This window comes from Esox lucius, chromosome 13 (genome assembly GCF_011004845.1).
Source record: "Esox lucius isolate fEsoLuc1 chromosome 13, fEsoLuc1.pri, whole genome shotgun sequence".
Lineage (NCBI taxonomy): Eukaryota > Metazoa > Chordata > Actinopteri > Esociformes > Esocidae > Esox > Esox lucius.
This window is the reverse complement of record NC_047581.1, coordinates 35,069,931-35,214,109: the sequence shown is the minus strand read 5'-3', so window position 1 is coordinate 35,214,109 and position 144,179 is coordinate 35,069,931. Positions and strand designations below refer to the sequence as shown.

At 42.3% G+C, this 144,179-nt stretch overlaps 4 protein-coding genes across 7 annotated transcripts; 2 read left to right on the top strand and 2 right to left on the bottom strand.

Annotated features, from left to right (window-relative positions):
- Positions 1-2,294: 2,294 nt before the first annotated feature.
- On the bottom strand, positions 2,295-46,311 carry vcana (versican a). The gene is made up of 14 exons (XM_034296720.1): positions 45,942-46,311; positions 45,088-45,262; positions 44,401-44,528; positions 41,648-41,941; positions 36,173-37,555; positions 26,515-30,681; positions 13,510-22,959; positions 13,253-13,366; positions 12,842-12,955; positions 10,983-11,141; positions 9,642-9,724; positions 4,751-4,895; positions 4,266-4,448; positions 2,295-4,170 (listed from the first exon to the last, which is right to left on the bottom strand). The coding sequence occupies exons 1-14, from the start codon at positions 46,309-46,311 to the stop codon at positions 4,010-4,012; spliced, it is 16,926 nt and encodes a 5,641-aa protein (XP_034152611.1). The 3' UTR covers positions 2,295-4,009.
- A 21,356-nt stretch (positions 46,312-67,667) lies between these two features.
- On the bottom strand, positions 67,668-110,346 carry LOC105027579 (DNA repair protein XRCC4). Of its 4 annotated transcripts, none has more exons than XM_034296533.1 (8): positions 110,119-110,346; positions 102,348-102,518; positions 100,205-100,401; positions 83,124-83,290; positions 79,032-79,190; positions 77,945-78,069; positions 70,272-70,416; positions 67,668-68,005 (listed from the first exon to the last, which is right to left on the bottom strand). In XM_034296533.1, exons 2-7 carry the CDS (start codon positions 102,484-102,486, stop codon positions 70,280-70,282), a joined length of 924 nt encoding a protein of 307 aa, XP_034152424.1. In that variant the 5' UTR covers positions 102,487-102,518; positions 110,119-110,346; the 3' UTR covers positions 67,668-68,005; positions 70,272-70,279. The 4 variants fall into 4 exon arrangements, with proteins under 4 accessions (XP_034152424.1, XP_034152423.1, XP_034152425.1 ...); XM_034296532.1 differs by having other exon boundaries at positions 110,108-110,345; XM_034296534.1 differs by having other exon boundaries at positions 79,044-79,190; positions 110,108-110,340.
- Positions 110,347-110,405: 59 nt separating this feature from the next.
- Positions 110,406-118,058, top strand: LOC105027580 (protein kish-A). Its single transcript, XM_010899730.5, has 4 exons — positions 110,406-110,495; positions 111,098-111,207; positions 116,540-116,574; positions 117,401-118,058. Exons 1-4 carry the CDS (start codon positions 110,493-110,495, stop codon positions 117,469-117,471), a joined length of 219 nt encoding a protein of 72 aa, XP_010898032.1. The 5' UTR covers positions 110,406-110,492; the 3' UTR covers positions 117,472-118,058.
- Positions 118,059-135,060: 17,002 nt separating this feature from the next.
- LOC117595456 (acidic proline-rich protein PRP25-like) lies at positions 135,061-135,618 on the top strand. The gene has a single exon (XM_034296719.1). It carries the CDS (start codon positions 135,061-135,063, stop codon positions 135,616-135,618), a length of 558 nt encoding a protein of 185 aa, XP_034152610.1.
- The last annotated feature ends 8,561 nt before the right edge of the window (positions 135,619-144,179 follow it).

The following is a 144,179-nucleotide window of genomic DNA, read 5'->3' as shown; positions in this document are numbered from 1 at the left end:
GCCTCTAATATTCTGAAGAAACAGAAAAAAAGTATTGTTTTCTTTGAGTTTAGCAGTGGGACATATGCAAGTAAGATTTAAGGTTGTTGTGTTTTTTCCCTTGGGACATTCTGCCTGAGGCCTGTAATCACAAGTCATGCCTTCTCTAATGACAGAGCTACAGTCTAAACAAACAGAGTGGGGCTCAATCTAGAATGGGATTACATTTCTCTTCTCACTGTTATTGTAATGGTGAATTAGTAGTGATGAATTAGCAATGGTGCTTTACACCATTGCATTGTGGTAGGCTGCAGTTGATCAGAGCAGGCACATGGGACCAGTGGTTTCAGGCTCAGTGGAATTATCAGTCTGGTTAAAGGGTAATTTCCTTAACATATCAGATTGTTTGTAAAATTAAATTCACTATTGGTGCACATTTGTTACATACTTACATACAATAATCGAAGGTTAGCAAACGGCACTTATTTTGGAGTACAACCAACTAATGTTTCTAGATACACTGATATTCTTCACACAGTGCTTCGCCTTATAACCTCATTATACTAAAGGCATGGAGTATGACCATCAGTCTCTTTAAAGGTGCAGTAAATGCTTTACCTGTGCCTGTCCCAGGGACCACACTGGAGCAACTCATCCACCAGAAAATAAATATGTAAACCATGTGTAGCCTACATGAGCAAATCTCAAAACTGTAATGAGGTTACCAGTGGAACATGTTTTATTAACTTAGGAAAATGTTCCTCCTTCTGTTCACAGATGCTGGACTATCCTTCTAGAATTTTTTTTGTCATTACACAACTGATGTGAGGAATAGATGAGCATTACTGGACGCTAACACTAGCCATCCCATGTGCTCCCATTTTTTATTAACTTCATTAATAATTTTTAAACAAAACACTTTTTGTCAGTTGTTATACTTACATAGTTGTTTTAAATAATGCTGAAACAGTGGCAACGATTATGTTTGGCTGTCCATCCATCCATCCATCATCTTCCGCTTATCCGGGGCCGGGTCGCGGGGGCAGCAGTCTAAGCAGGGATGTTGGGCTGTCATGTGTGCCAATACCTATTTTGGATGATGCAACTGTTAGCTTGAACGCTAACATCAGCGCTCATTAGTTGTAGTAAACACTAGCTGAAGAGTTTCACAGGATGATCTGGATGTTTTTAAGCAGAATGCAGCTGATTAGAGATTATGAAAAACAAATTGTGTTTATCAGGACACTATAAACCTGGAAAATCCAAGTATAATCTAATTATTGTTTTTATTGTTTTTGCTGGAGCTCTAAGACAACCCTATTTGGGAACACAGAAAACAGTTTCTATGCTCTTTAATACAGCACACAGATTTGTGTGGATAACATCCTCCAAACCCCATGGCATGGTGGACATATTGCATATAAGTATTAACTGAACCGCATGCTTCTCTTTTTATGTTAAGACCAAGCATTAGTGGCTATGGATTTAGCATTTGTCTGCTGTCTCTGTGCATCAGCATGCAGAACAGACTTCTGGGAAGAAGAGGGACACAGTACTGACCCTTGAACTGTGTCATTCATGTATGCCACTTGAAGACCTCCAAAAGACATCCACATCTCTGTGTACCATAAATGAACCACAATTCTTTGCCTAACAATTTACACAAATGTATCTGTGTGTCTGCAGAAGGGCGTTTGTAGAGTATGATACACTGCTCAGATGCACGTGTAATGTATCTACCTGCAGAACGCATACATATAAGAGCTTGAGAACTGTTATGGAGTGCTGTGCTTGGTGGTGTTCAGGTATCATAATGTTATGGACCTCAACACAAGCCTGTGCTAAGCAGGTCAGTACTTGAATGAGTGAGTGGATCGTGGTCTGTATAATTATGTGAAGTATTGTTATGACAGCTACACATTTTAAAACATTCAGGTGGTTAAAGAACTTTTCCTGAATAGGAGAGGTGTATTGTTGTAAGAAACCAAAAGTCCTGGATGTCTCAGGATTTTCCAAGTGAAAGTAACCCCATCATTTCATGGAGAGTATCTGCTCCGCTCTGGACAAAGTTTTAGGCAACACCTCGACAGCACCATCTGCTGATGGAACTATACTACTAAACACAGATGAAGTCATGTTGACCGTGTCAATGTAGTTCAAAGCTATTCAATGTTTAATCTTCACAATGTTAAATCTAACATGCTGTGCACCCTAAACTACATCAGCCAGTTAATAACTGTGAATGAAAATTGAGCTTGAAAACATTTGACATTTTTTATTTCTTTGGTGATAGAGAGCAGGCAAAAACAGTCTTGTTTTTTGAAACTTTTTTTTTTTTTTCACAAACCTCCCAGACATTCACATTATAAAATAAAAAGTTATAAAAAGAACTATAAATATAAAACGTTATGTGCACTTGAATGCTAAAACACAACAAACATAACAAGACAAACATACAAGACCAAATAAACTCCTGGGGACTACAGAAATGGATGGTTGTCGTGAATTGAGCTACAAAGAATCTGTAGTGTTAGGTCATATTGTGACGTCGAACAGGCATCACAGGCATTGCTGAATCTTAACTGTCATACTATAAAGCCTTTCTAATGTAGTGTGTACTAAAGGATTGTCATCATCACACTGACTTATACTCTGGATTCTGTAGTGTTTACAATACCGGCAAAACATATTGATATAGTCAGGCCAAGTGATTGAATCTTCAGGATATTTCACCTCAAAAACAATAACATAGCGAGAAAAGGAAGAGCAGCTTGAAAAATAAATTACTTTCATATTTTGTGAGTAAAAAAAAAGAAGGCATTTGTTCAAGTGTTCACAAAGTACATTCGCTCAATAGTAGTTTTATATTGACCTTAAAAACAGCACAATGGAAGCGAAGAGCTGAAGTCACCAATGAGGAAACTTCTACAGGAAGGATTTCAGCAAAGCAAAATGTTTTTGTGAAATACCTCACATTAGTTGTAAACATAGCAAGGAATTCCAGGTTATATTGTCTAGGAAAAAGACTACAATAAACCCACCTTTCCCATCTGTAATTTCATTCAACACTGCCAAATAATTTACAGGTTTACTTCAATGTAAAAGGCCTTAGGACTCACTCGGGAAACATTTGGCCCTCAGTCAAACAATACAATACATATCCTCTAGATTCTCTACACACATAATAAAACAACATTGTTGGATGTGGACCAACATGTATCCATTCTCAACATATCATATATTCTTTATATATCTATTTGTATTTATGTATCTTTACATGGATTAAATGGGATGAAGGCTGACGACAAGAAGCTGGTGATTTGTTGAAAGCTGCCGTGAAAAATATAGAAGTCTCCAGCAATCCAAATTCTGATTGGATGGGACACCCTTGTTTCTTTATTTCCTTTCAGTGATGTGAAATGGGATTGTCAGCGATGTGTCTTCCTAAAGTCTCATCACATGCTCCATTCCACTAAATTTCAGAACTCGATCTCGGCAGGAAGAAATATGAAATACATACAGTAAGGGATGTGTAACAATAAGATCTTGAAATGTCATTTCAGGATAATGAAGAGTTCATTGGAAAGATGTTCTGTGGATTCATATGATTGTTATTGCCTGCATACCACAGTGTATTTGTGAATTAATTGAATTCTTTTGCATAACATAAGCGCTATAATCCACAAAAGAAGGTATTTGTCTGTATATTTTCCTCAACGCAAAAGCTGAAAAGGTCTCAGTCAGTGTCAAATTGAAAACGTTGTAAAGTTGACAATTAATGCACTGTATGACTCAAAGTACATTAAAAGATATCCACTTCGCTTTCTTATAAAATAGCATCCCTTTATCAGAATATTCTTAAAAAATTATATTTCTTCATTCAAAGATTCCATCATCAAAACTGCAAGAATATTGCAAAAATCGTCTGGTTCTTTGTTAAGCTTCCTTTTGTCATTTTTCTTTAATCCCTTGTTCCAATGGTATAGGCTCTACTGATTTGAGTAGGCATAACCTAGCCTAATCGCTGCCATCATTGTCTTCTGTTTTGCCTCATCACTGATCTCCTCACTTTCCGTCCCCGATGGTGAGGGCGATGCTGAGCTACCTCCTGATCGGACCGACGCTTGAAGTTCTTACTACTGAACAGGCTATAGCTCTGTCTCCTCGAGAAGTTCCTCTGGAAGTTTGAAGCTGAGGTAAAAACAGTAGCACTTGGTCAGAAAATGTGAACACTGGTAAACAAAGAGATCTTCAATAGAATCAAGTCGTCAGTCTTCATTACTTACCACTCATACAGGTGATTTTAGGGATGTCCCATTGGCCGTCTCCACGGCAACGTATGGTTGGCACGTGCCTCTGGATGAAACCATCCTTACACTGGTACCTCACTAGAGCATTGATCTCATAACGTGGCCTCTTTTTGCCAAAGGTGCGAGCGTTTTGTACCAGTGGGGGCTGGTTACAGGCCACTGGGGACAGAATACAGGGGTAGATGGGAGAATGAATGGCTGAATGGATGGATGAATGGATGGATGAATGGATGGCTGAATGGATAAATGAAAGAAGGAATGAATGAGTGGATGTCAGGATGGGAGGGATGGACGATGGATGAATGGATGCATTAAATGAATGGGATGGATGATGGATGAAGGAATGGGTGGATAGATGGGATAGAAATGTACAGTCAGAGGAAAAACTCAACAAGGCTGGGCATTTGGAACATCACGAGCTATAAACACGCCTCTTCAGGTATATTTTCCATCGAACTCACCTGTCCCTTTCTTGCAGGTGAAGGTGAGGTGGTAGTTGCAGGGCACGTCGTTCCACTGACCGTCCTCGTGCCAGATCATCACCACACAGTCCTCCCCAGACGAGAAAAAACTGTCCGGCTGGTTGGGCCGCCAATTCTCATATTGCTAGGGTGCAAGAAAAGGCAAACCACCATGATTCAATTATTGTCATCTTCCGCCGGGTCATCATCATCACCACCATCACAAGTATGGTTGAACCAGGATCTTAGTACAGACACAGCGGTGAATGTCCTCTAATTGCCAGTCTCTCACTATCAGTACAGACCTACACTCTCTGTTTCCTTATCTTGGCACAGAATGTAGCCAGTCTTAGCTGTCTCCGGCACATAACTGGACCAGTAGATAAGGGCGGTGGTAGCCTTGTCTCAAGTCAGTCACCTCTGGGTCAACTAATCAGCGGGTGTTATCACAGTGGTTCCAAATATATTGTGTTCCCCTAACCTGACCACCTTTTCCCCCGCTGTCTACACAGGGGCCAATTGCTCATGATTGTAGAGCGTATTTAAGGGAATTCAACATTTACCAATGCTATGTATGTTTTTTACGTTAGAAGTTGGGGTTCTGCATAGACCAGGCATTGTAGTTTTTAATCAGGCAAGTGATGCAACTCCTGAATGACTCAGATGTTACAGCTGTGTGTGATGCTGTTATCATCCACAGGGCGGCGCCCTGTTCAACCCATGTGTTCAGCTCAACAATAATGTGTCCCCACAGACGTCAAAACAATATAATATATAGAAAAAGTAATATAAAAACTCTCATTCAACCTTAATTAGACCAAGTGGGGGGGGGGGGGGGGTGTAAACAAACAACGCCATCAATGAAAGCAATAACCTGGTGAAGAGTTGCAAGAGAGATGGTGGCTTTAACCTTGAGCTAAATCACTCTCAACAGGAATCCTGCCCCTCTTAATCTCAGTCCTCCTCCACCTCTCCAGCCCCTCCACCACTCAATTATCACCTCCTCGACCCCTCCACCACCACTATCCTAACCTCCTCCAGCGCCACAAAACCCGCCTCCTCCACAACTCTATTCAGACCATGTCCACCCCTCCTCCACTCTATTCTTACCTCCTTCACACCTCCACCACTGTAACTTCACCTCCTCTGCCTCTCTATTCTTACATCCACCATCCTCACCTCCTCCACCCCTCTATTCTGACCTCCTCCACCCCTCTATCCTGACCTCCTCCACCACTCTATTCTGACCTCCTCCACCCCTCTATCCTGACCTCCTCCACCCCTCTATCCTGACCTCCTCCACCCCTCTGTTCTGACCTCCTCCACCCCTCTGTTCTGACCTCCTCCACCCCTCTATTCTGACCTCCTCCACCCCTCTATTCTGACCTCCTCCACCACTCTATCCTGACCTCCTCCACCACTCTATTCTGACCTCCTCCACCACTCTATTCTGACCTCCTCCACCACTCTATTCTGACCTCCTCCACCCCTCTATCCTGACCTCCTCCACCCCTCTATCCTGACCTCCTCCACCACTCTAATCTGACCTCCTCCACCCCTCTAATCTGACCTCCTCCACCCCTCTGTTCTGACCTCCTCCACCCCTCTATTCTGACCTCCTCCACCCCTCTATTCTGACCTCCTCCACCCCTCTATCCTGACCTCCTCCACCCCTCTATTCTGACCTCCTCCACCCCTCTATCCTGACCTCCTCCACCCCTCTATCCTGACCTCCTCCACCACTCTAATCTGACCTCCTCCACCACTCTAATCTGACCTCCTCCACCCCTCTGTTCTGACCTCCTCCACCCCTCTGTTCTGACCTCCTCCACCACTCTATCCTGACCTCCTCCACCCCTCTATCCTGACCTCCTCCACCCCTCTATTCTGACCTCCTCCACCCCTCTATTCTGACCTCCTCCACCCCTCTATTCTGACCTCCTCCACCCCTCTGTTCTGATCTCCTCCACCCCTCTATTCTGACCTCCTCCACCCCTCTGTTCTGACCTCCGCCACCCCTCTGTTCTGACCTCCTCCACCCCTCTATTCTGACCTCCTCCACCCCTCTATTCTGACCTCCTCCACCCCTCTATTCTGACCTCCTCCACCCCTCTATTCTGACCTCCTCCACCACTCTATCCTTACCTACCTGAGCACTTCCATCACTCCACTCCACCTTTAAGTCCTCACCTACCCCCATCTCCACCTCTCAATCATCACCCTCCCGCCCCTCTGCTCTATACTCAACCCCTTCACTCTGCTGCACCTGAAAGTTGCCAAGGACACAGTCTGTAACCCATGGCCCGGTATGACATCATCGCTGAGTGTTTTAACAGGGACCCAAAGCCAAACAAAGGAACAGAAAAGAGGCCAAATAAACTAAGCCTCTGAGCGCTGCTCAGATAAACATTTACACTGCCACAGACTTGTGTGCAGCACGGAATTATGGAAACGACCGGAGGAAATAGCTTTTTAGCACAAATACACAGGACCAATTGTCAATTTGTAAAATTGATGTTACATGGACCAGCTAATTTAGGTCCTGGATGCTGAAGGGCTGGAACATTACAGCAGTGTGAGAATATAAAAAAATATACCATCAGTTAGCAAAAAAACACTTGTCTGTTGGTAACCAGTATCTAATTACAATAACATCCCTCCAGAGTATTAGGTATATGACCAATATACTCCCATTTAAGGCTGTTTCCAGGCACTCCATTTTACGGTGTTCATTCAAATAGCCCTTAGCCACGGTGAATTTAAGCAATAAGGTCTGGTAATAAATAGGGCTACACACTGTTGGCCGGCAAGACACAATGTGGAACAAAAGAAATGCAACGCAATAACCCCAACAATAAGCAGCACTGGCACTCTTTGTATATCCTGAATATACAGCTCTGGAAAAAATACGAGACCACTGCACCTTTTTTCTTTCCTTTCCAAAAAAGTTAAAAAGGAAGGTTTGGAGTGAGGAACAGAAGGGTTAAAATGAAGATCACCGCAAATTGAACGCTTCTGTACCTCACTCAAAACTTTCCTTTTCAACCTTTTTGGAAAGGAAAGAAAAAGGTGCAGTGGTCTCTTAATTTTTTACGGAGCTGTATATTTGCAATGATGCAAATCTGCACTTGTAATACAATCTCTCTGTGACAGGAAATATTGTATTTCTAACTTCAGTACCAGTCAAAAGGACTTTTTGACTTGTACTGTCCTACTAACAGAAGGCGAAGCCTTCTCAGTGTTCTACCATCACTCAGTACTGCATGTTTCTAACGTCACACAGGTCTTAATGTTCTACCACCGCCAGATGTTTGTAACGACATACAGCAGAGATTTGTCTCAAGATTCGATCATCACAGCATGTGTCTATCCACATGCAATAATTGATGTTTCTTAATCTTCTACCAACACTGCATGTTTCCAACGTCACACAGTAGAGGTGTTTCTGACGCTATGTCTGGCATTATTAGTGGAAATGCCTCAACACATCATAATTGCCGCATGCACACAGCTTGCAGATCTGCGTGGAATGTGCTGATCAGAGCGAGTGTCTCTCGGTGAGGTTTTAGGTTCAAAGTAGCCTGTTCAAAGCGGTGACCCCTCTCTCCCCCCTCTCTCTCTCCTGTTCCTCCCCCGAGGCCCCTTGCAGGAACCCACAAGCAGACCTGTTATTACAGTGAGCCAACACAACCACAGCTTCCTGCTCAGCTGACTGACACAACAAAAGCCCGGGCAACCCCATCCCTGCACCCCACCCCACATCATCCTCAAATGGCCCACCTCCCCCACAACCAAAATAAAGCTGCCCTATTCCGCCACACACATGCACATTGTCCCCTCATTTAAATCCTGACTGAACCCGAGAGTCAATATATGATGTTTTTTCCAGACAAATACGCAAGAAGAAATGTCTCTACATTTCCCGGATAAAGGAGAGATACACTAAAACTGACCACCCACTCTGGGCCACTGCACTCTCCCAACACCCAACACCACGCCCCCCCATTCACTCTCTGCTGTTGGGCACAGGTGCTGTCCATCTGTGGGTCGAGCTGCTGTGTGAGGGCCATTCCGCTTGCTGCCTGCTGTGCTTCCTGAGGAGAAGGGGGAGCGGGAAGGACTGTACCTGTCTGCGCCTGTCAGCTCCTCTCTTTAACGCATCACTCACACCTTTATAACCATCTCTCTTCAAGCAAAGAGGGGGGGTCCTTTCCACCCACATAGGCGGACACAGCTTATCTCCTGCCCCCCAGGGCCATCTCTTTACTCCCCCTTTCCCCCTCCCCTCTCCCTCTCCCCTGGTGATGGCGGGCTCTTATCTTTGAAGTGAAGAGCCAATCTGTCCAACCGGGACGAAAGCAGTAATTAACCACTTTCCTGTCTGGTGAGGAGATCCACAGTGAGTTTACACAACAGCAAACAAACAAGCGTCCACTTGTGCCGACACACTCAGATGCCATATCTTCATTTGATACTATTGTTGTCATAGGAATTTACCTGAGGTTTAAAAAGGCTTCTGAAATTGGTATTTTACCAAACACCCACCGCCACAAAAAAAAAAGGAAGTGTTTTCATCAATTCTAACTCAGCTTTTCTGCTGCTGAAAGATTATTTACCAGTGGATTCTATAGTTTGTAAATAAGAGCGATTAGTCAGTGAATGGCACGCACAATGACGCTGGTCACCTAGTGTAGCCTGACACAAAGCCAACGGGTTCATCCAGCAGGAGAGATCCAGGAGAGGTTAGGTGCATGCTGCGACACGTGACCACAGTGATTTTCCATAATCACCAGTGAAGGAAATCCCATCTCCAATATGTTTGGCAGGCAGCATCTCTCTAAATATTTGCCAGGATTAAACACGGCGTGTCGATGCCAAAGACTTTCCTTACCATGGGTGTGTTGTCGGTCCAGCGGAAGTCATTCTCATACATCTTATCGCTCAGGCCGATCCACTGGTAGTCATGTCCGATTCCTACCAACGCAGGGAACAATGAGACACAGGAGGTCAATGAGTTGATTTCACAACCCTAATCAGGCCCTACAGTTTTAAACAGGGAGAGGCGTGTTGTTGCTACACATGCATCATTCTTCCTGTTCCAACTGCCAGTCTGGATAATCTCTCTCCCAGGCGAGACGTTTGTCGTCCACTCCAGATAGGTGTCCGCGATGCCACTAAACACATCACGACAGTCCACATGTTTGAGATTAGTTTATACTGACTTTATGATGCGGAGCACTTGGGATTCATTGGTTAAGGTTTCAGAAAATCTGTCCCTAATACGGGATAATGATACTGTTGGCTGCCAGTCATCAGGGGTTGTAAATCAGATACACTTGTTGTGGCATAATCGAGGTATAAGTCACAGAATGTTAATGTTGTGTTGTTGAAGCTTATTCTAGCCATGAGGGTCTGTCTGCTTGTCTGTCTGCTAACAAACGTAATCTAAATTATCGATTGTGTTTTTGCGTGCCACTCAGATTAGTTTGCCTGTGGGAATTTGTGTATGTGATATCACTGACAATATATTCAGGCACTTGAATCCTCTTTTCAAATCATTGCTATTATAGACTAAGATCTCTTATATGTAATTTATGTACCATCCAGAATATAAGGTTGGACTTGTGTAAGAGTGAATTTAGCTTTGCTGCCCCATCATCTCTGAAACCTGTGCAGACGAACGTAATAATGAGGTTACTGTATTCAGATTATTGATTTCAAATCAACAATTGGAAGGCTCCTTACCACAAATTTTATATAGGTTTTTTAACATTCCAGTTTAATCAATCAAATGTATTTATAAAGCCCTTTTACATCAGCAGTTGTCACAAAGTGCTTTTACAAAACACCCAGCCTGAAAGGAGCAAGCAACAACAGTGCTGACATTTAGGAAGAAACCTAGAGAGGAACCAGGCTCAGAGGGGTGACCAGAGTTCAAATTGTAATAATGAATAAATGCATGTGGGCTGTGTCCAGAGTCTGTAAAACCTAATCCAGGTCAGAACCCAGGGTTTGGTTCGGGATGTGAATGGTCAGGGGAGAGGCAGCTGGAAAGTTTAAGGCCTTTTATGAACTTTGCAACATTCTAACATACATTATGTCATGTCTTATGTAATGTACATATCCAGCCTTCTCGCCCAAGCCTCTACGTAAAGAGACGTCAATCTCTGTGTGCTTTACCTGGTTAAATAGAGGATTATAAAGAGTGTTTCATTAAAGAAGTAAGACTTACGGTTAACAAACTGCTGCTCATCGTGGGAGAGGATGCTTGCAAGGTGTGCCCCTTGTAACCTGCACTCCCTCTCTGCCGTGTCCCAGTTCCTCCTCTGGGGGACATACTTGTAGCAGTGGCCCTGGAACTTGTGCCAGCCATATTCACAGTTCTCCGTGTCTAAGGAGGAGGTGTGTGGATGATTATCAGAGTCCCCGGTGCTTCATGGCCAAACTACAGAAGATTCATCAGACACCGACACAGACTTACACCATAGGCTGTAAGTCTGTGTCATTGTAGGATGCCTACAATGACTCACAGTATTTTCTCAGGCCTTTGAATTATTGAGAAAAGGCAGTGTGATAAAAGGGTTGGAACGGACATACTTCAAAACCATCCCACTGTATTTTCACGGAAACATTTACACTGTTAAGAATGTCTCGTCCATCCCACACTTACAGGAATCTGGCCCTATTGCGTACGTGTATTGGTGTCATCCTCATCATCCCTACCTCCATATTAAATGAGGACAGGGCTGTTGGGGTGAGCAGGTCATCCCACCTGGCCCCTCCCTGTCCCCCTCTCGCGTCACTACCTCCCCTCCTCTCCCCTTTTCCCCAGTCTCCCCCATGTTAGGATATATGGGTATTTTTAAGATTGCGATGAATAACACTGAGTGGGAATATCTTTTGCGGGGGGTCCCCAGAATGATAGTAAAACCTAAAATGTGTAGGCGTGTGTGTGCAAGTGGGCTTACGTACACTAACGTAAAATATCTATTTACACTTTGTCTCTTAATGGAGTTACTCCCTAGATACAGCTGTCTATGGGCTGAACAGAGAAGGCCTTCCTTAATGATTCTCTTCTGGCAAGAGACCCTGAGAAAACAGCTGGATCTTAGTATGCTGGATTCGGCCCTGACTCACTGATGAGTGATAGCAGCAATATTTGGGTTGTGGTCGGGATAGACCAACATACAGTAGATCATACATACAGAAAATGTATACAGTATGTTTTAAAATGTTATTGTTGAGGTGGAAAGTGTTGTGAGTGTTACATCAGTGTTGATTCTTATGGGGTTGAACTTGACCAGTGGGATTCCTATCAGGGAACCTTTATTAGATCATTTTTATTTGCAGACATGGAAAACTTTAATGCTTTAACACACCAGCCTAATGTATACTTCCACTTGAAAGTGTGTCCAAGGTCAATGTTTGTGCACTGATTGGGCACATTAAGTTCCTTTTGTGGTGTTTGAGCTACAACAAGGGGCATGTCAGGGGTTTGCGCATATCCTTTATTCCCTAGCGGTCTTTCGTATCACTTAAGTTCACATATTGCAATTGGTCAGAAGTATGCGGGCCTCCCATAGTCCCAGGGCAATACTACTGCCCTTTCCCATCTTATTTCTAGGCAAAAGATTAGACGAATGTGAGCACACCACGTTCAACTGCACGAGAGAAATGATTCAATGCTTCATGCGACTGTGGTCTGCCGGGGCCTTAATTTGGATCTGTCTTGTGGATGAAGACATAAACAAAGACTTTCATGACTCAGTGACTGCCTGTGAGAGAAAGCAGCAGGGGTTATGGAGATGAGACTAGGCTGTGCTATAGCGGGGCACTCGTTTCTATTATTTTTTATCTCTCTAAAAGGTAACTGATCATACATAGACAACACAACCATCTGGCCATTAACAACTTACCCCCAGAAATGCAAATTATTTCACCTTCATCTAAATTCTGAGATAAATGATGTTTTTTTTTTATAAATAGTAACCAGAGACATTGTTTATTTAATTTCTCTCTGGCAAGCATCTAAGATACTACAGTATTACATTTTAGATTAGGATATGGAGTTAGAAGGACAAAAAGACATACCTTGGTCACAATGCAATCCTGAGTAGCTTGGGAGGCAAATACAGGTGAAGGAATTTAGCCTGTCGACACAGGTGCCTCCATTGCGACATGGGTTTGATTGACATTCATCAATGTCTAAAAATAAATGTGGAAGAGAACACAGGTAAACTGCCCTGCATAACGAAACCAAATCCACAGAGTTAGAAACAACTGTCCGGTGAACTCTGTCAACATCAAATATAACACGCACATAATGCTAATTTAGTCTCACGGCAATGGCAGCACATGCTAAACCTACAGTACGAGCAAACCTTAAAGGCCTTCACAGCATACCTGTCCCTTTCTTTCCAATGATTTTCATTAACCTATTGCAAATAATCACACTCCCAAAATACTGGGTCTTCCGTGGACCGACATCCATTCTTGGCATACCTGTTTCACAGCGATCTCCACTGTAACCAGGGGCACAGCTGCACGTGTGGAGAGCTCCAGATTTGTAGCAGGAGCCCCCATTCAGACAAACGTTCTCAGTGCAGGAGTGGATGCCTGTGTTTTTGATTAAAAGTAGAAAAATGAAAACAATCTGCTGATTTTACTTTTTAGGCTGGTCAATAGTAAAATAAATCTATATTTCCATTCTGCACAATAATTACATTGTGTCATTGACCTCCATAAGGAAAACATCATACCTGCAATTTCAACCGTTTCACCAACAATCGTGTGTCCCAAATCAAGTCTGGCCTCAGCTGAAGAGGTTTGGTCCATCCCCCTGACGGGGGGTTCACTCTCGACTGATGTAGGCACTGAAACACCCTTATAGTCCGAGGTTTCCTCAGAGTGCCTTTCTGAGCTTGTGGAGGCTGATTCTGTCTCAGTCAAAGATGGGCTTATATTGTCCTCTGAGGTTCTTGGAAGCACCTGGCTTGAAGCTTCCACTTGTACCTCTTTCTCTGAAGTGGATAACACAACATCGCTCTTTACTTGAGAAGCAGTGGACACAAAGTTTGATTCTGAGCTATCTCCAGGCGTCGGTTTAGCATCACCAAATGGTTTTGACTCCTCCTCAAGCAGTGTAGGACTGGTTGGGGGCACTACTGTTCCTTTAAAAGAGAGGCCAGTAGGGGGACGATTGGTAAATGCGATGTTAGACATGGCCTCTTGTATCGATTCCTCATGTGTTGTCGTGTCTAGTTTAGTGGCAAGTGTTGTGATAAACTGGATTATCACACCAGCCTCTGACGTCCCCTCAGTGGAATGAACAGAGCCAACTGGCTCTGTTGTGCTAGTCAAGAGGTGAGCGTTTGATCTATAGGTGTCCGAGGACAAAACCGGACTTGTCAGGTGACCTGAGATCTTCTCATCTGTGGAAGGTAAGATGGAGCTGGGTTCTGCATAATCAGTAAATGATGGTTTGTCAGAGCCTGATGGCCTCTCTGATTCTTCTGTAACTTCATTCTCTGCAGTGACAGTTACTTCAGAAATGTTCTCAGTGCTATATAGAGGAGTGGTCTCAAATCTGGACTCCCTGTTATGTGTTGAGCCTGTTTCTGTGTCATCATCAATAGGAGTTACTGAACCCTCGGTGATGAGAAGAGTATCTGTCTGATTAATAGATGCAGTCTCTTCTGGTGGTGTTGATGACATGACATCTGAGAGTGGTCTTATCTCTGCTTCTTCTGTAACAGGAGTAAATGCTGTTACTGTGTTACCAACACTAGCTGATATGGACCCCTCTGCGACAGATGTAGTATCTGTCTGAATAATAGATGCAGTCTCTTCTGGTGATGTTGTTGACATTACATCTGGGACTGGTGTTGTCTCTGCTTCTTCTATAACAGGAGTAACTACAAGTCCCTCAGTTTGCTCTGCGACATTAAATTCTTGTAATGTTGTTGAAACTGTAGTAGTCACATACTCTTTAGTAAACAGGATAGTTGTCTGATCACCTGAGCGCTCTCCATCTGTATCAGGTATGACTGAGCTCGCTGGGCTTTCCACAAAAGTTGGAGAAGTTGAAGGGTGTCTGGTGCTTGTTGATTCTGTCTGTTCTGTTTCATCACCGCCAGGAATTTCCGCAGAGGAAAGCTTACTCACAGATTCAGAGAATGATGACATAGCAGTGGTACTTTGCAAATGGGATTCTGTTACAGGAGACTCCTGGCTAGTCATTGAAGTTGTCCCATCTTCAGAACTCTCTCCATCTGTAAAACCTGTTTCTGTGTTGACAACACTAGCTGATACGGACCCCTCTGCGACAGATGGAGTGTCTGTCTGATTAATAGAGGCAGTCTCTTCTGGTGATGTTTTTGACATTACATGTGAGACTAGTCTTGTCACTGCTTCTTCCATAATAGGAGTAACTACAGGTCCCTCAGTTTGGTCTGTGATTTTAAATTCTTGTAAGATTGTTGTGGATTTCTCTGTGCTGAACAGAGATGAAACTGTAGTAGTCACATACTCTTTAGTAAACAGGATAGGTGTCTGATCATCTGAGCCCTCAACATCTGTACCAGGTATGACTGGGCTTTTCATGGAAGTTGAAGGGTGTCTGTTGCTTGTTGATTGTGTCTGTTCTGTTTCATCTGTTACAGGAGACTCCTGGGTGGTCATTGAAGTTTTGCCATCTCCAGAACTCTCAGAACTCTCTCCATCTGTAGAACCTGTTTCTTTGTTATCAACACTAACAGATATGGACCCCTCAGCGACCGATGGAGTATCTGTCTGATTAATAGATGCAGTCTCTTCTGGTGCTGTTGTTGACCTTACATGTGAGACTGGTCTTGTCTCTGCTTCATTAATTACAGGAGTGACTGCTGGTTTTTTGGTTAGGTCTGTGACCTTTGTTGTTACAAATTCTTGCAAAATCATTTTGGAAGTCCTTGCAGTCTCATCACTCACAGTTTCATTTGACATTGTGGACACTATTTGTCTTGGCCTGTCAGTGCTGAAGAGAGAATAATTTGTAATTGATGCAGTCATTTTAGTCTCTGCTGTTACCGTTTCTTGTGATACTGTGGTAGGTTTCTCAAAGCTGAACAAAGAAGAAACTGTTGTAATTATGCGGTCATCGGTAGACAAATCAGGTGTGTGGCCACTTGATTCCTCTTCATCTGATGAGGATGAATCTGAACTATAAGGAAGTGATGGTTTCTCTGTGCTATAAAAAGAGAATGTTACTTCTGAGGTTTTGGGAGGTGAAATTTCATTTTTGTTCTCTGAGGATGGAGGTACTGGAGTTGTAATCTCTGTCATATCCCTCATAGCTATTGAGCTCCTGTCCCAGGTAGGGGTCGTTGATTGGGATGCCTCTGCTATAGAGGTGGATATCTTGGTTCCAAACCCTTCATAGTAGTCATTTCCTGGATGTGACCCATCAACAGGCAGTTGGCTGGTTTGTTTCGCATTCATTTCCCAAGTAGAAGAAGGAGTGTTGGTGGATAAGAGGGTTGGTATTAGGGTTGTAGACAGATTCAATGAGTCATTTTTGGAAGGAAAATAGTACTCTACCCCAGACCCCTCATTCTGTTCGATCATTTTAACTGAGGACTGTGGTGTCATGGTAATGGCTGTGACTCCGATTGCTTCCTCTGTGAAGATGGTGGGGTTGAATGGTTTGGAGAAGTCTACCATTGTCACAGCATCAGCATCAATGATTGTTTCATCTTTTGTTATGATCTCATGTGTTGTGGTCATACTCTCTGTAACTGCAGAGAACAGAGCATCCTCATCTCCTGTGTCTGTAAATATGATAACTGGGCTTTTTGATGGTTTCGTACCATGAGGTGCCAAAGTGGCAGATTGGTCAGTCTTCGTTTGACTACTTGTTGAGGCAATTATCCCAACCTGTTGGTCAGTAACACCCTGGTAGATGATAGAGGGGATAGCAGTTGATGTTGGTAACTGTGATCCAAGAGGCATTGCTGTATTTTCTCTGCTGGTCATGTGTTCTCTTGCTACTGTGTGATCTCCAATGAATGAATGAACATTCTCTTTTGTATTGGGTCGTATCGTATTGTGGTCTATTTTGATTGAATGGAGTTGGGTTGTTGTACGGTCACTTATAGTTGCATGATCTTTTACAGTAACAGTTATATGGTTCTGTGTAGCCTCAGGACTGATAGAGGCTTCAGACGCTGGGCTTACTTGACCAAAGACATCTGGGCCTGGTGTATTTGACACAGAGAATTCTGTTTGGCCTGTTGCCTCGCTTAATGTGTAACTCTCAGTGAATGGTTGTTGTGTGGTTGTGGGTGTCATTTGTTTTGTTACTTTATCAACATCAGTTGTCTTGGGAGTGACATAATCAGAGTGAGAGGATATGGAAGACCCTTGCACTGTTCCTGAAATTGATGTGGTATTCACTTGTGTTGTAACAGGAATGGAAGGAAAGGACTGTTTTAGATCGACAGACCCTTTGGTGAACATTTCAGGGGTTTGATCACCTGAGCTTTCTTCACCTTTAAAGAAGGGGACTGAGCCTGTTTCTGTGTCAGGGTCAACACTTGAGATGATAGGTGCTCCCTCAGGTGTTATAGTACTTTGACTAAATGAAGGTACAGATTCAACCAGTGAAGGCTCTTTGCTACTGTCAGAGTTCAGCTCTTCCTCAATATCAGGCAAAGTGAATGGTGTGACGGTAATAGTAGCAGAAGCTTGTTCTGAGCCTGATGTTTTCTCAATATGCTCTATATCTTCACTCACTTGTGGTATTGCAGGGGTTGTCACATGCTCTGACTTGACCATGACATACAATGAAGAAATTGTTGCAGTAATAGACCCTTTGGGAAAACTGTCAGAGGTGTTGTCATTAGAGATCTCATATGTGGAAGTTATTGTTTCATGCAACACTGGGGTCACTTTGGGTCTTGTCTCTTCAGTGCTAAAGAAAGAAGTTGCTTTAAATGGAGTAGACTCTCTAGACATATCTGAAGCTTTCTCAGTGTTGAACAGGGAAGACAAAGTAACAGCAATCGTTGACGTTTCAGCATTTGCAGTTTTGTGAAACGCTGTAGTGACTACTTGTGCTGGTTTGTCAGGAAGATATTCACCAAGACTCTTGTACTCTGTGTCTTCAGTCTTAGCCGTGGAGTAGATTGAGAAGACACCACTGTGCTGTACTGTGGAAGAGGTGGTAGATAAAGATGAAGATGATGTGGTATGCACTGGAGCTATTAGTGTGTCATCACCCAAACTCTCATCTGTGTCCTCATTTTGTGAAGAAGGGGATGCTTTTATATTTCCACCTTCCTGTTCAGACAAAGAAGCTGTGGCGGAATGTATGGTTTCAGCTGTGCTACTTGAGAGAGGAGATTGTGTTGATGTAGATTGACTGGGCTCTATGGACTGTGAGGATACAAGACTTGGAGCCTCAGATGAACTCTTTGTCTCTTTGATTTCTGTCTGATCTGTGGCTACAGTGAACAGGTCCAGTGGTTTAGTGGTGGTCTCTGCTTGTGCCTCCTCACCCGATCCCTCTGACTGAGATGTTTCTTTGTCATTATCTGTAATGTACATTCCAGATCCCTCCACATCTGTGGGTGTAGAGGTGATGTAGGTCACCTGTCTTGATGCTTCGGTCTGATCTGACACCTGTTCAACTGAAGGATGCCCAGTGGTAGAACTACTGACCAACTCAATCATGGAGACCGGTGCCTCAGTTCCATCAGGTATCTCTGTGCTAACTGAACTTTCAACCACAATGTATTTTGAAGATGATGTGGTATGCACTGGGGCTGTTAAAGTGTCATCACCTGAACTCTCATTTGTTTCCTCATGTTGTGAAGACGGGGATGATGTCATGTTTCCATCTTCCTGCTCAGACAAAAAAGCTGTGGTTGAATGTATTGTCTCAGCTGTGATACTTGAGAGAGGAGATTGTGTTGATGTAGATTGACTGGGCTCTATGGACTGTGAGGATGCAAGACTTGGACCCTCAGATGAACTCGTTGTCTCTTTGATTTCTGTCTCATCTGTGGCTACAGTGAACAGGTCCAGTGGTTTAGTGGTGGTCTCTATTTGTGCCTCCTCACCCGATCCCTCTGACTGAGATGTGTCTTTGTCATCATCTGTAATGTACATTCCAGATCCCTCCATATCTGTGGGTGTAGAGGTGATGTAGGTCACCTGTCTTGATCCTCCGGTCTGATCTGACACCTGTTCAACTGAAGGATGCCCAGTGGTAGAACTACTGACCAACTCAATCATGGAGACCGGTGCCTCAGTTCCATCAGGTATCTCTGTGCTTCCTGAACTTTTAACCACAAAGTCTTTTGAAGATGATGTGGTATGCATTGAGTCTGTTGTAGAAGTGTATTGCTCTGAACTCACATCTTCAGTGTACTCATGTTGTGAAGAAGGGGACGATGTCATGTTTCCATCTTCCTGCTCAGACAAAAAAGCTGTGGTAGAATGTATTGTTTCAGCTGTGCTACCTGAGAGAGGAGACTGTGTTGATGTAGATTGACTGGGCTCTATGGACTGTGAGGATACAAGACTTGGAGACTCAGATGAACTCGTTTTCTCTTTGATTTCTGTCTCATCTGTGGCTACAGTGAACAGGTCCAGTGGTTTAGTGGTGGTCTCTTTTTGTGCCTCCTCACCCGATCCCTCTGACTGAGATGTGTCTTTGTCATCATCTGTAATGTAGATTCCAGATCCCTCCATATCTGTGGGTGTAGAGGTGATGTAGGTCACCTGTCTTGATCCTCCGGTCTGATCTGACACCTGTTCAACTGAAGGATGCCCAGTGGTAGAACTACTGACCAACTCAATCATGGAGACCGGTGCCTCAGTTCCATCAGGTATCTCTGTGCTTCCTGAAGTTTCAACCACAATGTCTTTTGAAGATGATGTGGTATGCACTGGGGCTGTTAAAGTGTCATCACCTGAACTCTCATCTGGGTCCTCATGTTGTAAAGAAGACGCTGTTATCTTGCCACCTTCCTGCTCAGACAAAGAAGCTGTGGTTGAATGTATTGTCTCAGCTGTGATACTTGAGAGAGGAGATTGTGTTGATGTAGATTGACTGGGCTCTATGGACTGTGAGGATACAAGACTTGGAGCCTCAGATGAACTCGTTGTCTCTTTGATTTCTGTCTCATCTGTGGCTACAGTGAACAGGTCCAGTGGTTTAGTGGTGGTCTCCATTTGTGCCTCCTCACCCGATCCCTCTGACTGAGATGTGTCTTTGTCATCATCTGTAATGTACATTCCAGATCCCTCCACATCTGTGGGTGTAGAGGTGATGTAGGTCACCTGTCTTGATGCTCCGGTCTGATCTGACACCTGTTCAACTGAAGGATGCCCAGTGGTAGAACTACTGACCAACTCAATCATGGAGACCGGTGCCTCAGTTCCATCAGGTATCTCTGGGCTTACTGAACTTTTAACCACAAAGTCTTTTGAAGATGATGTGGTATGCACTGAGTCTGTTGTAGAAGTGTATTGCTCTGAACTCACATCTTCTGTGTACTCATGTTGTGAAGAAGGGGACGATGTCATGTTTCCATCTTCCTGCTCAGACAAAAAAGCTGTGGTAGAATGTATTGTTTCAGCTGTGCTACCTGAGAGAGGAGATTGTGTTGATGTAGATTGACTGGGCTCTATGGACGGTGAGGATACAAGACTTGGAGACTCAGATGAACTCGTTGTCTCTTTGATTTCTGTCTCATCTGTGGCTACATTGAACAGGTCCAGTGGTTTAGTGGTGGTCTCCATTTGTGCCTCCTCACCCGATCCCTCTGACTGAGATGTGTCTTTGTCATCATCTGTAATGTACATTCCAGATCCCTCCATATCTGTGGGTGTAGAGGTGATGAAGGTCACCTGTCTTGATGCTCCGGTCTGATCTGACACCTGTTCAACTGAAGAATGCCCAGTGGTAGAACTACTGTCCAATTCGATCACTGAGGCTGGCACCTTGGTAATCATGGCATCTGTGCTATACAGAGAGGAAGCTGTAGTAGTCCATGAAGTATTTTCAATTTCATGTGACATTGTTGTTATTACTTTTCCTGTTTTCTCAGTGCTGAAGATAGAAGAAATTGTAGTCTTGGATTGGGTCGATCTTGTTTCCTGGGATTGTGTAAACTCTGTTAAAGAATCAACACTAGGGGTGATAGATGTGCTCTCAATCGCTCTCATTCCAGTGTCATCGGTTGCAACATTGAACTGGTCCTGTGGTTTAGTTGTGGTTTCCCCAGGTGCCTCTTCACCTGACCTTTCAGGTTGAGTAGTCTCCTGGTCATCTTCTGTTGGTGAGAGTACAGAACCCCCGATATCTGTGACTGAGGGGACAAATGGTTTTGATGTGCTTGGCAGTCCAGCTGTTGGTTGCACAGTATTAATTGTTGCAATTGTAGAGTCAAAGGGAGGTTCATGCATTTCCTTACTGGGTGTAATGACTGTTCCTACAGTTGTGCTTTTAGATGGGTCACTGATGACGACTGTGGATGAAGACTTGATCTCTAAATATTCTGCCTCTGGTGGAGTAGATGTAATAAATGTTTTCAAAAGCATTTCTGATGTAAGGTCAAAAGAAGACTCTTGATCTGTGAATGGTACCACTGAGACTGTTATACTTGAGAGAGGGCCAGCAGAAGTTAATACAGTGACTTTTGGTTCTTCAGTTTGTTGAACCGTCTTGGTTTCATCCATTATCTCTGTGCTTACTGAAATGTTAACCATCAAGTCGTTTGAAGACGATGTAGTATGCACTGAGTCTGTTGTAGAAGTGTATTGCTCTGAACTCACATCTTCTGTGTACTCATGTTGTGAAGAAGGGGACAATGTCATGTTTCCACCTTCCTGCTCAGACAAAGAAGCTGTGGTTGAATGTATTGTCTCAGCTGTGATACTTGAGAGAGGAGATTGTGTTGATGTAGATTGACTGGGCTCTATGGACTGTGAGGATGCAAGACTTGGACCCTCAGATGAACTCGTTGTCTCTTTGATTTCCGTCTCATCTGTGGCTACAGTGAACAGGTCCAGTGGTTTAGTGGTGGTCTCCATTTGTGCCTCCTCACCCGATCCCTCTGACTGAGATGTGTCTTTGTCATCATCTGTAATGTACATTCCAGATCCCTCCACATCTGTGGGTGTAGAGGTGATGTAGGTCACCTGTCTTGATGATTCAGTCTGATCTGACACCTGTTCAACTGAAGGATGCCCAGTGGTAGAACTACTGACCAACTCAATCATTGAGACCGGTGCCTCAGTTCCATCAGGTATCTCTGTACTTACTGAACTTTTAACCACAATGTCTTTTGAAGATAATGTGGTATGCACTGGGGCTGTTAAAGTGCCATCACCTGAACTCCCATCTGTTTCCTCATGTTGTGAAGAAGACGCTGTCATGTTTTCACCTTCCTGTTTGGACAAAGAAGCTGTGGCCGAATGTATGGTTTCAGCTGTGATACTTGAGAGAGGAGATTGTGTTGATGTAGATTGACTGGGCTCTATGGACGGTGAGGATACAAGACTTGGAGACTCAGATGAACTCGTTGTCTCTTTGATTTCTGTCTCATCTGTGGCTACATTGAACAGGTCCAGTGGTTTAGTGGTGGTCTCTATTTGAGCCTCCTCACCCGATCCCTCTGACTGAGATGTGTCTTTGTCATCATCTGTAATGTACATTCCAGATCCCTCCATATCTGTGGGTGTAGAGGTGATGTAGGTCACCTGTCTTGATCCTCCGGTCTGATCTGACACCTGTTCAACTGAAGGATGCCCAGTGGTAGAACTACTGACCAATTCGATCACTGAGGCTGGCGCCTTGGTAATCATGGCATCTGTGCTATACAGAGAGGAAGCTGTAGTAGTCCATGAAGTATTTTCAATTTCATGTGACATTGTTGTTATTACTTTTCCTGTTTTCTCAGTGCTGAAGATAGAAGAAATTGTAGTCTTGGATTGGGTCGATCTTGTTTCCTGGGATTGTGTAAACTCTGTTAAAGAATCAACACTAGGGGTGATAGATGTGCTCTCAATCGCTCTCATTCCAGTGTCATCGGTTGCAACAGTGAACTGTTCCTGTTGTTTAGTTGTGGTTTGCCCAGGTGCCTCTTCACCTGACCTTTCAGGTTGAGTAGTCTCCTGGTCATCTTCTGTTGGTGAGAGTACAGAACCCCCGATATCTGTGACTGAGGGAACAAATGGTTTTGATGTGCTTGGCAGTCCAGCTGTTGGTTGCACAGTATTAATTGTTGCAATTGTAGAGTCAAAGGGAGGTTCATGCATTTCCTTACTGGGTGTAATGACTGTTCCTACAGTTGTGCTTTTAGATGGGTCACTGATGACGACTGCGGAAAAAGATTTGATCTCTAAAGATTCTGATGTAGGTGGAGTTGTTGTAATAAACTGATTGGAAAGCATTTCTGATGTAAGGTCAAAAGAAGACTCTTGATCTGTGAATGGTACCACTGAGACAGTCACATTTGAGTCAGGGTGGGCAGAAGTTCCTGCAGTGCCTTTTGGTTCTTTAGTTTGTTGAACCGTCTTGGTTTCATCCATTATCTCTGTGCTTACTGAAATGTTAACCATCAAGTGGTTTGAAGACGATGTAGTATGCAGTGAGTCTGTTGTAGAAGTGTCTTGCTCTGAACTCACATCTTCTGTGTACTCATGTTGTGAAGAAGGGGACGATGTCATGTTTCCACCTTCCTGCTCAGACAAATAAGCTGTGGTTGAATGTATTGTCTCAGCTGTGATACTTGAGAGAGGAGATTCTGTTGATGTAGATTGACTGGGCTCTATGGACTGTGAGGATACAAGACTTGGAGACTCAGATGAACTCTTTGTCTCTTTGATTTCTGTCTCATCTGTGGCTACAGTGAACAGGTCCAGTGGTTTAGTGGTGGTCTCTGCTTGTGCCTCCTCACCTGATCCCTCTGACTGAGATGTGTCTTTGTCATCATCTGTAATGTACATTCCAGATCCCTCCATATCTGTGGGTGTAGAGGTGATGTAGGTCACCTGTCTTGATGATTCAGTCTGATCTGACACCTGTTCAACTGAAGGATGCCCAGTGGTAGAACTACTGACCAACTCAATCATGGAGACCGGTGCCTCAGTTCCATCAGGTATCTCTGTGCTTCCTGAAGTTTCAACCACAATGTCTTTTGAAGATGATGTGGTATGCACTGGGGCTGTTAAAGTGTCATCACCTGAACTCTCATCTGGGTCCTCATGTTGTAAAGAAGACGCTGTTATCTTGCCACCTTCCTGCTCAGACAAAGAAGCTGTGGTTGAATGTATTGTCTCAGCTGTGATACTTGAGAGAGGAGATTGTGTTGATGTAGATTGACTGGGCTCTATGGACTGTGAGGATACAAGACTTGGAGCCTCAGATGAACTCGTTGTCTCTTTGATTTCTGTCTCATCTGTGGCTACAGTGAACAGGTCCAGTGGTTTAGTGGTGGTCTCCATTTGTGCCTCCTCACCCGATCCCTCTGACTGAGATGTGTCTTTGTCATCATCTGTAATGTACATTCCAGATCCCTCCACATCTGTGGGTGTAGAGGTGATGTAGGTCACCTGTCTTGATGCTCCGGTCTGATCTGACACCTGTTCAACTGAAGGATGCCCAGTGGTAGAACTACTGACCAACTCAATCATGGAGACCGGTGCCTCAGTTCCATCAGGTATCTCTGGGCTTACTGAACTTTTAACCACAAAGTCTTTTGAAGATGATGTGGTATGCACTGAGTCTGTTGTAGAAGTGTATTGCTCTGAACTCACATCTTCTGTGTACTCATGTTGTGAAGAAGGGGACGATGTCATGTTTCCATCTTCCTGCTCAGACAAAAAAGCTGTGGTAGAATGTATGGTTTCAGCTGTGCTACCTGAGAGAGGAGATTGTGTTGATGTAGATTGACTGGGCTCTATGGACTGTGAGGATACAAGACTTGGAGACTCAGATGAACTCTTTGTCTCTTTGATTTCCGTCTCATCTGTGGCTACAGTGAACAGGTCCAGTGGTTTAGTGGTGGTCTCTGCTTGTGCCTCCTCACCTGATCCCTCTGACTGAGATGTGTCTTTGTCATCATCTGTAATGTACATTCCAGATCCCTCCATATCTGTGGGTGTAGAGGTGATGTAGGTCACCTGTCTTGATGATTCAGTCTGATCTGACACCTGTTCAACTGAAGAATGCCCAGTGGTAGAACTACTGTCCAATTCGATCACTGAGGCTGGCACCTTGGTAATCATGGCATCTGTGCTATACAGAGAGGAAGCTGTAGTAGTCCATGAAGTATTTTCAATTTCATGTGACATTGTTGTTATTACTTTTCCTGTTTTCTCAGTGCTGAAGATAGAAGAAATTGTAGTCTTGGATTGGGTCGATCTTGTTTCCTGGGATTGTGTAAACTCTGTTAAAGAATCAACACTAGGGGTGATAGATGTGCTCTCAATCGCTCTCATTCCAGTGTCATCGGTTGCAACAGTGAACTGGTCCTGTTGTTTAGTTGTGGTTTCCCCAGGTGCCTCCACACTTGACCTTTCAGGTTGAGTAGTCTCCTGGTCATCATCTGTTGGTGAGAGTACAGAACCCCCGATATCTGTGACTGAGGGAACAAATGGTTTTGATGTGCTTGGCAGTCCAGCTGTTGGTTGCACAGTATTAATTGTTGCAATTGTAGAGTCTAAGGGTGTTTCATGTATTTCATTTTTGGGTGTAATGACTGTTCCTACAGTTGTGCTTTTAGATGGGTCACTGATGACGACTGTGGATGAAGACTTGATCTCTAAATATTCTGCCTCTGGTGGAGTAGATGTAATAAATGTTTTCAAAAGCATTTCTGATGTAAGGTCAAAAGAAGACTCTTGATCTGTGAATGGTACCACTGAGACTGTTATACTTGAGAGAGGGCCAGCAGAAGTTCCTACAGTGACTTTTGGTTCTTCAGTTTGTTGAACCGTCTTGGTTTCATCCATTATCTCTGTGCTTACTGAAATGTTAACCATCAAGTCGTTTGAAGACGATGTAGTATGCACTGAGTCTGTTGTAGAAGTGTCTTGCTCTGAACTCACATCTTCTGTGTACTCATGTTGTGAAGAAGGGGACAATGTCATGTTTCCACCTTCCTGCTCAGACAAATAAGCTGTGGTTGAATGTATTGTCTCAGCTGTGCTACCTGAGAGAGGAGATTGTGTTGATGTAGATTGACTAGGCTCTATGGACTGTGAGGATGCAAGACTTGGACCCTCAGATGAACTCGTTGTCTCTTTGATTTCCGTCTCATCTGTGGCTACAGTGAACAGGTCCAGTGGTTTAGTGGTGGTCTCTATTTGTGCCTCCTCACCCGATCCCTCTGACTGAGATGTGTCTTTGTCATCATCTGTAATGTACATTCCAGATCCCTCCACATCTGTGGGTGTAGAGGTGATGTAGGTCACCTGTCTTGATGATTCAGTCTGATCTGACACCTGTTCAACTGAAGGATGGCCAGTGGTAGAACTACTGACCAACTCAATCATTGAGACCGGTGCCTCAGTTCCATCAGGTATCTCTGTGCTAACTGAACTTTTAACCACAATGTCTTTTGAAGATGATGTGGTATGCACTGGGACTGTTAAAGTGCCATCACCTGAACTCCCATCTGTTTCCTCATGTTGTGAAGAAGACGCTGTCATGTTTTCATCTTCCTGTTTGGACAAAGAAGCTGTGGCCGAATGTATGGTTTCAGCTGTGCTACCTGAGAGAGGAGATTGTGTTGATGTAGATTGACTGGGCTCTATGGACTGTGAGGATACAAGACTTGGAGCCTCAGATGAACTCGTTGTCTCTTTGATTTCTGTCTCATCTGTGGCTACAGTGAACAGGTCCAGTGGTTTAGTGGTGGTCTCTATTTGTGCCTCCTCACCTGATCCCTCTGACTGAGATGTGTCTTTGTCATCATCTGTAATGTACATTCCAGATCCCTCCATATCTGTGGGTGTAGAGGTGATGTAGGTCACCTGTCTTGATGATTCAGTCTGATCTGACACCTGTTCAACTGAAGGATGCCCAGTGGTAGAACTACTGGCCAACTCAATCATGGAGGCCGGTGCCTTGGTGACCATATCAGGGGTCTGATCACTAGAGCTTCCTTTGGCTGATGAAATGATGACTGAACTTGTGTCATGGGAACTGCTGACATTTGTAAGTCCTCCCCCAGGTCTTGGAGTTGTTTGAAAAGTTGGTAGAGATTCTACAAGTACCATGTCTGAAAAAAAAGTTGCCTCTATTTCTTCTGTGCTGTTCAAAGACAAAGTAGGTGTTGATAAGGAGATCTTAGTAAACATCTCTGTTGATTGGTCACCCGAGTTCCCTTGATCTGTATTATATGAAAATGATGTTGTTTCTGTGCCAGCAGGAGTTACTGAAGGTTTGTCTGTGGCTGTTTCTGCAGTTTTCTCAGCACTGTACAGAGCTGTGATTGCAGTGGCGTTTTCACTTCCTTCTGTTACAACTTCTTCTAACATTGTGCTAGTTTTTTTAGTGCTATAGAGAGGAGAAGCTGAAGCAATTGTAATATTTGATGATTTTATTGTTGCAGTTTCATGTGATCCTGTTGTTACTTGTTTTGTTCTCTCAGTGCTGAACAGCGAAGAATCTTTAGTAGGTTCAGTGCCTTTGGCAAACATATCTAGAGTCTGTTCACCTGAGCTCTCTTGGTCTGTGGAAAAATAGACTGAACTTGTGAAAGTAGCAATTGTTGATGGCTTGGCAGTTGCATCTACTGCCTCTACTATTACATTGAGAGATGTGTCTGCAGTGGCTGCTGTAGTCCGTGACTCAAAAGGTAATACTATTGATGACACATCATCAATAAACACCTCAGTCTTCTTTGATTCTTTACTTGACTTAGGAGGCATAGTTGTTATAAAAGACATACCCGTGATCATTTCTGTTGTCTGACTGAACAGGCGTTCCTCTTCTGTTGACAATAATCCTGTCTCACTGCTATCAGTAATAGGAACAGCTGTTGATTTAGAAGACCTTTCATCCTTTATTTTGACTGTACTGAAGAGAGAAACTGTTGATGCTGAAGGTAAAGTAAACATTTCTGTGGTCTGACTATCTGACCACTCTTCTTCTGTGGATGTAAAGCTGGCCTCTGTGTCATCGATAATGGTAATGATTGATGTGTTTACTGAGCCCAGCAGTGTCTCTGTATGATCTTTGACAGATTCTTCTGAAATTGATGTGGGTGTCTCAATGCTATACAGAGAGAAAGTGGTTTCAGAGGGTTTGGAAGTTGAAATCTTGATGGCCTCTCTTGACATGCCTTCTTCAGAGGATAGAGATACTTGAGTTGTAAACTCTGTACTATCAACCTCCTTAGCTGCTGAGCTTCTGTCAAGAGTAGAGGTTGTTGTTTGTGAGGTGCCTATTACAGAGGTGAATATTTTGTCTCCAGACCCTTCAGAGTAGTCAAGTCCTGAAGATGACTCATGAACAGTTTGGCTAGTTTGTTTCATAGTAGCTTTATCTCCCTCAGTGAAAACTGTCATGTCTTGTGTAGCTTTGGCTAACATGGAGTCTGGGGTGGAACTAGCTACATTTGTCATAGTCCACACTCTAGAATCCTCATCAGATTTGTATTCAGTCATGTTAATGGTGGTAGGAGGTGTGCTGGATAATTCAATTTCATCTGCCAGGAATTGTTGGTTCTCTTTGCTTAATGTAGTCAGGGTGACTGAATCTATGGCAAGAGTTGATGCTTGAGATGATGTCGAAATATCCTCTACAGATGATGGGGTGGTTGTGCTCAAAACCTCTGAAGCTTCAATTTCTGTTGAAATGCTTATTTTGTGTGTACTTAACTTTGCAGATATATGTCTGACGGTTGAGCTCTCTTTGCCAAAAGAAGGGAGGAATGAACTTGTGTCCGGTGCAGTGCTGGCAGTTTCAGATTCTTCCTCAGCTTTTGTGGTTTTTTGAACAGCAGAAGGTAAAGATTCAACCAGTGACTCATTAGTGAACATCTGAGTTGTCTTATCTTCATCTATAGAAGTGACTGTTCTAGTCTCTTCAGTAACTGGAGCAGCTGATGGCTCATCAGTTTGCGCCGTAGTCTCACTGGTTGTGCTTGAGATTTTGATCACTTCCTGTTCTCTATTGACTGCACTATAAATAGGAGAGAGAGGTGTTGCAGTTGATGTGCCAAACATATCTGAATCACCTGAACTTTCTTCTTCTATAATTTTTGGGATAACAGAAGGTGTATCATTATCTCTGGTCCCTTCTTGTAGTTTATGTAATTCACTTGTCTCAAGGCCCTGTGTGGTATATCGGCTGACTAAGTCTGACAAAGATGCCATGGTTGTCTTAGCCATCTGAACAGTACTATAAATTGGAGACACAATTGTTGTAGAGGATTCTTTAGAGGAGATCATGGATGTTGCCAGACTCTTGGCACTCTCTTCATTTCTGGTGGATGCTGAGATTTTCTCAGTCCCATCAGTAGTAGGGACACCTGATGGTTTTTCAGTGCCTGTTAGGTCTTTGGGCAGTGGTGAAACCTCACGTTCCGTCATTAGCTGTTGTGCAGTGTCTACTGAGCTTTTTCCTGCTGATGTTTCTGTGGATCGCAACATGATGCGTTCCGTGCTTAATAATGAAGAGCTGGCCGTCAACATACCGGGAGTTTGGTATTTTGTTGCGGAGGCCACATGTGTTTCAGCAGTGTCTTTCAATGAGGCCGGCACTGAAGGCTGGCTGATATTTATTTTCTCCTCCTTTCCCTCCTCTTTCTCAGCTGGGCTAGAGATCAGTAAATCTGACTCAGTGGTGCCTGCTTCTTCGGACAGCGTTTCGCCACTCATGGTTGTTTTTCCTAAGGAGATTTCTGGACCCCCCAGGGAGTGTGTGGCCCATGCTGATCCTTCCTCCTGGCTTAAAGTGGAGCCCTTACTGTCACTTGTGGTCGCTGGCCTGTCTTCAATATCACCAGAAGTGAGTGTGGAAACGGACAGAGCCGGGATTTGAGTCGAGATTTCCGTATGTGGGACAGCAGAAATGTCAGTCCCATCTGTGGACATTTGTAGTTCTGTAGTGGGGGAAAAAGAAGGCCCTTCTGGCTGAGTCACCTCTGCATCACTGACGTCTTCCCGGTGTTGTGTTCCTGACCCTTCAAGCCCTTCGTCATACACAGAGGTGCTCACACGCTGGCTTTCCTCAGAGTTCCTGGGTGTATGATATGTTTGGGTTTGTTCAGGAACGTTAGATACAGCTGTACCGGAAGGTGAAACAGTAAACGTCGCTTCAGTGGATGCAACTACGACATCGCTTGGTTTGTCTTTGATATCCGAAAATGTTGACACCATCTCAAACGTCTGTTCTGTATTGGAAGAAATCATCTGCACCGTAGTTGGTGAGCGCACAGCAGGGTTTTCTATGGTTTCCCCAACCTGTTCTGGTGGTGAAAGAGGAGGCGTTGACTCCACATGAACCACTTCAGAGCTGTAGTCGTGAAAAAGTGGACTCTGAGTGGACTCCGACACAGGAAATGGCCTAGTTGAAAAGGGTTCCTCTGTAGATTCCAAAGAGCTCACCTCATGAATGTCATGTTCATCTGGTGTAATATCAATCTCTTTCTGAGAGTAATCAAATGTAGTTGCATTCACCTTCTCCAAGCTGCTCAGCACTACTGTCACATTGCCCTCAAACTGGAACTGGTCTCCTCCTGGTCTCCTAATGGCCTCCGCCTCTACTTGTCTACTGTCTGGTTCCAGGGTCCCTTGGTGTTTGCCATTAATGAAAGTTAGAGTCGGGGAGGGAGTGGCCTGATCTGGAACGACGGGGACGACCGAGGATGGACCCAGGTCAGGTACCTCTGGTAACACTGGGAACTGGCCCTGAGCAGCTAAGAGTGAGGCTAATGGAGACAACAAAAAGGGGTGAGAGGGTGAGGGGGAGAGACAAGGAGAAAGAGTGTCTGATTAGCATACATGGTAATAAAAGTACAAAAAAGCATTTTTGTTGTTAACACAAGTTTCAATATGCTTAGTGCAAAAAAATAAGCAAATGTGACAAACTTATGACCTGAATTCCTCCTTCTTGAACTGCAAACGTTTTAATAAGCACAGTGCGTCTTACTAAATTACTTTCCTATGGCATGGATTTTCTAAAGATGGAATGAGTTGATTTTGTGAGATAATGGCCAGTCAAGATTAGTGAATTGAAAAGCATTTCTTCAACCTCCATAGTTCTCCTGTCAGTGTCGAGTGCCCTGAGGCTATATTTAATAAGCAACAATCCCCCCAAAAAACAACCCCACATTGGTCCTTCCTCCTTAATTTTAACTCTATTCAACTCAATGCTTTAGAAAACCATTAGAACCGAATTCCTGTAAGATCAGAAGATCACCTACGCCTAGGGCATCAGTGTGAAAGTGTGTCTTATTGTATAGGATCACAGTTACACGTAACACCTCACAGTGATTTGAATTGGAACTCGTTACATCTGACAAGTAATGGAGTTTCCCTCCATTAATATAACCACAACACCAGACTTAGTTAATGTTTAGTTTCCCTCTATTCATTTAACCACTACACCAGACTTAGTTAATGTTTAGTTTCCCTCCATTAATATAACCACAACACCAGACTTAGTTAATGTTTAGTTTCCCTCCATTAATATAACCACAACACCAGACTTAGTTAATGTTTAGTTTCCCTCCATTAATATAACCACAACACCAGACTTAGTTAATGTTTAGTTTCCCTCCATTAATATTACCACAACACCAGACTTAGTTAATGTTTAGTTTCCCTCCATTAATATAACCACAACACCAGGCTTAGTTAATGTTTAGTTTCCCTCCATTAATATAACCACAACACCAGACTTAGTTAATGTTTAGTTTACCTCCATTATATTTACTCTGGTGTATGTGTCTTCTGTTTCAGTTCATGTACATGTAACATTTACTGTATTTATCCAGCTGTTCTATTCCTCTCAATTCCGTGATTTTCAACCGTACTCACAACCTTGTCAAATCTCAGTAAATACCAACAGGCATGGAAGAGTTAACAACTGTGACTTGCTTCCTTTCGAGACAACCCACGTAATGCCTTTTTATCACACTGCTTGCTCAACCAGGAAGTCAGTCAAGCCAACAACAAAGAATGCACTTTTAAATAACAATCTCAGTTTAGCTTGCAGCCGCCAGATCCAACTGACTGATTCCCTCTAGAGTGTGATGAGTCATGGAAAAATGCCTTCCCCTAACCTGGTGATGCTGGCTACTGTGCACTGTCCCATGGAACTACTGGCTACACAACGCGGCAATGGGCCCAGTCAAAGCTACAACGTAGTCGTGAATGCCAGGGTTGGGATCAATTCTGTTTCAATCACAGTTAACTGGAATTGACCTCCAAACTGGTTGACAAGCTCCGCACTAGCAATCAGATCTTGATTCTTATATTTTCTCCAGTATCGCTCAGTGGGAAGGACATGGTGCTTGGAACGCAAGAGGCTGCTGGTTTGATTCCCACGGGTTATCAGGTCAGAATCGTATCCTTTCACTACGGTATGTCGCTCTGGATAAGGCTGTCTAGATGACCACAAATGTCAATTAGAAGGTTAACTCAGCAGTATCCCATCCCAAAGCACAAAGCTATCGCCATATTCCTACATACTTTTCACTTCATTTACATACTTGAATAAAATACATACATTCCCTAATGGCTAGGCTACCTGCTGCCACACGCTAGGTGTAACATCACTTAAGTCTGTGTCATGTGGGCAGACAGGTCCCTCTCAAACCATAAGTCAGCTAAGGCCCTGAGCAAAGACAGACATCCCTTTTCTGCCCTATTCACAAACAAGAGCGTCGGTTCGAAGTAAAAACCTGAGCAGATCCACTGGATGAGGAACAAGCGTCACATGATCGGCCAACACAAACATACCATATCCTTCAGGAAAAACCCTTTTTCACTCAGTCGGTGGTGAACCACACTCCCATCTTTCCCTTTCGGACCGAATGACAAATATTGTAAATCAGACAGTGCTCCGTGTATCGATCTGGGGACACAAAAATCGAAGTGTCGAGCTCTCTGTCACGGTAATCAGCTGGGCATTTTACATGCAATCCAAACATGGCAGAGGATGTCGGTTAGACAGTTCCAACAACACAATCCTCCGCCACCCAGCCCATCTGAAAAGAGGAGTTTCCCACCAGCTGTGTCTGAGAAAGATTAGTGGCTCTGAGAAAGAACACCTGCAATGGCCGACCACTGCCGAGCCTGACACCTGTTTAAGCCTGGGAACACTGGACCGCAATGACCTCCTTCCTTGTGCGCACGGTCACACACACACATACACACACACACACACACACACCAACCACCATCTTTAATCACTTAACATAACCTCAGTCCTCACCCACTGCTCTCTCTAACTTCTCTCACCTTTGTTCCACCACCACCTCAGGTTTTCAGTGGCCAAGCTAGCAGGCTGGTGCCATATCAGGCATCTGTTAAAACAAAACGCCATCTGCCAACGTAAACACAGGCCCACAGCGACACGGAGGAGTGCTCCATGCTGAGGAGACAGGCACAAACAGTGCTGTATGCAGATCATGACCTCAGCCCCACAATGTCCTGGGCCTGCGGGAATCCACATGTCATTACTCTAGTTCAGTTGACAGGTGCTGAGGTTTGGATGCTTGTTTCATACTAAATGACATGACGATGTTTCACCGAACACTAAAAATATATAGGTGGATTACTATCAATGTGCCATTATGGGGTCATTCTGATCCCAGTGGCACCATCCAATGTGTCACTAAAACACCCATAACCCCACTCTTTAGCGCTGCTACACAACCATCCATTAAGCTCTCACAGAGAGGAAAGACCTCGCCTAAGTGGTGACATCATGAGGTGACGTCCAGGCTTCAGATGTTGACGGCCATCTGTGCTTACTCAGGTAGGCTGCCAGGCTGGCTGAGGGAGTCTCGCACACGGACACTCACACACACAAAAATGAACACGCGCAGAACCTGTGCGCTGGGTCCGTGATTTGGCTCCTTGGCTCTCTCCCCAGACTGCACTCAGAGGGAGTCCAGATCACCTGTAGCAGAAACCATGGCAGTCACGGCGGTGCCAAACCAATCATGTCCTGTACGACTGCGCCAGATTCAATCGTTTACAACTGGTATAGCAACACGGCAGGTCAACAACACTTGAGTGACACGACGCTTAGCACTCAGAAACAGAACAGAGGAGCCGTCCTCGAAACTAAAGGTGTGTGTTTGTGCTTTCGTTCTGTCTTTCACGATTTTCTTTACCTCAGTGAGAATGTGTCAGCTAAGGACTTTGCTGCCCAAAACGTGTGTAAACGAAAAAGGACAAATGGCGTTATGACATGGTATTATGCTACAGTAATGTTTTTCTGACTACCCTTTACTCCTGCAATACTAAATATTATGATTTATAATGGTGCCAACCTGCCATTCTAAGAAACTATCAATACATTGCAGTCAAGTGATCTTTTCACTGAAAGACTGAATATGAGAAGTAAAAGTCAAGGTCCCTCACCATGTAACGCGGCACTGCCTCAGTGAAGGGGAATACCAGAGATTAGTGGGAAGAGTTAGCCTGAGCCTTAACACTGGTAATTGTCATAACTGAGGCCAACTACAATACCAGCTAATCGTTATGAACAGCTGCATGCTGGGAGACTGCGGCCTATTTCATTTTCCTTTTAGTGTCTGTTTCCCTCTGGTGTTTGAATGCATTGCAGCAGTGGTTTCAGAGACTACTGCAGCAATACACATTTCTTTGTTGGATTAGGTTTCTGACCAGTTTGACAAGTTATTTATGAACTTTGTGTCTTTGGTTTCATGATCAACAAAGCATAAAACGTGCCAAATTCATGTCCTGATAAAAATCTTAAAAAGACAACAGGCCCAAACTTCGCAAAACCAAAAGATATGAAATCTAACTGCTAAACTGATGATTGACGTGAGTGCTGAAAGTGCTAAAAAGCTGATAGGAGATATGCCATAAAGAATGGCGCTGAAAGGAACAATGTACACACCATGATCCATGCTAATGTGGCAGCGCTTCTGTGTCTTTGTGTTTATGTGTATAAAGAGAGCACGCATTCTCCTTGGCAGCGAGTCAAATCCCACACACACACACACACACACACACGCACACACACGCACACTTCAGAACCCTGGACAGCACAAAGTATTAACGTCTAATGCCAGAACCCGGTCTGTTGTACAGCCGTATTCGGTGGCGAAGAGAACTGACACAGCTGGTTGACACAGTGTTGACACATGCCTGCTTCAAAGACAGACATTATATTAAACAACCGAAGAGCTGTTATTTACAGTAAAAACAAAACACCTGCCGTGGTGAAGTATAGAAAAAAATGCAGAGGATATAAGTAATATGAGCAAAAAGACACAAAGAGTGTGGTACAGGGCCAACGTAACACAGCCAAGAGCTGTTCTTAAGCACTCGATGCATCATGGAGTTAACGCTTTACACAACAGCTTTGCCGTGGTATATACTTGCCTTACAACACAAACCCGTTAGATGCATTTTTGCTCTGAACAAGCAGTGAAGAAAGCAGTTACAGCAGTAAAAAGTGGATGTCATACACATGGTAAACACGTTCATATACCACAGCTACCAGTCCATCAGGATTCAAACCACCTGGTTTATAAGATTTTAAAGACTACAGATGTAAGCATTTTAACATTATGACTTTCTTAAAGGAGGAGGAGAGGAAATCTAGAAATTATATTTGAGTTTCTTCTGTGATGTGTAATTTTGACATGATTTTACATTAAGAGAAAATACAGCTCCGGAAAAAAACACTGCACCTTTTTCTTTCCTTTCCAGAAAAGTTGAAAAGGAAAGTTTTGAGCGAGGAACAGAAGCGTCCAATTTGCACTGGTCTCTTAATTTTAACCCTTCTGCTCCTCACTCAAAACCTTCCTTTTTGACTTCTTTGGAAAGGAAAGAAAAAGGTGCAGTGGCCTCTTCATTTTATCCGGAACTGTATAATACCACTACAAAAATCTACATAATTTTTAACACACTGTGATTCAGTGTTCTATTGAACATACCGTATCATTTTCCTGCTTTAGGAAAGTGTTTCAGACACACCCTACAGCTGTTCAGAACCAATGACTCTGTGAGACCAAATACCATCAGGTCTTGAAATAAAACTTAAAACTCTGCAAATCTAAGACTGGCAGATTGTTAACGTAAAGAGATATAATCTGTAGAGCCAATTAAACAAATCCCCAGCAGTGTGTATCTTAAAATGTCTGGCATGTATCATACGATCGTAGCATTGGACTAAGCAGAAATGGGAGCGATGGAAACGGTCCATCTTCTTACCGGACACGTTGTTCTGCTCGTCAGGGCCTACAGTGGCCGGAGTGGCGCTGGGTTTGTCCACAGCAGAGATCACTGATGTAACCACAGCATATTTGAAGTACTCAGTGTCAATGTCTGTGGTGGTGCTCTGACTATCAGCAAGGTTTTCACTCAGGGACGTGTGGATGTCAGGCTTGGATTCTTCAATGACCTGGACACCGGAGGTCTTTTTCTCAGCTAGAATTTCACTGTCGATGAGAATGGCAGCTACCGTTGAGCTTACAGAGGTCACGGTTCCATGTCGAGTGGCGAATTCTGTTGATGTGGTCTGCCTTTGACTCGCTTCCTCCTTGTACACAATCGCCGGCGTCGCTAGATCATGACGAGAAGGTGTCTCCGTGTGCTCGGTTGTAGAAACAATCTCTGCCTCAACTGGTTTGTGAACAGTCAGGTCCTGGGACGGGGGTTTGGTCTGGGAATCAGTTAGTGAGCCAACTGAAGGCTTTAACGATGATTCTGCCGTGCTTGAATCTCCTTGCGGTGTGATTGAGGGAGTCACCGCTGTAGAATCATGTGTGGTTTCAACAGTAAAAAGATGTTCAGTTACATGTGGACTGGATTCATCTGTCGCAGTTTCCTCACTGGTGATTGGTTCAGTTGGTTTGGCTGTCGAAGCTGATTCTAGTCCTATCAAGTAAGGAGTCATCTCCTGTGTCATTCCTTTCAGGATGGTTTCTTTTGTATTCCCGTGAGCAAACATGGGTTCTGTGCTTGGAGAGGCTTCTAGAAGAATGTCCGGAGGGACCGTGCCCACTTTAATCACTGTGTGATCCTCTAAAGTGAGGTCAGGAAATCTCTGCTCAGAGTCTGTCCTCGGTAACAGGGCCGTGGTGACACCGACGTGCTCTTCAGGCTTTGCATCTCCCACTGGGACGGCTGCGGTGACAGGAGGAGGCGCAGTGGAGGTTGAATCACCAGGATGTTTTGGACTTCCTGTTGTGGTGGACGCAGCTTCAAACGTGTCTCCACGTTTAGGGACAGACTCCACGTGGGTTGGGCTCTCAGAGGCGAAATCAAGGGTTAACTCTTGATCTGCAGCTGTTGTGGTGTGAGACCCCGCAGCAGGACTGGTGAGTGACAAGATGGCCTCTTCAAGATCGTCTTCATGTGTTAGTTGGGTGGGTCGAGGTGGGGCCATGCTGGTTGAGAACACAGAAGGAGGTGCTTCTGCTTCAGCTGATTCGGAAGCCACAGGAACAAGCTCAGGTCCAGGGCTCTGGGTGGTGATCCATCTGTCCAGAGGGGAGAGCGCTGTGTTGGAATCGCCAGCGGGTTTGGCTGGTGTGGTGGTGCCCTCCACGGACATCTCAACCCAGGTCGTCTGATTGATCAGTTGTCTCCTATCTGAGGACAGAAAGGAAAAAAAGGGTGAAACAATTAACTAAAGTCCAAATGCCTGAGACTGAAAGAACCAATGACTAGCATAGCCAAATTACCCGAAAACGGTTTCTTACATAATATCGAAGTGATCAATAGCCAATTATTGAATATCACACTGTCTTATTGATTGATAACTATTTAATCTGGGATCTTTGATTCTTTTTCCAAACTAAGCTGGCACTTGCTTTGGGAACTGGCCCAGACCCGAAAGGTCTCTGGTTTGAATCCTGAGAGGAAAAGGTGAAAAATCATGTTGTCTTGCGCTAAAGCAAAGCCCTTGCTCCTAATTGCTCCTATAAGTCACCCTGCATGGTTTTTGCTACATTATTTAATAATGTAGCCATTGTAAATGTAAACTACCTATTTCCTCTCTAACGCTCAGTGTCTGGCACCAGAATGGCATGTCTGTCTTGGGTGTACTGCGTGTACAGTCACTGAGGTTTCACGCAGCACTACCCACTTAAAACACAGAATACATACAGTGTATGATACAGTTTCCAATGGACTTTGGTGTAAACCTGAATGTGAGAAGTCACAGGATCCTCCGAAGACCCATTCTCATTCCGTGGGTCACAAACATTTGGCGGGAAACGAACCCAACATGAGAAATTAAAAAAAGACCTACAATTAATGAAATGCAACCAATCACCTAAATGAAAGCTAAGTTATATGAAAGCGAACCTATTTTCTAGAGGAGAAAAATAGAAAAATCTGGTTGGAATACCAGGCATGGATCAACATCAAATCGCTGACCCAGCATGGAAGTGTAATGCATTAAATAACTTGGTGTTGATTAGAGAGACGTCCTTATTGAGGATGACTTACCCACAAAGCTTTGATAGTTGTCTTTGCCACTGGTCCAACAATAAATACTTTGGTGAATAATTTAGTGTTATGGTGCGATCTCTTAAGAATCTGTATTGGAAGTGGTTTCAATGCATTCACTCCAGATCAAATAACCAAGCCCTGCTCATGTACTGGGATAACATTGTTAGAAATTATATGATGTGGGAATTTTCCAAGTGTTCTAATTTAAACTATCAGACTCAGACTTATAATGGTCATTTCCTTCTATGTTCAATCATAATAAAGTAAACAGTGAATAATCCCCTCCCTGTTTTGCACAGTGGTTGGCAATCAGCAGTTGGCATTTGTAGGAGTCAGCTGTCTAAGAACCTGATGTTCAACAGAACTGCTCACCCTAAGGTGATTGACACCACACACTGGACCAGAGGGCTGTAACCTGTGGCCCAGTAGAGATGACGATAACCTGGTCCGAATTGTTTTATGAGGCGTCCTGCAGGAAATAGAGCAACCAGTTCAATCTGTGGAGATACAGTGGCATTTTGAGGAGGGCGCAGTGTCTACAAGGTCTTGAAGAACAAATAACATTTGGTATAATTTATGGAAGTTGATTCTTCTGGGTGCTTGTCATCCTATTGTAATATTGAGTTTCTAGGGCTTATAGCACATATACGTGGCATAGTAACGCTACATTAAGGCTGCAGCGGTCAAGAACCAACCCTGAGTGGTGCGACAGGCTATACAAAACAGACGCTTAGCTGTTTGCCCTGCACACATCTGTTCGTGAATGGCTGTGCAAAGCCTTTTTATCGAACAAACTCAACATTCTATTGCAGTGGGTTGCCTCACAATTCTATATTGAATAGAAACTTTTTACAGTGAGACGTAAGAGATTAAGTATTTCTTTCCCCCAGCAGAAAAAAACATACTCTGGCCTGCTAGAAAGCCAAGAGGGTGCATTATCTCACTGGTCGTGTACTGTCACTGTTACTGGGGCCTTTGTTCTCCCTGTTCCAGGAACCAATTAAACCTACATTTTCCTTCTCTGCCACTTCTCATCTAACTCACTAATGTTTATACACTCTCTTATTTGGGGTTGTTGTGTTCCTGGAAGGGCAAATGATTAAAAGGATAGTAAACGCAAATTACAAAAATGACATCTCCTGTAAGCAGTGGACAAAGTATGACAGGATTTGTGCTACAAAAGTACCTAGTAAATCATAACCTTACAGAAGCGTACTACGAAACCACTAGGGTGCTTGCACTAATACCTTGGTCAATCTGAATTATAAGAATGTACCATGGTTCAATCCTGGACGTAGGAAGGTTCAATCATGCAAGGGTTTAGTGGAGGGTAAATACTGTTTACCCACCTTTTGTAGGAAAACGATTTAAATGGAGGGGGCTTTTAGCCCAGTGGTAATTGAAAAAAAGTTGCTGGATGAAATCTCTGGGCAGATAAGGAGAAAACATTTTACTGTTCATTATTCTCTAATCAGTGATTGCCAACAAAATCACTATTTTACCAAAATCTCTCCTCCCCTTCTTCGTGAAGACCTGGTACTGACCTTCTACTTTCCCTTACAAATGTGAATTTTAAACAGCTGTATTAACTATTTAAAACTACAAAAATAAATGTCTTTGAAAATATTTATGTTTTTAAGTAAAGGCACTCGATTACTTTTGAAGCACTAAATTACTCGTAAAGCACTTTAAATGAACAACTTTTTCAACATTTAATTTGGACATTAATGAAACTGATTCAATATTTCGGACTGAATGTGTTGATTTTTTTTTTTTAAGCATTAGGCTTAATCCCTTGTAAAGGACTGGCCCCCCTGTAAATACCTTTTATTTTCAAATCCCTGTAAGATTATATCTGAATAGCGCTCGTTTACAGGGTGAGGAAAACAATATGTACTTTTGTAATTGGGGTGAATTATCCCTTAAATTCCCCCGTCCAATGGAAAAGGGGGTACTTGAAAAGCACTTTGGATAGCGCCAAACCATAAAGGGAACCTAAGTGGAATGCACAAACAGGGAGGTGGCCCTGATTCAGTGACCTCCTAACCTTTTGAGTATTAAGCACTGCGAGAGCAAGGGGTCTCTCAGGGAGAACCAATGGCATTGCAGGGGGCAGCTTATCTAGCCGACCCTCGTTTAAAAAAAGATGTAAAAGCCAGGTCAGAGGTCACTGAGGCTGACCGGTTTTAGAAATCCGGCCAGTAGCTCCTTCCATTATCCTAACATCTGCTTTGATAACTACCAAGTGAAAGTGACAGAAAAGGGGCAAACAGACAGCGGACACTGGAAGAGAGAGGAGAAAAGAAAAAAGATAGCAGGAGGAGAAAGTTGTCAGGTGCTACACTGCAGATTTTGCAGTAATCAAGCAGAAGCCTAACCCTGGAGTTTAGATACTGTTTACCCCACATGAATCATTCAATCATTTAGTAATTCGTCTAAGTTATAATTTGTGTTCTATCACATACAGTATTTTAGCAGTTTGCACGTTTCTTTTTTGAGAGACTATGCGACAGTGTTTTCTTTGCTCAACCTCAACAGTGAGGTCATCCAAGGCTAGCCCAACGACCGCAGAAAATAGTGCCTTGAATACCATAGTTTGGTTCTAATAATCCCTGACAGATAATGACTGATAATGACTGTGGAGGGTTCTCCAACAAACTATTGGTCAATAACTCACCGATTAGTATAATTATGAGCTACGTATCAGGTTCAAAGACAGAAGGAGTTAAGAATTATGATTTCATCGTCCTGTAAGCCAATCCCCAAGTAGTTGCCACAGTAACGGGTGGGAACGCAAAAAACAACATAAAACAACGGCCAGTATTTCACTGTACTGGGCTATACAGTCTAGCTCTAGTACAAAACACACAGCCCTCTATGTAAGGTTCTGATCTGCTCATGTTTTCAGTCAATCAGCAACCGAAACACGAAAATCAACCAGTGAGGAGTGATGTTCCACAGTAATAAATCAGAGACGGGAATTCAGTGTTGAACACGGGTACTCTACTACGAGTGGATTGCAGACATTTTAGTGTTTGTGTTAGAGACGGGACAGGCAAGATGAGGATCTGGGGGGTGGGGTTGTAGCATGACTACACCCAAAGGAGGTGACATCAGAGTTAGTCACAGCGGAACGCTCGCTTACCTCAGCCTGGGTCTCGAGTGGCTGTCAAAATTAAAAGGCACAATTTTGCAAAACGACAAGAATGCAACCATTTGCATGTTCACCTTTAAAGCAGTATGCTCCCAGTTGGGTGGAGGGTTCTGGGAATCCGGTTTGGTTCTGGTAGCGGTACATGGTCCTGACGCCCACCAGGCCGCCGCCACACTTCATTCTGGGCACGGCGACAGGGTGGCGAACGCTACCATCGGAGAGCCAGCCGTAGTCACACCTGTCTAGACCTTTTCGCCAGGCAGCGTGGAGCTGGCCCGGGGACGCGAGCACAGCGTTCCGCTTCTCACACTGAATTTTTGCCTCTTCAAACGTCATCTTGTGTGTTACAGGCGCATAGAACACCTCACCTGAAGACAAAGGGGGGAAAAATGACTGTCCAGGAACTAGTCAGGATGTTTTTATTAAAACAAAATGTCTGTTTTCATGCGGGTCATGACTGATTTTCAGACACACTTGTAACTCAACGCAATCACATAGTTATAATGTTACAATTAAAATAGTTACAATTTATTTTATTTTATGTTTGCAAACGTCCTAACTGACAGAATGTATTCCAATTGGAAAGTAGTAGTAGTTTCAAAAACACCCAAAACTATGAGCTGGAGTCAAAGTGGTGACCACCGCTGGGCCAAAACCTTCTGTAATTATTAAATTAAGAACTAAAATAGAGCATCAACAATATTTTTCTGAAGTGGTTTAGCAATACTGAGTTTGTTTGCACTCTTAAAAACAGGCTGTCCCTCATGCCATTAAGTCAGTAGTTCCCCCAAAGTCACACGTTTTTGGAGTAGCTCCAGACAAACAAACCCAATTTAACTCATTGAGGGCCTGATGATTAGTGGCTAAGTTGAATCAGGTGTGGTTGTCCAGGACTACAATAGAAATGTGTACTATTGTGGTATCTGAAGACTGGAGTCAGGAAGGTGGGTGGGGCAGTTCGTAGTGAAGGAGAAAACTTCATTTCTTATTCTCCAAACGGTCTCCTACTAATTGTATGCTAAGATTAGCACACCTCTTGGCTCTGCTTTTTGATTTCACAGAACTATCAAACACTTGTCAGAATAGACGGCCTGGGACAAATGAAGTGGAATTAAGTTAAAAGTAACAGTGAGTCATTAAAGAAGACTGCATGTTTTAAGTTACATTTTGGGTGTAACTGTCTTCACAGTGGTTTCAAAACTAAATTAGCCCATACTTTAAAACCTTACAGTTTTCTGGAAAAAAAAGATTTAGGCTTGTAAGATTCGGACATCACCAGCCAGACTGTCTGGTTTCGGATTCCTCTTTAAAGCAGGCATTAGACATTTAATACCACAACAATTTCTGTACTCATATGTTCAGTGTTTTATGTTCAGTGTCATGGAAGCAGTATGGAAATGTATGCACTCACTACTGTAAGCCTGAATAACCCATCTGCTAAATGACTTAGAGATAATGAAAATGTAAATGTCTCTTAAACTTGCATTAGTGACAAGTCCTTGAATCAATAACTGCATTTTTATGCAATTTAACAAATAAAATAAACAGGTAATTTACATTACAATCACACTTTACACACAGCAAAGACATTGTACACAGGTGAGATTTGTGAACGCCTGTTTGTTTAGTAATGCGTTCCGTGCAAATTGCCATGCCTGCATTTCAGGTGTGCTGAGAGGGTTTAATGCTGAGCACAGCATGGTGAGTGTCTGCAACTCTGGTGGCACGGGAAGGATGGGCTCAGAAGGGGTGAGGTGCTGTGTGGCTTATTGTCACTATTCTGGAAGAATCACAACTGCCTCTCAGCTGACCCCTATCATACAGCAGAAATATCTACACTCACTAATGGTCTCATCATACCCCTCATGACCCCAAGAGAACTTGACATGACGATATCAGTAACAAATAATGTACATTCTAAGATGAATGGCGATGATGATCAGAATAATAACAATAATAATATACTACAGGAAGAGCCAAGACATGTTAACTCCATCCTGATGTTGTGGGTGTCGTCACTGGGCATAGACAAAATATCCCAATTCTCACTTCTGTCTTAGGTTACATTGCAAAGGAGTGATGTGACAGTGATGAATCAGCATTGGAGGTTCAGTTTGTCAAAAGGCTCAGTGTGGAGTATTCAAACAAAAATGTTTAAGTCTATTGGCAGTACTCTCTTTCTTTGTGGTGTCAGAAGCATTTAAAGCTTTCACTGTCACATTTTTTTTTAAGGATGTTCTTTTCAGAGCCTTTGTGGAAGGAAAGAGGAACTGGGGCCAACATTGAAAGATCAGCAGCTTGTCTCTGTTGATTGCTGTGATGGCCAGGGGAACAACTTTTGGGACCTTTTAGCTGCATGTCAAAATTACATCCCCCAAAAGATATAATGTGTAATATGTTAAACAGGTATAAAACCAGTTCAACAAATCATTTGGAAAGGAGATTTGCTTATAATACCAGATTAATATCAGAACATTGCCACCTCTTGCCATCGCCAGTTTTTTTAAATCATCTTCCTAACTTGAATCAATGTGCTTAGAACGTGTGAATGGTTCCATTGGATGTGCTCATAGGTTTTTATTGGATGTGGCTCTAGGTTTTTATTGGATGTGCTCATAGGTTTTCATTGGATGTGGCCCTAGGTTTTTATTGGATGTGCTCATAGGTTTTCATTGGATGTGGCCCTAGGTTTTTATTGGATGTGCTCATAGGTTTTCATTGGATGTGGCCCTAGGTTTTTATTGGATGTGCTCATAGGTTTTCATTGGATGTGGCCCTAGGTTTTTATTGGATGTAGCCCACAACATGTCAAATTTTTTCCTCTTACCATCCAGCCTGTCCACATAACAGTAAACATCATAGGTCTCAGTGGGCTTCCTGATTCCGTATGTCCTCACACCAGGCCTTGTCAGTAAATTGCCAAAGCAGCCAGGTCTGGGTCTAGTAATTGGGTATCTACACATGCAAAGAAAAGACAACATCACGTCACATACTGTACTCAATCCATCAATTAGAATTTATCCTGCAAACCTTCAGTATGAGTAACCAGTAAAATAGCTAGCCAGTTAAAGGTAGGCAATGGCAGCAATTGGTTACTTCGCTCGCTCAGAGACCTTGAAGTAGTTGTTTCCCTTGCTCGACGATGAAGGAAGATGCATACAGGTACATCACATCATAAAACATCAAAACAGAGGGGCAGCCGGGGAATATGAAAAGGGTTACACTGGAAATAAAGGAGTTACACTGGAAATAAAGGAGTTACACTGGAAATAAAGGAGTTACACTGGAAGGAAAGGGGTCACACTGGAAGGAAGGGGGTTACAGTGAAAGGAAACTGGTTACACTACACTGCAAGTCTCATTATGTCCAGCGACAACTTAGATACACAGAGTCACCTGAAGCGTTTTCTACCTGGGAAAACTAGGTACTACTGGCTTGGAGCAAGTCCATTTTTGATTTAGCCAATTACTTTGATTTTGACCCAAACACACCCTTGAGTAAAAAGTAATCTCACCTAACTGACAGATCTGCGATCCAGCCTGCATCACAGTGGTCAAAGCCATCCTCATAGGCTGACTTCAGCTGGTCAGCCGTGGCGATAGAGGCTCCAATGGTTTGGCAGGCCTGGACAGCACTGTGGTAGTTCATGTTGTACCGGTTGGTGCTTGCCCGGTAATGAAACACAACACCTGGGAATAGACATACAAATTATATTTTCTGTAGAAAAGTGTTCTGGTAAACAATGTTTCAATAAACAGCAAGTAATTTCTTATAGCACCACGTGGGTGAAATACATTTCAGTTTATCTGGGGCTGAAGACGACTGGAATATTCTGCAATGACCACAAATGAAGATACTAACTCGATATGATTTAGAGATGATGCCATGACCCAGACTTCCCATATTTGTGGCAGTAGACTGACGCTTAAGGGAAGAATGATGGCTGTGATTACAAGTTATTATACTTCTGTGAAAAACAAAACGATCCAAAATCTACCCCTCCCTGTTTTCAAAATGTCCCAAATATGAGTTATCTCCGAGATAATGTAACACCCTAAAAAAAAAACGATGGGGTAATAAAGGCTTATTTAGATTATTGGGACATAGATATCTTACACAGAGATTTAGATTTACAGGAGCATATTTCTGAGGTCATAGCTCTGAAACTGTTCTGCATATCCAACCACCATCATAGCGATCGTAAGGATATTCAACTTTGCTTGGTGGCACTATGACCGAGCGAGACATGAAAATGAACATATCCTACCCGATACCAACTGTATAAAATCAGATACATTTGCGATGTAAAACCTCAGGGAACAAACTTTTAGCACAACTACGTTTGAGAGAAAAAACGTTGACACCGACCGTCAACGTCGAGGTCGACCGTGTCCTGCGTGTCCTCGATGCCGTACATGACCTCACAGCGGTAGGTGCCCGCGTCGCTGGCACGAAGCTTCACCATGGTCAGAGAAGCGTCCCCCACATCTTCTGGGTGGCTGGGCACGGACACACGATTCCTGTAGATGGAGCCTATCTTGATGACACCATTCTGAGCCACCAGCACCGTGCTTTCTCTCTCCGCGTTTATTTTGGTCCATTTGATGCGCAGGTAGTCGGTTCTGGTGGTGGTTTCTGTGCCATTGGCGCTGATGGTGGGCATGGCAGTGGGCATGGTGGAGAAGTGGCACGGCAGAACAACCTTCCCCGAGAGGGAGCCACTGACAGGCCTCATCATGGTTAACGTGTTGGAGGCTAGAAAAAAAAAGGGAAAAGGTAAGAGAGCTGAAATGGAGAAATGACCGTAGGGAGGTTACAAAGCATGCTTTTTAAAAATCTATGAAATCTGAGATAAATTTAGCTTTGCTCTAAACCTCATTGAATAAAACACATGGAGGGTGTAACATTAACGCCCAGTCAATAAACAAGGATGCATCATACAGTACATGCAACAACTGTTCACTGGAAAGTCTAGCATCATCCACTGGAAAGTCTAGCATCATCCACTGGAAAGTCAAGCCTCAGCCACAAAACGATGGGTGGGGAGACTCCCACAAAAGTACCAAACATGATAAATCCACCATACATACAAAATATATTTATATATGGCATAAAATAGTGAAACAGGACATACATGGCTGTGACCTTACAGGTTTTCCCACAACTATGTCCTGAACCAAATGACCTCCTGATTCAATGTTCTTCATCCACTAATTTCAATAAACAGTCTCTACTGAACATGCTTCATTGTCTAGAATAAAGCTCTATCTGTGTCTCGAAAAACAACCCTATAATCTCCTCACATCATTGTTGAATATTTTTTTAAATGACATCACACAATACGTGACAGCTCTGAATCGGTCCAAATATCTCTCTCTCTCTCTCTCTCTCTCTCTCTCTCTCTCTCTCTCTGTGTATGAAGACCTACTCCAGCTACAGTATGATAAAGCTATGACACAGCATGAGCATCTGGTTACTGTAGACAATCAGACTGTCTGGCAGCAGCTCAGACAAACAGTCCTCTGGAGTAAGGTTAGTCAATATGTCCTATCCCAAAGAATTCTTTAAAGTAATCAACAGAGACTCCCAGTCTCTGTGCCAGTTACAACCACACCAAAACCAGCATACATTCGCACAAGGTTAGACGCTTGGGCTGAGTCACCATTGGCCCCCAGAATGAATCACTGTTGGCCCCCAGAATGAATCACCCAGAATGAATCCCCCTTGAACCCTTTAGAATGTATAAAATCTCCCAGCTAAATAGATACTAAATAGTACATCATCCTTATTTAACCAGGCATGCCAATTGACAATTCATTCTTATTTTCAGTAACCACCTGGCCAAAGACAAACATTTGCAAGAATTCAATATTAAAACTGTCACATGCTTTGTTTACAATGGGTGTTGACTAACAAAATGCTTAGTTACAGGACCTTTCCAAAAAATGCTCATTAAAGTAAAGACCATAGAATAAAACACCTACTTGCAGTAACAAATGAGTTTCTTAGATGTACCCATGTGTTTGGGGGGTTGGTGGGCAGGGTGGTAGTGTGGGGGGGGGGGGGGTATTGCGGTCTTTTGTCTATATACTACTATTTGTGTTTCCAACAGAAACTTGATAACAAAAAATGTTAAACTAAAGACAGAAGTTATTAATACTGATGAAGTATATACCCACTGACTTCCTCAGTAACAATAACGACAAATGAATGGCATGCGCGTGAGTATTTGCAGAAGTTAGCGTGTGTGTACACCTTTAGTGGAAGGACAGAGCAAAAAGATATATTTTGGTAATCACTGACATTGATAGTGTTTCATTTGGCAGCCTTGTTTTTCAGGCTAATGGGAGGTTCTGACGGATCCAGACTTGAGGCTCTGGTACCACCCCCCCTTGGGTACCATGTGGTAGTAAAAAGACAAAAGTCTGTGTCTTGGGGGGCTTTCATTGGCATCACCTGGTGTAGAGACATAAAAGCACAGGCAGCTTGGTCCCGGTGATGGACTCGGGCCGTTCACACTGCGTTCTGAAGAGACTTGCGGACGATGTAGTTGACATTCCAAGTGGTTGACGAGCCAAGATGGTGCAGCTGCAGATCTGTTTGATGGCCTCCAAACCCATGACAAGTCTTTTCAGCATCTAAGGGGGAAGAGGCCCTGACATGTTGTCTTCACCACTGTCTGAGTGTGTGGACCAATTTTGGGTCGGCCGGCAAGAAATCTGAACCTCTCTACTTTTCTCAAAATCAGCCTCGATCGATGCGGATCGGGCCATTCTCGACCCTCGTTTTTCCTGAAATCCACAATCAGCTGCATTGTCTTGCAGACAATGAGGGAGAGATTGTTGCCCTGGCAACACACTGTCACGTGTCTGAACCTCCGCTCCATAGGCAGCTTTGTTGCCATCTGTGATCAGGCCCACCACCGCTGGGTCCTCAGCCAACTTGATTGTAGTGTTGGACTCATGTGTTGTCGCACAATCATGGGTAACCAATGAGAACAGGAGGGAAGTAAACACAGTTTTCGTCTTGCCCAGGTGGGACAGTATGCCCCATGGTTTTTCTTCTGATGCCACAGCCTTGTGAATTTAAAACTGTGTAAAGATTATACTTATATCGAGTGAAGGACAACAAGATCACAAACTGAGGCGTCACAGGTATAAAGAATATTGTAGTTGTCAGGGAGTTGATTAATAAAGTAACCTACCTGGCCTGAGAATTCAACCTACATGCTGCCAGAAGTGAAGACATCAGGGCTTCAGGTTTGACACGATGCAAAATATCATAGAGATAGTTTTCGAATTCTGTGTTGACTCAACATTCAAAAACTTCTGTCAGGCTGGGAAAGACTGGAATAGGCTATTTAATATGTTTGTAATGAGAGATTTATTGGCAGGCAATAGGTGATGAGAAAATAAAGGGAGACAGCCTTCTGAACCTCGTTCACCAGTACTGGCTGTACGGAGAAATCCGGCTGCTCTGAGAATAAACTCTGCAGAGGGAGCGGCATCAGGAGTGGGCGGGGCTGACAAAATTGACGGTTGAAGCTCTCGACCATCCTTGCTGTGTCGGTGGTGACAGTGTTCTCACATCCGAGTGTCCAGAATGCAATGTGGCGGAATGCTTTGAAGTGTTGTGGGACGACACCTGGGGCATGAGCCAGGGCTCCGAACAGAGGGCGTTATTAGGGTTGACAGGTGAAAACAGCTGTTTTAGCTTTTGTTTTTTACTTTTGTCTCAACCAGTAAATTAACTGAGACCACATTCACATTTACAGCAGCAACTTAGTGCAATTAGGATTTACAGCCTTCACCGCTCAGGATCAGACATTCTTTTGCTTAGTGGTCAGACACTCTTACCACTAGCCTACCTACAGCTCCAGCTCAATCCAGCCTAGGATCTGGGTCCAATTGAAAGGTGTCCTGTCTATATCTGGAGACAACGGCAATGTCCTAAGAACCAAGACCTGTAATCTCCTTCCCAGTGTAGGGCTTGATCGTACCCTGCTAGGCATATAGGCTACAGGCATGTGCTTGGTGTAGTCTGGGTTATTTAATCAAATTGGGTGAAAATGCTGTGAGATGTCGTATTCAGGCGTAACAGTAGCTGCATGCAGAATGGAAACCAGTGGAATAAAACGTTTGTCCATTTTGCCTCATTGAATTGTGCTCAAAAACATGCATTACAAACACTTATGCCGTACATCTACAATCTGAAAAGAGAGAAAGACAGAGAAGGGGGAGAGAACGTGAAAATAGTAGAAGTAGGTGACACTTACCAAGCCCTGACACCGTTTGACATAGGCAGCATAACCACAGGATGTGTTTTATATTCAGTATCATCTTCAACCTGAATGTGGAAGGGAAACACAATGCATGAATCAAGGATCTGTAGGATCTGTAAATAAGATAGGCAATATCTTACCTGTTTTTAAAAATATGATCCATTAACTTAACATCTCAAATGACTGTATGACTGAGATTTTGTGTCAGGCAATGTACACATTTATTTTGTTTATATCCTTCTTTTTTTGCCTCACATTTCCTTCTAATCTCAATTTCACCTCAGCTAATTTGTGATTATGACCGTGCCTCGTCACAATGCTTGCTTAACCAGGCTTACGTACATGCTTGGAGGACAGCCAACGCCTATAACTGAGCCTTCTGGCACCTAACCCACCACAAGGAGTCGCCGGTGCGCAACGTGGTCAGGCTACTCTGACAACCTTAACACCCACCAGGACTGTTGTATGCCAGTTTGCACCGCCCTCTATGAGAGACCTGGACACGGTCGGTTTGCCCCAATCAAGAATTTAACTTCTGACTGCAATGAAGCAGCAGTACATACTGACATACTTTATTTTGAAATGTAATAATATATTGAATGCCAATGCATAATGTTATTGGAAAAGTCCTATGCCCTAGTACTGTGGATGATAAAATGTAAGTCCCTGACAGTGCTTTGATTTGAGGTGTATACATGAATGACCGCATGAAACCTGTGTTAGTGTCTCATTTGTATAAAGTCATTTTAAAGGCCAACACGTGCATGTAAAGGATGTGAAGGGTGAACATTTATTTTTGGGGTCGTTGTCAGTGAACCCCAGGCCAAAGGCCAATTGGTCAGTCTGATCATTTCCTCCGAATGCGTGGGTGGTGAGATCTGGACACCATGGGGGTGGTGGGGGCTTCGGTGGTGTCAAGTCACGACCGTATGGGAGAAACCGTGGACGTTGAACAGATTGCCTGTGACTGGCCTCATTTGCACCGCGGCTATGTAAACCCGGGTGACATGTCAAACCGTTGGATTTCTTACATTATAGCTCCTTGGTCGGCTGGCCACGCTTCCTGACATTAGCTGAAAATGGTAACAAATGTGACTAATAGCAATCGTTATTTGAGTTGATTGTGGGAGTTCAATGCTGGTAGGCTTATTGTGTGTGTGTGTGTATGGTGATGGGGGGAGGGGGGGGTTAGATTGAAGTAGTTTTTGGCGTCTCGTATATTCTGAGAGGATGGTCTGAGGATGATATCCCTACTCGCATTGCCCTGTAGTCGTTGGATACAGTATACAGAGTAATAGTATGCAATATGTTTTTTTGCACTTCCTCGCGTTCACTTAACTTCAAACTTTTGTCCAGCCTTGATATACATGGCTGGCCTCATCATCAACCAGTCTAAAGCGCCTGAATCTGGATAGCCTGGTCTATAGCATACCACTGGATGCTTGCCATTTGATTTTAGTTTTCATTTTGATTATGTAATTTTGCAGACTCTCTCCAGCCATATTCTAAATATGTTAGCTCCGTTTTTCGATAACCCATGACATTGTGTATGAATTCGTAAATACACCAACATATGTAGAATATGCATTATTTAAATGCTTAGGATTTGCGGTGCTTTGGGGAATTAAATGCCATCACACCCGGTTATAAAATAGTCTATAACTAATTATAAGATTGCTGATCACTCAAGGGGCGTAATTGGTAACAGGTTTTGGAGTATATGATAAAGCTCCATGAGATGCGGCTAAGTCAACATAAGATGTACGCCACGATTTTGTTAAAAGAAGGTGAAAACTCACTGCTTTCCAAAACAAAATGTATTCTATTGTGGGTTTCACAGACCGCGGTTAAAAGACAAGGCAACGTAGCCAAATAAGCACGCACAGAAGGGTTTGTCCAATGAGGCCATCATCCGCAAAATGATGCTCAAATTTAAAAACAACACTTGTTATTGCTGTTCAATAAAAATAAATAGTCTAAAAGAGACATAACATATCGTAAGCTTTATTATAAGACACTGTATATAGGCTAATAAAAGTTGTTGTAATGCATTTTACCAGGATAATTCATCTTACCATAATGTCCTAATAAAATAATAATTACGAACAAACATTACCTTAAACAAGGTTTAAATTCCATTTAAAGTAAAGAAAATCTGTGTAAATCCTTAAATTGCCAGTTATTTCCAGTAGTGAAGTAACGCGTAAAAAGTGTCCAAGATTATGTTATCGGCAAGTTCCCGGGTGCGCGGTTTCACAAGAGAAATCAGTGTTCCTGTAGTTAGGTGTCCCACTTTGCGTGTTCTGATCCCGGCAAGAGCAACTAAGATGTGCTAGCCGGCTGCAAGTTCAAATTCGCCTTACAACTGCTGAAGAGGAGGGGCACCGTCCAAGTGACCATCCTAAAAGTAAGTAGACACCTTAGGGAGGAAGTTAAAAAAAAGTCAGACCCTCAGTCCAACACCAACATCCTCATCCAATAACGTCGTTGCTACACGACACAAATCACTTATCCTGGTAACTTGCCATTCCTACAGAGGTAGGCATCTGTAAATCTAGGCTAGCCATTACAAAATAATTAGCCTGTGTTTCAGTATTCCGTTTAATAGACAAAGTCATTAGCATTTTGCCCATACCTTGATCAAAGACAATCCTGAAGATGATAAACGTATTCATTTGTAGCAAAACTATGTTTAAAGTGCTGATATGCGCGCGCAATGGAATGGATCGGGGTGAGTTATCCGACTTGCTGTATATAGGCCTTTATTTATATTTATACAGTCCAATCAAACCAACAATCTACAAATGATGCTTAACAATCGACTTCTGTACAAAACCCTATTACTGCCATTCATCCGGGGATAACAACGAATAGTTATATATTAAAATAGTCTAAATCCCACGTGGGCTGCTTTAATACGTCTTTACTTCATTTAGTGCAGGTATTTCATTACGTTCGTCGTTGGCAACGCAAAAATGCGAGCGTGTATATATTTGGGGCATGATGGTGATCTATTACGTTGTCTGTAGCCACAGTCGTGAATTGCTTTGGCAGCGGAGACCACTGACACGACCCGACAGCCAAAGCCACTCAGTGATCTGACAGTGAGGCCCCTTTTGCCTATCTTTTCCACACGGGGGAGAGGCTAGACCGCTCTTCCGTCTAGCTGATAATAAAATCATTGGCTACCGTCATGATGGGGAGGATGGATGAACCTCATGGGAGCTGTGTATAACCCCAGGCAAAAAAAACTGTCAGGATTTTCTATCATGATTCAGAACCATGCCATGGGATTGTTTAGATTTCATCATACATTTCATCTAATAAGGAATTTATCATCCAATATGAACATGTGATAGTGGGAAGGTTTCAAAGTATAACGGAAAATAAAAAAGGATTAGATTGCCTATCATATATATAGAATACATCATTTATATAATATCACACTATACTATACTACTATACTATATATATAAGAAAAGGCAGTGGAGTGGTCTCTTAAAAGGCAGTGCAGTGGGTTCTTAATGTTTTAATTAAGGCACTGCCTTTTTAAACTTAAGAGACCACTGCACTGCATAGCACCTGGAAAACAATAAGGCACCACTGCAACTTTTTCTTTCCTTTCTAAAAAAGTTTAAAAGGAAAGTTTTGAATGAGGGAAAGAAGTGTTTAATTTGCAGTGGTCTCTTAATTTTAACCCTTCTGTTCCTCACTCGAAACCTTCCTTTTTGACTTTTTTGGAAAGGAAAGAAAAAGGTGCAGTGGTCTCTTAATTCTTTTCCGGAGCTGTATATACTACCGTTCAACATTTTGGGGTCACTTAGAATTATTTTAGTTTTCCATGAAAACATACATGAAATCATTTTGAAAATGATATATAGCAAAATTAATAGGAACTATAGGTTAGAAATAATGATTTTTAAAACAGGTAAGAATCCTCCAATTGCAGCAATTACAGCCTTGCAGACCTTTGGCATTGTAGTAGTTAATTTGTTGAGGTAATCTGAAGAGATTTCACTCCATGCTTCCTGAAACACCACCCACAAGTTAGATTGGCTTGATGGGCATTTACGTATCATACGGTCAAGTTGCTCCCACAACAGCTCAATAGTGTTTAGATCTGGTGATTGTGTGGGCCACTCCATTATAGACAGAATACCAGCTGACTGCTTCGTCCCATATAGTTCTTGCATAGTGTGGAGCTGTGCTTTGGGTCATTGTCCTGTTGAAGAAGAACATTGGTTCCAATCAAGCGCCATCCACAGGGTATGGCTTGACATTGCAAAATGGAGCGATAGCCTTCCTTCTTCAAGATCCCTTTTACCCTGTACAAAATTCCCACTTTACCAAACCCACACCATCACCTTGCCGCCACCAAGCTTGACAGATGGCACCAAGCACTCCTTTATGATCTAAACACCTCAAATTCATCTGTCCATAACACTTTTTTCTTTCTTCCTTTGTCCAGTGTCTGTCATATTAATCTTTGCTTTTTATTTTCCCGTCTGAGATATATCTATTCTTTGCAACTCTGCCTAGAAGGCCAGGAGCCTGGAGTCGCCTCTTCACTGTTGACATTGAGTCTGGTGTTTTGTGGGTACTATTCAATGACGCCGGCAGTTGAGGACCTGTGAGGCGTCTGTTTCTCAAACCAGATTCTATAATGTCTTTGTCCTCCTGCTCAGTTGTGCACTGAGGCCTCCCATATTCAGGTTAGAGCCAGTTTGCACAGCTCTGTGAAGGCAGTAGTATGAGATCTTCTATTTCTTGGTAATTTCTTGTATGGAATAGCCTTCATTTCTCAGCACAAGAATAGACTGATAAGTTTCAGAAGAAAGTTCTTTGTTTCTGGTCATTTTGAGCCTGTATTTGAAATCACAATTGCTGAGGCTCCAGATACTCAACTAGTCTAAAGAAGGCCAGTTTTATTGCTTCTTTAATTTGCACAAGAGTTTTCAGCTGTGCTAACATAATTGCAAAAGGGTTTTCTAATGATCAATTAGCCTTTTAAAATGATATACCTGGATTAGCAAACACAATGTGCCATTGGAACATAGGAATGGTGGTTGCTGATAACGAGCCTCTGTATGGCTATGTAGATGTTCCATTTAAAATAATAAATTTCCAGCTAAAATTGTAATTTACAACATTAACAAGGTCTATACTGTATTTCTGATCAATCTGATGCTATTGTAATGGACAAAAAATTCAAGTTTCTTTCAAAAACAACAAACATTTCTAAGAGACCCCATACTTTTGAACGGTAGTGTATACATGTATGTAAACATTTATATACCCACACGCCTACATACATACATAACATACATATAACAAGTAATATAAGATAAGAAAACTATTAGGGTGTTTCAAGTTTGCTTGACTTTATGTTCACCGGGATGTTTTACACAAGGATGTCAAATCCCACCATAATTCAGCCTTCCATATTTAACAAAAGATTAAAGTCATACCATTTGGAAAGTGGAGACAGTTAACAGCTCCATTTTGGACATTTACACAATGGAGTAGTGAACTCCACACCTGTTATGAACATAGATGTGTTATTAGACTTAAATCTTGGCTATAATCATCACATAAAACTTGTAACATGACATTATATCATTATAGTGACAGTGGGAATATGTGTGTTCCTGTATGAATGATGAGGTCTACTAATGCCCTGTATTTTCCCAGATTTTGTGTGCTAACCAACATTGTTACAATGTCTGTTAAAAACATCTGTAAAAAAAATGATATAGCATTTTGATGGGTCAGAGGGGATTTCAAATACCAACTTTCTCTTCTATCTTGAACAGTGGTATGCCTTTTCACAAATATATATATATATATATATATATATATATATATATATACATATATATATATATATATACTGTGTATATCAGCTAGTTTAGTCGAACCTTTCTCATAATCAATGCACTGACAATGTAGTCATTTACTGTCTCCCGTCAGTTTGGCTGTGATGCTGTCCAAACAACTCTCGTTGGTGGGCCCTTCATGCAAATACATGACAAATGTCAAAAGGTTGAATGACGGGTGGCCTGCTGCAGTCAAAATATCCAGGAAAAAGTCACTGAGATTGTGGTTGCCCCCCCCCCCCCCTTGGGAATGAGGGCTCAGCTGTTAGTTTGGCTTAATCATTAAAAATCCTGGAGACAATTCTTCCACAACCTCCCACGGGAGGACAGTGTGGGAGGACAGCATCACAGTGATAACCTGGAAGGCACACCGGCAGATGTACTGGACACAGCAGCTGAAAAACTACCATTCAATCCAGATGTGGCTTGAGTCATCAGCGGCAGGGTCCATCTTCACCTCCACGTCTGTCTGGTTTCAGACCACGTCATGTTTGGACCACCCACAGGAGTTCAAGCCATTGCACCGTACAGTCTACAGAATGGACACCCAGTTGTTCCCGGGCCACATCAAGGTCCTAAATGAATCCAGGACCAGGAAGCGTACAGGAAAGATGAGCACTGACCCTTAACACCCCGGTCACCAGGGGTTTAGAAGAAATCCCCTCAGGCCAACAATGGGATGCTTTTTACCCCAGCTGATCCAAACCAGATGGTGCGGAGCAGGTGAGGATGGACTCTACGGTTGATGCATAAAGCCAGCTCGGGATTGACCGGGAGACACTCTGTTTCAGGCGTTCAGTTTTGGTCGGTCAGACCTAAGAATTCTAACCACTACGAATGCTCATGACTAGTCAACTCAATTTCCATAATTAAACCCTGAACATGGCTTTCATTTGTCACAAATGGCACCAAAACAAACAACTGAAGATGGCTGCAGAGCTGGTCTGGCAGAGCATCACCAGCGAGGATATCCAGCATCTGAAGGAATTGATGGGTCACAGACATCAGACAGTTATTGCCTGACGCAAATACTAAAGATTGTGATGTACCTTCGATACCGTATAGGGGACTATGTGTAAAAAGTGATGTCATTTTAAAACGACGAAACCAACGTCTACAAGAATACCCTGAAATAAAGGGTAAAAATCTATTATTTAACCCCATAGTTAATGTTTGATTTTAAAATGTTGGAGCGTAGTACCAAAAAGAAGAAAAGCTTACTGTCCAAGTAATTAGATATACAGATAAAATATACACATACAGTAACTGTTCATATGTATTCTATACAACACCATTTTCAAAAAAGTTGTGAGGCTGCATGAAACACAAATAAAATCAGAATGCAATGATGTGGAAATCATTGAATCCCTATATTTAATTGAAAATAATACAACGACAACATATTAAATGTTGAACCAGAGAAATTGCACTCTTTTAACAATACTCTGTAAGCATTTGGGAACAGAGGATACCTGTTGCTGTAGATATGAAAGTGAAATGTCTATCAATGCTTGCTTGATTTTCAGGATTTCAGCTGCTCAATTTCACAATGCGCCAAATGTTTTCAATAAGTGACAGGTCTGGATTGCAGGCAGGCCAGTTTAGCACCCAGACTCTTTTACTACGGAGCCCTGCTGTTGTAATACGTGCAGAATGTGCTTTGGCATTGTCCTGCTGAAATAAGGCCTTCCCTGAAAAAGGCACTGTGTGGATGGTAGCATATGTTTCTCCAAAACCTTCATATATTGTTCAGCATTAATGGTGCCTTCACAGATGTGCAAGTCACCCATGCAATGTGGTCTAATGCACCCCCATACCATCACAGATGAAGGCTTTTGAACTGTGCACTTGACAATTGCTGACAGTGTTTCTGGATGTTATTTATATATGGTTTCTTCTTTGCATGCAGAGTTTAACTTACTGTGTTCACAGACTGTGGTTTTCGGAAATGTTCCTGAGCCCATGCAGTGATGTCCACTACAGAATCGTGTCTGTTTTTAATGCAGTGCATTTCATATTTAGTCCACGAGCAAAAGGCTGTTGCCAGTAACAACACCAACAACTGGCCCTAATAGCAATCATTGTGAGGCTGACAGACAGGTCTGGGTGGGAGGCACTAGGTCCCCGTTTCCCCCGACAGCTCAGATGGGTGCTGGTGCAAAGCTGATCAGCCTGTTACAAGGGAATAATGACCCGGGCACCCTGGGGACCCTGGTTAAAGTGTTGAGAGGTCCTTCCATGCTAGTTTGTGCTGTAACCACACACGGGACTGACCGCCGGTTTCCCTCCCACACAACTCACCTCCAGGCAGGCTGTACTGGTCAACCATGACCAAACAATCCCTTCACCTGAACAGTGTCTTGGTCCCGTGCTGTGGGATTTGATCTAGCAACATGCTGATATTCTAACCACCAGCCTACCTGCCACCTCAATAGGAAATGTGTTCTACCTGGACATCATTATACACTTTTTTAGTTTTACATTCACAGCTTAATCCTCTTACTGATTGATAATAAAGTGTGAGTCTTTGCTGTAGCCTGGGAACCACCCATAAACAAATGGCTAAAAGAGTGTCAAAGGACTTTGAACCTTGTGATGTGCTATAGGCCCCAGGATGACCCAAATCCTGCATGTCCAGTAAAGGTAGTCCACATCCAGCCCTGTGCTGTGTGAGACACCATAAAACAAGATAGTGTAAAACATCTGGGACAAGTGGCCTTTCCTATAGCTAATGTCTGATTAGTCCCTATAGTACATGTTACCCATAGGGAGCTAGGGGAATTCAGTTCCCCCCCAAGACTCTCCTATGGCCCTTAGGGAGTAACAATAAAGCAAAAGCTGCACTTTTAGGGCATCCAAAATCCATCGTATGATTGCACATACGAGATGTATTTACTGTACTACTAGGCAGCCTGGACAGGTAGTTCTGTTAGTATTGACCTTTTTGTGATTACATTTACACCGTAGTAATTTAGCAAACGCTTGTCCAGATTGACTTACAGATCGAGAGGGCATCATCATCATCATCATTTTAATCATAACGGACAGATTGACCCTGTCGATTGCATTTTTAAAATTCTTTCTGTGTTTGGCTGACCTAGGGTTTTCATCACTACATAGAGATTAACAGATCTCAACCCCAGCAGTATGAGGTTAAGATGCCTTGGGGGAAACATCTCATTGTAGCCAAGAATAATTAGCCTATGTTTAGGCTATTGTTAGTTTGTGTATTTCACAGTAATCAGATTACAATGCTTGTGTTGATGTCAAGATGTTACGTAGATGTGACCTTTTCTCTATGTGCCAGTGACAACATCTTTCTTATACCCCCACAGTCTGCAACCCATTGACCTCTTTACTGGATCGATCCTGTGGACTTCAATCTCAGTGTTGCAGGACTGATGAAAAGCACATATTTTGCCGTGACATCTTGCTTGAATGCCATGTGAACAGCTTAAAGGGAAGAAAGGAATACATTTCTTATATATCCATTATTTGACAGAGAACTGTGATGGTGAACTAGCTAGCGACTAGCTATCATAAGCCAAGGAGACATGTGAACAGCAGCGGTAAATGCAGTCCTGAGCATCTCAAATATGCTAATAAAACAATATAACTATCTATTTCATCACATGATTATTGAAAAACATGCTGTTGAAGCAAATATCAACGGTTATGCACAGAATATTAAAACGCTGTTGGTATCCCACCTACGAATTCTAAGTATTTACTTCAGACCAGCAGCATATCTCCAGCTGAGATGGAAAATGCAACAAAGTTACATAAGGGCACAGTTTAATCTAAAACATTGACGTGATGGTAAAAAATGTATGAATATGACAATACAACTAAGAAAGAAGAAACAAACTTGAACCAAACCATTCAACAGATCACACACTTGCTTTGGGAAAAAATGCAAAATGTCTACCAGACGAGCACACTATGTCAACCCAAGATGCTAGGAAGTATTTTCTGTCCAGACTTAACCAGAACTTTCTGAACAGAAAAACAGTTAGAAAGGAACCAAGCACCACTCTCATGCCCACTATGACCACTCGTTTCTGGCACTTCCCAGGAGCCACCTCCGAAGAGCTTAATAATAATTTTAAGCAACAAGAAAGAGCTGGCAGTGGCAGGCATGCAGTTACAGAATGAGGGATGCAAGACATAACTGCCTTTTCTTCTTACCAGGAGTCAGTCTTAAGGGCAGACACAACATTTAAATCATTGGATAAGAGTCAATCACCTTTGGACAGCCAGTCAGTCCTCAGGAGTTACACAGAGGAGGTTCAGAGAGATTCTCCAGAACCAATGGTTTGGAGCATGGACTTCTGAGAATTGGTTGTAAATGATCACTTACAAGGTTAATGTTTGAGGGCATGAGATGCTTTTTGATCTGTACTTTAGGGAAACTTCCACACAGAGTGCCTTGCTTATAGAGCTTTGCATTTGACCTTGTCCGCACCAGTACTTTGCTCCACATGAAATCCATCCCGTAAATTCACCACAGGACAACATCGAATCCCACCCGAGTGGGTTCTGACAGGGGAAGAGGGTCTTTCGGAGAGAGCTGCTGTACCGTTAGAAGGCTTCTTGTTCAGACATGCTGGATGTGAACTTTAAATGTTTCCTTAGACATTATCCTCCCTCTTAATATGGATTACAAATCATATTGTTTTGTATGTAATACAGTACGTTAGGGAAGGATCAATCAGTAATTCCAAAAACCTAATCTCTGAGACAAAAAGATTTTCATAACAAGAAGCATATTTTTACTGTGTCATGGACACAGACTCTAGGGAATTTAGAATCACATGGGAAATGCTCTGGATTCTGTGACCAAACACAGTATGAGAAACATCATGTTATCTAGATGCCTATGGACTTACTTTCGATTTACTCACAGCAAATAATGATTCTTGCTTTAGCTTGACTATTGTCATATGAAAATAGTGATATGTGGCGCACATGAAATAGTAAGCCGTGTGGCTGTGTAACAATTACACAGGAGAAGATATGGAGATTAGGAAGCAGGTCAGTAGCCTGGTCTGACCAAGAGATAACAACATAATATCCCAGATTGCTAATAAGAATAATGTATACATTACGCAACCGAGGGAAATTACATTTAATAACATATATCTAAGCATTGTATTACAAAAGAAATTGGGCCACCCATGAGTCAGACTGAACATCGGGTAGTGTTGGTGGGAGTTTTTTTGTTTGTTTGTTTGTTTCTTTGGTGTCTGTACTTAGTTTTTTTGACATCTTTGTTTTGGTCTGTCTTTTTTTCATTTTATTGTATGCTGAAAATGTAAGCACTGAGCCTGAGTCCTATTGCAATTGTTGATTTATTGTGTTCTTTCCAATAGAACATATTGGAAAATGTTCAATTCTGTTCATGTGAAAGGAACTCTGAGAACATGAAATCCTACTCAAGTCCACTCTGCAGCAAGGTTGTGATTAGCTCACTTACTAAGTCTACCGCAGAGCTCAGCTTCATTCACATAATTAGACCAATCAGGTTGCCCTGGTGTCTCAGTGAAAACTCAGCCATTACTGGAAGTGAGTCTAAAAGCTGTTTTAATGATGGGTAGAAGATATACAGTATTAAATACAAAAATAGTATTTGGTTGAAATTTTGTTTGTCAACTACCACAATGAGAAGTTGTGAACAGTTTGGCAGTATCATAACATAACATCTCACACACAAGTAAACATTTTGTCAGGTATATTTTCTTTGTTCATACATTATCACTCAAGGACAGTTTTGCGTTTTGTAAGTACTTTATGGGGTTTTCGACAAATAACCACGAATAGGGCTGTTTATCCAGGTATAGAATATAAAGATTGTAATGATACCATGTACGCCATGTGTCTTTTACTGTTGATTATACAAGAAAGGAAACAAGTAAAAGCCTATTCAGACTACATCAATTGGTGTAAACATAAATAACATTAACGTAATATGTGAGTACAATTTAATTTAAATAATGTTAATGTAATATGTAAACAGAATTTTTCAAATGGCACTAGCACAGTCGAAACACATGTAAACACATATGTATTCACCACTTTAGGTCACTCTGGATAAGAGCCTATGTAAGGGCACAGACATAGATTGTGTTTGGCCTGCCCTATGTTTTTGCAGGTTTGTATTGCATCGGGTAGTATGAAACAGCATCTCAACCCATGACGGTTGGACAGATCCATGTGTGTTTTGAGAGTCAGTTGACGTCCCTGCTGAGGGGACACAGTAGTCACAGACCCATTTCTGACAGGGCCGATCATGTTTCTGTTTATGCGCTGATGAGTCTCACAGGCCAAATGCTGGCAAGGCAACAGGAAGGCATACTGCTGCAATTGTGTTGCCCTGAACTTCAGCTCCGGAAAAAACTAAGAGACCACTGCACCTTTATCTTTCCTTTCCAAAAAAGCTGAAAAGGAAAGAAAAAGGTGCAGTGGTCTCTTACTTTTTTCCGGAGCTGTATATACTACCTGTTTCTGACACTTTACTTATATACCTGTGCTGCCCCCTGTGTGATGGTCTGCACTGTCAACTGCAAAATGCCAAGCCCAGTGGGTAATGTGGTCTGACAATGCTGAGTCAAGAAACCCACTTTTGCTCATTTCCAAGAGAAGCATTGCAATGTTCAAATGTCTTCCTTTCCTGGAAAAGCTGTTATCACCATGTTTTAGATTACATTTCTGTTGTTTTAGCGAACTGAACCTTTGTATCTGCCAAGCCTTATCAAAATGCTTCCCAACCAAGGCCAAAACTGATTTCATTTCATTCCAGGATCATTACAATAGGTGTCTAAAAATACTGGATGACTTGTCTGGGAAGAAAAATACAAGAGTTAATTTCCTTAAAATGTCAGTATCAGAAAACTGCAACACCCCCAGCTCAGACTTATCTACAAATACTGTATTTACTATTAGTTTGGGTCTTGCATTACTGACACTCAGTCTAAATGAAAAATCCTCTATATATATTGCCTGTTGACTGGAGGAACAGACATCTCAGTTCCAGCGGGTAATCTGAATGTCTCACACCTATCTTGTAGACAAAGACCACTCTGTCTCACTCCTTCAGTGTGGCGGGAAAATGAGCAGAAGCAGGAAGCGTCCCATCACTCCCCAGGATAGAGCACACCGTGCAGGTGCACGCCAAAGTGAATTATGATGATAAGAGGGTCATTGCACTCTTAATTTAAAGCTAGCATAGCAATCAACGCTCTCTCATTACCTATGTTAGCCCTCCATCTGCCACGAATACACTGGCTTTGATATGTATGTACATATCAGCCTATAACACAACCCGACATCCACTTCATTAGCTACATCCTAATAAATACCATGGCAACGTGACTGTGCCCAGAAGCAATCAATTTTCCTTAATGAATGTTTCCTGAAACATTCTAATATACTGGCTACTAAGCACAGTATTCCACAGAGGTCTAGATCCGGGTGTCCGGGGGTTCAGGAAAATTAAGTTCAAGTTTTCTCTTCTGTGATGGCTTTCATATGCTGTATGTGGAAGAAAATGCACGAGGGAGGCAGAGTGTGACATTCCAGAGGGGATTAGGGTTAGGTGCATAGCTTCCCACTGTCAATACCAACTATAGTTCTCATCGGGTCATAACATAGAGGGGTCAGAGGTCAGACTGGCTCCTAGGACACAGGACCCCAATGACCCAGTGATTAAGGAAATTGCTCTGCTCAGGGTGCAATCTTTCAGACGTTGAACAGGTGTCCTTACCCTCTGTGCTCCCTAAAGATCTCATGGTACTTATCAAAAGAGTAGGGGTGCCAACCTCTGTGTCCGGGCAAAGTGTAAAATCTGACCCCTTAATTATGGTTCCAATAGGCTCATTAATCCTTCATTGATATTCCCCCCAATAGTTGCTTTAATAAAGTATGAGTTACAGTAAATACCCCCCCCCCACCACACCCCCCAAAAAATCCTTATCTTAGTAATTGAATGTGTGTGTTTGTGCTGGGGTTGGGGGCGGTGCTAAATGGCCCTTGGCTAAGGTTCTAAGAGCTTCATCATGATACAATACTTGGGGGGGGGGGGTTAGCCTCACACTGCACAGCATTACCGTCTGTTTGAAGACAACCTGCTGACCCTCTGACCCTGCCCTGGAGGAGTGGGGCTTAGGTGTACAAATTCATCCAAACTCCACCTGGGGCGTGCTGACCCTGCCCTCTGATACACGCCGCTGGGCTGGATCGGGTCAACGTCCGGGCCGTGAGGTAGAAAGACGGGGTTGTGAGTACAAGAACTTGACTTACGGCCAGGAGCCAGAGCTACAGATGTCCAGAGCCGTGATCTGAGTGAGACAGCGTGTTTAAATAAAACTATTAAATATCTTTCTCAATTTTGTAAAGGTGATCGTGTTTTGAAAATCTGTGCACTGTGAGCATGCAATTTGCTCAATGGAATACTACTAATAATAGTGCTAATTAGTATTACTAATAATATATAGCATAATAATATATACCATTACCGATCAAGAAGTCAGCAACTATAGGTTATTATGAGGCCCACATTTTAGCCTGAATAGTTGCAACTAGGTCAACTTCAAGCACATGTCTCTGTCTTGGCCTCAATTTCTCCTGCCATGGAAGAATTTTTGTAACCAAGGCAGGGACTTAAAGGGAAATAATGCAGAACTTTTTGCATTTAAATGTGAGAAAGTGACCATAACACATCTGCAATAGACAGCAATAATCATGCTGTCTAATCAGCATCTTGATATGCTACACCTGTGAGGTGAATTGATTATTTCAGCAAAGGAGAAGTGCTCACTAACACAGATTTAGAGATTTCTGAACAATACTTGAGAGAAATAGGCCTTTTGTGTACATAGAAAAAGTATTAGATCTTTGAGTTCAGCTCATGATCAGCTCATGATAAATTCAGTGTATATGTTAAGGTCAACAACTTAATGGCACCATATCAATCTGCTATCAGTACACTAACAATTAATCAACAATTATTGTTGTTTTAAGAAACCACCCAAGGAACACATTGATGCACCCTAATCAACATTACCACATGAACAACACAGGTGGGGGCAGAACTGTGGTGCCGTGTTTGAATGGCGGCAGAGAATGTAAGCAGATTAGACTCAATGTGAAGGGAGTGGTCTCCACAGTTTCAGACATTGCTCCGCGGGGTGCCTTTACACACAAATCCCAGGCCTGGAAGTTGGAAGCTTTGTCTCTCAGGCACGAGTCAAGTTCTTGCATCCATGTCTTTGCTCTGGTCTCAAATTTCACCCCACGCGTTTCACATAATTAACTCCTAACACTATTCCCCAGGAAGTACTGTGGTCACACCCACTGGGGTCAAATCAACCCTGCGACCTTTACATTTGAATACAAATTGCCAAAGGACAAGGTGAATCGTGACAAGGAAACCTGATACATGATATATCAGAACCAGATACAATTTAACAAAAAAAAAATTACAACACTCCACAAGGAAGAAATATATAATTGTAAAAAATCGGACCAAATGACATGAGTCAACATGAACAAATGACCTGTGATGAAATGGTGACTCATTCCATGAGACAGTTGTTTAATTGTTGTTGGAGGTGTTTAGCGGCCTGTAGTGACCTGCCTCTTTGTTGGAGAGGCTTCATGACCTGCAGGGAGTAATCCATACAAAGACAGGGATGGTGAACTGTGGGAGGTAAGGGGGAAAACAGAGACACTAAGACGGAGAGAGAGAGAAAGAAGTGTTAGCGGACGAATCCAGTAAAGGACTCAATGTCACATGTTTCCATTGCAGTGCATGGGCCAGGGCTATATTATTAGTATTACACAACAAGCCACAGTGTTGTGTTTGTGAAAGAGAAGGGTAACAACAAAGGCTGTTCGAATGGAGTAGGGTCAAAAATTAGAGAACTTTGTTTTCACTGGAGCTTACAAGTTACAGCTATTAACGCCTTGCTGTGCAAACTGCTTCATGGTGTCCTCCTTCAGACCCAGGGAAGGTTTTTATGTGCAGACGGAGCTAGGAGGAGGAAGTGATGCGTTTCCAAATACAAGGTGATAGGAAGCAATGCAACATGGATATGTTTTAGAATTTGAGGCACCAAGCCATGATGATTGTCATATCAGATTTACATATTTATCGTATTCGATCTACTGACTCTACACTGACAACACTATTTTGAATGCATCTGGCCCTATACTGAACTCTTTGCTGACCAGCCTTTAACATGGCTTCAGTAAAACACAACACAATATTATTAATCTCCAACTACTCCTCAACAAAACAAAAACAAAATCGGAAGCTACTTCTACCTGGCTGATGCCCAAATCGTTTGCACCTTAGTTTGATATCAAATCGTTTTGATATCAATAACTACCCAAGCATTTGGTTAGACGGCCCCTTCTCTTTCCAGACCCATATTAGCCAACTCCTGTTTAAAATCTAATCCAGAATAATTTATTCATTTCTTGACAAAGCTGTCGTTCACCCATGCTGCAAAACATGCTCTTGTAAAAATGACTGTCCTGCCAGTCGTGGACTTCCTGCCAGTCAAGGCAATGTTGTTTTATGGCTCGCCACTAACATTCATCTCAATACATTAGAAGTAATGCCATTTGGTTGGCTACTAATGCTCACTTCAACACCCATCACTGTTATCTTTAGACACTGAACCCGCTCTTGCTATGCATATAACGCCGGACTCAATGCTACCAGCTCATCTACTAGTCCCTCCTAGGCAAATCCCCCTTTTAGCTCAGCTCACTCCTCAACATCTGTCTACCCAATAGAATTCTGTGCTCTGGCAGATAACTCACAGATATCTAGCAGATAACTCATCCCTAACGTCAAAACTTCCTTCGCCCAGCCTTCTTAAAGTATCTCTATTGCCAATTACTGGAACAAACAGCAAACGACTCTTGACACTTTTATCAGCACTTATATGTCTAGCGTATACTGTCGGAGCCGGTAACTGAGTACTGCAAACGCTAAGCACCGAAACCAACTGTATTTATGTCGCCTCATATTGTGATACATTTTGCACCTCAGTCTGTTTTTATAATTATCCCCCCTTATGTTGGTTACCTGGGCTCCCTATCTGTACTTATGTACCGTCACATATGTTGTGACATCAACTTCTGACATATAATAACTTTTCATATTCATCTGTCCCTGGTTAAATGAAATAATACACACAAAAAAAATATATTATTGGTCCTCTGTTTGCCGCCAAAACATTGCCGAACCGCCGAGGAACGGACTATACAAGACCCCTGAAGGTGTCCTGTGGCATCTGGCACCAAGACGTTAGCAGCAGATACTTCACTGTTTGTCGCCTAGCTGGAGCCGGTAAACTGCATACGTGCACGCTCGTCCACGTGAATGAAAACGGGATTCTCTTCCACTGCTCTACGGTCCGGATCCAACGCTTGCATGCCCTACCGACAGTGTACAGGGGTCATTATGTGCACTCTGACGGGTCTGCGGCTACGCAGCCCCATGCACAGCAGAGTGCAATGCATTGTGTGTTGTAACACATTTGTCCCGTAACCATCATACAACATTTCTGCAACACAGTAGACCTTCTGTCGGTTTCCAAAACTGTGACTGACTTACCGTGTGGTTCAAGACCACACTTAATCCTGTAGCGAAAGTGCTCTTTACCAAAGACAAATTATTTCCTAGTATCCACACACCAACAACCAGAACAATGAAACATTCCAATCATGAAATCCCAAATAACATAAATCGTATTATTTTGTTTTTCGCCCATATTGGGAAGTAGAACCCTGGAATCCGTTGAAACTTTCGTAAAGTGGTCATTTGCACAATTTAGGAAGCATTATAAAACATGGAAACAATTTGTAATCGGTTCAGTTGGAAGCAAACACACAGAAATCATAATACAGACACTTTTGAAAAAGTATATCAGTTAACTTTATTTTATAAACATATTTTTCCCATCAGCAGTTGTGATGTCCTCCAACAGACACCCAGCCTAAAATCCCAAAGAGCAAGAAATAAGACACTAGGAAAAACTCCATAGAAAGGAAGGAGTACATGATCTATTAAGGTCTCATTGTTCATAAAAAATATAGACTTTCAGAAGACAAGTGGGATAAAAAAGTTGGATAGTGGTGAGCTGTGGCCAAGCAACAGTAGGAGTTGTAAAGGCAAAATCTACATCTGCTACACAACTAGATGGCCAGGATCGAGTCATCACACCAGGTAGTCTTGAGGCATTGTTCCTAGGCCTGAGGTCCTCCTAAGACCCAACGGGACACAAGAGGAATTTAAGAGAGCTTGCCTAAGATACAACAAAATAATAGATAAGACATAAGAAATGACAACAGAAACGGGATGACTGATTTGAGACCCCACTACATAGAACGTTTTCACACTGAAGTAATCCTGCTAAGATGAACTAGACTTGAAAATGTCAATTGTCGCATGTCACCTTCCCAATTAACGTGGCACATATTTCTAAACAGATACTCTCTGCAGCTACTGAGGTTAGAAGGCAATGTCTCGCTTAACGTGTATTAGAGTGGAATAAGCGGCGAAGAATGAAGTCTGATTCTATAGGTCCTTCCAGCTCCATCAACATAATAAGAAAGAAAAATCATTAGGAAGCACCAAACATCTCAAACTGACATTGTAACAATTCTACTATCGCCAGCAACAGCACTTGTTCGACAGAGTGCCATGTTAGTTACCAGGTAAACAACATAGTCAGTGAGTTTACATAGATAATGAGTTTGAGCCTTCCAGCTCAGAGGTCTGGCGAAAGTTCTGCTTGTAATTGTGTTGGCCTTACGACACAGCGAGAGTAGTTTGCTGCAATTGTGAAGAGAAAATTGAATTAACGTCATGCAAATCTTATTTAAAATATATTGTTGCCACTACAAGTGCAGTTGTCTAAGAGTGTGTGAGATTATCTGTCAGGAAAGAGCACCACATAACTTAGGGAAGACAGCATGTAACAGTTGAGATTTTCATCTGTTTATATGGTGTGATTTTTTCATTTTTCATCTCCAACGCAAATCTGGCCACAAGATTTGTTCGTCAAGATAAACTGGTGCAGTGTGAAAAGCCTAGAAATAGGCCTTATTCCACCTGAGACTGGGGGTTGGGGTTTGGTTATGGTCAACCAGAAAATAGCTCCTCCCACTTTGCCAAGCACAACCCCAGACCATAAACATCAACAGACCAACAACTACCCTGAGACCCTAAGTGTTTATTGTCTTTTTCCAGTCTGGCACAGTTTAGGGGGGAAGTTCACAAAAAGTCTAAAATAGACAGGACACATGTATTATTCCAAAAATACACCTTGTGATTAGATCACATATTTGTGATAAAGCTGTCATTATTTGGCAAATCATGTAGTATGCCTAAATCTTTTGGGGTGTATTCCTTCTATTTAATTCTAAATTTTTTCCTAGTCATTTCGTCAAGCCTATTAATAAGCATCAGTGTGTCACATTCTTTGAAGACAAACCTGAGAATTTTACCATGCTGCTAGGTCACTACTTTAAATTTTACAGAATTGCCTGAGAATGTTTTATTATTCTTGCAGACTGAGTTGTTTTCTAACACTTGAGCCCCAGGGGAGTGCAAAACCAGACAGAATTACAGGGAATACTTTATATTTCATGTTACGATACAGCCAGATCATATTATCTGTACTGAAGTATAAAGAAACTAGTTAAGACATACCTAAAACATAAAGTAAAAGGCATGTCCATTTATGGTCAGCTATGTAAAACCAATTGTCGATTAAATGGGACAGGGCTGTAGATATGATGAAATTTGGGAGAAAGGGGGGTAAAAAATATGTGTTCTCCCAATGCCTTTTTATGGAGGTGGAGTGAATGCTCTAAAGAGTTTTACAGGAAGTGGAAAGATTAATAAGATTACGCACATTTTGTAGTAATGACTGGAAGGTCTGGTTTAAGATGCCATAACAGAATGATGCATACTTCAGGAATCAGGACTGAAAACCAATGAATGACTGTACGGTAGCAGACCCTGATCTCAGAGAATGTTTCTGAGGGGTTTTCTGCAAACATTAACACTGTATCGGTTTTTATATAATTTTCGATGGAAGTGGAGATCTAAAGATCTAAGATGGGTCCCCATATTTTGTGTACAACATAATCCAATTGTTTATTATGTCACCAATTTTGTATTACATCTTACAACATGCAAAAAAAATATATAATGTGTTACAACTTCAATACGGCGTTTAGCATGTAGTATTTTATTAGGAGCCCCAACTAGCAAACTGCTAGTTTTTATGGCACCATACTGCATGTATAGTAAAATAATAGTAAATGTCGAACAAATGCAAAAAGAAAACTGACCCCTCACCTTAAAATTATTAAAATGTATGATGTTATTGATGGCAAAAATCTAAATATGAATAAAAGATAATGTTAAATTTGCCATTTCGACAATACAAATTGTGTTAATAACATTTACAACTAACAAGAAACTAAATGTACCAGGGCTCCATTTGCTGCTACACTAACCTGGGAGTTTACTCCTGGTCTGAAGAGGGCTTCTTGACCTTTGACCCAGGGCTGTGAGGATAACAGAGCTGACGCTTTCGGCTTGGAAACAGATCTTCGCTGTCACGTTCAGCTTCCTCCATTGAGCTTGTCTGGCTGGAGACACCTGGTTGACAAACACACATTTCATGTGTAAAATCCTAACCCCTACATATTTGTCTAGCCATAACTGTAACCCTAACCTGAACCCAAATTCTTAACCCTAAACTTAACTCCTAAGTTTGAACCTAAATCAAATTGAAACTTTAACCCTTAACCTAACCGCTGATCTGAAAATAGCCTTTATCCTTTTGGTAATCCACACAAAGATAGTAAAACTGGAATACACACAAACACATTAAACACAGACAAAACACACTTTACATTTAATCAATAAGGCAAAGTTTCTGTTTGATTCACTTTTAAAGGGAATTCCCAATAATCACTACAAATTTTGCCATAATAGAACATTTCCTTAAAAATGTATATTGCACAATCCGTAATGCTTCAATGATACAGATTGTTAAGAGCCAAAAGGCAGGCCATAAAATTATTATGCAGTCATTAAAGAGTTTTTGTATAAAACCTTTTTGTGCCCCACAACATAGAAATACAAGCACCTTTACCCGAGAAGTTGTTGTTGTTGGTCCAGCAAAGCAAAAGAACTGGTAGCCCAGTCAAAAAGGCACAATCTGGATGACGGTTCACCAACCCAAGACAAGAATTCATACGGAATTTCAGTGGATATAAAAAGTCTACACACCCCTGTAAAAATGCCAGGTTTTTGTGATGTGACCTATAATGTGAACAATTCAATTGAAAAACAAACTGAAATCTTCGAGGGGGAAAAATGAAAAATAAAAACCTTACAATAAACTGGTTGTATAAGTGTGCACACCCTCTTACATCTGGGGATGTGGCTGTGTTCAGAATTAACCAAATAGAAGTCATTACACACCTGCCATCATTTAAAGTGACTCTGATTAATCACAAATAAAGTTCAGCTGTTCTAGTAGGATTTTCCTGACATTTTCTTAGTTGCATCTCAGAGCAAAAGCCATGTTCTGCAGAGAGCTTCCAAAGCATCAGAGGGACCTCATTGTTGAAAGATATCAGTCAGGAGAAGGGTACAAAATAATTTCCAAAGCATTAGATATACCCTGGAACCCACTGAAGACAGTCATCAATCAATCAATCAAAATTTATTTATAAAGCGCTTTTTACAACAGCAGTTGTCACAAAGTGCTTTACAGAGACACCCGGCCTTAAACCCCAAGGAGCAAACAACAGTAGTGTTGAATTTCAGTGGCTAGGAAAAACTCCCTAAGAAGGTCGAATTTTAGGAAGAAACCTAGAGAGGACCCAGGCTCAGAGGGGTGACCAGTCCTCTTCTGGCTGTGCCGGGTGAGATATTAAGAGTCCAATTGGAATAATAAATAAATTTCTCTTGGCTAAATCCAGAGTATATTTGATTTTAGACTAGGTCAGAAGTATGACCAAGTGGACAAGGACAGGAACAGCAACGGTCCCCCCAAACCAGGTAATCCGCAGGTGTGGACCAGGACCTCATCTCCTTCTAAAATTTTAAATTGGAGGAAACTGAGAAAAGTTAGTAGTACATCCCTCATGTCCCCCAGCACAATAATATAGCAGCGTAACACCTTGGAAACTGAGACGGGGGGGTCCGGTGACACTGTGGCCCTACCCGGGGGAGGCCCCGGACAGGGCCCAACAGGCAGGAAATCAATCCAACCACATTGCCAGGCATCAACCAAAGGGACACCCACCAACCGCAACCCCCCTGAATGAGGGCCGAGTATTGCTAGTAGCGTACAGCCCAACTGCACAAGTGCGCAATAGAGAGTCAACAACAAGCCAGTGACTCTTCCCCCGAAGGGCATTGGAGGGAGGGCATCCCAGTGGCGACGAGAGCCCACCTGGCAAGACAGCAAGGGTGGACAGTATCAAGCCTACTGGTCACCTTCAAGCCCCCGGGCCAGGCTACACCTAATTATAAACCGTGCTGTAGAGATGAGTTTTTAGTAGACACTTGAAAGTTTGCACTGAGTTTGCATTTCTAACCTTAATTGGCAGATCATTCCACAGGAGTGGAGCTCTATGAGAAAAGGCCCTGCCGCCAATTGTTTGTTTAGAAATTCAAGGTACAATTAAAAGGCCTGCGTCTTGCGATCTAAGGTTACGTGTAGGTATATATGGCTGGATCATTTCAGCAAGGTAAGTAGGAGCAAGTCCATGTATTGATTTATAGGTTAAGAGTAAAACCTTAAAATCAGCCCTAACCCTAACAGGCAGCCAATGTAAGGATGCCAGGACAGGAGTAATGTGTTCAAATTTTTTTGTTCTAGTTAGGATTCTAGCAGCTGTGTGCAGCACTAATTGAAGTTTATTTATTAATTTGTCTGGATAACCAGAGATAAGAGCATTGCAGTAATCTAATCTAGAAGTAACGAAAGCATGGATTAATTTTTCTGCATCAGTTTTTGATAGGAAGTTTCTAATTTTTGCGATGTTTCGAAGATGAAAATAAGCAACTCTTGAGACATATTTTATATGTTCTTCAAAGGAGAGGTCAGGGTCAAGGGTAACGCCAAGGTTTTTTACAGTTTTTTGGGATACGACCATGCAGCCGTCGAGGTTCACAGTGAGATCTGCTAACAACGCTATTTGTTTTTTGGGTCCTAAAAGGAGCATTTCTGTTTTATTTGAGTTTAAGAGCAAGAAATTCTCTGTCATCCACTTCCTAATATCTGAAACGCATGCTTCCAAAATAGCTAATTTAGGGGCTTCTCCATGCTTCATTGAAATATATAACTGTGTGTCATCAGCATAACAGTGAAAGTTAATATTGTGATTTCGGATTACATCGCCCAGAGGGAGCATGTATAGTGAGAAAAGTAATGGGCCCAGAACCGAGCCTTGAGGAACTCCAAAGCATACCTTTGACTTGTCAGAGGATATGCCATCCACACTAACGAACTGATATCTTTCAGATAAATAAGATTTAAACCAGGCTAGAACATGTCCACGTAGCCCAATATTGGTTTCCAGTCTCTCTAAGAGAAGGGAGTGATCAATAGTGTCAAAAGCAGCACTAAGATCAAGAAGCAACAGGACGGATGCGGAACCTTTGTCTGAGGCCATTAGAAGGTCATTTGTTACCTTCACGAGTGCAGTCTCAGTACTATGATGGGATCTAAAACCAGACTGGAATATTTCATAAATGTTTTTTGTCTTTAGGAAGTCATCATCAAGTGGAGAAAATATGGTACAACAGAGGCATTACCAAGAACTGGACGTCCCTCCAAAATTGATGAAAAGACGAGAAGAAACCTGGTCAGGGAGGCTTCCAAGAGGCCTACAGCAACATCAAAGGAACTGGAGGAATTTCTGGAAAGTACTGGCTGTGTGCTACATGCAAAAACAATCTCCTGTATTCTTCATATGAATGGGCTATGGGTTAGGGTGGCACAACGGCCTTTTCTTACAAAGAAAAACATCCAAGGCCGGCTGAAGTTTGTAAAAACAATCATCAAGTCCAACAAAAGCATGTGGGAAAATGAGTTATTGTCTGATGAAACAAATGTGGAACTTTTTGGCCATAATTCCAAAAGGAATGTTTGGTGCAAAAACAACACTGCACATCACTCAAAGAACACCATACCCACAGTGAAGCATGGTGGTGGCAGCATCATGCTTTGGGGCTGTTTTTCTTCAGCTGGAACCAGGGCTTTAGTCAGGTTGGAGGGAATTATGAACAGTTCCAAATTCCAGGCAATATTGGCACAAAACCTTCAGGCATTTGTTAGAAAGCTGAAGATGAAGAGGAAGTTCAACTTTCAGCACGACAACGACCCAAAACACACATCCAAATCCACAAAAGCATGGCTTCACCTGAAGGCTTCAAAAGGTGCTTCAACAAAGTATTAGTTTAAGGGTGTGTAAACGTATGCAACCAGGTTATTGTTTTTTGTTTTTTTTCTCAAAGGTTTCAATTTGTGTTTCAATTGAATTGTTCACGTTATAGGTAACATTAAAGGTGGAAAGCGTTCTGACATAATTTATCTTTGTCTCATTCTTTTACACCACAAGAACCTGGGGTGTGTAGACTTTTTATATCCACTGTAAAAGTTAGCAACACAAAAATGTGTAGCCTACAAAGAGCAACATAAAGGTAGGCTGTTGATGTTTCTGAGTGTTGTTGAGGTTGCAGAACATGTTGGCGTAAGCCTATACACTAATAGCATATAGCTTAGCTAGCTAGCTTCTCCTTAAAAATGCAATGTTATGAGTTGAGAAACAGTGGGTGAAAAACTTCTCTAGGGAGTTGGGCATGGCTACTACACTGTTGCTTCTCACTCATCTGCACACTTGTTCTTATCTTTTTATCTAAGAGACATTATAAGAGAATGACACCGGCTCCTTCATGCAGTATATTGTAGTGTTCTGGTTAAAAAAAAACATACTGGTACCCGGATATCCAAGAATTTCTTTAAATTCTATTTGAATAATACAATTTCCAATGCCCAACACTGACTGTAAGTGTGCAACTGCCATTTAAGCATGACCTTTTCAGGCTCTGTTATACTACTGCTTGGGTCTTATCCCCAGTTTAATGACCTGTCCTGCTGTCTGTTAGGCTAGAGACTTCACGATACAACATAATCTTTATTATCTGCCGGGAAAAAAACTCTGCACCCTGCACAGACTTTATTAGCGAGACTCAGGTGCCCATATGATATGTCTTGCTATTCTCACAAATTCTCACACATTTTCATTCATTGATGATTTTATTCTGATTCGGTGTTCCAAACATATTGCTTATACAATGCCAGCTGTAGAGGGACAAGAGAGAGACATTAGAAATTAAGAGTCGATCAGTCCTGGAAATAAAAGCACAGGAAAGAAATGTATCATTTAAATAAAAATAAGGACTAGAAAAAATCTTAAAATTCAGCAGTTTTGGTAAGGTTCCAGCTGATTAGCCAAAAAGTTATATATTGCCATATTAAATATACTGGTGTGCAGCTCTATAGACTTTGTTCACCATCACTACTGTCTCTTATGGGAGACATTTAGGGGAGAATGACCTCAGATAACCTAAGATAACCCCTTCACACATGGGGAACCCTCCAGACATCCCCTGACCTAAATCTGGACCGAAGATCTCACATTCCACGCAAGCCCGTGCGGAAACCGATAAACCTTCACATTGTAAAAAAAAGAAAAACACGCAGATGACACAAACCTAGCCCTCGTCCTAAAAGTCCCGATACGCATTCCTGCTGAGACAGTGAACCGCCAGCGTGTTGAGTGATGGACAGAAACAATTCCGGACGACTCATTATGAAGGATGTCTGGCCGTGGCCGATGAATGGAGAGATTCTAGAAACTTCCCTAAGGCGGTAACAACACTGTTTCCACCTCTGTCACCTTCCTCCCTTATCTTCCCCTCTCCCCACTGCACCCTCCTCTGTCCACCAGGGAGTTGGAGAAGAGGACAGAAGAAACCAGCATTCTGCTTCAGGAGAACCGACGGATGATGTGCAGTACCTGATGAAATGGAGGCTACATGCACTAGGCTGTGGTAGAAGCAGGGAGTTGGTCTTGGATGCTGTAGATTAAGAGGCCTTTGAATGTCTGCGGGACAATCCGGCATCAGCACTTCCCACACTGCTCTCTCTCCATCCCGATTGCCTTTGCCCTGTTACTACCTGTCTCTCTCTCCCTGACAACACTAAAACCCCCTGGATCATTTCATTTTTAATGGACTTTTGGCTCTAGAAGTTCTTCCTGTTAAGAGTGTTAGGGAGTCACGTTTACTGACCACAAAACGAAACTGAAGATTACAGACAAGGTTTCATCTATCCCTGCCCCTCTGGTCTGTCATCCAAACTACTCTCTTATCAGTCCATAATCAAGGGGAAAGCTTAACCAGGATCCCCAGACAGGGACCTGGGTTAACTGGGGTCAAGTACATGTACGTCAAAACAGTCACATGGGACAACTTCATGTTCACAAAATAACATAGAAACTTAATAATCAGCTGGCAAAGAGAAACCTGTATATGTGTGCATGAACACTAAACTAAACTGCATGAGCTTGTATGCTATGGAGGACAAAGGAGTCAAAATGAAATAAAAAAAGAAAATAAATACATTATACATATATATGTTGAAGCATGGGTTTGATTCCAGCAGACTCCAACCGTTATTACAGCACACTCACGTAGCAATCAATGCTGCCTCTAAGCTGCGATCGTCCAGGGCCATCAGCTCAGCTAGGTGTGCTGCGCAGAAGAAATGCCAGCATGCGCAGACCCACAAATAAAACTCTCAATTTGCACAATAGAAAATACAAAGGCCACTCATGCTAATGTTTAAGCAACTCCATCCATTGTTCTGCCTCATCGATTTCATTATCAAAAAGGCAAGCACGCGGTAAAAGGCTCATGCATTAGTGTAATATATTATATTTGAATCTGATTGACAGATTTGATTGGCTTAAGTGGGCACAGCCTAAATGTTAACTGTAATTAACCCTGGACTAGCTAATACTAAATCTGTCTCTTTTGGTGGGGGAAGACAACTGGGAGTCGTGTTAGTTTACATGCAGGATTTTACACAGTGCCCCTCTAAAGTTTCTGCCCAAGAGTCCAGACATTTTCTAAGTAACCCCAAGAATTTGAGGGAAAGTTGGTGGCAGTGTAAACTGAAGGAGCTCCATTTTCTATTGTAATTGGTGTAACAACAATACCACTTCATAAATGGAACAGAAGTGGGCTTCATGCGCCTAAGCACCGCCACCGTTCCATCTAAAAACGTGTTAACCAATGTGCGCAACCACAGTCTCTATAGTGGCGCTGTTCCCACAAATTGACGATGTTTGGACATTCCAGAAATCGCCCAACCCTAGTAGATTGGCAGTGAATTACGTTAACGTTCACGTTGCAGCAGAGCTGTGGCTGAGAGGGGCTGTTTCATCCAGCCAACAGCCATCAGCCAAGAGGAACGCCCAACGAGGGATTAGACGGAGAGTAAATGACTGTAAACACTGTTGCGATCACACGCACACAAAGACGCACAGACAGAATAGGCAGAACACACCAAGCCATTATACACAGACAGGCATTGAGAAAGGGGCCCCCTGGTTCTGTTCAAAGAGAAGGGGGCTATGACTAACATCCTGTGGCCTAACGTCACACAAGCCTTCTCCGACGCAGGGAGGAGGACCACCTCGCAGATGGCCTCGCCGAAACTGTCAGAGTTACTCTGCAAGTTTACAGATGTGGTTTGCTATTCACTAGTGAGAATTTAATGGACCTCCGCTAAACCTGAGGGACGCAGCTCAGCTCTAAAACCCTCCGTTCTAGAATCTGTTCTGTTGCTATGTGTAATTTATGGAGCAGTGAAAAAATCAGGAGCTCAGTAGGCCAGGACTGGGAGAGCCCGACTTATATGTTGTCACGGTGATTTATATCACAACCTATGACAAGAGCGTAATGGGAATGGGCGAATAATGAAACCTAGCTGAACACCCCACCCAAACTGCCGCTTGTATTTGGGGTGCTGAAGAGCTAAATCTACAGAGAGGCCCTGACGGACAGCCATGGCAACCATGCATACACACACACAGACCTCTGATGAGCACAGTGGCGGCCTGAGATGGGTGGAAGCTTTGAGACAGATTCTCCTCCTGTTCCTCCTCCTGCGCCTCCGTCATACTGTCACCTTTTTGAGGCTTGACAGTTACCCCTGAGACCCTACAGAAAGATACAGAGGTAGAAGAGAGAGAGAGAGAGAGAGACCCGTTTTGAGGCTCCACATACGAGGCACCGTGCGTAATTATAGCGACATTGATCAAAACCATCCAATTATGTCATCTCGTTCTTTTTTTTTTCACAGCTCGTTCCCTTTCATCGACATTAAAATCTAATTTCCATTTTCTACTGATTTTATTTGGTTAAACAAGCAAGGATAAGTCCAACTCAATCATCTCCAAATCAGTACAAAGCCGCGAGGGAGAACAGGAGAACCGGGCATTAGCAGCATGTAACGGCTTTTACTGCAGTGTGGACTGGACCTCCTCCAATAAAGGGAGGAATAAGCACAACTGTCTAAAAGTGCCAGAGGTGTGGTTCGTTCACACACACACACACACTACCACGCTTACTTCATTTGTTCTATTTACAGCTGGGACTGAATTTTAATCCTCACCGACATTCAATCTGGACGTTTTCCTCGAATGAGCACTTGGTAACTTACAGCACTTAGTCTGCGTTGTTTTGGAAAAACAGCCGTGAGTGCAGTCGGGTCGTTTTCACATCAGCTTACCCTGTCTAGCAGTCTACAGAATATGAGCTGCAAAAACTGGCCAAACCACTGTCAATGGTGCTTCTATTCTTCAGAGAGCAACGAGGGTGAGGGGTCAGAGGTGAGGCTGGCCCTCTAACCTTAACAGTCAGGAGGCTGTCTTTCTATGGGGCTGACTTTGGCTATGGCCACACTTCCAGATTGAAAATACAGGTGATATCATTGTTGCCTGTTCTTGTCCTTCAGAAGCACAAATCATCAACTCCTAATAAGAAACACGTCCATACAAAATGTATGGACACAAAATGCCACAGTTGTCGGCGGCCTACATATGTCAGAGACTGACAAGCTAAAAAAGACATAGCTATACATGGATATACAGACAAAATGAGAAATGTGTCAGAATGTGCACCCTCTGTCAAACCTATGGTGTTCCTCGGACGGCTTCTGGAGGTTTCGGATGGTGTCCTGCAGACCCCTGATCTTGGCCTTCTTCTCGTTGAGCACCAAGACAAAGCGAGAGAACATGTCTCTCTCCATTGACTTCACCTCCTTTACATGATGCTTCAGCCTGGTGATCACGAGAGTTGTTAAACAGTACTCTGTGCAGTTATTATGAGAATGAATAATGTTTGTCTTTTTTTGGCTCTTCACTCCCAGCTTTGGATTGGTAATAAAACAAGTTTCATAAAGGTTCACTTATAGATTCTAAACTATCATTTGAGAGTATTTGTTAATATGATGATTTAACCATTCAGAAATGACCAATTTATATAAGGTCTCCTTATTTTGGGGCCCTGTACATATATTAAACATGTACATGTATGTTAAATATTTGTTTACATATATTTTGTAATATATGAGGTTGGCCCCAACAGAATCTGGGAATCTTGTCTGGTGATGCTCTGTCAGGTCGTTACAGCAGCCATCTTCAGTTGTTGTTTGAGGTCTTTTTGCCTTAAATCTTATTTTCTGCAAATGAAAGGCATGTTCAAGAGAATTTCATCTGGACAGTCAAGAACATTCTACTTTTCAGCCCTGAACCATTTGACATGGCTTGTCTTGCTGTATGATAAATCGTCTTCCATTGAGTTTGGAGGTATTTGTAGTTTAGTTGAAAATATGTTTCTGTACACTTCAGAATTAATTCGGCAGCTTCCATCAATGGTTACATCATTAATGAAGCAGACATTCCAAACCCGTTACGCCCTCTCCAACGCATTTCAGTGAAGGGCTGGTACTGACTGAAATAGGTGATGCATCATAATCCCCATAAACCGTAGCAGCAACATGTGATGTTGGTTCTTTCCACATTTTACCGTTCATTTATTTCGTGAGGAATTTTAGATCCGCTCTAAATAAATTCTGTGTTTAGGCTCACTAATAATAGCAATAATAATAACAATAATATTGGCTAAATGCAGGAGAAGATGTATATGAAAGTCATCTTGTCCTAAAAATATTTACACGGTTATCAAAACGCTTTGAAATTGATTTTAAAAAACCCATACGGATGAAATGAATGCTGTAATAACACAAATAACTCATTTTCTGCCACTCAAGTTCAAGTTCTGCCACTAAGGTTTACGGGGAACATATTTTGACTCGTTCTATTTCAGTCCGTTCATCACTTTGGTGCATATTAATCTTTGTCTCATCTGACCACAACACATTTTTCCAAAATTCCGATGCTCTTTTAAGTACTGTAACTTGGCCATTGTCTTTTTAAAGCTAACTAGCGGCTTGTATTTTGCAGTGTATTCTCTGTAGGTATGTTGTTGAAGACCTCTGTGGATGGTAGTGGCTGTCATTCCGGATCCATCACACAGTGGGTCTTTCTCTCATTATGGTGAGCCTTCTTCAGTCCTCCGCTGTTTCCTGGCCTACCAGGCCATTTTCGATTGTTGAGTCCCCAAGTGCACAATTCTTTTTACTGTTTCCTTAAACTGTGGTTTTTGGTAAGCTTTAGAGTTCAGCCATGTTTACAAATGTTCTGCCTCATGTCGGCTTATTTGACTTCCACTGACGTCTGGCCCTCGTGTTGACAGACTGGATAGCAGACTCCAAAGGAAAACACAAAGCCTATAATCAGGATTAGACATTGACAGTTGTTTTATGTATACACAAAATATGTTACAAAAGACGTGATTTGCACGTCAAGCCAATTCTCCAAATACTTTTGGTGACCTGATATTGGGGGACTATATATAAAAGGTGTTGTCATTTGTAAATGGTCAAATGCACACAAAACACTGCAAATAAAAGCAAATAACCTAAACTTAACCTCACAGATTAATTTACTTTAAAATCCAAACTTTTCAAGTGGAGAAGAAAAAAGGTATAACTCAACACTTAAGTAGGACATCGTATACATCACATTAGCAGTGTCTTTGGGCGATTGAAAAAGAGAATTGGGACATAGAGAGAGAGAGAGAGAGAGAGATAGAGAGAATGTTAATACATTCCCATACAATAATGCCACAAAATGTATGTATAGAGAGTGAGCAAGTGATGGAAAAATAGGGTGGGTTTTGGCTGGGATAATGATGTTCCCTTCCCGGGCCTGACATGAGCATCTAATGTCTGACTCTAACGAGCCACGAGTGCCTGCGGTGAAACATTGCAACGCAAAAGGAAGCCAGGAGAATATAAATAAATAAAAACAACTGCAACAAGAGAAAAGTTAAAAATCCCAAGAATGAATGAATTAGTGGAATTGAATTCTCAGAATTCCCCAGCTCTCCTCGCAGCCACGGACAAATGAAACGCTCCTCTGACTTGGGTGGCTAGCAGCTGATGTCACCGAGTGATCATGCCATTGAATGATGATGTTATTGTTGAGTCTCCGGGGAGATTGCAGCTGGAGAGGGCTAGGGAGTAGACCTGAGACAAGGATCACAGGCAAAACAACCAACTGACATGTGACCTGCATCGCAACAGTGGAAAGTCACTTCCTTTTCAAGTTTCTCCATGGTTTTTTATGCTCAGTGTTACAAGGCAAATGGCACAATGAAATTCCTACTTGCAGGTTTCTTCTTGACAATGCTAAAAAAGAGAGATACTATTCCTGTCTAGCAGTGCCTCCATGTAGCCAAGTTGACCTATAGTTTATAAGTTAGCTAAATCCACGACACAGGGCATGTGTGCCATATATTATCATACTGAGTGACAGGGATTAACAGTGTCTGCCCACTTTAATGTTTACTGGTCAATAGCAGCTGTTTTTGCCGGACCGCGTAAGTGGAGCCGGCCAAGAAGAGCGGATGTCACTGACTGACTGACTGTTTTGTGACTGTTTACGGTGGATTTTCGAAGTATGCATCCATGCATGCGTTTTGGGTCAGGATAGAAAAACACATTTGCTGGCTACAACATACAGTAGTTACGTTATAGTGAGCCTTAACTGTATAAAACTGTATAAGGTTGTATTGCGAATGTTTCTGGCAAAATGTCATCTTCAGTCTCACTATGAAGTTAGTAGATACTAGTAAGCCTATTACTGGCTAATAAGCTGTTAAAACGGCCAGTGGCAAAAGCCAACAGTTCATAGATGCTTTTTGTGGTGGAGGTAAACTTAATAAGAAAAGTTAGTCATTTTTGCACAATGCTCAGTAGTGTTTAGCGACTAGTGAAACATGCTGTGCAGTGGCATTGTGGTTAAAGACAGTGCCTCTCACGTGGAAGACTCAAGTTCGAATCTATTGTGAACAACAACATTATTTATTTTATTTCCACAATTCTCTCGTTGTTTCACTTGATAGTGATCATATCAGTGTCATTCACGAATGAAAGAAAAAAGTATGTTGTTATGCCATTAAAGAAAAAAATAAGTTCTTATGCCATGAAATGAAATAGCTTTGGCAGACTTGCTAGCAACTGCTCAATTCCTATGACTAGTCCAGTAAATTAGTAGATACTGGTAAAGCCTATTAGCCTATTACTGGCTAATACGCTGTTCAAACAGGTGGCAAAAGCTAACAGTTCATAGACGCTATTTGTGGTGAACTTAGTATCATTATCATTCACAAATGGCCAATTAGCTATTAAAACAGCCAGTGGCATAAGAGGATTGGTTCAGGACAGACACAAGACACCCATTGAATGTAGAGCTCGGTGGTGTAGTGGTTAGTGATACAGCCTTTCACATGGGCAACCTGGGTTTGGATCTCAAGAGGGCAATACTTTCTATTGCAGCCCGGCTGAACTAGGTTTGCCTGTTTTTCTTTTTTTGACATACTGGATTGCTTTATTCAATTGGTCCACAGACACCAAATATCAACGTATGTAAAGATTGTTCGTTTGGGACTATAGGAGTAGGGTTTCAAAAACTTTCAAAAATGGCAGACAATCCAATTTGGCAGACTTTTTCAAGCCCGAGTGGTAAAAAGGATCTTTCACATAAAACCCACATCTTATGTGAATTTGCATTAATTTGCGTGTTCACTGCTGAAAACCCTAATAACAATATCAGCGATTGAGCCCGTGAGCACACAGTGCTCCTTACTCTGCAAGGAGGTTCTGTTGCTCCAGCCCAAGTGTTTGGTTCTCCTCCCGCAGATGCCTGTTCTCTTCCTCCAGGGCAGCGACATGCCCCACACTGCGACGTATCATCTCTCTATTGAGCTCCACAGGGTCTGAGGCTGGATGCAAGTCCACTGCACACACATTCACCTACACACAGAGAAGGACCAGACCCAGAGAGACGACGTGGAAAAGAAGAGTTTCAGAATTTACACACAGCACGAATTTGACTTGGTATAAACTTGCTGCTGGGGGTGGAGAGTTTTTTGGGACATTGTTTGATTGCGGTGGAAGTTTAACCGACATGTCACAGTGGTGCTATGATCATCAGTCTCTGTTTTTACAAAACTATTACACTCACATACACCCACTAAGAGTACCTGCACGTGCCTACAATACGTATAACCATGCAGCTCCGAAAGTTCGAAAGGGAAGGTTTTGAGTGAGGAAGAGAAGCGTTCAATTTGCAGTGGTCTCTTAATTTTAACCCTTCTGTTCCTCACTCAAAATCTTCCTTTTTCGACTTTTTTGGAAAGGAAAGAAAAAGGTCCAGTGGTCTCTTAATTTTTTCTGGAGCTGTAGGTCTGAGCACACAGACAGAGACCTGCCAAATATTGTGAGCCTTTCAACAAGGTTAAGAGAATAATTCATCTAACAGTGCCAGGGTGGGATTATGCATCAGGGAGAGGCAGGCTGCAAGATACTTTACAAAATGTGCCTCTCTTTCTCTGTGACAGTTAACTGTTCATAAACTCATCATTCCCTACGCTTCACCACCGTCAGGGAATGACGTAACCCACTGAGAGTATGTTGTTGTTTCCTGAAGGACAGACTGGTCGTACAGACAGTGTTCCTTTTAAATGGGCGTTCACCCTCCTGCAAATGGCCGCTGGTCTGGGTCAGCCGCTAGACTGAAAGCACTAAACCGATGATCTGTAGTCTGTGTGGTAATGTGACCTGTGACCTGGGACATCTCCTGGTACAGTTACCTCGTACCCGGCCGACTGCACACAGCGCACAGCACACGTGAGACAAGAACAACAATCCTTCAAAGACCATAAAGAAAACATTTTGATCATCGTTTCATTGTGTAAAAAAGCACTTTAATTTCATCATGTCTAGCCTGAGCCAGCACCCTTCATAATACAGGAAGGAAACAAACAATAAAATACAAAAGCTTCTTATTACAATGAACAAGCTTTAATGAAAGAAGAACCGCATTTTTCTGCTTTCAGTCAATGCAGTATCTGCATGGACAGCACAGCTGTGCTGTATGCTCAGCTCACACCTACCCGGTCTTCTTTTTTTAATAAAACACCCACCAGGGACAGGAACACCTACAATGTGGCTCAGGGATGACCCTAACACAACCCAGGGGCTAAAAAGAATCATATAACAATGATTCTTTGTCGTTCAGGATGAGCTCGTGGTAAGGAGTGAGATGGAAGGAGGAATCAGGTGCAGTTGAGCCGAAAGGGCTTTAATGAAACAAACGCTTCGAACAAAAACAGCCACCAAGGAAAAACAAAAGGCACCGCGGCCAATAACTGGTACACAGTCGTAGCAGGACTAACACACAACGCTGCCCAGGGAATGTGTATAGCTAAGGCTTGTGTCGATGGGGACATTTGGTTAAGGTTGTGGTGATTCGGGGAAGCAAGTGTGAGTACGATCTGACTTGAGCTTTGGGGAACGAGACGTTGCGTGTCTGAAAGCCCGGTGGCTCAAAAGAACGGAGACGCTGATGCGTTCGGAGGAGGCTGAACATGTGTAGCCAGAACGGGACCAGACGTGAAAATGACTGAGTTAGTTGTGAGTCAGTTATTGATGGTAAACAAATTGTTACACAATTGCAACGAATTGCAACAGTTGTGTTGTGATTGAACCTCTTAGGTGAAACTGTACCAATAACATCACAGTTGTACCTGGAAACCAGAAGGTGTGCATTCTTCAGTGTGCTGCGTTGCGGCCGTCAATCTACTGTAATGAAGGCCGACGTTTTCAAACACTCATTAAATGCTTGTCATTTTTCTTCCGGACCAGAGGTGTCCCGGCAGGCCAGGTGGCTGTTTTCTCCTTGCACTTGTGAAGCTAAACGTGAACGAAGACGCGTCTCAACATCACTCAGCTTTCTGCACTTCACTGCTCTCCATTTTCTGAATCTTTTTTAATGGTCTGTTTCTCACCCCTAATCTCTCTCTTGAAGAAAAAGAATTAACAAAAATTGAAACCTATACACACTCATCTGCCTGGGACTATATAAGTAGCCTACCTGGGATTATATAAACACTCAGAGAACATTTTACCCACAGCGACGTTCCCTTGAACCTTCAAAATCCTCACTATTCGTTGCTGGAAAAATTATTTTATTTGGGAAAAATTACAAATATTTCACTTTTATATGCAATTGCTCTTCATATCTGTCAGTGTATATATTTCAAGGTATCAAAATCACTTCATTGTGTTTGGAAATCACTCATTTGGTTGATATCTTATTCAGTACCTTGGCTTAAGTACTATTTGCACTGTTCATGACTTGTCAATAAACACAGTTATGCCTGTCTGATTTATTTATAAATTGTAAAAGGTTATTGCCTGTTAACTATATATCTTTCAACACTCTAAGAAACACACTCTCTATGATTGCTAGCCAAAGCCTTAGTCTTCCCAAACAGCCGATATAACGGTTGTAAAAGAGCACCAACATGGCCATGTAAATCAGTACTTTAACAAGCCCCTAATGACATCTAAGTTCGGAGAAAAACCTCCACGTTTAATCAAACAACAGCGTCTCAACATCGTAAAAACAATAGCAGAATGAAGATGTTACTGAGTGATCCAATGCAGCCTGACCATCTGGGAGGGAGTTTCCTGGTTACCGTAGGCCTGCACAAAAGTAGATAATAAAAGCCATGTGCAGGTTTTCAAATGAGAGCTGTTTTTAAATAGAGGGTACTTTTCCCACTGTTACAGGTTTGAATGAGCAAAGGTAAATCTAAGCAATGAATGTATATAGACTACCATGTCTGACTGAGTCACTTCTGAGGCACACTGTTCCTAATTCAAACCCAACCCCCTAAAGTACCTGTATTTTCCTATACCCTCAACTCGCCCCCCACCCCCCCACACACACACGTGCCAGGCCAGAGTGTCTGTCACTTCAGCTGTGTTTCCAGTACACGGTTGTGGTCGGCGAATCAGCCCTTGGAGAGGGGCTAATGTGAGGCCTGCAGCCGTGGCCCATCCCCACTGGCCCATCCCCACTGGCCCATCCCCTCTGGCCCATCCCCTCTGGCCCATCCCCACTGGCCCATCCCCTCTGGCCCATCCCCACTGGCCCATCCCCACTGGCCCATCCCCACTGGCCCATCCCCACTGGCCCATCCCCACTGGCCCATCCCCACTCGGTTGCAGTAGATCAGCAGAATCCCAGTCAGTGTTACGGGCTAATCACAGGTCACTCAACTACACTGTAAAGTACAGTGCATCCCCGGGCGACACTGTAGATCACCCCTGGCTTACAACACTCTGCACTCTGTGTACGACGTGCTCTTTTGTTGAACGCAGTAATGATACGCTAGGCTGGTATGGGGTAATAGCACGCGGGCAAACTATAAACTCTGTGTGCAATAACACACTGAGCATTGCTGACAGAGCATACTGAGCACTGAGGTCACCTGCTGTTTGACTGCTCTTGTTTAAGGCCTCTTCTTTTCTGTTGTCATTGCAGGTCATTATATTTGGGAGATTATTATCGGTACGTGTGTGTCCCTGCTCCCTGTAATTCAGATGAAAAAGTGTTTCCTTGACTGAGTTCCTTCTTGCCTGTGACAAATGCAATGTATTCATGCCAGGTTGGGTCCATAAGCTCATTTTTGAGAGTGTTTAAGGCCCTGCAGAACAGGAAACTGGGGGCTCAGGTAGAGGTCTGGTTCCTAACTACTGTCCTCCGAGCCAAAGAGGTGCCGCAAAAATAGTCACTTGGTTATGGCTCAGAGTGTAAAGACGAGTCCCAATGATTGGTCATCGCATTCACAGTGGCTGTTCTCAGCAGTGAACGCTTTGCAGAAGTTATGTTTTGCGCATTTGCAAGAAAAAGCGGTTTCTCTGATGGCTCAGAGGTAAAGGTTAGCGTCAAGCGATTGAGAACAGACAATCACCGAAGGCTAAGCGCGAGCCATGGGTGGTCATCAAAACCCAGCATGAGTTGAGATAGTGATCAGTGGTAAGATGAACACCAAGTGATTGCACGGCCTACAATAATACAATGCCCCCACTTAATACAATGTGAGTCACACTGTGTGTGTGATCTAGGCCTAACCAGAAATCACCTGGAACATACAGTAGTCAAACATGACAAATCACAAGTCCCCATAAGGTTTATTAGCTGGTCCTCACTAGGAAGAAATCTATTTATGGCTTAGGGGTTAGGTTTCAGGTAAAATTCACAATTAGGCTTAGTGTTTTTTTAGGTCATTACTGGTTAGGTTTAGAGTTAGTCATTAGGGCTAGGTGAGGATTAGATTAGATTCAGCTTTATTGTCATTGAACAAGTACAGTACAACAAAATGCAGTTAGCATCTAACCAGAAGAGCAAATAGAAGAGGGCAGAAAATGTACAAGCATTAAGTATGTGTATAAAAAGTGGAATGTATAAATGTGCAATTAAGGCAAATAGAGGAGGGCAGAAAATACAGAAGTATTAAGTATGGTGTATGTTACAAGTGGGATAATAGTTGTTCGGGTACAAATGGCAATTCTAGATGTGCAATCAAGGCAAATGGAAGGAGTAAGGTAGCATGTGAAACCGGGATGCAGAGATAGCAGCAATGAGGTCCCAGAGGTAGACATGCGTATGTGACAACTGTATAAAAAAAATAAAAAAAGTACAATGGCAATTCTAAATGTGCAAAGAGGCTGCCTGAATGGATAGTGATGGGTCATAGAGTTCACAGTCCCTGCATGAAAAGGCCTGTTTCAGAGTGTATCAATACATGTAAAAAAACATTGTAATGATGACAAGTAAAAGGCCAGTGCAGAGAAATTGTGATTTTAAGCAGTCGTAAGTAGTCAGCTCTTGACATTTCTGGAAACTCCTCCATCTTTGCACATGCAAATTAGCACTTAACACTAGCGTTCTTTGGGTTCTCTGGAGTTCAGCAGGGTTACAGTAGATGGAAAGAAACTGTTCCTGGGCCTGCTGGTGCGGGAACCAAGAGACCTGTACTACCTGCCTGATGGTAGGAGGGCAAACCATTTGTGGCCTGGATGTGAAGGGTCCCTGATGATCCCACGCGCCGTGCACAGGCATCGCTTGCGCTGGTGGTCTATGATGGCTGGAAGCTGGGCACCAGTGATGTGCTGGGTGGTTTTCACCATCTGTTGCAGGGCCTTCCGGTCGGCAATGGAGCAACCACTAAACTACACTGTGGTGCAGTTAGTAAGAATGCTCTGAATTATGCAGCATAACCCTTTATGCATAAGGGTTATGTTTTTGAGGTTGTGTGTGTACAGGATAGGATGTGAAGATATTTATTTATTTTCTTCAAAGAAAGTGTTCATTTTTCCAAAAAGAAAAGCATTTAAAATATGACACCCTGTCATATTTGTCCATACAAGGAACAATCAACACCAAAACCTTTCATTTGATGTACAGGCCCTCTGAAAACAGACAGGATGAAGTCAGGATTCTGTTTATCTAATTTGTTTCCACAGTTTTCCTCCTGAGACTTGTGATTAAGCTAAAGGTCAAACGTTGTGCCCTGTGCCAGTTTTTGCCAGGGTGTGGGCAGATAACTGGGCAAGAACATAACTGCCATCCATTGTGACTGATAATAGGTAACCTTTCACAGAAAGCGGGTGTATTGAGAATTCTCATGGCGTCCTTCCATCGATATGTTTGAATGTGGAATATTTTGACTTATGAATTGTCCATTCATTTGCATATGTCTAGTAAAGGGTTGAGAGCCTGTCTCGGTGGGGACGCATCGCAATAAACATTTATACTTTACATGTTTTGTTGTTCCACAAATCATGGACAGTTCAATGTAGTATGTCCCTGATAAAACAGCTGGTGTGTGTATGTGTGTGTGTGTGTGTGTGCAGATTTTCCAATCCTTCTGGGGACCATAAACCCCACAAAGATAGTAAAGTAAATTAAACTATGACAAATGCTGTTTGTGACATTTAGAAATACGATTTAGATTTATGTTTTGGGTTAAAGTTTTTAGGGTTAGGTTAAGGGAAAATACTGTCCCCACAAAGATAGTAGAATGTAGAATGCGTGTGTGCGTGTGTGTGTGTGTGTGTATTGTCCAGACAGTGAGACTGATCATGAGGTCACCAGCGAGACGAGTGGAAACGTGGGTGTGTCAGACAAAGGGAAAGGAAAAAGAGGACCACTGCAGTAGCCTGACGCTGGGCATAGAAAGAACAACACGTTTCTTTAGCGAGCATCCAACTCTCAAGCCAATGTCCTGCTGTCACTCGGTTTGTATTGGGGGAGAAACAGGTCTGGCACAATTATATTATGAGTGTGTAACCAACTGCTGTGGATGAATGCCATAAATACAGTCGTGCTCATAAGTTTGCATACCCTGGCAGAAATTGTGAAATGTTTGCATTGATTTTGAAAATATGACTGATCATGCAAACAAAAAAAGCAGTCTTAAATTTAATGATAGTGATCGTATGAAGCCATTTATTATCACAAAGTTGTTTGGCTCCTTTTTAAATCATAATGATAACAGAAATCACCCAAATGGCCCTGATCAAAAGTTGATATACTCTTGAATGTTTGGCCTTGTTACAGACACACAAGACGACACACACTGGGGAAAATGGCAATTAAAGGTGAACTTCCCACACCTGTGACTTTTTAAATTGCAATTAGTGTCTGTATATAAATAGTCAATGAGTTTGTTAACTCTCACGTGGATGCACTGAGCCAGGGGAGTAGAAAAGAACTTTCAAAAGACCTGCGTAACAAGGTAATGGAACTTTATAAAGATTGAAAAGGATATGAAAATATATCAAAAGCCTTGCAAATGCCAGGCAGTACAGTTCAATCACTTATTAAGAAGTGGAGATATCTTGATACCAAGCCACGGTCAGGTAGACCAAGAAAGATTTCAGCCAAAACTGCCAGAAGATTTGAGTGTGATACAAAGAAATACCCAACAGGTAACCTCAGGAAAAATACAGGCTGCTCTGGAAAAAGATGGTGTGGTTGTTTCAAGGAGCACAATACGACAATACTTGAACAAAAAGGAGCTGCATGTTCGAGTTTCCAGAAAGAAGCCTTTACTGCGCCAATGCCACAAAAAAGCTTGGTTACAATATGCCTGACAACACAAAGGTGACAGTTCTGGAGTGGCCATCACAGTCTCCTGACCTTAATATCATTAAGCCACTCTGAGGAGATCTCAAACATGCGGTTCATGCAAGACGACCAAAGACTTTGCATGATCTGGAGGCGTTTTGCCAAGACGAATGGGCAGCTCTACCACCTACAAGAATTTGGGGCCTCATAGACAACTATTACAAAAGACTGCACGCTGTCATTGATGCTAAAGGGGGCAATACACAGTATTAAGAACTAAGGGTATACAGACTTTTGAACAGGGGACAGTTTATTATTTTCTTTGTTGCCATTTTTTACTGTAAGTGCTGTCCTTGGCTGGCCAATAACCATCAATCCTAAATTCCAAATAACTAGGAAGGACATGATGAAAGTCATTCGTGACCCCATTGTCTTTTTCTCCTTTCCATGTTATTAAATACATTGAAAAGGTTGCTGTCTAGAAAACCTTTCTTTAAAAGACACGTGAGTTTATCCATACCGTGCCATCGGTAACTGAATGGAAAATTACCAAGGGTGTACAGTCTGAAATCTGAAGGTGCTAATGTTGTTCCACACCACTTTAGCTGGTTACTTTCTCTTTCAGATTTAGTAGCCAACATAAAACTAGACTGGTTCTCATGGACAAGTGTTTTGTCTGCTTTATCAAACATCAAAGACAAGGCCTCCATTTGGCACCAGTTTGGTTTGTTAAAATCAAAAGACAAAAAATACTTTCCTCAGTAAGTTATCTCGCTCACAACAATACGGTCTCTCCCACTAAGGCCAACTCAGAATACTTGCTGGGCCAGGCTCATTATGCGCTGTGTGCAACAGCCGGGGACGGGGTTAGCCGGGTGGCATCCCCACTCATTACTCTGTATGCGGTACACATCATCTCAACAGGCAAGACTTTTGTTGCGGCCCACATGAGCATTAATCACAGACGTATCCCCATTCCCTGGCTCGAAATAAATGTCCTATCTATTGAAAACAAGGAAGTGTGTGTGTTTGTATGTGTGTGACTGTATCGCACTGTACAGCATGTGTGTTTTGGGGTAGGACTGGGTCTATAATACGGGAAGCGTGGGGAAAGCTGGCCCTGACGAGCAGCAGATCCACCTAGAAGAGGTGGAGGGGAAGATAAAGAGACAGAAGTAAGAGGCGGCAGTGCCCTCAGCCTTCCTAAAGTGGGGGGGTGCGTTTCTTTATAAATAGATCTTACTGTTCTACCAGATTACACTAACGACTGTAAGACTCCAGCAGGGGGTCAAAATAATATTGTTCTCCAACAAATACTAGTAAGAACAACTTGTGCCAAAAGATTAGGATATTTATAATGGATTCCCACACAGAGTAAGTGGATTCAACCAAACTCAATCTGAATTTAGAGAGAAAAAAACCTGCATGTGAGCATTTGTCATTACACTTGAACCTGATTAAGGAAAATAAATAATACCAGTTTTCAAAACAACCTGGGACGCTGTGTAAAATGAAAAGCAAAACAGAATGCAATGACGTGCAAATCATTTAAACCCTGTAGTCAATAGAATATAGTACAAAGACAACAAATCAAATGTTGAAACTGAGAAATGTTATTGTTTCTTGCTAAATATTTGCCCACTTTGAATTTGATGCCAGCAACACGTTTCAAAAAAAGCTGGGACAGGGGCAACAAAAAACCTGGTGGAACATCTCACAACTTATTAAGTTAATTGGCAACAGACCAGTAACATGATTGAGTATAAAAAGAGCATCCCAGAGAAGATGAGTCTTTCAGAAGTAAAGATGGAGAGGGGTTCCTCACTCTGTGATAGACTGCACAGGCAAATAGTGTTCGAATTCAGACAAATCATTGCACGCAAGGAACAAAGCTGAAAACTAATATTGGATGGCCATGATCTTCAGGCCCTCAGGCAGCACTGCATTAAAAACAGACGCGTTTCTGTAGTGGACATCACTGCCTGGGCTCAGGAAAACCTCTGAAAACCACTGTCTGTGAACACAGTACTTCGCTGCATCCACAAATTTAAATCTCTACCATGCAAAGAAGAAACCATATATAAACAAGATCCAGAACCACAGTCGCCTTCTCTGGGCCTGAGCAAAATTAAGATGGACTGAAGCAAAGTGGAAAACTGTCCTGTTGTCTGACTAATCAAAATTTGAAATTGTTTTTGGGAATCATGGATTCCGCATCCTATGGGCTAAACAGGAGAGGGAACATCTGGCTTGTTATCAGCACACAGTTCAAAAGCCAGCATCCATGATGGTATGGGGGTGCGTTAGTGCACATGGCATTGGGTGACATTGCTGAACAAAATATACAGATTTTGGAGCAACTCATGCTGCCAACCAGACACTGTTTTCAGGGAAGGCCTTACATATTTTAGAAAGACTTTGCCAAACCACATTCTGCACATATTACAACAGCATGGCTCCATAGTGAAAGAGTCTAGGTGATAAACTGGCCTGCCCGCAGTCTAGACCTGTCACCCATTGAAAACATTTGGCGCATTATGAAACAAAAACTATGACAAAGGGCATCCCGAACTGTTATCCAGTTGAAATCCTGGATCAAGCAACAATGGCAAAACATTTCACTTTCAAAACTACAGTAATTGGTCTCAGTTCCCAAATGCTTACAGAGTATTGTTAAAAGAAAAGCTGATGTAACACAGTGGTAAACATGCCCATGTCCAAACTTTTTTGAAATGTGTTACTGGCATCAAATTCAAAATGGGCATGTATTTTTCCAAAAAACAATACAATTTCTCAGTTTCAACATTTGATATGTTTTCTTTGCACTATTTTCAATTAAATGTAGGGTTAAATTATTTGTACATCCTTGTATTCTGTTTTTATTTGCATCTCATGCAGCGTCCCAACTTTTCTGGAAACAGGGTTATAATAATGCATTTGAGAAGATTCTGGCAGGCCAAGGCAAACATTATTCCAGTCCAAACACGGGGCCATTACGCTACTCTGCCATCCCATATCTTTATGTAGATTTGGTATTCAGTTGCGTATAAGGAAATTCCTTTCATTTTTTGGATCATTGCAAATATCAAAACAACAGAAACCCAAGCATGTCATCAGTCTGCAGTTCAGAAGCAGAATTGTTAATGCCTCAAACTGTTTAAAAATGGATTAAACTATCATCAAAAGTTAGGCAAGGCAAAATGTATTATCATAAAAAGTCAGGCAAAGCAGCACACCATTCCCACTCATCCAAACGGAAAGTAAAGATTTTCTGTTTAGTGATGTGACAGCAGTGTTTGAACCAGGGCTAAGGGCTGCAACCACACCCTTTCCACAACTGGGACAAAAATGTCCCAACATGCAAAACCCTCCAGACACTGGAGACCATCCACAAGCTCGCTATGACCTCTGAGAGAACAACGAGGGACAGGGTGTTCCTCCCTCAGCTAAGGCCAGCCAATAACCCAATAACCAAACTCATCAGACCGTAGTCTAAGTGGTTTCCACGAGGAGTATGTCCCTACGGTAACTGGGGGTGCGATTTCCTCATAGGCATAATGGTATGTAGATATGGAGACTAGAATAGAAGACTGCCACTAGAACATTGTACAGCAGGTGAAGGATTGACTTATAATACAGGGAGGATCCACAACGGTAGGATGGTGTAGTGATGTATCAATAGGTCTAGTTGATTGCAATTAAATATACGTTTCATTTTACTTTTCTGTGACTTGCTTGTGCTAATCATTCAGCCAAGGTAGAATTCTCCAATTGACCACTCAAATGACACTAAAGTAAGTACAGCTTAAACATATAGACCTAAAACAATGACAAAGCTAGTCATGTCAAGAATCAAACAATACAAAAATAGAACTGTTTGCCGTTTAAATATATTTCCTAAGCAATACTGGTTCTACCAAGTAAAAAATCCATGTACATTCCAGTGGTCAGGTCCTGAAGTGAGTGTTGAAAGAATGTCTCAGGATGAGAAGAAGATTTGCTGAGAGTTCCTCAAGGCACATTAGTGTGATGCTGCACAGCAGTTGAAAACCAAGGAATCTTAGTGTTCAATCAATCTTCTGGCTCTGGCTTTTCAGTTGTTCTAAAAGCCACTACATATTTTGCCGCCATCTACCATGAAAATGTTGATGGAACATCCTGCCGGGAGAATCTTAAAATGCACTTTCTGTAGTCATGCTTTTAGACGTTCATCTATTTTAACCCATGTTTATAGGCTTATCGGTAATTTGTGCCTAATATTTATTTATTAGCATGTTTTGCTATTCTATTGTACATATTTTAATGCATCTACTTTTAATCATTTGCTGTTTTGTTTAGCCAGGTTAAATTAATCTGATCTGGACAATCTGCACTACAGAGTTTGACTGAATGTTTGTCAACATGCACTGCGGTTGGATGAGTTTCACCAGGGTTGATTTGGTTCGTGTGGTGCAGGAAAAGCTCACCCCACAGCTCCACCGAGGTTCAGCCCTGGCGTCAGACTTAGAGGCCTGGGTCCCTAGTGAGCCATAATACTGAGACTAACATGAGGCAGTAAGTAATTCCCTGTGGGTCACAAAGGAGCTTGGGCTCAGTATCAGAGCCTCTGCACAGGGAAAGCCTGTTCTCACTAGCATGTAGCATAGCCTGGCTAAATTGTGCTCCTAGGCACGAAGGCTTTGGAGGTGAATTTTGAATAAACCTGAAATATGTTGTTTAATCTGCTTGTACACACTTTTTGTTTAATATTCTGTAGAATCGAAAGCACACTTAAAAATACACACACCCACTTTAGAGAACAAGCTGTTTGTTTGGGACATCTTGTCCCTTCCCATGGGGGGGCTGCTAGCAGGGGGCTCCATGGGTGGCCTTATCACCACACACACACACACACACACACACACACACACAAACACACACACCACTCTTTACGGCTGGCTATATGTCACTGTTCTCACTGTGTACTAGAACCCGCTATAAAGCAGTAAGTGCAGCTGTTAACATTTACAGCCAATATAACATTTTACACATTTTACAGCGATGGTTCCCCTATTTAGCTGAAACTGGATCTCTTAAGACCATAGTGTTCCCCGATAGATGAGTAAACAGACTGTGTGATCAGCTGCCCTGATCCTACATGGGAGGTTACAATCATAGGTAATGCGATAGCACTCGGGTGGTTTTAATTTGTACACACTCAAGACGGTATCGTAAATCTCCAGTGTGAAAAGATGCTGTTTTGACATAATGACTGGGCAAGCTGAAGTCCACCCCTGAATGAGCATTATCACCTGGTGCTACAATGCTACCTCAGACGCTGAAGCCTCAGGTGTAAAAAGTAGACTGTTAACCACCTGGAACACTGAGAGGAACCAATCTCAACCGCTGTGTAGTCACCATCACCATCATCATCATCATCATCTATGTCTGTCTCTCTTCCACTGCTGGCTGCCTTCTTTCCATTCTGCTCACTTTGCAACAACCAATCAAGGCAGAGACTGAGGAAAGAATGTTCATTTGTAAGAATTCCAGAATTGACATCACGCGAACATTGTAGAGTGTATTGTGGCGGGGTATGCCGATGATAACAGCATGAACAACAAACAGCAGTTTTGCTTCAAGAAAATTTGATTTGTTTCATCCAGCAAAGAAGACAGTAGTGACAAAAAAATTGAAAAAAAAACCCAAAAGGTTTTCCAGAAATCCCAGAATTAGATTTCTGGCTTTCCTGCTTGTTCTCTCCTGATTCCAGGATCCTTCCAGCAAAGATTTTCAGAAAACCTGGAAAATGTACTGACATTAACCCTAAGAAGCAGAAAAGTGCATTATTAGAAGTTTTCTGTCAGAGTAATTGATCTAAAACACCTGCTTAACAGCAGTTGAACAGCAAAAGCCTTATATTACATATATAATTTCAACTTCTGGGGTCATATTCATAAAATATTAATGTCAGGTTAAGTTCACCACCTGTTTCATACTCTTTCTTCTCCTGTCCACTGCTCTCGAAGGAAACCTGTCTAATTTGACTCACTTTTGCACCCTAAAATTATCTTGCTAAAAAGATATGTTACAACTTTCAGCTTCTGTCTGTGTGAAAAAAAGTTAAGAAAAGAAGCAGATGTTAACCCACCTAAGTTGTTAAAGCAAACAGCGCCCAGGAATTTTCAATTGACTGAAACAGTATGAGTCAATATTCCTATAACCTGTAGGACGTCTTGTAAAGCAGCTCTTTGCAGATTTTTAGATCCACTTCAAGAAAAGGTCAGGGCTTCATGTAGGCGTATAAGCTTTTAATACATTTGTAAATATTTATAAGGCAAGGTAATTTAATGAAAAACTTTGCCTATACTTGTCAAATTGTCCTTACGAGATGTACACAGTTATTAAATTGTAGAGTTGGAGAAACCTAAACAAAACATGAATCCTTTTTGAAGCAAATCTAAAAACTGGTGTTAGGCCGCTTTGAGTTTTTGCCGGTAGGTCTTGTGGGGATTGTGACGTGCATTTATATGTTTCTTTGGTTGATGTGGAAGTTCAAAAGTTCAAAAATCTTTTAATTTGGTTGATATGACAATCCCACAATTCAATATTCAATTTCAAAAAAATATTACTAAGTTGGATTTACATCAGGGAGTCTCTAGAAAATCATGGATTGGTGGGATAAGCCTCGTTTTGGGGGGTCTGGGCATACTCCCCAAAACATATTTTCATCATGTACTTTTAGAGTAACAACAGGTGTAAAATCTATCAAAATAAGGTTATTTTAGGTCAAGGTTAGCAAAAAGTATACCTGTCTCATAATTAGTGTTAGACACTTACCTAATACGACTTAAATTGTATCCAAATAAATAAATTAAAGTACACTCTATCCTCATTCATCCGGTACCAAACAAAAGGCACAAAAACTGCTGTACTATGTAGCCAAAATATTTTGGCAATAATAGTTTATAGTAAATGAACATCTACATACAGTAAGTATTCTGTTTCTAATCGAGATTTCTCTGAATCATTCTGAATAATTTCAAAACAGATTTAGTCAATTAGCCCACTCTCGGGAATGAAGTCATTAAAAAATGTATCCTATTTAAAAAAGAAACATTTAATAACCGTATCTCCCTCTGAACAGAACGTTGCAATACCTTATTCAAACCCAAACAAACTAGAATCTGTGAAACGCTTAGTTTTGCAACTGTGTTCCGTTTAAACCAAAAAATTTAACATAACTAAACCAATATCGGCATATCCAACAGCAATTTTGAAAGGCATCTTCTTGTACCGAGTAATAATTTGATAAAGTCATCAATGTTTATGATGATTATTAATGACATACAAATGTTAGCTAGCATGTCGTTAATGGAAAATTAATGGCCGTTTATCAATCAGCGTTTTTGTCCGTACTTGGAATTGATAAACAGACAACATTTTCAGTAGTTGGTTAGTGACGTAGCTACAAAATACGTTTATCGGCCACCGTCACCAATCATTGGCCTCCTTACTTTTTTGTTGAATGACATTATAATTGCTTTTTATTTGTATTACAAATGACAGATCTTAGTCTTCTCTGAAGTGTCTACTAGAAAGTTGTAGCTATTGCCTTTCGGTAAAGAAAAAAAAAATGCTGATCACTTTGATATTACATGACGTCCGGACAGTCGTTCAAGTCGAAATTCATGAACTGCAACTTGTCTAAACTATTTCCATAAATGAAATTTTTAAGACCTCAATTTTCTTTTTACCTCCATACATTTCTATAGAAAATGGTGGTGGGCTAGCTCAAAGAATATATTGATTAGCAACATACCGTTGCTTTCCAGTGCTATTACATTTTGAACTTGAGAGGACTTACATCTCAGACCACGTTAGCTACTATTAACAGAAGACAGCTGGCTTCAGATGAGTGAGTCACGTTCAAAGCATCAAAAGAAGAAACTCAAAATAACATGCTGCCAAATGAACACGATTCTGTAAAATCTTCTATACAATATGTAATTTTAGATGCAATGGAAAGGCTGACGAAAAAAGAAATCACGGGGAAAATATTGACTGATATACTGATTTATTTAGGGGGGCTAAATCCCCCATAAAATAGGCCTAGCGACGTCCCTGATTTACATGTACGTCCCCATCAACAACAACAAATCTTAGATAAACAATACAGCAGACTTTAAATTCCCTTTAAATAAAGTTTGATTTGAGTTCAGACACACTGATTAACTGTGGTATTTTGGCATCACAAACCCCAAATATGCCAAATATTGCTATTCTAAACCGGTTACCAACTCGATTAAACCAGCAAAAAGCAATGTGACGTCATACTCCATGAAGTGAATCGTACAAGGTGTTCTGTGAAAGATCGAAATTATACAGTGACAGCTCATAAGACCATGCATTGCATTATAATACTTATTTCTTTCAGATTCTATTGGAAATGTACAACCTGGATTCCCAGCTTAGCGAAAAATCTTATCTGGTATCCAAACCTACCATCAGCAAAGATTGCTGTATATTCACAACAGGTAATGTCCTCCTTGTTGCATAACTTCTGAATGCTTCTGGGACCTTAGTCGCTAAACGTTTCAATTATAAGGCACACAGGTGCTCTTAATGCACCCTTTTGAATAGGACTCAACTCCGAGGCCCAGCAGTGGGTTTTTTTCACCTTGGTATTGGACGGATTATCCCAATGGTCCCACCGACGGTGAAACAATTAGCCTGGACAGTCAGGGTTTGTGGGGCTAATAATAAAATATGGTTGCTTTGCATCGCCGCACACTGGCAACTCCGTGTGGTGGTTTGGGCGCAGGTAAGCAAATTCAGAGTAGAACACCAGAGAGTGTGTTCCCTCTGGCCTGTATGGATTCCTGCTTAGACTTCCTAGTTGAACACAACGATGGTTTGATTAAATGTTTACCAGTAAGGGCCCCAGATTTTGTTTTAGTCCTGAGAAACTGACTGTTTGTTTTATATTGTCTCAGAAGAATCCAGCCTTTTTTATAAGCACATTATTTATGGCCCCTGATAAGAGCGCTTCTTATCCCCCAGCCCTTTCTCCCTCTAACCAGGCAGTGATCTCAGGGCCCCCACGGACCAGGGCCCCAGGGCCTTCAACACTCACTCACGGGACGTGATTGGCTACATCCTATCTTGAGATCTCTGCACAGGCGAAGAATGTCCTCCCATATTATCCATTGATTTCAATGCATGATTTACCATTCTGTTCTGATAAGGTGGCAGATTTGTATCTTGGTTTGTCCTCAAGTGGCCTTCAGGGCTACACAATCTTCCTTATCCTGGATTTTCAAGACACAATAAATCTTATCTTCAAACAGCCCCTTGTAAACCTTCTTTTAGTGACTTCCTTTCTGTATATTGTGTGTTGCTAGAGACCTGTGTCCTTAGGTCATCATGGGAGTTGAAGGGCTTGGTCAGAAATTCATTCTCAAACAAGAAAGACATAGGGGACATCTAAAGACATCTTCCTCTAAATGGAAATTTAAACTCCGGAGTAGAATAAGTACATAATATACACAGTTGACCACACAAAGTTGCTTTACATTTATTAAAAGGTTTGGATTACTTTGGAAGTTCTACATAACAATGGCTCCATGAATGAAGTGGCTTCATCATTAGGCTTGACATTACCTTACACCCTAGCTACAAGGCAAAAGATGTGGGGATGGCCCAAAGCCTAGTCAAAGTGAGGTTCCTGGTGTCATGGAACATTAATCAAGGATAACACTTACCCAAATGCCTTTCTGGGTCCTCTTCTTGTATGTCAGACAACTGTTGTCTGGTGAGAGGTGGAACATGTGCTCCTTTTCAAGCCCTCCTTCTGTTCCTGATCCTCCTCCTATGGTAAAGACCCGATGAAGATCTTCCACATATATCTCCCTTTTCACTCCCAATGCATTCGCTTCCCGCGTAACATCCTCCCCTGATACTGAAAGTGAGAAAGTAAAGAGCAAACTATTGTTAAAAAAAAGAATGTGCCACTGGTTCCGTCAAGGGGGATTCTGGCATGGATCCTTATTTTAAATGTGCCACTGGTTCCGTCAAGGGGGATTCTGGCATGGATCCTTATTTTAAATGTGCCACTGGTTCCGTCAAGGGGGATTCTGCCATGGATCCTTATTTTAAATGTGCCACTGGTTCCGTCAAGGGGGATTCTGGCATGGATCCTTATTTTAAATATGCCACTGGTTCCGTCAAGGGGGATTCTGGCATGGATCCTTATTTTAAATGTGCCACTGGTTCCGTCAAGGGGGATTCTGCCATGGATCCTTATTTTAAATATGCCACTGGTTCCGTCAAGGGGGATTCTGGCATGGATCCTTATTTTAAATGTGCCACTGGTTCCGTCAAGGGGGATTCTGCCATGGATCCTTATTTTAAATGTGCCACTGGTTCCGTCAAGGGGGATTCTGCCATGGATCCTTATTTTAAATGTGCCACTGGTTCCGTCAAGGGGGATTCTGGCATGGATCCTTATTTTAAATGTGCCACTGGTTCCGTCAAGGGGGATTCTGCCATGGATCCTTATTTTAAATGTGCCACTGGTTCCGTCAAGGGGGATTCTGGCATGGATCCTTATTTTAAATATGCCACTGGTTCCGTCAAGGGGGATTCTGGCATGGATCCTTATTTTAAATGTGCCACTGGTTCCGTCAAGGGGGATTCTGCCATGGATCCTTATTTTAAATATGCCACTGGTTCCGTCAAGGGGGATTCTGCCATGGATCCTTATTTTAAATGTGCCACTGGTTCCGTCAAGGGGGATTCTGGCATGGATCCTTATTTTAAATATGCCACTGGTTCCGTCAAGGGGGATTCTGCCATGGATCCTTATTTTAAATGTGCCACTGGTTCCGTCAAGGGGGATTCTGCCATGGATCCTTATTTTAAATGTGCCACTGGTTCCGTCAAGGGGGATTCTGCCATGGATCCTAGACTGATGCTTGTACCTAAATATAAGGGTGTTGAATCTGACCAGTCAGTAATATCAGTTGATATTGAATTTCAGGAAACATTACTGGAGAAACAAATCATTTAAGGGACTACATCAAGATGGGAACAGTGGGACTGTTCACCCTAGCATCTTTGTGTCATTTTAATCTTGATACAGTGCATACCCTGCTGTTAGGTGGTCCTTTGTTTACAGTTACTTATGTGGGGTTGTAATATTCCAAACGCATTTTACCAATAAAGGCCCCCAGCTTTGAGGAAAGCATGCAAGGAAGCCAAGGAGAGCATCAGCTTGTATGCAGCTGCTCCCTAAGGGTCACAATGAACACAGGTTCAACTTCAAACAGGCACATGCTCATGGATCTGTCAGGGTCCTATCACTGCTTGTCATCTCTGCAGATGGACAGCCAGACAGGACTGGAGTGTTGCTATGTTCCAGGTGTTCATGCAAAGCAAACACACACACACACACACACACACACTAAACATACACATTAAACACATAATTTGCAATTCCTAAATGACACAGAAAGATGATGCACTTAAGTAAGTAGCCTTTTGGTTAAAATATGTCCAGTACAATATTCACACACACATACATACATACACACACACACACACACACACACACACACATGCACATACACTCACACACAAAGATAGTGTTCATCGGTGTAATCCACCTGCGACCTGCACCCTATGCATCAACACAGATGATGAGACAAGGTCATTTGCTGTTCCCCAGGTCTCCAGTCACAGTGCTCAGGGTCTTATAGACTTAAATAGTTGGGCCAGGTGCTTACTGAAGTAGCATTATGAAGGGGGCCCGAAACACACCTGGCAAAGGGGACGGTGAAGGATTTGGGCCTCTGCTAAACTTGGGTGTGTGTTTTTGTACGTGCATATTTCACATCTGGTCATTACCCTCTCCAAGAAAGCACGAACTGCCATCGCTGAAGACCAGGGTGAACCCAGATCCCAGGTCTTCAACCCGGTCTACCCACAGGAAATAGGGGGTGCTCGGCTCCAACCCCACTCTGATTTGACGGACCAAACCACTCATGCCCCTCAAATCCAGTCTCTGTTGGTTTGGATCTGCAGAGATGGAAACCCAAAAGACAGACGTGAGACTAGGTCTAGGTCAAGCTCCAACGAGGCACACTTTTAGTGCACATGGTGCTAAAGCAATCTCCATGTATGTAGCTACTATAGTTCCTTGTCCGTGACGGTGTGTGCGTGTGTGTGTGTGTGTGTGTGCAGTGGACCTGTGTATAGCAAAACATATCAGCTAGACCGAAGCTGAAACATTTTTAATAATTTATCAGACATGGATTTATCCTCAACCCATTACAGTAACCATTGATACATTACAGTAGAAACATTATGGAATAATTGTCTTCACTGCCAAAGTCTGGGAAAACATTGAATTCATTACTGATCTCCATCCCAAAAAGCATTATTACAGCTCCAAGTGAGGTGCCTGCCAAAGTAAGACTTAGTGAAAAAGACAGCGTCATTGGCAGTTGGTCATTTGGACACGTTTGCAGATGAAAAAGAGCTTGTTAGGAGAAGAAGCACTACGTTATGACGTGTCTGCATGATTTCTCTCAGAAGAAGCCCAAAAAGCAGCTCAAGGTGATTCAAAATGAGGGGTACAGCTAAAAACATGTCCTATCACATACACAGGTTCTTTCTCTCTCTCTCTCTCACACACACACACACACACACACACACACACACACACGTACACCTCAGCGTATTAAAGTTGACCCTTTGTTCTCTGAGGAGGGTTTGGTTTGGCACGATTGACGAGTAAAGGGGGGGGGGGGGGGGGGGGGGGTCAACTTTAACCTCATAAAGAGAGCCCAGCTACTAATTAGTTACAGTAACATCTGCTCTGAAGGGACAATGACCCTGCAGTAATGACAGAAGACCGCTCAAATTAAATAAACACTGTCTCTGAGGAATGGAGCAATACCCACTGAGAGCTTCAAAGCCGGAGTTGGAATCCTGGCCATGTCATATCCTAGACAATCACTCCGTCCCTAAATCATGACACCAACCACCCTCCCTTTCACCTTCATTCTCTCACTCCACTATTCTCCTCACAAACTCTGTCATTCTTTGTTCTCCTCCCCTCTTCTCTAATCTTATCGTCGGCCCCTTTCTCTTCTCGACAGGGCTGCTGCCTTGCCAGTGTTCGGGGCATCAGCGGCCGGGTTTTCCACGGTAGTAGGAGCCGAAGCTGAGGCAGCTAATAAGGGAACGCCTAGGTTCACGTGACCACAAGAGACCGTTAAAATGAATAATGGACCGTAAAGAGGTCCAAATACGACCCCTTTCACTGTCCATTCGACCCTTTCATCATCAGCATATGGGACTGTCAACAACTGACAACGGAATCAATTCAGCTGTTTTAATGGTCACCCATTAGCAACTCTTAAAACCTCATCTGGTGAGATCCAATTCAACTGCAGTGGGCCTAAAAACAGGAGAGAACCTAATGGAATCTTTCAGTGTTGTATATTATTAGGTCAAGTCCAGAAAGTTGGTCTTTACAGTTGTCACATTAAATTGTTTTCTGGCTTGTCTGAAAACAATATTTTGGTATGTTTTGAGGTTTCCTAGTGCTGATATAAAAGTGAAAGGAACTTGGGTAAAAAGGTCATGCAATCAAGACATGTTGGTCACAGCGAGTAGGCCCTAACACAGACCAAGTTCTGGTGTCTGGAGTACGACAGATGGCAGAATAGTTTCAGTTAGTTTTGTGCAGTACATGTATCCACACAGGTTGTGGTTGTCATGTAAGGCAGAAGCCCAAAAAAATTATCTGGGTTATGCAGTGGTCGAATTCACTGCCTTGCAGTACAGCTGCATCACCGCATCACTAGTGGTTGGACTTCCAACATCCTAACCATTGGCCTAACGCGGTCTAGCAGACGAAGACACCGCATTCGGTTGCATAAGTACAGCTGACACAGTGGTTTGTTTCCAGCCTGCTATTTAAGAACCACACTCGTTCCTGTCAATAAAGGGTAACATGTCCTAAAGTACATACTTAATAAACATCCCAACCATGGTTGAAATTCACTTGCACCCAACATGCCACTGACTGTCAACAAAGCGTCTTTGTTCAGACTTCATCCCCACTCATGCTTCATATTCCGAATGCTGGATCTTTCAACAGCTGCTGTTTCGTTTTGGTCAGGGACAAACACCGGTACTGTGCAGGCAAAGATATCGAACTTAACTCAAAAAAGAAAGATAGTGAGCATTTTCTTGTGATGCCCTCCACAATGAAAAAAAGAGCATCCTTAAAACTGTGATTCAGACCCAGGTGATAAAAGGTCATTCTCAAAGAGAAGATGAGTTATGGTTGTGAGAACCCAGGTGAAGTCGAACATAACCCCTGTCACTAATTCATGGTGCTTCCCAGAAATAAGTGGTTCCCTAATAATACAGACCCAAGCCACTGTAGCCACGGCTGGACAGCCAGTGGTGTAATTAACTCACATTCCCAGCATGCCCTTTGACAGATGATTTGCCTACAGGCGGAAACATCAGAGAAAGCACTCTGGAGGATTAACCGCAGTAACAGCTAAATATTAGGACTTTCTTTCACTACAGTGCCTACTTCAAGAAGCAACTGCCCCTCCCAGACCAAATCATTATTATTAGCATAGTGAGTTTGGACAAATTAGGCATTATAGCCTAATGTTTTCTAAAACGTTTTTTTCCAAGAGTCCTCCTTTGGGAACTACATGCAAAAAACGTTTTTTTGTTATGATTCCTATTAAGCTAACACATGGTGCATCGGGAATTTTATCTTCTATTTTAGTGCAAATTGGGGCTATTGGAATCCATTACATGATTATAAAAACTGGTAGAGTTAAAATACACACCTAAATAAAAAAATAAATGTAAAAGCAGGTCACCCAAATTGAAAGCTGTGGGATTAAGGTCTAGGCCTTTAGTTTGTAGAGACTGAAATGGATTATAATGGCACTGAGAACATCAGAGATCATCAGTAAAAACTGAGTGACAAAAATAAGACATGCATTACTTTCAATTGTGATATTGCCACAGTCACACTGAACGTGTCATAGACAGGAGACAAACATGTGTTTCTGAGACTCATACCTTTAAAATAAAGAGAAAATCCACCTAAAGACATTATTTGGTGTTTAGCCTAAATGGTAATTTGGCCAGCACTGGGAAGTGCGGAACCAACATGAAGTATAGGCCCATCATCTTTGTCGAAAAAGATGCTGTGATTTCTGGCTAGTGGTTGAAAATGTGACGCTTCAGCCAAAACGGATCCCCAAAAATTGTGGCATAGGTCTATGTTATGTACAGTATGTCCCGATATGTACCCCTTTTCATCAAAAACACAGTTTAAAAGTTTCTTGGCAAGTGATTCTAATTATACATTATGCACATACACTCACCTAAAGGATTATTAGGAACGCCATACTAATACTGTGTTTGACCCCCTTTCGCCTTCAGAACTGCCTTAATTCTACGTGGCATTGATTCAAAAAGGTGCTGAAAGCATTCTTTAGAAATGTTGGCCCATATTTATAGGATAGCATCTTGCAGTTCATGGAGATTTGTGGGATGCACATCCAGGGCACGAAGCTCCCGTTCCACCACATCCCAAAGATGCTCTATTGGGTTGAGATTTGGTGACTGTGGGGGCCATTTCAGTACAGTGAACTCATTGTCATGTTCAAGAAACCAATTTGAAATGATTCCAGCTTTGTGACATGGTGCATTATCCTGCTGGAAGTAGCCATCAGAGGATGGGTACATGGTGGTAATAAAGGGATGGACATGGTCAGAAACAATGCTCAGTTAGGCCGTGGCATTTAAACGATGCCCAATTGGCACTAAGGGGCCTAAAGTGTGCCAAGAAAACATCCCCCACACCATAACACCACCACCACCACCAGCCTGCACAGTGGTAACAAGGCATGATGGATCCATGTTCTCATTCTGTTTACGCCAAATTCTGACTCTACCATATGAATGTCTCAACAGAAATCGAGACTCATCAGACCAGGCAACATTCTTCCAGTCTTCAACTGTCCAATTTTGGTGAGCTCGTGCAAATTGTAGCCTATTTTCCTATTTATAGAGGAGATGAGTGGTACCCGGTGGGGTCTTCTGCTGTTGTAGCCCATTCGCCTCAAGGTTGTGCGGTTTGTGGCTTCACAAATGCTTTGCTGCATACCTCGGTTGTAACGAGTGGTTATTTCAGTCAAAGTTGCTCTTCTATCAGCTTGAATCAGTCGGCCCATTCTCCTCTAACCTCTAGCATCAACAAGGCATTTTCGCCCACAGGACTGCCGCATACTGGATGTGTTTCCCTTTTCACACCATTCTTTGTAAACCCTAGAAATGGTTGTGCATGAAAATCCCAGTAACTGAGCAGATTGTGAAATACTCAGACCGGCCCGTCTGGCACCAACAACCATGCCACGCTCGAAATTGCTTAAATCACCTTTCTTTCCCATTCTGACATTCAGTTTGGAGTTCAGGAGATTGTCTTGACCAGGACCACACCCCTAAATGCATTGAAGCAACTGCCATGTGATTGGTTGATTAGATAATTGCATTAATGAGAAATTGAACAGGTGTTCCTAATAATCCTTTAGGTGAGTGGATAAACAAAATATTAGGCCCAAAATTGTATGTTTAAAAAAATGGTTGTTTGTGCAATAGCAAACCTCACTAATTTTGCACTTTTTATCATTCCCTATGGAGACTGTATACATAATACCTTACTTCTTGGTGGCTTGCTTAGTAGCTTTCTGCCTTTCAAGTGCATGGCAATATTGAATTGAACTGGAAAAAATACATAATCAAGAAGCCAAGGGTGTGTATAAATAATGTCAACAGCACAAAGGCAAGTAAGTCTATCCCAGTTTCATTGTATTTCACAATTTTGGCAAGGACAATGTTGAGTGTGCTGGAATGACTACACCCCCACAACAAATACAGGTACACAGGTCTCTTGCTATTCTGTTCAGTTTGCATCTGTTTGGTCCTGTTTGGTTCGTCGTCATACCCCTCGAGGCTTTCTTTATGGCTTTCGTGTTGACTCCTGATCAGGACCTCTAATATTATCATCAATGACAGCCTTTGACAGGTTAATAATAAATAGGTGAAAAAGATTAATAATTAACTTGTGCATTGTATTATTACAAAAGGGATCTCATTAAAACAAAAAATTCAAAGGTCCGCCTAATATATTTCAGTCTCCACTCCTAAAAATCATGAACAACATCTTTAATCTGAAGTCCATTTTCGCTGAGAAACACAGCTGATTTATGTGTGGTTTCCAATCACAAACATTTCTTGCATTAATGGCACATTAGGAGTGACTAAAAGCAGACCTTGGGGAGATCATAAAACATGGTTGGAATCCAATCAAGTCAAGATGTTGTCTATGGTTTGAGGGAACTAGAACATATTGAGAAAACTTGAGGCTTGAGAATAAGGCCACAAACATTTCACTAAAATGTCAGAGAAAAAGAGAGCACCACACTAAAAATAAAATGTTTCTAAGTTGTTCATTTTCACTATACATAAAGGATTCCCAATGGCTATCCTGCCCCTCTAATATTGGAAATCCTTACTAGTGCCGGTAGTTGGCTCAGAAACCTGTCACTTGAAGCTGCTGTATTAAAAATATGCCTTTATAAGTAGTTACGAGTAGTTATAACTTTTACTTTTTTCTTAATGTATGAGCTCAACTGACACTGACCATCAATCAATCAATCAAATGTATTTATAAAGCTCTTTTTACAAACCCGATTCCAAAAAAGTTGGGACACAAATTGTGAGTAAAAAAGGAGTGGAATAATTTACAAATCTCATAAATTTATATTTAATTCACAATAGAATATAGACAACATATCGAATGTTGAAAGTGAGACATTTTGTAATGTCATGCCAAATATTGGCTCATTTTGGATTTCATGAGAGCAACACATGCCCGTTCTTCGGGCCCTCCGATGGCACTGCATCACATACAGGAATGATACTGTAATGGAAATCACAACATGGGCTCAGGAAAACTTCCAGAAAACATTGTCGGTGAACACAATCCACTGTGCCATTCGCCGTTGCCGGCTAAAACTCTATAGGTCAAAAAAGAAGCCATATCTAAACAGGATCCAGAAGCGCAGGCGTTTTCTCTGGGCCAAGGATTATTTAAAATGGACTGTGGCAAAGTGGAAAAGTGTTCTGTGGTCAGACAAATCAAAATTTGAAGTTCATCTTGGAAAACTGGGATGCCATGTCATCCGGAATAAAGAGGACTAGGACAACCCAAGTTGTTATCAGCGCTCAGTTCAGAAGCCTGCATCACTGATGGTATGGGGTTGCATGAGTGCGTGTGGCATGGGCAGCCTACACATCTGGAAAGGCACCATCAATGCTGACAGTTATATCCAAGTTCTAGAACAACATATGCTCCCATCCAGACGCCGTCTCTTTCAGGGAAGACCTTGTATTTTCCAACATGACAATGCCAGACCACATACTGCATCAATTACAATGTCATGGCTGCATAGAAGAAGGATCCGGGTACTGAAATGGCCAGCCTGCAGTCCAGATATTTCACCCATAGAAAACATTTGGCGCATCATAAAGAGGAAGGTGCGACAAAGAAGACCTAAGACAGTTGAGCAACTAGAATGGGACAACATTCCTATTCATAAACTTGAGCAACTTGTCTCCTCAGTCCCCAGACGTTTGCAGTCTGTAATAAAAAGAAGAGGGGATGCCACACAGTGGTAAACATGGCCTTGACCCAATTTTTTTGAGATGTCTTGATGCCATGAAATTTTAAATCAACTTATTTTTCCCTTAAAGTGATACATTTTCTCAGTTTAAACATTTGATATGTCATCTATGTTGTATTCTGAATAAAATATTAAAATTTGAAACTTCCACATCATTGCATTCTGTTTTTTATCACAATTGTACAGTGTCCCAACATTTTTGGAATCTGGTTTGTACATTAGCAGATGTCACAAAGTGCTTTTTCAAAACACCCGGCCTTAAACCCCAAGGAGCAAACAACAGTAGTGTTGAATTTCACATATTTCATAAATACATGTTCAAATGATCAGTTATGATCATGTTCCCTTAGCCTAACCTTTAAATGAAACAAACCTTAACATCAATAACAATACATTTCTGTCTAAACTTAACCTAGCCCTAAAACCAATCCCTAACCCATAATACCTATTAAGCTACATTTTAACATTAGCCCTAAATGTTAGTTTGGTACTAAACCTAAGTCAGAAATTGACTTTGTCGTCGTATTATTAGGGCAAAATGCCCTAATACAGGCAATCTTAGTATTTTCATGTTTTACTATCCTTGTGAGTACTTCTGGCCCGAATTCGATCTGTTAAACCAAAATACACAAAAATATTAGTTTTTCTATCCTTGTGGGGACCAAAATGACACGTTCCCTATCACATAACAATAGCCTTAAACTAAACTCTCATTACGATGTGAAAGTTAAAATGTGAGAAAAACCGAAATTACTGTTTCTAGTCTCCATCGCATGCACTTTTGGATTGTGAGTGTGTGTTGTTGTTATTATTATTATTATTATTTATATATTATATATATGCTGTATGAGAAACGTATTGCATTAAACTTGCCTGTTATTCACCTCAGAGCAACACCATGACTTCCGTGTTACAGAAGGTTTCTCAAATGCGGAACTTTGTACCTCAGGTTTAAATTATGACACCATGTATATTCCAGACCAATATATACATTAAGAGTAGTTCAAAATAGTGTCCATGCCCGCACATATATTTTAATCGTGCACAATCATTTCACGAAGGATTAGGTAAATGAACAGTGTTGAAAGGACGATATGTTACATTTGATTGTGAAGTAACCGACCCACAAAATATACAGCATTAAGTTGTAAAGGCAGGGATTGGTGGGGGCGGAGCGGGGCTTGGAGGAGTGCGCAGGCTACAGACGCACCAGGAGCGACGCAATTTCCGGAGACGAAGTGTGATGTGGCTTTGAGAAATGGTAAGTTAGCTAGCTAGCTCTAGTGAGTTTTCGTTGCATTTCTCAATATCAGTTCGAAGTTGATATAGCTAGGTTTCCGTCTAAAGTATCGAATGTATCCAAAGACATTTATATGACATGATGATAAGGTTTCTGCATCTTTATGCGTAGCTAGCTGGCTGTCGGTGGCTAGCTTGTTTGCAATACTGTACAATACGGCTATACTTACAGTACTAGCTAGTGGTCAACCAAAACGAACAACCAATCATAAACTATCAGGAACAATTTTGTCTCAGTGTCCTTTTCATTTTATTTGTAATATTTTGCTGGTTTTGTTGAATTTGGATCTTGATTGCCTAGACACAATGTGTAAAACTGCGAAATTGTGCCACGTCTCTGGTCTGGTAATGACTGTCTGGTTTTGTGACTACCAATCGACATCTGTACAATAGTTTGCGAGAATAGTGTAGGCCTACATTGCTAGTTTTATAAAAAGATGACTAACTGAGTCCAGCCCCAAGTTGTGTCCTACGTTTGTACTTTTTTCATTTGTGAGTAAATTGAAGCACATTCTTTGTGTGAGAAAATAAATTGTTAATTTCCTTTTTCATTCTCTTCTGCAGTCTGCCATTTTCAACTTTCAGAGTCTTCTGACTGTCATTCTACTGCTCATCTGTACATGTGCGTACATCAGAGCTCTAGCCCCTAAGCTGCTAGACAAGAACAAGTCCGGGTAGGTACCATTGAATTCAGTTCAGAATTGTAAGGGCAACTCAGGATTTGTGCAGGATAGTTAAACAAGGAGTAAGGGTATATCACTACCAGTTTCATTCCAGACCTGTTGCTGTGCCAGTTCCAGCGCCTTGGAAAGCCAAAAGGTGGCAAGGTCTAACGCTAACTTTTTTCACACAGGCCCTGTCGGGTCTGAAATCTACTGGCCTGAACTGAATAACAAACAAAATAAGCATCAGATTATTGACTTATACAACAGTTTCCCTTGTGATGTCAGACATGAGATGATACAATCAATTGTAATTTACATAAATATGATATGATATGATATGATATAACTTTTTTTAATAAATAGTTATCAAAATATTACTATAAAACCCATTATCAACTTTTCATGAAGATAGTTGCATTTGACATAAAAGCTGGTTGGTTCACAGGCTTCTTGCATGTCACTGCTAGTAAGCGCGTAAACTGGCGTGGTTAGCATGACACTTACTGCCAACAAGCCATGTCCGTATGGTTTCTCGATCAATATTCACGGACTGTGTCATGGACGTAGATCCTGAATGATTTCTCAATCATCACAACATGGCAAGCCGTCGTAATTAGCTTTTCAGTTTGGCTACGTGCCACCTCATTCACTCGGAGCAGGCAAACGTTCATTGGTGCAGCCGCAGAGATGTCAACAGCCCCTTTGGCCACAATACACCCGACATGCTGCAGGGACTTAAGAGCAGGTTATCAGTATTTATTCGTTCACTTTTAAAATGACCCTGCCTTATCTGATTTTATCGGGTACGCACAACAGGTACGGCAGAACGTGTCTCTTGCAGTTGTTGTTTACGACCGACGGAAACTGTTCGTTCCACAAAAATAATACTGATTGCATATTGCTTTGCGTCATACGATACAATGTTTGGGTCCCGCTCTAGAATGCACTATGAACTATGATTGGTCAAAACAGACGAGCCAGTGACTATCTTTCTGTACTGGCCCGACTTTAGATCTTACTGGCCCCAGGCCAGCTGCCCATTGTTAATATTGGACCCTGGGGGGTATACCCCCCTTCACTTTGAAACTGCTGCCCCAGTTGGCTTAACCCAATCTCACTGGAGAGCACATCCAAGCAAACCTCTGTCTCAGTAACATGTATCTGACACTCTTTCGTGGTCCAGTCACTCAAATACCTGGTTTCACATTCTGCGATGGGATACTGTATGTCTTTGTAACTTAGCCCTCCAAAGTTCAATTTTCACTACCAGGGGAATGTTTTTTTATGCATGGCTAATCACATGGCCTGGGTTCTAAAAGATTCTCACTTGGGGATGCCTGAATAATATTTCTGATTAGCTTAATTCACCATCACTAATTAGCTTTGAAGCTTCTTTTCTTCACCTTCAACAGTAATCTCACAGGACTTTGTTTTTATATCCTTTATAAATGACAATCTTTCCAGCCCTCTTTTCATAACCACTGATCCCTGTCTGAATATTACATATCTGTTGGAAATATCACAAAATACCAGATTACTTATTTTTGCAAATGGGCATATTGCAGTCTCTGGAACGTGATGGTGTGCAAAACTCTCAACGTAGCAAGTTTGAGCTTCAGGAAAGACAGAACAGAAAATCTTATTAAAAAAATGTATACAGGCAGAAGAAGTAGAATGGTTAATGTGATTAAAATGAATAAACTGATATGCGGAACCAATGAGATTTTCTTACCCTTTGATGCGGTGCTTAACTCTAGTATATTGGACATATACCAGAAATCTTGTGGTGCCTTATTACTCTGATAAACTGGTTACCCGTGGAACTGGAATACCAAGTAATACTAGATCGAATTGCTATTTTTAATCGAATATCCGACGAGGGTAGGAACCACCCTGTTTACGATGTCTGATGTACCATGTCCTTCAATAGGTCCCTGAATGGGTTGATTAGTAAGGATGTGCATTGGACCATCTTTTACTATTCGAATAGTATTCGATTAACCAAAATAAAAACTACCAATACCACACAAGCGTGTATGGAGGAAGCCGTGTGGTTGACACGCAAAACTACGGAACTAGAAGACGATATTAATCAACACACAACATTGAGATTATTGGATGGAGTCTAGAGAAGCTAGTTAGCTAAGATAGCCAGCTATATGCTATTTGCTTAACTCACCTTTTTCTGCACTCTCAACCGCCTTCCGGTAACATTCATTCAGTAAATATATTCCATCTTCCCTTGAATGAGTTGCCTTTCAACCACTTGCAAATAGTCGTCTAAGTATATACACGTACGAAGGAGCGCTTCATAAAACGGTATACTTTTTTTAAGTGTCATGGTATATCATGTGTACAAATTTTTGATTGGAATTTTAAAAGTATTTAGAAAAAATGACATTTAAGCCAATTTATTTAAACCCCAAAAAATTATTGAATACACACACACACAAGTATTCGAATACTAAATACATTTCGGGTATTCGACTATCTGTATCCATCCCTATTGACGAGTATGAAAATGATATTAATCATATGCTATGGCCTTTGCAGTCACCAGATCTCAATTGAACACCAATGGGAGATTTTGGACCGTCGTGCTAGTCAGCGCTTTCGTCCAACAACATCAAAGCATCACATGAGGGAATATCTTTTGGAAGAATGGAATTCCATTCCTATGGTAGAATTCCAGAAACTTAGAAGAATCTAACTAGTAGAATCTATGGAAATGCCCTTTTAAGCTGTGTGGGTGGCTCATGGTGGCCCGAACCGTTATATTGTCTTTTTCTTGAATTTGTCACCCCATCTGTATGTCTTATGCTGGATTTTAAAGTCTGTTTCTTTAAATATTTTGGGTATCCAGATTTTGTTAGGCAGAAACCTGGCTTTTTTCCATGCAATGTCCGGAATAAGTGTTTTCCAGAAGGATTTACCTCTGGGGGTAAAATGTTTCTTTTTTTTTTTTAATGGAAACATTATTTTAAATATTTGTTGCAAGATTTCTCAACCAAACCAACCCTATCACGGCAAAGTCCAGGAAGTCTTTGTGGCTATCAGCATGGCTCACATGAGTTTTCATTAGTATAATCAGACCTTTGGGGATGGCTTTCACAACTGAGTTGAACTACCCGAAAGAAACTGGAAAGTCATTAAGTGGTATAAATTGTCCGTAAGAGAGAATATTACCCATGTTGTTGAATACGTCCAAAATAAAGTTATATTATTTTCATGCCAGCTTGGGTGGAACAATGACTTGTTCCTGACAGTTATATCTGAATTGTTCCCTGAAAGATAGTCACATCTGGACAATTTAACTGGTTACTTTCCAGGAAGGTAATTACATTTTAGCCGAAACTGAAGACCACCCAGCTTATCAAACTCATAATTTGGGATGAAGGACCATATTGACTCTTAAGTTCAAAAAATGTTTTAGTTTGTGGGATTTGTTTTCCAGATAAATTCAAGAACAGTCTTGTTAATCTCTTTACAGGTGGAGGGATTTACAAATAAGAACAAAGCAAGGTACACAGTGTGAAAGCTATCTGCTTTGAACAGAAGCAGTATTCCAAGAATAGTCAGATCTCCTGGTAGTCAAAAGTTAAATATGTTCTTATTTTTATTTATTTTTATGGGAAACTTTCAGGCACAAGCCCGAAGCTGTAGAGACAGCAGAGATCATTGGAAGAGCCTGAGTTGCTTACAAGAGTAGTGTTGTCCGTCAGCTGGGAATTATTTTCCTGGTCCAAAATTGATAAGCCCTGCGAGTCTGCATTATTCCTAATATCACCAGCATGGATAAAATGGGGGAGCGCCCCGTCACACACCTCTATGGATGTATAATCGTTTGACAGAACTATTTCTGTCAGCAGAGGGGTCAGGGCTGATAACATTACAATCCATTCTGTCACTCACTCGGAGACCCTGAAGTCGTGGGGCGATGGTAACGATGCCTTGTGACGTTACCTACTGTATAAATGTTCTAATTATTGCTCTTCTCTGCCCTGAAAATAATTTATTATTAACAAGTCACAAAACAAATGTGGCGAACATTACAAGGTTAGGACAGCTTGAGATTCCACGCGAAAGTATTCGAAAAGAAATTAACGGGACCAATGCATTGCTAGAAAAAATGACCAGTGGCTGGTATATTGAGTTATAACTGCCTATAGATTCCTTTTTTAAAACGGGGAACCTCAGAATCACAGTTTACTGTTTTCGTGCACTAATTTGCTGAAATCCATTACGGTTGTGTTTATATTTCACTATGATGGCAATATCGTTTTACTCCCATCTTACTGAATGCAGGAGCTTGTCCCTTGTTAGTAAACAGTAATGGGATACTAGAATCCCTCTTGTCCTAACTTTGTATTGCTGAACCTAGGGGTGTGCGGACATGATGATTCACTTTCTAATGAGACCAAAGCAACCTTCTGTACCTTCTGTCTTTAAAACAGTGAACATATTTTGGCCTGTAATTATTGGTTGACTCAGTGTTTATAGTAGTGTTCTGGCACTGCAAAGTGTCATCGGTCCAATGACTTTGGTGTTTGGTTGAATATCTGAACTCCATTGCTTCATCTAACAATCTTCAAAATCTCTTCAGAAAGGAAATGGCTGGTGATTATCATCTTAAACATGTAACTTGTTTTCAGCACTTCACTCTTTTATTGGGGGAAAAACATCACTAGAAAACATTAAGGTTTCCAGAAAAGTATTTTTTTTTCCGACAATGTTAACACTAGGTAATTTCAAGTTTAGAATGGAAAGCTGATACCCTCTGTTCAGTAAAGGATTAGGTTGGCTTGGAGAGGTGAGGTTAGCCAACTAGCGCTCGCTCTCGCTCGCTCACTTCGCCCCGGGAGCAGAGGCCCTAGATGGGCACGGATGTCAAGTGGCCGGCCTGGCTGTCTCCACTGTGGAGATGATATCCGGCGTCTCTCATGTGTTATCATAGTCACACAGTGGAGCCGTGATCGAGGCATGCCTGCCTGCCGCCCCATCCCCCTGCCTAGCAGCTTGTCCTCACCACCTGGGCAGTCTTACACACTGAGTCCAGGCAGCTAGGCCTTCTACAAGCTGGAGGGACGTGACAGTACTTTGCCACTATCTTCGGGCTCATGTATTTCTGTCCGGCCATTGATATGGCCCTGGGGAATCGTTATCCTACTCAATTAGCCGTCACTAATCTTTTGAGGACTGTCGTTACGGGGTTAAATACATTTAGTACCTTTTTTACTTCAGTTGGCTATAGATTTGTAATTGAGTTATGCAGTTGATATTTTCCATGCAATACACAGGTTAACGGTATTGTATACTTTTGTTTTTGCTTTTCTCTTTTCAGAATTTTAGGAATATTCTGGAAGTGTGCCAGGATAGGTAAGCTATGTCCAGTCCTGTCTTATTTGTATTCATTTCCTGATTGTTTAAATATGCAATTCACGAGTCTTTGAAAGAACTGTAGATTGTCCTAGATTCATATCAGAGTGAGTACGTAGTCCAGATCACCTAGCATATTAAATGTGACCAGTCCCAAAGTCACAGGCCAGCAGTATAAATGTCCCTGTCACACAGCCCATAACCTAAACTACACAAGCAAGCCACATACGAAACCCTGCGCTACTGTCTTCAGATTCATGCACATTTCAGACATGACAAGATGCATTTCATTTTAACTAAATATCTTGGTAAGTTGCAGTATTAATAAGCCATACTTTGTAGGGGCCTGCAGTCATGCTCACAATGCAAATGTAGCTCAAGATTATTTGATTGACAGTTCTGGTGGCATAATGATGGACGTGCTTCATACCCAGGAAATACCAGTTCAGTGTACAGCTGTGGTTGAAAGGGTAGATTAATCATTCCCATACTGTTTCAAATTACTAATGAGCATATTTGTATGGTGTATTGCAGACAACATTCGTGTCTCCAGACAACCCCTCCCCCCCCCCCCCCCCCCCCCCCAGCCCATCGTTCAGCCGAAATGTCACTTTTCAGCCCTTAACAGTCAGACAACATTTGTTTCCAGACAACCCCCCCCCCCATCGGTCAGCCGAAATGTCACTTTTTAGCCCTTAACAGTTTGCATCCCTGATTAGTTAGATGATATATATCTCTGTATCTCTATCTCTGTATCTCTATATCCCTATATCTCTATCTCATCTATGTCTTTTTTTTAATTCGTCCTGCTCTGTCTTTCTTCCAGGTGAACGTAAGAGCCCCTGGGTGGCGTGTTGCTGCGTCATGATGGCGTTCAGCATCCTCTTCATGCAGTAGCACGCCAGACGAGACGCCATGAGGGAAGCCGAAGAACCTAAACCGATGGATTGTATGATCCACAAAGCACAGCCAAACCTGGATTGAGAGGAAAGGAAACCAGTCTCCACCGAAGTAATGAATCGAGTCGTCAGGACCCAGTGTACGAGGGTGGGCTAAAGCCCGCAGCTCAACCCAAAAGGAGTGTGTGAATGGATTTGAGATTCCCTGAAGGTGTGTGTTTGTGTGTGCAATGTTTACTCCAGCTGTGCGCGGCCGTTGGGTCCCTGTCAGTATGGCAGGGAAATGCATTAGTGATTTCGGGGTCATTTCAGGCCACCAGCCCCCTCCCCCAGGTATGCTTTCACGTTTCAGAATGCCAAGTGTGTGTGGGCCCTGGATTTTTGTAAATAAAGACACCGTGTAACCATTGCTTTGGTGGATTTCAATGAATCCTAGTTTTCGTCTTGCCCTCTCTTTGTTCATGGGATAAATACATGGTTTCCTCTCTACCTCAGCTAGAGACCAGTCATCGTTTCAAACGTATTGTGAAAGCCACCGGTTTGTATAATGCAAAACTTTACCGTTTTTTTGTTAGGTTATTGATTTTTTTTTTTAAACATTTTTTAGGACTTGGATGCTTACTCATTGATAATCATGTCCTGATCAGGTTAACACTTGTTTCCTGGGGAGTTTTATATTTGTGTAATGACATGCAACGTGGAGGGTTTTAATACGCACATGGTAAAACGCTAGTTCATACCGCCGTCATATCTTTGTTACTGTGAGTGATTGGATGTGATCAAGTGTCGAGACATTGTGCGGTCATGGCTTATCGTCTTAACTACATTCGACTTTAACAGAATGGTGGTTGTTTTTGCGATGTGTCATAATGGCTCTATTTATTAAACACTTTTATGAAACTGAGCGGCCCAGTTTGTTACTTTAGGACAGAAATCTGTATAAACCTGTGCTCTGCATCTGTAAATATACATGCGTCTGTGCTTCTTTCTTATTTGACATCTGTCAAGCCTACTTAACCCTGGAGTTCCACTGCCAGGAGTTTTGTCATTTATACTGCGGGGTCATGTGGCTTGACCATCGTCATTTTACTGAAGGGTCATCTGGGGATAACATGGATGCCGTATCAGAGCTCTTTTGGATAGTGTCCAGACTGAGGTGGACAGTGAGTGATTGTGATGCCCTTGTGTTATCAGCTATAACCTCACACTCATCACTCATCGCCACTACTCAGCTGCTGAGGAATCGTCTCTTTGGCTGTGGATGATCTAACACAAGGCGTCTCTGTCTGCCCTCGTGCTGTATTCCTGTTTAGTTTTATTATAGCAGCGTGACTTTTGCTGATTTGGTTGGAAACCATTCGGTCTGGGGAAACTTCTGTCAAATCAGTTCCATGTGAAAAGTTTAAACCCGGTAAATTGTACTGTGAACGTCACCTCCAGTGCTTGTCCGGCCAGAGCCTGTGTAGAGCAGAGATCTCCAAAAGGCCCCAACACTCTCCCGCACCGTTTCCCTATTCTCGGTTGTTACGGAACACTCCGTGCGTCACTGGTGAGCGGATGCGTCGAAACACGACAGCAGTGATAGCCTCACCGCCGGAGTCTGTTCTGAACTCAACAGCCGTGCACTGTCACCCAGTAGAATGCACTGGTCCCCGTGTTACTGCGTAGTCCTTCGGCACATTCCGGTTAAGATACCACATCAAGCAGAACCTACCAGTAATGCAGTGATAAACTGGCTTGTGGGGCTGACACAAGAGCCACTGAGGAGAAGAGGCTCCAGCCATCAGTACTGCTATCTTAAAGAGGTTTGATATGGGAGCCCTGAGAGACCTTACTGGGTTGGTGAACCAATCTACTGTCTTGGTTTATGATGAAAGGGGAAGAACAGGATACCCCCACCTCCCATGTATGATAATAGCCATGCCTTTATGAATGTCTCGCAGTCAACTTGTGTTTGTGAGAGGGCACAAGCTTACAAGCTTTTAAAAAACTCTTGCCAAGTGTTTGTTTTTTAATTATTTGCATAAATCTTCTGGCTCAGTTAATATCCAGTGGAGGGACAAAAGGAACCTGAGAAAATGAAATGAACATCGCCCTTTTTCTGCTGAACATGCCAAGTGAAAATGTCCAAGTGATTGATTTACATACTTGTCCAGACATAAACTCACCATACATATCAAAACCACACATCATCTGTCCAGACATTACACTCCTGGCACGGCAACAAGCGCAGTTCTCCATCTGCACTGAGGAAAAGCAAACACACAAGGTACAACTCTTAATCCCCCAGGTGAATACGTTGATAACACAGACCTGACTTAACTAAAAGGCATATTTGTAGCATACTTTCCACTAAACAAAGACAAATACAGGGGGTGGACTAAATAATGGAAACACTTAATATATTAATATCAAAACACGAATAAGGATGCTTCTTGATATTTTTCTCTGGCACTTTGATCACATTAGTGATGTTTGTGCTTTCTAATTAATGTCCAATTAGAGAAACACATTTCTTGACTGGTTTTCTTACAGCCAGAACCAACCAGAAAAGAGTGTAAGGCGAAGTAACTAATGGGATGAGTAACTAAGCCATGTTTTCATCTCGTGTGGCAGATAGACAAATTATGACGTATTCAACTCAGGACCCAAAGCCTTCTCTGTCGTCGCTGGGCAAAGTCTGGATTCCCTGGATAGTGTTTTAAAGGATAAGTACTGCATTCACTGCTACAGTACATATGTGGTTACTGTGCAGTCAATAGCATCACCAATATCATAAAGCCACTAATGATTTTGGTTTTTCCGTGTATTTGGGGAGGTTTTTGTTGATCATGTTGGCTTCATTGTTGGCAGTCTGTGCTCTGCCACCTGATATTCTTCCAAATAAAGTTTATGGGTGCACCAGTCTCAGACAGGAAAGTAACAAGAGAAAGAGCGAGCGCACAGCCTTGGCATCCAACCCCCCTTTCCTGACCCCCGGGGCCTTTGAAACTGGGGCACTGCATTTCCTTTGAAAATGGCTTTTGCTCAGAGGCAGTTTCACTATACTCTGGACAGCCCCGGGCAGAAGTTGTACGTAACAAACTGTTCCCACATGGCCCTGAGATCCCACTCCCTGTGCCCAGATAGCTGACTCAGCCATGGCTATGAAGTGCTGTGAACCGAGCTGCTGGAAGTGTTCTGTAAAGCCAAAGCTCTTGTACTTCAAAGAACACCTGACCTGGCGGGTTCAGGGTTGTCAAAGCCCCCCGATGTCAGAATCTGGGTCGCCGACTCTGGTCCACGCTGGCAAAACCAAGTAGGTCGCTAAATTAAAACCAGGTTTAAAGTTGGACTTTTTCTTTAAGTCTTACAGTTTCTAAAGTTGAATCACTGTGTTCTGTTTCACTGTATATTGTGTTCCTGATTTGTTATCAAGCTGGTGGCATTTCCTGTGGTTTGGACTTGGTTGAAACATGTCAGTCTAGTGGTGGGATTTTGGTTTGCCTGGACTTAAATCAATAGGATGCCTTTCCCATTAGTCTTGATGATCCTAATATTTCTGAGGAAGTTTCACCAATTTCTCATTTACTTCATATCTGCATATTATGAGCATCAGCTGACAGATCATGGTCTGGTTTCAACTAGTCGGTGTTTGTAATAGGATCTAAAATTACTCAACCAATGATTGATACGTTTCTTAGGTATTCTGATGCTTTTTTCTTGTAATTTTGATACGCATCTATATCTACACTCCCTGCATTTCAGTTGGACATGCTACCTTCAATTTGCCTTCATTGTACATTTAGAATTGCACATTTGCCTTTGCACATCTATTCATCCCACTTGTAACATACATTATACTTAATACTGTTGACACTGCTTGGCAAAGTCTGAAAAGGATGTTTTCAGTCGCTATATGTACGTTGCTGTCGCTGCATTTCAGTTGCATACGCATGTTCAATTTTAGAATTGCTATTTGTACATTGCACATTTAAAATTGCTATTTGTACTTGCATTTGCCTTCATAGCACATCTACACATCCCACTTGTAACATACATTATAGTTAATACTTCTACATTTTGCACATTTAGTATTGCCATTTGTACTGCATTTGCCTGCATTGCACATCTATACATTCCACTTGTTATACACATACAGTGGGGAGAACAAGTATTTGATACACTGCCAATTTTGCAGGTTTTCCTACTTACAAAGCATGTAGAAGTCTGTAATTTCTATCATAGGTACTCTTCAACTGTGAGAGACGGAATCTAAAACAAAAATAGAGAAAATCACATTGTATGATTTTTAAGTAATTAACTTGCATTTTATCGCATTGACATAAGTATTAGATTACATACATCAGAAAGTATTAGATACATCAGAAAAGCAGAACTTAATATTTGGTACAGAATCCTTTGTTTGCGATTACAGAGATCATACGTTTCCTGTGGTTCTTGAGCAGGTTTGCACACACTGCAGCAGGGATTTTGGCCCACTCCAATAAGGTGCAGTCGTCCTGTCCCCTTTGCAGAAAAGCATCCCCAAACAATGATGTTTCCACCTCCATGCTTCACGGTTGGGTTGGTGTTCTTGGGGTTGTACTCATCCTTCTTCTTCCTCCAAACACGGCGAGTGGAGTTTAGATCAGAAAGCTCTATTTTTGTCTCATCAGACCACATGACCTTCTCCCATTTGTCCCATCAGACCTCTACATGCTTTGTAAGTAAGAAAACCTGCAAAATCGGAAGTGTATCAAATACTTGTTCTCCCCACTGTGTACTTAATACTTGTACATTTTCTGCCCTTTTCAATTTGCACTTCTGGTTAGATGCTGACTGCATTTCGTTGTACTGTACTTTCACTTTTCAGTGACAATAAAGTTGAATCTAATCTAATGTAACACCCCTGGCCGGGATGCTAAATCAGGAGTCAGAGTCAAAGGTAAAGAACACCAAGTAGAATTTATTAACCCTAACAAGACAGCTGTGTGGCTCAGAACAACTTAGAACAACACAGGGTCGCTACACTAATCTGGAGTGACCGACAGAGTTTTGAGAGTAGTATGGTACAGCTGTTTCATTGGCAGTTAGTGGCATGATGTGGCTGTTATACTGCAGTCCTGATAGTGTTTGTGGGGCAGATGGCATATTCCTGACAAGTGACAGCTGATTACGCTTTCGGCAAAATATACAATGCATTGCAATTTGCCTTTGCAGCTGGCAGACCTGATTTTATTGGATTTTTCAGCTGCAGCAAATAGGCCCATGATGAAGGCGTCATCCACAGACCGCTTGGCTGTGGAGGCAAAGTTGGAAGATCTGAAAGATGCAGCAAACAGTGCCTTTATAATCCCCTGCTGATATCCTGCTGTTATAAGTTTGTTTTCTACACCGCAGAGAGTGGTGATTTGTGATCTGAGACAAATGGAATCCCTCACAGTCAATTAGGCAATTGCTAGAACTGATGGGGCCTTGGTTTTGGTGGCCATAGCATTTACACCATAATATCCAATACAGCCTAGATTAAGTGATAGAGAGAAAGTAAAGAAATGTGGCTAAATATGAATATTATCGTTATGGCCGGTGTGAAAAAGACTGTAAAAAGACATAAACACCTGTTGTTTATGACAAATGTGACAAAAACTATTTGATTAGATTAGATTTGGTTTTGTTAGCTGCATAATGTGGACCAAACATGCAAACAAGGGAGCGCAACCGAAGCCCGGTCTTGTGTTAATTAGACATAGCTAGTGAACTATTTTGCTAACTCTGATTGCTAATTAGAGGGTGGTGGCATGTTTTGATTTGGTCTGCAACACAATTCATTCCTCGGTCTGCAATAGCAGAACTGACTGCTTGAAGAGATCATTGCGCCATGATGGAAATAATAAGATATCATTATCCTCTTAGAACACAGTTGGAAAAGCCAGCACTACAATGCACCAATTTCAGAGTATGTAGTACCCTGCTGAAGAATTACTGCTAAAATGTATCAACCCAAGAGAGCAGTGTCCGTGTGCGTTCATTCAACACCTGTCAGATGCCTCAAATTACACCAAAGTAGCTCACGTAGCCTTATAGAGGATAGAATGTTTATTATGGCCATCCAATGACGCTTTCCATTTTGAGGCCCACGAGCCTACTGAAGCTGGGGGGGCGGGGCGCAGGTTACCATCAGAAACCTTATCCACTTTAAAACAAAGTGTTAGTGTGTCTCCCTCTTATGTTGGTCCTGCAGCCACCCACTTTGATTCAGTGTGTTTTTAAACTTTTTATCTGTGATATAAACAACACACACAGGGTGTGGATAGCGATAAGGGCGTAAAGTGGGGCGTCCAGTGTGTAGCAGTATTTCCGTACGGTATCTATAGGGTGTATAAATAGTGCAGCGGCAGTAGCGAGCGCAGTCCATCGACTTGCCCACAGGATCTGGTGCTCCCCTACAGACTCCGCCTCTCCGACGGCAGTAAGCGAATGAACTTGGGCGTGACTTGGGTGTGCAGGGTCCACCCGAATGCTGTGGGCCTTCTTCAGACACCGGGGCACATAGTTGTCCGTAATGGGTCAAAGCAGAACCTCGGGGGCCGTGCTAGGCCATCTGCCCTATACTGGCTATAAAGGCCGTGAGGTTGCGTTTGAGCTTGTCAGGCTGCAACGCAGACAGTCAGGACACTGTCGATGGCGCGGTGGCAGCATTGGCAGAGGACCAGAGGTGCCATGGTAAAGTGCAGTGGCTGTGGATGGCAGAGTGGCACCCACTTGAAATCAGCAGTAGTGAAGCCGATAGTGACAGGTCCTCAGATATATGAATACAGAGGAACTTCAAACTGCTGACTCTACTGGTGCCCCGTTGATGTGGTTTAGGGCGTATTCCCTCCCCTGCTTACTAAAATCAACAACCTTCTTCTTTGTGTGTGTGTGTGTGTGTGTGTGTGCGTGTGCGTGCGTGTGTGTGTGTGTGGTGATATGTGGGATGTGTGTAGCAGTGTTGTGTTGGGTTTAGTAGGTCAGCCTACCTGACATATAATTGTGCTTGGTGAAACTGGGGCAAGGCAACAGCCGGATGTGTTCAAAGGTTGACAGCAAGGACATCATACTCATTTTTTAACAGAGCAGCTCTCAGATGAACCTATGTAGTGTTTTAGACCCCTTTAGATTCAGCGTAAAGGGGCAGTATGTGGAAACCTGGCAAATTGCTGCGTCAACAATTCAATTTCAATGAATTTTTTTATCTAAATCCTAAATACAGCCCCTTTAGACGTATAGAGTTGGATTGGAGGCACTTCTCACTGTCTATGCTATGGGTTTATTGACAATTGGTAAACAGACTGAAAGGAGGCTGTTGATTTACTGTCTCCTGCAGTTACGGAATGTTTGTTCAGGAATCAGTAGTAAGTTGGTAGAATCTCCATTGCATTTCTTTGCATTTACCCACACTTTCTCTCCACGCCACGTATTCAAAAGCCGTTGGATGAGAAGGACAAAGATCCCTCCACTCAGACCATCCATCCATCTTCTTCCGCTTATCCGGGGCTGGGTCGCGGGGGCAGCAGTCTAAGCAGGGATGCCCAGACTTCCCTCTCCCCAGACACTTCCTCTAGCTCTTCCGGGGGCACACCAAGGCGTTCCCAGGCAAGCCGGGAGACATAGTCCCTCCAGCGTGTCCTAGGTCTTCCCCGGGGTCTCCTCCCGGTGGGACGGGACCGGAACACCTTCCCTCCACTCAGACATTTATCTTATGATGGGTTTTGAGTGGCAGATGAGGATAGAAAATACAAGGAATCAAGAAAGTTTAATTGAGATGCTCCCATCATCTGATTTCACCTGGTGGTATGCTTCAGGATGCCCCGCCCAGTATGCTAAACAGGCTTCCTGGCAAATGCGTCCTATCCAATTGTATGCTCATGTAGGCCCTATTAAATTTAATTCGGCCCTTATGGTGGTTGTGTATTTTAAGCTGAGGGAATAAACTGTGATGTGTTCTGGATGATAATGATTCAGGAAAGAGAGAAAATAAGTGATCTCGGGTAAGTTACTTCACTGCCAGCACTTAAAAGTTATTGCCTCCTTCTAGGAGGCCTGAGGAGTGTTTTCAATCTGCACTTGAGATATTCACAGCAGGCAGGAGTCCAAACACTAGCTGAGAGAGAGAGAGAGAGATGAAGGGATTTCTGTCCTTCTTGCATTGCCTCATCCATCAGACCATTCATACTATATAAACCATGTCAACTTAGGGAACAAAACGACTTGCCATTATCATATGCCTGAGTGGAGGCAGCTGACTGTGGATAACGTCTCTTAGGAGTTCTCTGCCATGTGGACACGAGCTGGATGCACCCATCAGCAGTTCTGCTGATTCATAGAACTACAAAGCTAGGTAAGTTGACCTTAGACATTGATATAATGTGTTGGATCAGTTGTGTTATTGGCCCACCAGGATGACAACTGACAACACAGCATGTCGCAATTGTCTCTCCCTGGTAAAAAACACACACCATATCCCAAGAGCCCACAGTGACCCGAGTTCACCTATGACAAAACCTTTGAACAGTATTATAAGCGAGAGGATTGCCACAACTTCTCTTGAGCTGTTCTGGAAATGTCCCAGCAAGGCTATGACATACCGCTGTTCATCACACCCTGCTTACAGCTCATCGCGTCAGCCCCACAGATAACAGAGGCCCTCCAAACAACCAGAAGATAGCAACCGTCTCCAAAAAGGCCTCAGCCTTGAGTCCTGTTAATAAAATCAAAAAGTGATTATCACAGGCATTTAAGAGCGTCAAGAAAATGGGCAATATCATAACCTGTTGCTTTCCTTTTGTTTTTATTGCGTGTCTTTTTGTTTGAGTGTTTGATTTCTGTGTGTATCTTTCTATATTTGTTTGAAGGTTTGCTTCCCAAATAGTTTATCTTTTTGGCCATTTGTACAAAAGTCCACAAATAATCTCCATTAAGACACTGCTTGACAGATAAAAAAGATGAACACAGATCTTGACTTAGCACCTTTTTCCTTGTTTCACCCAAGTCCTGTTTTCCAACAATTTTTTTCAAGCTTTTGCAGGGCGAGGTCACTTCAGTGCAGGGTTTTCCACTTGGAAGCTAAACAATGGTCCATTTTGCACAGCGAATATTAATAATGCTGCTTTCTGGTAGATTTTGCAGTATGATTCCTGTAAAAACAATTTATGTTAGTATGACAGTTAAAACGGACCATCATTTATAATTTATTTGTAGGTATACTTTTTACACGTATCAATGGCTAACTGACAAATTGGGGAAAATAGGGCTGAGGGGTGTTGTTAAATTTGTGATTTATCTGTGGGATTTTTCAGATCCTCTCAATCTCTCTCAGGCCTGGGCGTCTAGCTGTCTCTTGGATTTAATTCTTCCTGGCAGGTTGCTCCTACCAGGGGAAATGGACTGGTTCTAGACCCTCTTCTGTCTATACACCAAGTAATGTTGTGTCATTATCAATCAAGCATTTTAACATAAATGCCCTAATTTTATGTCATTCTGGATAACGTTAAATGTAAATGTAAAATGTGACTAATCTGGTGTCTTTACAGAGGTAATTTGTGACAAATGATCATCCGTCATCAAAATGAATTCCCTGAGTGAACTGACAGTAAGCCCCTACAATATTTAAATGTTACTGCAATCCAGTGGCATTACAGTGGCATTCAAAGTGCTTTCCAAGATGTGAGATATTTCGGGTGTTTGTTTTCACTTCACACATGTAGTCTATTTCCAATGGAACTGATCCATGACACTAATACAATAAACACAATCAATGGGTAACACAATACTGACAACACAAGGTGTCCCCACCACCCACTGACCCCCTCTTTCATTTGAAACCAGGTCTCGTTACTGTGCTTGGAAGATTTGGACGTCTTCCTCGAATATTGCGCAACCCTATTGCGCTAAAGGGTAACAAACTTCCACATTCATGTAGATACAAACCTCCCAGAGAAGTGGGTTGCTTGATATGTGAAAGACTTAGATTTGTTGTTGTGGACTGTAGCACTGTGAAAACACCCCAGTGAGCATTGGTCCTCCACAGAAGAGTTCTTTCTTGTTTCTGTTAGGTCATTTGGCAATTGCTGAGCTCATTGGTGCTTTCTTTCTCCTTCCAAATGTTCTTAACACTTGAGTTTGGCACATTGGATGTTTTGGTTGTGCCTCTGATCAATATGTTCTTATTTATCTTCCTTGTGATGACCAGATTGATTTGCGTTGACATTTTTGGTTCAACGCAAATCAATCAAAATTCTAATGAAAAGGCTATAGTGAAGACTAGACAAGGGCAGCTGTCTTGTACAATGCACTAACACTGCAAACAAACACACCTGCCTAAGAAGAAACAGCTGTCAAGCCAACTGTCTAAATACCCTAAAATAGGTTGACTATGTAGAAAACCTGTTGTAATTTCAAAATGGTTCATCTGATATAGATGAAAATACCTTCAAATTATAGCTGACAATTTGCACTTTAAACCCCATAGTTACGGTATCATGTCAAATACAAAAACCCCAACAAATAAATAAATGTGTCTTTCTCCAAATACTTTGGAGTTTGCTGTAAAACTTATGGTTTGCTATTTATGCATTTGAATTGCAATTCATATATTACCGCTGTGTTGACAGATTTACCTTTGGATGTCATCAAAAACCTTCACTTTCTAACATGTAATTTAATGACTAACTGAAGGATGTCAGTGATTCTGCTTACAGATGCTGCACATGTGATCTAAAACACATCCAGCCCAAAATCAAAGGGGTTAACAAAATAGTCACAGAATGCATTTTTTTATGTCAGGCTTTAAGGTTAGGCTTGACCGCCTGCAATATCCCTGTGCAAAACACCTTATGTGTTTTATTGTTACACTCAGAAGACTGGGGCAGTCTCCAGTAACATTCCTATTTTCTCTACTTCAACTATGACATTATTTATTTTCCCCAATTCAGACAAAACCAATGTCACTTTATTTCAATTTATACAGTCAATTTATAAATGGAATAATAAATAATGGGTTAAATTCTCCAAATCCACCCATCAAATCGATTGAATTGCCCCGGCAAAGTGACTTGTGATGTGAGCTGTTGTCAACATTTGACAGTTACATGCTCAGTATTTCGAGAAGCAATAATTAAATGAAAGTTGAGGAGCCTGATGTCCTGACTACAACTAAGGTGGTCCACTGCTCATTATGGCTGCAACAAAAACACTCACCAACTGCTCAGTGGGTGAAACGTAAAAGTTTAAATTATGATGAAAGAAGAAGGAAACCTAAGGACCGTGAGATGATGAGGAGGTCTGACACTGGCTGTACTGTACTCAGCTGAATTACTAGAACTTCTGGGCAGTGACTTCTACACATTTTATATTTTTCTTTTGAGTTGAATCAAGAAAGACACTAAGATCTGGCCAGTTGGCTCATACGTATCTCTATCTGTTTCTAGGAGTTTCACATACTCTCTCCGCAGTGGTTTCTACACAGGAAATGAATAATGAACATCCCCATAGATTTCACCAGCCACAGCGGCTGTTTAAAATGAAGACTTCAGTGAACCCTAATGTTTTTGGACAGCAACACATTTGTTAACCCAAGTCCTCTTCTGTCTAAAGGGCAGATAACCTGGTGGTCAGAGCATTGGGCCAGTAAGTGGAAGTTGGATTGTGTTGATGTGCCCTTGATTAGGAAAATTATACTCATCTGCTCCTGTAAATCATTCAGGATAAGTGTTTGATACATAACAAAACATTAAATGTAAATATTTTCAAAACACCTTCTTTTCCTTCCACTTCAGATAGTAGCAAAAACATCAGGTTTTTGCGAAGAAGCACTAGAAAAACATGGACATTATGACAAATAGGAAGACATAAGCACCTACAACACATGTTCAAGAAGTGAATACACTGCCTTTAGCACCACCCATCCAGAAGGTTTTATTCGTAATGCCACCCCTGGAGAGCACACAAGAGTACATCCGCTCCATCACACACCGATGACCTCTCTCTAAAAGACTGTGTGTCACATGGCTGTAAGAGGATAAGTAATCAGCCTAAATATGCGCCCTCCAAAAGCTTCTATTTATTTACTTATTTCATCTTCTGTTTCTCCAGCCACCACCCAGAGGACGATCTCTCACTGAGGGACAAACAAACTCTCTGGTCAGGAGTCAAATGTCACATTGTTTTGGATCATGGGGTCATGCCACACACGGATTGTGTGTGTGTGTGTGTGTGTGTGTGTGCGTGCGTGTGCGTGTGCGTGTGAGTGTGTGTGTGTGCGTGCGTGTGCATGCGTGCGTGCGTGTCTTCACATTGATGTGAAGAATGCTATTATGGGATTGGTGTTAAAGTTAGGGATTGATTTATGGTTGGGATTTGGATACTGGGTTTACGTTTAGGGTTAGTTTTAGGTTGAAGACTTAAGATAAATATGAAAAGTGATATTTCTTTCCCCAAAAAGACCTGTATGTGTTTGTGTGTGATCCATGTCTGTGTGCACATTTGATTATAAAGATAGTAAAACCAAAATAAAAGGTCCCCACAAAGGTTTTATGGCTAGTCACTACTGGGGAAATTAAGATTTTTGGCTTAGGGGTTAGGTTTTGGGCATATCATTGGTTACTCTGAGGTTTAGGTATTACTGCTTAGGTTTAAGGTTAAGAATTAAGGTTAGGTTAAGTGTAGGCAAAACATTTAGGTTGTTAACATTAGAGTCAGGTTTATATTAAGGTTGGGTTAGGTTTGGGCCAGGTAATGGGGAACATGGATTTCTGGATCAATGATAGAAAGAAAAACAAATGCATGTGTTTCTAACAGAAAAATCTGAAAAGTTGACTAATCAGGACTTTTTTGGCCTAAAAGTCAATTTTAGAAGGCCAATGAACATTGGTGTCTTCATTTGGATATTTGAGTCAACATGTCTTGAGTGTGAAATGGGAACCTATTGTAGTGAGCTCTGACTTCGTGGCTGTAAGATATCAGTTGGTAGCCATAGAATTTAGCAACAACTCAATGGTTCTCTCCAATCACAGACATTTTGCCCACAATGGAGACCAAGTAATGTGGTTGCATTTTGGATCTCAAGACATAATGAATGACAATAGATGCAAAGGTACAGGCTGAAAGGCTTGTCCCTAAATATTCTGGGATGGCGTTCTATAGGACGGACATGGAAGGATGCCAGTTCTCAGGCAATTACAGACCAACAAAACCTCATCAACAGAGTTCAAAGCATCCTGGCAAAATAGGTGTGGAAGAAGTATTGCTACACTACAAGTATACTGATACTAACTTCAGCGTTTTCTCTGGCTGAGATGAGTAACAGCTCTGAGTGGGTGGTATGATGGAATGTGCTTCAGGGCTGCCTCCTTCCCTTATATTAATGTATTCTGTGTAATTTACACTAGTTAAACAACTTTTCCCATGACATCAAATTAGCGATCAAGACCCTGAGTCATTGCATTCCCAAGTTTGGGAGAGTTGAAGACTGAGACGTGCGTTCCAATGAATACACGCTGGAGGGAAGTGCATTCCCCAGCCAACAACTACGACTGAGCTCGCAGGTGCCCAACCTACCAGAAGGAGTTGCTCGATTGCGGAGAGACTGGGCAACCCTATCTGACATTTTCCCGTTCACCCAATGAGTCAATTTGCCTGTCCGTCGGTGTCACTCCTGGACATTGTACAGGTATGCCACGGCCAGGGTTCCAGGCTGCAGTAACGCAGCTGAAATGCAATAGGATTTATTATTGATTGTGTTGGTTTTGCATGTATTGGAGAGTGACGTGCTAAATTTCTGGATTGACATTTTTACTTTTGCTTGGTCCTTTGCACAATCTTCAACGCTAATTTGATGGCATAGTATAATGCTGTTAACTCCATTACACTTTGTTTTGTCAACACGACGAGTGAGCATCTGCCGCTTTATTGCTTCACTGAAACCCACAAACCACCATTAAATCCCCCATGCCCGTGGGTATGACTGTTATGTGGCATGCTGACGAGAGAGGCGGTTCAAGAGGAATTCCGGATTTAGGAGGGGATTCCACACAAGCATCATCAATTCCATTTCACAGCCTGGAACCAATGACTGGACGAGTTGCAAAAGACCCTTCAGCTTGACACTGTCATCTGGTTCCTTCATAAATAAACAACACAAGCTGCTTGTGGCTCTAGGAGTCCATTCAAAATGTCTAGCAATGGTGAGTGGTGGACAGAGACTGAAGACATGAGAAACTCAGTCCTTTATATTGCATGAGGAGTGCTTTTCTGAGATCACTGAGGTAAAAAAAGACCCTGTGTTTTCTCTCAGAGATGACTCAGTGAGACGTTTGTTGCAGAGGAACGTCTTCCAACAGTTCAAGACTCACTCTCAATGTGCAAGGTCTTCCTGTCTGTATCTCTGTCTTTCTGACTAAGCATCCCATTGCCTCGCCCGTTTCGACATGGCCCTTTTTTGCACCAAAATGACATACTGAAATGTGTCAGGTGACACAGAAACAAACACTTGAGGAAACTGTTGTTTCGCTTCCCTGTGTTTCTGAATCGTTAGTATTCAAGGACATGTTGTCTAAGTACTTCAAACACTCTGTCATACCCTCCTGTGTAATAAGCAATGGAACAAAACGGCCGAATTTGAAAAGCTAGATTCACCGTGGTAGCTTTAATTTAGGCTTCAGCAAGTGTTAATCTTGTGCTAACTGTTTCTTGGCCGTCCCACCCCTACAGATGGGCAGAGTCAGCCCAGCCCAGTCAAAGCTCTTCTCTTTCCTGGCATCCCAACATCGAAACCAGCTTGGCTTTGTAGCTGAAACAGTAGAGTCCCTGATAATTTCTCGAACACATCTGAAACTCTGCTAAATATTAAGCAGTGTCTCAAATAACTCCACAACCTGAAAACATACAGTGCGCCACAGAAGACAATCACAAAGGACACCTCTGTCTTACATCATCAGAGGATTTCAACAGCAGCTGACTTTCCAGCATGTTTCATTTAAAATACACACTTCATCTTTCATCGAATAACTTGTTAATCAAATAACTTGTTATCATGCTCCACCATTCCCTGTTGTCTGACATAAAGCATTGCACTCCATATTTCAGCAATAATATTTTCATTATATGATCAGGTGTGTTTTTCAAGCAATAAACTTTAGATTCTTTACTAGAAAAGCCATCACATAATAATAGTGAATAGGGCTAGGAGTTGTCCTTGACCGTTTCAATCTGGTAGCATTCATAAATCACGTATTGTTATGCTATGCCTTATCTTTTGAAATCCTCAGTTCATGAGTGCCGGGACGGGTGTGTTATCTTGTGGGGCGCTCTAATGACAAGGATGGGTCCAGTGTTCACATAAAAGAAACTCACTCAAAGACCGTGGTCTCTGTGAGGAGTTGAGTCCTGGTCTATTGATTGAGTGGGCTTATGTTATGAGGTGGAACTAATTTGAACTAGTGGCAGAATATTGATATTGAACCACGGCTCATCATTGACTGCATCTTCCTGTCCTCCCCCAGTGTCGCTCAGTGACCTTGTGCATCAAGCCCATGAGACAGTAACAAGGTCCATATGTGCCCATTTCCTCCCGCCGCCTCCCAAAACTAAGGGGGGTAGTGTTAACAGGATGACAGTGGCAGGAAGGCCATTGATTTACTTACTCAAAGAGAAGGGGGGAAAGTCAAAGAGTAATAGCTCAAATCATTTAAAATAGAAACCCAGAAGAGTACGCTCAAAGATGAAGAACAACAGCAGGGTTCAAAGGTGCCTAGCAATTCTAGAAACTACTATATCTGTGGCTCATGTCACTAAAACTGCTAGTGGTTTTAACTCACTGTTCGTTTCATGACTAACATTTGATTATCCAAATTTGAAGAGGAGAAATCTACAATTGGATAGTGGGATCGGTGTGTAGGAGTGGTGGATCTGAAAAGTTTTCCTCAATTATCTTCTGACTGCTCGATGCTATGTGGTTAGCAAAAAGCCATGACAACCTTCCAGAATACATAAAACGAAAATCAGTTAAACATCACTGGTATAATGCTGTCTCTGGAATGAAAGATAAACAACCATTTTGATAATCTGTTCACAAGCGTAGGGCCCCCCTGCGATACTAAATCCCACCAACATTCTCCAGATACTAAACCTAAGTATCAACAGTAATAAAGAGATCCATTATTACCTGACAGGACAGTATATTTCTAATGGAGTGCTGGAGAGTTATAACCGCTGACCCACCTGAGAGAAAGGTTAGATGTACAGTACACTTTCGATATCCTTAGTCCAACTACGTTGTAAAACAGTCAAAGAAATGATCAGAATATGTCACAATATTAAAGGTGCATTCTGTGATTTTGGTCCACATGTTGTGAAAATGGTGTTGTTGTGCCAAAACCATTCTCTCAAACGTTTCATGGTATAATAGTCAACAAATGAATTGAGCACATGTGACCAACTTAATACACTCAACACAAAAGTCGCAGTGCATCTTTGAGTACACCCCAAGAGTAAAAACTAAGCAATAATAATAAAGGGACCATCTGTAGTTGGCTTATCTAAATTAGCAACTTGTTTAATTATCTATCAGTCAACATTAAATGGCCAGGCCAGAAAGCACCATGCTCTATTATTTGAGCTACTCAGAGCTTTTCTTCACTGTAGGCTGAAACAGTCAATTATATTAGTTTCAGATATTCAATGAATTGTTCTAAATGTTTTTTGTTTGTCCACATAAGATTATTCTAGCATTCTTGCTTGGATCTGTCTGAATTTGAGAGAACCACAACTGGAAAAACAAACACACTTCTGTGTAACTTTGAAATGATTCTTCTCAGTCTGCTCTTTAGATATATAGAGCCTCAGCTTGTTCATAGCAGATGTCATATTAACATGCTAATAAATGACATTGGCAAATTATACATATTTTACACCTGCCAAACTGGCCAGCATTTCTAGGAATGCCACAATGATGCACTCATTATTAAATTGCTTGGTGTTTTGTCTGAGTTCCAGCTCTGGAAAGAAATTACAAGCAACATGTAAACAATTTAAGAGACTTCATCACACACAGACAGTTATGATTTATTCATGCAATAAATTCAGAGAAAATTAGTAGTGGGGAATTGTTTTGGGTGTATCCATTGTCCCAGACAATAAAGATTTTGTTTTCAGACCTAAATAATCAAATATAGTTTCCCATGACAACATAAAAACATATAATTCAGATTTGATGTGCTCATACTGTTCCGGTCATAATAAACCGTCTTGTGTATTGAGAAGACAAACACCCCACACTTTCTCAATCCTATCTGAGCTGTGATGTTGGGTTGGTAATTTAGGAAGTGTTTTGTGTAACAACAAGCATCCTGGTTAAGACTTGGAACACAATTGTTTATTGGAGGTTGTCTATCTTATTGAGTTTCATTGGAACTTGACAAAATGTACGGAGCTGGAGGTTTTGCTTGTTTCTAAATTTCCTTCTATCCACAGGATCTTCCTGGAAAGGAACCAATTACAAAATGATTTGCCTGGTCGGGGCAGGGTACCCCCTCAAAACATCGCTGACAGATTTTCTCATAGATATATCATGGGGCATATATTCCCCTTTTTTGCATCACTGTCAGGCCAATGTCCCAGGGAGAACCGCCTGGCCCAGGGAGAACCGCCTGGCCCAGGGAGAACCGCATGGCCAAGAGATAACCTCCTGGCCCAGGGAGAACCGCCTGGTTCAGGGAGAACCGCCTGGCCCAGGGAGAACCGCCTGGCCAAGAGAGAACCTCCTGGCCCAGGGAGAACTGCCTGGTCAAGAGAGAACCTCCTGGCCCAGGGAGAACCGCCTGGCCCAGGGATAACCGCCTGGCCAAGAGAGAACCTCCTGGCCCAGGGAGAACCGCCTGGCCCAGGGATAACCGCCTGGCCCAGGGAGAACTGCCTGGCCAAGAGAGAACCTCCTGGCCCAGGGAGAACCGCCTGGCCCAGGGAGAACCGCCTGGCCAAGAGAGAACCTCCTGGCCCAGGGAGAACCGCCTGGCCCAGGGAGAACCGCCTGGCCAAGAGAGACCCTCCTGGCCCAGGGAGAACCACCTGGCCCAGGGAGAACCGCCTGGCCAAGAGAGACCCTCCTGGCCCAGGGAGAACCGCCTAGTTCAGGTCTGCAAAACGAGGCGTCCAGAACACCACCGTCGGGCGGCCAGACGAGGCCGCTTCACCACCTCCCCCAGCAGTTACGTTTTTGGCTATTTCTCCTCAAGTTTTTGACCTTGTCCACAAGGTCCCTTAACACTGGTTTTGTGTCCGTTCCCTGTGTCTCTCCCCATTACAATATAAATAATCTAGATATAACGTTATCTCACTCCTTCAGTTTAATTATTCTTTTAACATCCAAACAATTTCAAAAGGACCAGATTTGAGGAGGCTCATGCCCATTGGTTCCCAGTGGGGATGACTGTACAAATTCTCCCCTAGTAAGAATCCAAAGATAGATTGTCTGGGTTCCACTGTGATGTGTCTCTGCGGATGAAGATAATCTATATGCTGCTAATCTCCATTCCCACGCACCATTTTGGAGATTATGGATCTAGATAGAATCATAAATGTCTGGACTGTCTCACTGCTGGCCTTGGGTTCCCACAGGCCATACTGTTGTCTTGAGCCGACCAAGATCCCAGCTTATGGAAACTCTGTGTTACACATCTTTAAAAAAATCTTTAAAAAAATCTTAACAAATGAAAGCACATGTCCAACTGAGAAAGACACCCTATTTGTTACTTCTGCCAAGTTTTCATGCTCAGCAGGATATATTGATACATAATAAAATGGTAAGGACATCAATGAAGAAGATATCCAAGTGGCAAGGGGGATGAGTCTTGTCTCCGTTTGGTAATCTAACAGAAAGGCTGAGAGGATTATACAGAACTGAATTAACTCCTGTTGATGATGATCTGCTAAATGCTCATTCATTTAAAGTGAATTGGTCCTGTGTGAAAAAACAAGACAAAAAAAAAATAATGTAGTAGTAGTTTCACAGGTGGTTCTTGGCTGGTTATTTACAGTGCCTCTGATGACCTTTATGTCTTGAAGGTATTGAAAAGGTATTGCATTGGTATTGCGTCGCTGCCTCAGATTACAACCATGGTGCTTGACTAAATGGATGAAATAGATTTGACAAAAAGTATTTTGTCTCTCTTCTGCTGGGTAGGGCGGTCAGTCACAGGCTCGTCATTCTCAGAGGATAGTGAACATTTTATATTATAATTATCAAATGGACCAGGCTGAGTTGTTTTAGGAATGTTGTGAAGTTGGCTTTAGCCTGTTAGCATTTATAAATGGGTGACCAATCTATAATACTCTTACGCTACTAAGAAGTGATTTCCACTTACAGAATCAATCTAGTTTGACCTAGCTTGTATCTTACTGGGAGTTTAAGGATGATAGAAAAGCAAGCAATTACTAAACTGAAAACAACATTCATTCCTCTCAGGATTTTAGCAAACACTATTTAGTATCTTTAAAAAAGTTACTTCCAGTGAGAAGACAGCTCAAAATGTGCTATATGCTTGGAGAAAATAATTATTTTAAATACGCTAAACCTTATTCTTTGAAATGAATACAGCCAATCTACAGTTGGTGGCTAGTAGGCAAACTATAATTTATGTGACGTTTCTCAGAGATAGAGATGATCATCACACAATGGCTATCAAAAACAGGTTTTTGAAAAACGCAGAATGCTCCCACTACCACCCTCTATAGATATTTACATAGATTCCCCTGCAGGTCATTATCCCCCTGAGTGTTTATATTGTGTCATCCAATGCCAACACACACAAACACACACACTTTGGTATCACTTCAAAGTGAAACAGGGCTTTTTCTTTCACCAGCTCCCAAAGACCACAGCCACTTCCCTTCCCAGCCTTCTCCCTGTGGCACATTGTCTGTTGCTCTGGCTCCGGAGGAGTCCAAGGTGGCTGTGAGCCAGCTAAACTGGAGAAGCTGTGGTAACCTGGTTAATAGCATTTTAATTAGCTGTAATCTGTCAGTGATTTTCTTTTCATTAGGCTGTGTTTATTTACGGAGTCAAAGAAGAGCTCAGGACAGCCTTCTGAGGCTGGATCCAGGAAGAGTCTGCATTAAACTCCAGGGAAAACGGTGGTACACTGCCAAGAGCTGTGTCCAGGCACTCAGCGTTGCTTTGTGCGTAAGTGTTGCCCTTTGCCACGATATATTGACGAAAAACCACACTTCCTCACGCCTTAATGCTTGAATGTACTACATGTCATAATTTCAATGCATCGAGATCCAACAGTTGAACAAAAGCAGACCCTACATGCTTATGTTTGTTACCTGTGAAAACAGTGACAGAAATGAATAATGACCACAGTACAAAATTTAGTCTGAAAATGAACAGGCTAATGGAGATAGATTGCTCGAGCAATTAGGATTAGTCACTGGTTGGACTTGGTGCTGTCCAGAACCAGGGATTTGGACAGTGTATGCGCATTTGTGGGACAGGCCGGGCCAGATCCTGGCCAAAGCCAGTGACCCAGTCCGCCAGCTCTGAACCCCGACTGAATTGCAGTTTGAGAGAAACACAGTTCAGTATGTGTGTGTACGGGTAGCCTGCTGTACTATCTCAGTGAGGACTTTTAACAGTAAAACAAGGAAAATCATGCGAAGTGAGGACATTTGGCCAGTCCTCACTTTGACAAGACACTTTATCTGACCTTATGGGTTTTTTGTCTCACATTAGTCTGGTGTGGAAACAATGCTCATGTCTACCGATTTCACATATGACAAAGGAAACTAGGATTTCAAGTCAATTCAGATATTTCCTCCTAAGCACACCATGAAAGCTGTTCTTTTTCTTATATAATCGACTCGAACAGGACGTTTCCGGCGAAACCTACACCCTTGGAGTGCATTCTCTGGCCAACGACCACAATGGAGCTTGCAGGCACACGACCTACCACAAGGAGTCACTACAGCGTGACAAGGTACGTGTCCGACATCCACAGAACCCACGCCAGATGGTTCTAGCATAATGCATATGGAACTTGACAAAAGTCCTGTGCACTGTTGGAATATCGCAATCAGCCATTTCTGAATGAAATTGTTGAGCTTTGCAGTTAAGATATAAATGCTAAAATGTTAGTGCCAAGGAATCTAGACCAAAAAAGGTATTTGCTGTCAAACCTTAAGAAGGAAAGCAAGCTGTATTTTTGTGAACTATCCCGAGCCTAACTTATGTTATTCTTTGTCAATAATTCTAAACTTATCCACCAGCTTTGTACAATGACATCATTTCGACAAACGAATGATGATGAAAGCCAGTGCTTTAGCGCCATCCAGTGGTTTTGTTGGGAAAGTCAATCTGTTACCATTTCCCAGTTCAGCGATAAACACTGCTATGTTGATGTCCCTACTGCGATAAAGCTCGAAAAAATAAGTCCCAGCTAGGTTTTTTGGCAAGTCCCCACTAGAAAAAAATATATTTCAGGCTCAGGGGTTAAGTTAAGGGTATTGGGGTGAGGTTACATTTAGGCACAAAAGTTAGATTAAGGTTAGTGCTAGGTAAAAGTCAGGTTTAGGGCTAGGGGTATATGTTACATAGATTGCTGGGTTTTCAGTCCCAGCAATACAAAAACAAACACATGCCTGTGTGTTTACAATTCATGACGAAATACAAAATACACTACAGTAGTTGCTTCTTAACTGAAATTCCTGTTGGAAAATTGGGCTCTTCTCCAAAACCACCACTAGAGGGTAGTATGGTCATTTTGTCCAAAAGGCAAAAGTTCACTAGGACTAGGTGAATGTTACTCAAGGTCACTAGGACCAGATTAATGTTATTCAAGGTCATAATTTGCCCTCAGGTTCATCATCTAATTGGCAGCAACAACTGGAATGTAGCCAACGGTCTCATTTTAAACAGGACAGAATGGGTCATGGATGAATGCGTGATGGATGATATAGGTTTGATGGATGAATGGTGATGTATGAATGAGCTGATGTTATACTGCTTTGAAAAAACAAATATCCAGGAAATTACATAGTGTTTTTTTTTTAACTTGTTTTAATTAAGACAAATGCTTGTGGTAATCCATCATAAACTGGTTTGGCATTGGTTTCTATTCATTGTCAACAGTCATGACATATTCTGACTTTTGTTATGTAGTGTATATTGCAATTACAACATTGTTATGATGTAATATTCTGAAACATCAAAATTCATTTGTAAGGAAAAACACATGACATTGCTCGCATAATAAATATCATTATGTGCAATTTCATTCTGTAATTCATTCTGTAATTTACTGAATTTGTGTCTATTTCATTATAGATTCTAAATCTTCTACGCATGTGTACATCACATTCTTTGGATGCATTTATTCTCAATACAACCCTTTACGGAGTAGGCTTGTTTCAGATCATCAACCCCTAACTACTGTTCCTTAATTGCTGCCTAATTCTCCCCTCCCTTCACATTTCTTGAACGCTGCACTGATTTGAGCTGTGTATATTTTTTTCTTTACCTGAAAAAATTCAAACAAACAAATATTCCAACAATAGACTATAAAGAGACAGGCAGTCCGATCAAAGTAGTGTTCCTTAGCTCTGGCAATGATGTGACAAATATTTCACAGCTCAGAGCTGCAACTAGCATACTCCATCAAGAGCGTACAGGGAATGAAATCATTGTGCACAGAATGTGAACCGCACATGTGCAGAACATTCTGGATCTTTAGCTGAAGTGATACTTTTTTTCTCCAAAGTTCAAGGGGACAGACTGATCCAGAGCCTTGGTCTTCATTATAACTGGTAACGACAGAACAGCATGTTGACTCTTATTATTACAGAAAGTGTGAATATAACCAACGTGCACTGTTGACAACCAGCGGGTGGGCTGTGCTCTGGACCGGCGATGGTGGCTGTTGTCCTACCACACGTGCACACACACACACACACACACATACACACACACACACACACACACACACACTGATCTACTCTGATCCTGATTATGCAAATTAAATAAATATTTCAATTGCCCACACCACACAGCCACAGAGGGTCAGCCCCCATTGGTTGGTGTCCCTCCACCCCAGCGTGGGAGTGTCTCTGTGGGGTCTACTGCAGCACTGCACTCCCAGGGCCTGGGCAAACTGGAGGGAGGATTTTTTTTTTTCTTCCTTATTCTATTTTTGGGCCGGATATCTCTAAGCCCAGGACCACAGTCTCTCACTTTCCCCCCCGTTTCCTCCAATAGTCACGGGTACAGTTCCACCAAAACTCTACACTCTAGGCAGATCAGGAAACAGCCATTCCGCCAGCTCAGGGAAGACGAGGCAATGTGAAACCAGAGAAACAAAGGCTACTAGAATGTGAGCAATGAGCAAGGGTGTGCTAAGAGCTAGCCATAAATCCTGCTCTTCCTGCATGGCCCAGAGGCAGTGACCAAGTGCTCACCCAACCATAGAGTCAGGCCGACAGGCAAAGGTTGTAGCTCCCTTCCCCCACCCAGCATAGGCGTTTGGCAGCAACCTCCTCCCAAGTGTGCACGCCATAGACTAACCCAGAGAGGCAGGCAGTTAGCCATCTTTTCTTCCTTGCTACATTCTGGGGTTGTTAGCCACGCTTCTTGGTGATTTTTTTCTTCTTCACATTTTAGTAATTTAGCAGATGCTCTTATGCGAAGTGGCATTCTGTACTACATTTCACATTTGGGACTGACGACAAAAATACTTCGTAACAAGACATCCCAAGGGGAGACCTTTGTCTTTATGCACATGTAAGTTTGTGAATCCTCCAGTGGGCAATTAGAGATACTGACCAGTATAGGAACATACTGCAGAAACACAGCTCACCTTGGCTGTACGGCCTTGAATACCATGTGAAACCCAAAGTCATGTATTCACATATTCCAAACCCAGCCATACTCACATAGCACTGTATTAGCGGGTGTTTAACTAAAATATTGCCTACTCACAAAACACTGCCTTTAATTCACAGGGTCAGGCCAATCTGAAACCAATACAGATAAGAAATAGTTAGGTGTTGTTGAGGAACACGCTTGTTTAATTGTTGAGTAACACTGGAAAGAATGACTACTATATGGGCTTGTCACGGTTGTGTTAATGAACGTTGTGTAGCTGTCACTTCATGCAGTTACGTGCCAATAGGCTACACTATAGCCTTCATCAGTTAGCAGATATAGTGCCATGGAAATAGACAGGTCCTCTCTATTTGTGAAGAAAAGGGACTGCCCACTTCCATACTATAAAAGAGGGACGGACTAAATTCCCACAATAGCCTATGGGACTGCAGTTTCGTGTAGTAACCTGTTAGAATGAATGAAAAGCGTATCATTAGCCCGGAGTAAACTATTGTCACAGAATAAATGCTCTGGATACCTACAGCACATACAGGGTATATTGTGTTCAACTATCAGGCTTACTTTAATATATTAGGAGACCTATCAATGTAGTGCGCATTTCTGCGTGCGTAATAACAGGCTATAACTCCCCTACAGTATGCCCGTGTTGCCACAGAGTTCTGTAAATTTACTTTTTGTTAGCTAGAAATAAAACATCATTCAGTCATTACACAATCAAAAACAAAAACAAACAGTATTAATAGAGGATATTTTATAGGCATAATCTAAATAGCATGCACTCTTCCTTTCCTTCGTGTCCCCGGAGGTGGGTATCCAAGCTCCAGCTATTGATAGTGGCGAATGCCAGCGGGCATTACAACAGCAAGCGGCCATCTGCCAGCCTAGCAAACTAGCAACCCCACCAGCTGCAGTCGCAAAACGCCCTACAAAGCAGGACATGCATGCAGCTTCTGACGTCTGCGGCCACACTGCGCTACTAAGCGTGGAAAACCCAAGAGCGGAAACAATGAGACTCAAGCTTATAGAAACCACATGGTTTAAAGACAGGCAAGTTTTACGAAGACGTCTTTAAGTGCATGTCAGCTAATTTGGAATTGAAGGTCAGTTTTGAGGATTATTTCCCAACGAAAATAGAAATAAAAGACTAATGCAGGGACAGTTCTATACCCCGACATGGCGGCAAGAAAAAGGAGAGAGCTTTTTACTATTTTGGAAACTAGCGCGGACACAGAAACTACCACGGTCCCCGACAGTGAAGATTCTCCGCTTAATCTTTCAGTCGATGTGAAGTGGTTTGAAATTCCTTTCCGAAAGCCAGACTCGGACGAGGAGGAAGACGAAGTACATGAGGACGGCGAGGAGAGGGAGAATGGGTTCAAAAGCACAGCAGCAGAGGAGACTGCAGACGCAGTCAGTTACCCCGCGGGAGGCGGCTGCAATATTATTTTGGTCACTGGCAATGGAATCAAGCACGAGGAGGAGGAGTACGCAGAGGAGTGCTATTATTCTATCTCCAACAACTGCTCTGACACCACGTCAAACGACTCGGATATTGATTTCTCCGATTTGGAGGAGGAGGAGCATACGAGTTTTTTCAGTTTTGATGGTGACTTGGAGGAGGACTGCACTTCTCCCGACTTCTGGGGCGAACCTGATCAGGTAATTTCAATAGAGCCATTCTCCGTTGTCAGTGGCCCTCAGCATTCGTTGGGGGATGATGCCGACACTCGTGACTATTTCCGGTTACTCTTCCCAGATTCCCTTTTTGAACACATTGTAGAACAAACAAACAGTTACGCCCTCTATCGGCAAAGGAGGAGTGGAAAGTCAGACCCCCACTGGCATCCCACTGACCTGAGAGAGATGAAAGCTTACATAGGACTAAACATTCTCATGGGTATCAACCAGCTTCCTGATGTGGAAATGTACTGGGCCAGTGACATTTTCATTGGTAACGCAGGCTTTAAAAAGACTATGACGGCTCGGCGCTTCGAGAAACTCACCCAAAACCTCCATCTGTGCGACCGTGAGTCGGAGCCTGTGCGTGGTGAGCGGGGGTACGATGGCCTCTACAAAATCCGCGCGCTGCTGGATGTAATCGAGAACACTATGTGGGACTCATACACCCCCAAGCGCTGCCTGACCATCGGACAGGGCACCGTGGCTGCCAAGGGCCGTTTCTGCCCCACCCAGTACATGCCGTCCAAGCCCCTGAAGAAGGGACTCAAGGTGTGGATGTTGTGTGACTCCCGTTCCGGCTATTGCCACCGTGCCAGGATCTACGTGGGCAGGGCCAGTGAGGACGCGGCGGTGACGGCCCTGGGCTACCGAGTGGTGACGTCCCTGGTCAGGGGGCTGGAAGGGAAGCACCACCACCTCTTCATGGACAGCTTCTTCACCTCTGTGCCCCTCATGCAGAGGCTCCTCCGGGACGGACTCTACGCCTGCGGCCCCACAGAGCCCGGCCGCCGCGGTTACCCCGAGGTCCTGCGACCGTGCAACGTCGGCAAGCTGTCCCCGGGGGAGTTCTACCAGTGCCAGCGTGGGAACCTCGTCGCCACGGTGACCCGGGACACCAAGGTGGTCAGCTGCCTGTCTTCCAACTCGGCGCCGGGGCTTGTGGGTATCGGTCCGGACCAGCAGCAGCAGGGGGAGGGGGACGATGATTGGACGGACACGCCAGGAGGAGGCGGGGTGTCTTTTGGGGTTCCGCGCCCCCTCCCACTGCTGCTGTACCAAGAGAACATGAGAGGGGTGGACCTGTGTGACCAGCTGCGGGACTGTTACCAGGTGGGGCGCCCCTGTAAGAAGTG

Bases quoted from the DNA above. Each gene is read 5' to 3' on its own strand.
- vcana (XM_034296720.1), bottom strand. From the start codon at position 46,311: ATGATGAGGCCTGTCAGTGGCTCCCTCTCGGGGAAGGTTGTTCTGCCG. The intron at 44,529-45,087 runs GTGAGATTACTT...TTGCATGTGTAG, and splicing joins ATCGCAGATCTGTCAGTTAG to ATACCCAATTACTAGACCCA. The intron at 41,942-44,400 runs GTAAGAGGAAAA...CTTTGTCTTCAG, and splicing joins TTATGTGGACAGGCTGGATG to GTGAGGTGTTCTATGCGCCT.
- LOC105027579 (XM_034296533.1), bottom strand. From the start codon at position 102,486: ATGAGTGGTTTGGTCCGTCAAATCAGAGTGGGGTTGGAGCCGAGCACC. The intron at 79,191-83,123 runs GTAAGGAGCACT...CGTGATCACCAG, and splicing joins CAACAGAACCTCCTTGCAGA to GCTGAAGCATCATGTAAAGG. The intron at 70,417-77,944 runs GTCTGTGTGTGT...TTTGTCAACCAG, and splicing joins CGCCACTGTGCTCATCAGAG to GTGTCTCCAGCCAGACAAGC.
- LOC105027580 (XM_010899730.5), top strand. The intron at 111,208-116,539 runs GTAGGTACCATT...TTCTCTTTTCAG, and splicing joins CTAGACAAGAACAAGTCCGG to AATTTTAGGAATATTCTGGA. The intron at 116,575-117,400 runs GTAAGCTATGTC...TCTTTCTTCCAG, and splicing joins CTGGAAGTGTGCCAGGATAG to GTGAACGTAAGAGCCCCTGG.
- LOC117595456 (XM_034296719.1), top strand. From the start codon at position 135,061: ATGGGGCATATATTCCCCTTTTTTGCATCACTGTCAGGCCAATGTCCC.